Source organism: Cnephaeus nilssonii (genome assembly GCF_951640355.1).
Source record: "Cnephaeus nilssonii genome assembly, chromosome: 22".
Classification (NCBI taxonomy): domain Eukaryota; kingdom Metazoa; phylum Chordata; class Mammalia; order Chiroptera; family Vespertilionidae; genus Cnephaeus; species Cnephaeus nilssonii.
This window is the reverse complement of record NC_137093.1, coordinates 22,244,993-22,388,168: the sequence shown is the minus strand read 5'-3', so window position 1 is coordinate 22,388,168 and position 143,176 is coordinate 22,244,993. Positions and strand designations below refer to the sequence as shown.

Genomic DNA, 143,176 nt, shown 5'->3' with positions numbered 1-143,176 from the left:
GACAATATTTAGAGAATTAACCATCAACAGGGAGGGTAAAGGGACTTAAGGGGAAGTCAGGCATCCACATTCACTTGCACTGCTGAACGGTCAGCACCAGACCAGGGAGCTCTGTGGTGGGGGAGGGTCTGTACCTCGAATGCAGTGGTGGCTACCGGAAGCTACACGGATAAAATCTACAGAACCACACACACACACTGCACCAAGGTCAACTTCCTGGTTTTGATTTTGTACTATTGTTATAAGACATTGGGGAAAACTGGACGAAATAAGTACATAGGACTTCTCTGTGCTACTTTGGCAATTTTCTATAAATACAGAATTATTTCAAAATACGAAATTTTAAGGTTTTTGATATGAAAAATAAAAATTCTATCAAAACTTCTAAAAACCTATTCAATGTGTAAAAGGTGACCTTTAGTCATCTGGAACTAAATTCTTCCTGCCAGATAAATGCTGGGTGTGAGTATATTCATCCACTTACTTAAATATTCCTTCTACTTGTACAGGCAGACCTCACATATTGCAGGTTCGGTTCCAGACCCCCCACAACGAAGCAAATATCAAAATAAAGCCAGTGACACAAATTTCTTTGTTTGCCAGTGCATATAAAAGTTATGTTTTCACTATACTATAGTCTATTAAGTGTGCAATAGCAGTATGTCTTAAAAAAATGTACATACCTTAGCCTTTTGCACTCGGATGTCGAGTGTGACTCGACACGTTTAGCATTAGAATAAAGGAATCGAGAAAAAAGCAAGCGAGTGCAAAGGGTTAATTTTTTAAAACTTTATTGTTAAAAAATGCTAACTCTCATCTGAGACTGTTGGTGAAAATGGTGCTGATACACTTGTTCAACATAGGGTTGCCACAAACTTTCAATTTGTAACAAAACAAAATAGCATCTGTGAGATGCAATAAAGTTCAATGCAATAAAGTGATGTATGCCTATGTCTTAAAACCAAGTATCTTCAACTGAAAACCCTAGACAACAACAATAATAGCTGAACTCAATCTTCCTAATTGCTAGACGAATGCTGTCTTCTGGGCAGCAGCATCTCCCAACACGATCCAGACAGCAGAGACTGATGGTTGACACTGCCGGACGCCCTGGAAAACACCCCGGGGAACTTACATATGTAATCCTTCACGGCTTTCTCAAAGAGGTCGTACACGTGCTCTCTGTCCAGGCTGTCCACGGCCATGCTGATCTCGTCGTGCAGCCACTCCAGCCAGAGCTCTACAAGACAACAGCCTCCTGTTACCACCTCCCTCCCCAGAGGGCGGTCTGAAAGCAGCAATGTACTGCGAGTCAACAGCAGGCAAGCGTTTCATCATCTTACACAACCTGGCCAGGTCACAAAAACTCAATTCTTAAAGCCTGCACCAAGCACAGAAGTTTATGGCCCCGGATAAGATCAAATCACTAAAATCATAATATTCTACAGCTGTTGGGCACTTCATGGTTTGCCAATTCGGTGTCTATAAAAGCAGCCTGGCTGGTGAGGTGTTACCTTCTGTCAAAGGGAAGATCTCACTCATCTTCTGGCGGGCCACCCTCACTTTGGTGAGCTCCCCTTCCAGCCGCAGCAGCCGGATCAGGTCCACGTGGCAGTTGTAGTCATAGACGTTGATAGACAGCTAAAAGGAAAAGGAAGAGCAGTTGAAATTTAAAATGCCATCATCAAAATAACTTAGCTTTTTTTACCATTGGTGACAATGCACACGTCTGTCACAAACAAAATAAATGTGCTACCTGGGAGAGCCTCTGAAACAAATGAAACCTTTATCCTCAGGAAAAGGAAGAAAAAAGATCAATACAAGAGGCTTTTTATAACAACCATAAAGTTCCCTCGAGTCTGTCACAATTCCCGTCAGCACACACTTGGTTCTCTCTGAAATACAGGAAACATTCTAATGAAACAAATAACAGTGTGGCCTTAGGCACATTATTAACTTTCCTAAGCCTCCATTTCCTTACCATTAAATGGGGAAATCACTGTTTTCTGACCCATAAGGTTGTGAGGATTTTAAACATAATTTAGTAACATGCTTTAGCATATGTCAGGTACATAGGTAATAGCTCTTTTCTACTAAATAAAAAATAAAAAGATCCCTATTGGTAGAAATAAGAATGACAACAGATTGATATCTGTTGAAGCTGAATAATAAGCACATAAAGATCTATTTCTATACCTGAAACTTTTCAAACTAAAAATTAAAACAATAAATTAAAATAAGTGCTGAAAAAGCTATCATACATCCGAGACAAAAGAAACTATAAGAATGTGTTACTATCTGACTTACACTCTTAAAGAATAGCTAAAGGAAGTTCTTCAAACAGGAAGAAAATGATTAAAGAAATTTTAGCATCAAGGAGAAAGAACAAGAAAGAGCAGAAAAGTGGGTAAGTATAAGTTATCCTTCTCCTTATGTGTTTTCTAAATTGTATGTAATAACAAACATTTTAAGACTATCTGAAACCCAAAACAATGATATTTAAAAAGCAGGGATGGCAAAAGAGCATAAATGGAAGGCAAATTTCCACACCTCACTCAGTGGTAAAACATAAATACCGGGAAAGTCAAATAAACTGATTTCATGACCCATGGCCATGACCCCAGTTTGAAAAACACCGATGCAAAAAAATAAATGCAAAAAAATAAATTGAAAAACACCAATGCAGAGAAACTCTTATACATGTTCAACAGTAGCCCAGTTCAACAGAAACAATGTTTTGTTGTAGCCTGTTTGTTATGGGGAGTCGAGGGGGGGGACTACTATAGCAATCCAAATGCTAGAACTCATCAAACAGTTGTCAAAATGAATAAACTGCAATGACAAGTAACGTGGATGAACCTTAGAAACCCACTGCTGGGTGGAAAGCAGTCCTACAAGACTACGTATAACATGACGTACTTTTTTAAAAGCTCAAAAACAAACAAAAGTGGACAACACATTGCTTAAGGATGCATACCTGAGTGATAAAACTGTATGTTTTCCAAGAGAAGGAAACGCCCAAGATTCAAGAACGTAGTTACCTGGGTTTTAGGAGGGGGCAAGGAAGAGAGGGAAAGGCAGGACTGAGAGGGGGAATCGTCTAACCCGCAGATGAGTGATGGGGTAAGTGGTGCTCATTTGATTACCATACTGTATCATTTACAGATGTGAACTGTGCTTGTATGTATCAATTCACATAAAAGATAAAGAAGAATCAATAACAGATAAGAATATGACCTAATTCTTTCAAAAACCTTAAAAGACTTGTAGCAAGGTTGTCTTACACGTTATTATAAAGCTTGACAAGCTGAACCCATCCCATGATTGTGTGATGGTTTGAAAAAAAGGTGGACTAGGCCAGGACAGGAACGCTCTGTCTCCCCTGGTTCTCAGTGTCCTCACCTGCACCAGGAAGGAGCTGGAGCGAACCTCTGGTTCTCGAGTGGCTGTCACGACTCTGACGGGTCAAAACGGACTGTCAGATGTGGCACACAAGTAACAAGAGTTTAAAAAGTTACGTTTGTGAAAGACGTGCTTTCCTCACTAAAGAACATCCTAGGCTCTCCCTGTCCCCCACCAACTCACAGCTACCTGGGTTTGAATGTGTTTTCTGAGCATGGAGAGGGTGGAGAGTCCTTACCGGTTAGTGTGAGGAATGCCTGTGCAAATATCCCTCACATGAGCACCATGTGTGATTCAGAAGACTGTAGAGGAACTGCCTCTAAGGTGATTTTGGGTCTAAATGTCTGATTTCTAGGCCCAAACAATGACGACAGCATATATAGGAGATACTCTGAAAGTCTGTACATGAGATGCATTTAGAAAAGATATTTTCACAGAGCTCACTCAGCACTGACAAGTGAGTTCACACGCTGGTCTATTCCGGTCTCAGAACTTCATTAACAAAGGATGCTCTCAACAAGGAGGCGGCTTAGCCAATGCACAGAGTGAGCTAACTGATTTCCTAACTCCCTAACGGCACCCCCTGGACCTGGAGTGGGGGGTGGAGCAGTAACAGGCCTGTGAAAGGACACATGCTACCCACGGGAAAGGCAGGGAAAGGAGAAAGGAGCAGGCCTTGGATGGCACCTACTATGTGTCAAACTCTGCCAGCAGTTTTACACACACTGTGTCACTTAAGGTCCACAATAGCCCTGCGTGTGGGGAGGGGGGACACTACAACAACCCTCGCTTTACCAACTGGGACACCGTAGGCTCTGAGACTGAAATAACTTACACGTGAGAACGAATGTGCTAAAATTCATGGCACCACCCCCCCACCCCCCACGTGGACCCCATAGATGGGTCTCTGGTTCTCTCTTCCAGCAGGGTGTGCCCAGCAGCAGGCACCAGCAGATGCGAGGCAGAGGTAGGCCAGGGTATTCCTCCTCCCACCCGGCCCCTGATTGGAAACCAGGGCTGCACCCCTTGACCAAAGGCCTTGGCTCCTCTCAGGCGCCCTATCCACACCACCTTTCAAAAAACCGGTGTCCCGCCTCCTCCCCTCTTCAGACCTTAAGATGGACACAGGTCCTGCTGTGACTAGCCCTGGGATTCTAACCTTCCCTCCCGATTTCCCTGCCCACCCTTTACAAACACGGTAGTCCCTTTATTAACCTTTCCGCAAATTATCTAATTTAAATCTCCTGCTGGGACGCTGGATTACACCGGAGTTAACAGATTAGATAGAGATCCCGAGGTGCCGGACAGCTGACTGTCATTGCTGCTATCGCAATTACACGACACGGAAGTGTTGCGCCCAATTTACAGACGAGGAAGCTGAGGCTCAAAGACACGAAGAAACCCGGCCAAGCACACACAGCCGGGGACCTCCTACAGCTGGGGCCTTAGCCTCCAGGCGCTGAAATCCCTACCTTTCCATTGCTATGATCGTCCTCAAGGTCAATATCGCATTTCCTACCACATCATCCTTCATTGCCGTTCCTACAGGGAAATAGCTCTCTGGCGAAGAGCATTGTATTTCGGCTGCTGGGCATAGCTTCCCGGTGTGGTTAGGAGTGGGAGGTGTGGAGTCGGTTCCAAGTGCAAGACCTGACTCCCCACTTGCAGGAAGTGTAACCTTGAGCCAGAGAATTCCCTCCACTCAGAGCCTCCGTTTCCTCGGTAAAACGGGGGACACACGACCGCCTCCCTGGGTCGTTGTGAGGATGCAATGGGATAACGCCTGCACAGCCCCAGGCAAGCGCCCCAAACGCTGGGAGCTGCGGTGGTGAATAGCGGGTTTGCTGCCCCGGCGGCTTCATTACCGCTCCGGGCCCGGGAGGAGGGTCAGGCCTGGGAACCTGGGGGAGAGGGGGACCCCGCTGCCCACCCCCGGGCGCACCTGCTCCTCCAACCGCTCAATCTCCAGCTGGTTCTTCTCCTCCTCTTCGTCGTACTCCCACTCGTCCTCGCCGGGGGAGCTCTCGGCCGAGGAGGCCATGGCGAACTCCTCATCTCCATCGCTCTCACTCACGCCTTCCTCCTGGTGCTGGTCGCACGCTGGCCCCATGGTCTTGTAGGTCGCGGTGGCCACAGCGCGCGTTAACACCTTCCTCCTAGTCCTGTCCGCCTTCACCTCGTCCTCCTCGCCCTCAGCCTCGGGCCCCGCCTTGGGACTGGTCTCCGGTTCAGCAGCCGATGCTGCGGCCGCCGTCGCCATCTTGCGCTTCCAGCGACTCCCGGGTTTTCCCTGGGCCGCCTAGGACCCCCTGAGGGAGAGGCTGTCCGCGGCGCGCGCCTGACCAAAAACCTCGTTGTCTTGCCGCCTGAAAGGAAAATGTGAGCTTCAGGTGACGGGAAAATCTCTAAATACACGAAAATTATTTTTATACACTTATTAAAGTTCTCTTGAGAAAAAAAACAACCTCCCTAACACGGCATGTGTTCCGTCTCAACTTCGGGCAGAACGGGGTCCTTGGACAGGAAGTAGGACCATCGGAGGAAGTCCGGGAGTGAGCGTGATGACTGTAGTTAAGGGTTTGCCGCCATCTTGAGAAGGTCAAAATGATCTGGGAATAAACACCTTACTGCCTGGTATGACCTGGCGCGTGCTTCAAGTATCCCCACCAGCGGACCCTCAAACGCAGGCAGAGGAAACCCCAAGTCCTCAGGGATCGAATGCACCATTCATGAGAAAAACACATTTCCCAAAAAGATTCTTCCCCCTTCATGTAATGCCTGATGCTTAGTAGGCGTTAAAGACACACGTGAGTTTTCTCGTTTTATAAGATCTCATTCTGCACACCAACATTAATAAATTACATTACTAGGCATTTAATTAGAAACTCTCAATTGCCAGATATTGTCATATATAAGTTGAGTTTACTGTTGTTTATACAAAAATAGATAACATAGACATACACACTTTTTAAAAATCAGGATAGGATGTTTGTTTCCTTCTTAATTAAGCTTCCCATTTTGAGGTAGGGGAGTATTTGGTGTGTTTACTTATTGCCTTTTTCCTTCACCAGTACGTTTAATGAGGCAGGTCTGGTTTCCTTTCCGTTAGATTCCCAAAGCCTCGTATAGCGCCTTGACTAATAGTAGGTATTTGCCCAGGAATAAAAAACTGACCTTGAATTACATGTTACAAAAGATCGAGGCTTAGAGAGCTAGTGTCATTTACCCCACACAACCAGGAAGGAGCAAAGCCGGGATTCCAACTCAGTTTGTCTGAGTCTGAATCCCAAGTGCATCTAACTCTCTGAGCAACCCTGGATAAGTTACTAAGCCGCTCGGAACCGAAGAGCCCTTAGCTGCACATTAGGGTTAAGAAAGATGGACTGGTTGGCCCTCTGCGCCGTATTCGGGCGGTGGGCTTGGTGGACATACACGTGAGTGCCGCACTCCAGCCTGAGACCCTCTGACATCCAGAACCCGGCACCAAGGACAAGCCCTCCTGCACGTCAGACCTCCCCGCTCCGCGCCCCGCCTCCCCGGAGGGGCGTGGTCCAAGCGCGGACACGTGCAGGACACGTGCCCGGAGCGTGAGGGCTCAGGCACGCAATTGCGGTGACGTCGTACGGGCGCGCCCCGCCCCTCGGCCTCGCTCTCGGCCTCGCGCTCGGCCTACGCAGGCGCAAACCGGCAAGATGGCGGCGACTGGAGCGGGTCGCCTGAGACGGGCTGCGTCAACCCTGCTGCTGCAGACCCCGCGCCTGCCGGCCCGGGAGCTGTCAGCTCCCGCCCGGCTCTATCACAAGAAGGTAGGGGATGCGCGGGGTCCGCAGCGATCGGGGCGGGAGTACGGGGACTGGTGGGTGCAGGTGCCGGACAGAAGCCCAGCTTAGGGAGGAGTGGCCGCGGGATTCTGCGCCGCTTGGGGAGCCCCCACTGTGGCCCGGGGTGGGGATGGCGCCGGGCCCTGGGTGGAGGGATCGCCCCCCTCGCGTGACACTGCCTCCACTTGCCTCGCTGCGCAGTGACTAACCGCGCCTGAAATAAAAAACTGTCCGCGGGCCCTGCCGCTGGCTGCGACGTCATGCACCCCAGCCCTTGGACATCCGAAGAGCCCAGGAAGGAGGGTCCTGTTAGGACCTGCCAGCCTGACTCCTGGAACTCTGCCCTGGCCAAGTGACCTTGGGAAAGTCGCTGTCCTTCGCCGAGCCTGCCTCCCCGTTTGTAAAGTGGGTACCTGAGCAGCCCCCTGCCCAAGGTGATGCTTGCGGGGGCCTCGGCAGGGTGCCCAGCACAGAGAGACCTTTTAGGTGCCGCTGTGGTGGTTCTTGTTAGAGCTCAGAGCCTCCCAGTGGAGCCAACACACAGTCATGTGTTTATTTTCATGTTTTGTTTGGGGCGGGGCATAGGGATGGGTGTGTAATTTGCAGCCCTTGCCTTGGTGACGGGGGAGGGGGGGAAGAGGGGGGGAAGAGACGTGTAAAGTCCCTTGGACAGGAGACTAGCACTCGGACACAACTAACTAAAGAATGTGGTTAGTTGTGTAATAGGATATTACCTTGTAGGTGCTTGGGCTTGTAGTCGACATCCTTGTCCGAACGGTGGGGGGAGGGGGGCCGGACGATCTGTACACTTAGGCTAGCTGGTAAAAAAAAAAAAAAAAATCTCAAGGTTATTAGAGCCTTCCGTGTGCCAGTCTGAATAAACATTTCTCTCCTGGCTTCTTCGTCGCCCAGGACTTGGCTCCTCCCCCACCCAGGGGTGTGTTTTGTTGACAGTGCCCGCTGGATGGATTCGGGCTGGCAGCCTCCTGGCCACCAGGGTGCGCTGCTGCACCGGGGAGGTTTCAGGGCCCTGAAATAGTGATGGGACTGTGATTTTTATCATCATACCCACTTGGACACGTTTCACAGCATGGTTCCCCTGTAGCAGTCTCCTCGAGGCTTCTGGGAAAGCCTTCAACTTATGGCTCATAGTCACTTTTAGAATTTTTGAATAATTATTATCCTTCGAGAAGAGACTGTATTTGGGAATCACAAAAATGCCATTGGAGCCCAAACCTGGCCATTTAGGTGGGTAAAGGTCCAATAGTTACAGGTGGTTAAAAAGCCTGTGGAACGAAGACATGGTTTTCCTCCAGTATCACAAACCTCTTAAGGTTGTTAGAAAGGAGACGCAAAAAGACTTTGGGTCACAAACGGTTCTCGCTGACCTGAGCGTAAGCCTTCCCACCCAGGTAAAATTTGGCATTTATTGATTGCCTGCCAAGTTCAGGTTGCTGACTTGGTGCTTACCATTAAGTCGAGACCAAAAAAGAGTGATCATGATTTCTCTTAACTCTCATTTCAGGTTGTCGATCATTATGAAAATCCCAGAAACGTGGGGTCTCTTGACAAGACATCTAAAAATGTTGGGACTGGATTGGTGGGGGCTCCAGCGTGTGGCGATGTGATGAAATTACAGGTACAGCTGGTTTTCATCTGGAATGGGGATGGGAATCTGTTGCCTACAGTGCTTCATAGTTCACAGAGCACCTGCATACACCATCATCTCCTTTGGTCTCCAGTTGGACTCCTGTGAGGCGGGATGAGGCGGGTTGTGCATGCTCAGAGCAGAGCCTGTCCTAGCCCTCCTGCTGGTACTCTGTGCTGACCCTTTCCAATACAGTAAACTGATCACCCTGAGCTGCTCACTGAAACAGCTTAAATCCCAGCGTCAGTTAAGTAAAAGGTTCTGAGTTTCACCAAAGGAAAACCACAGCCGTTGAGCTAGCCATATTCTGTGAGATAAGAAATCCAATCAATCAGACCTCCCCCAAACTGAAGGCAACAGGAAGGCTGGGTAAACCGTAGCTTCATTCACAATCTGCTTCATCATGGAGGGAGGGTAGCGTGCCAATCTTCCCACCTATCTCAGAAAACAGCACCAGGGCAGGGCAGGACCACTAGATGCAGTTTGGTGTCCAAGAACAAAGCATTAACTAGAGACCATGAGCGTAGGCTCCCCCAGCGTTTCCAGGGCAGATTGACACAGCAGCCAAGAGCAGAACTGCATAGCCAACAAGCAGGCGAGGGTTCCAAAAGAACAAACCAAAACTTCAAAGGGGCGTATTATTTAACTAATCTGTACAGCAGGCCTATACGATTGTCTGTTTAATTCTTCATCCCTGAGCTCTTCGAAACAAAGCAAACTCGGGAAACATCGTCATTAATGCCAGAACGTCAAGTGGAAACAAGACCGAGGTCTTGGGAAGAGCCCAGGAAGCCCTGTGAGTGCCGCTTCTCCAGACAGCCCCACCCGTCTCTTCCAGATCCAGGTGGATGAGAAGGGGAAGATCGTGGACGCCAGGTTTAAGACATTTGGCTGTGGTTCCGCCATCGCCTCCAGCTCGCTGGCCACCGAATGGGTGAAAGGAAAGACGGTAAGGTCACTCGCAAACCTGACAGAATCAAGTCACGTTTTCCACAAACACGGCTCTCCGTTAAGGGAAGGGTCTAGTGGGTGGAGGCAGAGGGGGGCAGAAATAACTGATTTTAAACAAAATACATTCTGAGAATTTCTTTTTAATTTCTCCTACCCAGATTTTTATTAAATTCTCCACATTGGGAACAGTGGATTGTTTTGTTAAGTGTTTTTTAGTTTGGGGGTTTTTTGTTGTTGTTGATGATTTTTATTTGGGGTTTTCTTTCTAATTAAATAGAAAAAAGATCCTCACCTCTCCATCTAACAAGATAGAGCTTAAGAGAAACCTTGCTTTCTCCAAGGTTGCTGGCAGTATAATTCCTTAGGCGTGTCGGTCAGGTCAGGGAGTGTTGTGTAGTGGTTTGTTTTCTTGTTTATTTCCTCCCATCCTGTTTCGGGAAGGACTGCAGGTGGCTTTTAAGGATTCATGGAATAACAAACCGGCCTGTACTAACAGAGGGATTGAAGAATCAAACACACATCGAGGGGAGGGGCGGGGTGAGCAAGCACATCAAAACAGTGACCCAGGTGGCTGGTCGCAGGCCCTGCGAGTGGAGAAAAGAAAGCGGGAACATCTTTTCCATCCTTTTCTCTGCCAGCGCCTCTCCCTAGCAGCGCAGAAGTAGAAGGTCCCAAGCCCAGTAAAGAACTGGACTTTCTAAAATCTAGTCATTCAAACCTCTCAGAAAAGCTAAACCGAAGGCTGCTCATCCTTGTAGCCCCGAGGGACCAAGTTCAGGGTTATAGAGAAGAGTGCTCAGGGAGCTGGGCAGCTCGACAGCAAAGCATATGCCATGCCACACGCCACCTGCTTTCCGTGGCTCGGGGCCTTCTGGCTGGCAAGCACCTTTGGGCCAAGGAAGCACAGGCCTGACCTGTCTGGCAGGAGGTGGCTCTGCGGTGATTTGTCACCAATTGTCTGCAGGGAAAGGGGGGAAGGGGAGACGAGGCACCTGTGCTCCCAGGACCTGACCCGAAGGGCCTGTGAGTTGTGGTCAGAAAATGGGGGAAGAGGACCTTTCTTTGACCTTGACATCCTCCCATCTGAGTTCCCAGGAACAGAACTTAAGTCATAATGGAGTAGAATTAGTGGCATTGGGAAGTTAGGGGACAGGTGGGGCAAGCTGGCTTTCCTTAAGATGCTGGGACTGTTCCAGGTGGGCAAGGAACCACCGGCCTCTTGTTCTGCCCTCGGACTCTGGACCGAGCCCCGGGCAGGCAGAGCTGATCTCCTTTCAGCAGAGGATGAGCCTAAGGGAGCTCCTAGCCCAGCACCCACCTGTGCCACTGCCACGGTGCTGGGGTCCACAGCCTGTCCACCCCTCCGACCGCCTGGTGCCATCAGCACTGCTAGTTGAAGGGACTTAGTCTAAACATTTGGTACGAGGACATCAGAGAAGCTGATATTCACAAAACCAGCACAGGAAGTCACTGCCTTTTAAAGAAAAAGACTCCTGTTTCTGGCCTCCAGCAAGTCTGATTCCTAAGAGACTTCTCACAGGTCCTCTTCAGCTCCTAGAGTGTCTGTGCTGGCCCTGCTCACCCCAGCCCCCCACTGTGCACACTTCCTACCCGAGAATCCCACCTGCAGCCTTGACACCCAGGTGGGGTCCTGAGAAGGTCCTTTGTTTGGGGTTATTAACGGAAACCACCCCATTCATCCTGTCCTGAGGGCCTCTGGGGCCTCCCAGGGTATTGTCTGTCCCTCAAGACAGAGCATCGCTGACACTGTGTGTGACAATGCGTGTCTTTCCCATGTGCCTCAGGTGGAGGAAGCCTTGACCATCAAGAACACAGACATCGCCAAGGAGCTGTGCCTGCCCCCCGTGAAGCTGCACTGCTCCAGTAAGTCTCTGCCCCTGAAGGCCACCGGCCGGGCACTTGGGAGGAATTTGGTAATGGAGTCAACGTGCATTTGTGACAGAGTGATGACGAGTCCTTTGTGGTCACGGAGTCCGTCTATAACCTCTCGAGGGCTCGAGCCCACGGCCTCAGCCATCGCCAGGACAGCCTCTGGGAGGTGGTGTGTGCCAGGCCTCGTGCTGAGCACTCCATAGCATCATCTGTAAACCTCAGCGACGTCCTCCAGGCCACAGAAGGCGCCATTTCCTCTCCCCTTACGATGAGGGAACGGGTTCAGGTTAAGCACCGGTCACACGGCTCTTAAGTGAGAAAGCCAGGATCTACGCCCCAGTCTCTGATTCCAGAATCCATGCTGTTCCCACCCCATTGCAGGAAAGAGAGGGCCAAGAGGAGAAAATTCAGCTTCCACATAACCCCGTTCGCGTGTATTTCCTCACTTCCTGTCCACATACGTTGCTCTGTATCTGCATCTATGGGATGACTAAGCCCAGATGCCTTAAGACTGATGTTTGGCTTTGCAGCTCAGTCTCTGACTTAAATTTAAAGCTATTTCCCTCTTCTCTCAACCTTCTTGGGAAAGGAGGGAATGAGAAACAGCATTCCTAACAGATTGATGGGGGTTTACTGACCAAATTAGTTAAACACCAGCAGAGAGCTGGACCTCTTGCCAGGAGAGGACTCACAGGAGAGCTGAGAACTGGGACAGGGACACGCAGATGCAGTCTTCAGGAAGTCTGCTAAGACCCAAGTTCTTTCCACTTGAGTTGGAATTTCAAGTAGCCGTGAATAAAGGGCATAGCTTGTAAACATTTTCACACGCTCCAGAAAAACCCCAGCCTCTTCTCCCAGCTTCTCGGGTCCTGAGACCTGAGCTGAGGCTCTGCCATTGGCTTGCTTTCTGCTCCCATTCCAGCCCTCTCGGTTTTTATTTTCCTCCATAGCCTCACTCCTAAGTAAGTGTTCAAGTTTAAGATCACTAGAGAGTATTGTGGCCGACACCATCCTATCAACAAATGACATGACCTAAGTTATGCCAGCTAGCTTAACCAACACCCACTACATTCACTTCAGACTCTCCTGTGAGCAGATGAGAACGAATATTTGTTGTGTCCCTACTGTGTGCCAGCCACATAGTAAGTCCTCACACAGTCCCAGCAAGACAAGCAGGATTGTCTAGTTTTACAGAAAAGAAAGTCGATCCACAGAGGCTCAGAAACTAACCTAGGTAACCATGAGGCCCTGCCCAACACCACTGCCCTCGCCTCTTAGAAATTCCACTCCTAAGACTGTTTCTCTGTCTAGAAACTCAGGTCTCTCTCCTTCCTGTCCTTCCAGTGCTGGCTGAAGATGCGATCAAGGCCGCCCTGGCTGATTACAAACTGAAGCAAGCACCCAAGAAAGGAGAGGCGGAGAAGGAATGAGCCCGTGGCGATGCCTCCAGCAGGGCCTTCAGCTGCTTGCCCGCCCCGTGCTGTCACCTTAGATTTCAGGAAGCTCCTCACTGCAGTGAAAGGCCATATGCATGACACTTGCTGTTCACACTGTGGCTCTGATGCAAGCAGAATACAGTTCAGTAGTTCCGAATCCTGTGGTTTCTTTCAGCCCACGTTTACCGCCTTAATCCTAATTCTGTATATTTTGAATTGAGTGTACAGCCTCAAAACTGAAATCAGTAAGTCTTGAGTTTTGCTAGTCCACGAAGTGCACAAAGATCTATTTTATCTGAATCTATTTTGGGGAGGATTACCAATAGAATGCCTTGTATGATTGTTTGATAGAACCAAGTATTGTACATAAAACAGATCTGCATATATATAATAAATTAAAGAATGTGAGACAACGGTTTTCTCCCATAAGCCTTATCTCTTGGGTACTTCACTCGCCCCAGAGTGCTGCCCAAAGCCCCTTGGGTTCCCATGGCGACAGTGCTCCTTCCGGGGCACACAGGGCGGGAAGGACCGCGCGGAGACTGCCATGCTTAGGAAACAAGGGGGAGGGCGAAAGGAGGTGGCCAGCACTTTGCGGTGTTCTCTGCAGAATAACAACAGATTGACAACTCGAAATGAGAACAGAAGATTCTTTTTGTAATTTCACTCATTTATGAAATCCTGAAATCTACAAATGCTGGCTCAGACAATACCCTGAAGCTGTGGACCAGATGCAGGTACAGAGCACCTGGGGACTGGGTTTGAAATACAGGATGCAGCCCAGGGCTCTGGGTTAGGTCTGGGCAGGTGACACTAATGTGTACGGTGGCAGACGAGCCACGCCACAGGGAAGAAGCTGCTTTCGTCCTGGGCCCTGCCCTGCACGGATGATATCACATAGTTCATTCTGAACTGTCTGCACACGGACCGTGAGCTCAGGGCAGGGGTGGCCTTCTGAGGCACCCACAGTTGAGAGCCAGCTAAAATCCCACCAGAGGCGGCCTGGTTTCCTAGGGAAGCGTGACACTGGAACTCCAGCTCAGCCTCAGACCTTCCACCCTTCCAAAGGAAGCTGTGTTTGTCTTTCCTGATGGTGGTTTTGGTTCTGGCAGAAGCTAGCTTCTCTTCTCTTAAATACACCTCTTTTTAAAACATGCGAAGATATTTTGAGACCCCATGGGTTCTGGAGAAGGCTCAGAACTTCAAAGGCCTTTCCCTGCGCACAGCCTGGGAGACCACAGGGCAGGATCTCAAATTAGAGCCACCGGGTGGGGCCATGTCAGGTTGCCCCGGGTGGCGTGTTCTGTTTAATTCACAGCCCTCCCAGCTGCACGGTCTCTCCTTTATTATATGGGACAACCCTACAATTGCCCACCACACGTCTGTGACTTTTTAAATGAGACGTTGTTGTCCCTGTTAACATCCCCAGAGAGTTGAAGCTGAGTTCTACGCCTCAGAAGCTGCTTGTGAACAGCCAAAACGATGTTACCAGAATAGCCCCAACCTCAAGTATGAGGTGGTGCCGCTAAAAGAAATAAGTATTGTTTTAAATTTACATTCGAGACACTCCTGTTCCCAGACAAACTTAGTTTTAACCACACGGGGGCATCGTGCACCCTCCGATGAGCTCAGGTCTAGGGTTTCTGGGTCTCCAAATGGGTCTCGGGCTCTCCACGTGGACTCGCCCACGGAGATCGTGACCGGTGAGTGACACCTGTCCATCCGGCACCATGCTCTGTGCCAGGCCCTGACGTCTGTGATCCTGCTCATTCCCATGACCACCCACTGAGGTTTGTTTCAAACAAGGACACTGACTCAACAGGTCAACGGACTCAAGCCGGCTCACCTGGGCTGGGTGACCCCAAAGCCCATGCTTCTCCCGCCTCATTTCCTTCTGGCGGAACATGCCGGGGATTCTACCGCACGGCAGGGGCTCACCTGCGCCCTGAGCGTTGGCATGAAGAAGGTGAGCCAACAGGATGAGCCCAATTCATTCATTTGGCCAACTCACCCTGGCTGTGCATCAGAGCCCTCTGGGTGGGACCGGAGCACTGGTGTTTTTTAAAAGCTCCCAGGAGTCTCCAATGTGCACTCATGGGTGGGAACCACCATGAAGCATTGTTTACATTGCAAAGCAGTTTGCTCAAATTATTCTGATGGATGCTCACAGTTTTGTGAGAAGATGTTGGTCACTTCCCATCACCAAAGAGCTCTTGAGTCCCTTCCTCTCCACCCCTCCCACCGCTTCCCCACATCTGCCTTAGCGTTGGAGTCAGACAGGGTGAGTTCAAATGTTGGCTACCAGTGTGTGACCTTGAACAAAGGCCTTCAACCGCCCAAGCCTCAGTTTATTAATCTGTAAATTGGGAGTGAAAATAGGGCCTACCTGGTCAGGGTGACATGAGGATTAAATGAGATCATGCATGTAAAGCACGTGGCACATAATAAGAGTGCATCATTGTTTCGGCCATTGTCATGATTATGATTAACTTCGGCCCTGACTCTACCAGGCACAGTTGCTGGGACCTCATGTACTCCTCACAGAAATCCTGAACACTATGATTATCTCATTCTACACATGAAGACACGAAAAGGTTAAGTGGTGTGTCCAAGATCACACAGCGGGGAAGTGGTGGGGGCAGGATTGTAGGCCAAGGCTACGGCTGCATTCTCTACTGCTATTATCATTATTATATTAGCATTGACATAATTGCCATTACTAATAGTAGCTATTGTTACCATCCCTACTATTGTTACTAGTAGTAGTACTGTCATTACTATTTTTTAAATACTGTAGCCTCTAGACTAACAACCTATGTTGTGTGTGCCGTGGGACCAGCCTCACAGCAAGGCCTCCGAAAGTAAGCAGAGCGGGTCCTGCTGCACCCAAGCAGGAGACACACCCATGTGACTTCTTCACATACCACTTGACAGGCCAGCTCACTCCACAGTGCTTGGCCAACCACCCGGCACAGCTATTCCCCAAGGCCGAGCCTCAAAACACCACGGCAGCCCGCCCAGCTATCTTTGGAAATGTCATGTTAGACACTCCCACCCCTGGCTTCACTTCAGAGAAGCCCAGCTCTCAGAATAACCCCAAAGCCCTCCACCCCAGTGAGGACAACTCTTACTGCCTGGAGCTACGGTGCAAAAGAGCTTGCAGGGGCCTCCCTTACTGGCCCTGGGCCTCAGGCCAATGGGTCAAAGGATTGGGCTGGATCTCCCTCTGCCCAAACACTACGTGCCACCCCATGTCACTGGCCCCTTTTGAGCAGCACCTCGGGACATTAAAAACAACCTTGGATGGGGACGTGGGGGCTTGGGTTCTGGTCCCAGCTCTGCCATGATCTCTGCATGTGACCTTAACTTCTTTGAGCCTCAGTTTCTGTTTCTGGAAAATTGGCAGAAAACTAGCTCCTAAGGCATAGAACTGTTGTGAGGATTAAATTATCAAATGTCTAGCAAAAAAAAAAAAAAACAGTGCCAGGCATGTGGTAAGTGCATGCTAACTGTTAGCTATCAGCACCATCATCATGCCATTATCGTCATCAACATCACCACTATCCCCATTATTACCACCATCATTATCACCATCCCCACCATCATCATCTCTATCATCACCACCATCATTATCACCACCACCATCATCATCATCAGTATCATCACCATCATTATAACTCCATCATGGTCATCGTCATCAACATCACCACCATCCCCACCATCACCACTATCATCATCATCTCTATCATCACCACCATCATTACCATCACTACCACCACCATTATCACCACCATCACCACCAGAACCCTCCTCAATACTGTCATGGTTGTCATTGTCATCACCACCACCATCACTACTATCATCATCACTATCATCACCACCACCATTGTCACCATCATCATCATCACCAATATCAGCAGTAGCAGCAACACTGTCCCCATCATTGTCACCATCATCATCATCATTATCACCATCATTGTCATCATCACCATCATTGTTACAGGTCAGATGCCTCAGGAAGCCAACCCTGAGATGGAAATTAGCACACAAGGTGTCTATTGGGGAGTGTCCCTGGGATCAAAGCCTGTGGGAAGGGCAGTTAACAACACAGAATCGGGCAAAGGAAGGCGATGGGCAGCAGTGTAGCCCCAGCAAGAGTCTCTGTAGACCCCATGGGGAGCTCCAAATGTGATGGCTCCTAAGAGTTGCCCAGGGTCAGAGCCCCTATCACTTAAACGTATCGCGCTATTGCATTTGAGACTTCCTCTCTTTTTCCAAAGGACATTTGTACTTTACAAGTGAAGGAACCAAGAGCCATGCTTACCACCAAAGAATAACTGGTTAATGCTGGAATTCCAGGCATCTGCTGAGCTTAATATCTGGGGGCAAAGGAGCTTTGTGGGAGCTTCTCACACTGTTCCAGTTGCCCGTCAGCCCCAGAATCTTGCTCACTTTCCCACAGCAGCCGGGTCCCTGAGGACCATCTCCCTTCAAGTGGGTGCTCATCCATTCTAACCCTAAAGGCATGGGACAGCATGGCCCTGCCGCCTGGCCAGCATTCCTGCTCCGCTGCCGGGATCTGAGGCTCCTCCTGACCTTTCCCACTCTTTTTCGAGGTTGCTGAACCAAAGGACAATCAGCTCGTGCGGACGAGTCATTTTCTGGCTGAGCTCACAGAGCTGAGGGCCTCCAGGGTGAGAGCCCGGGTCAGGATGCCTGGGCTTGGTGGTCCCGGGCCCGTGGAGGCCTCTCTTACGTGTCCTCCTCACCTGGACAACCTGAGAGGATGAACTCAGGCTGCATAGACAACGTGCCCAGGACAGCCTGGCACACCACAGGTGCTTACTAAGTGCTCATTCATCCAAAGGACAGGCCCTTAGCGGGCACCCCGGGGCAGGAGAAGGAGTCAGAGGGAGATCGGGCCTCTACTCTCCGCAGAACAAGAGCTCTCCGTGGAGCCTATGGCCTCCAAGCCCCGCCTGACCCCGGCTCTGCCCGCCTTGCACCTCGCTCAGCCCGCTCCAGGGGCGCTGGCCTCCCTGCTGTCCCTCAGACTCACCGAGCTCACTCCGACCTCAAGGCCTTTGCACCTTCCGGCCCCTCTGCCCAGAGCCCTCTTCCCCAGAGCTTCACAAGGCTGCCTCCTCCACTCAGGTCTCTCACCTCAAGTGTCACCTCCCCAGACAGGCCACCCCCGCAACCAGGTTTAAGCAGAAACCCGGTGCTAGTCGCTCAGCCATCACGCTGTTCATTTCCTTCGAAGCACATACCACTCCGGATTTGCATCGCTCGGGGCGAGTGTGTCTGGGGGTCGCCACCTAATCTCCGATGCCTAGAACATGACTACGTACAATATGGGAGCCGCTCCCAGCGGCTTGTTCTGGCCACGGGCCTGCACCCGCAGTGAGGGCCCTGGAAAGCTAGGAGGCGAGAGATCCGTCCCTACTCCCTGAGCAAACCTCCGTCCCTCCCTGTATTTGTAGTTTATCTACAAAATGAGGGATTGGACCCAATACATCCATATTCCTTTCCAGCTCAAACAAAAAATTCCACAAACTTCACATTTTTTGCCAATACCCCACTCACGCCAGAACATGATTCATCTCTGCCGACTTTGCCTAGCAACCAGCCCTTCTCCCCACACCCCAAACCAACTCCCCCTCCCCCAAGAAAAATTCCTCCCCCCCACCACACACCCTCCCAGCCTCACCACCACCCTCCCCCGCCCCCTCTAGTATCCTGCAGAGGAATGCAAAGCTTCAAGATCCCCTGTCTGTCTGCCACCAGCATTTTGAGGCAACCTCAGAATGTCTGGGGCTGTGTCTGGAACAAGTGAGGGGAGCAGCTCCCCCGGGGATTAGCACAGGAAACAGCGGCAGGAGTCGAGCTGGCGGAAAGCGCTGACCCAGCGCGAGGAGATCATTTCTATTCTGATGCCTCGCCCTCCTCCAGTGCCCAGCTCCCCAGGCCTTGAAAAGTGTCTGCCTTGTGGGGAGAAAGAAGAGGCAGGGGAAGTGAACGCGAGGGAGGGACGTCCCTGGACACAAAAGCAGCTCGTTCAGATTCCCTAGGGATGGCCTCCTCACGTTCCTCACAGCGAGAGGAGAGACCTGTCTCATCGCAGTAGATGCTGGCAAGCACTGGGTAAACTTCAATACCTATGTGCGACCCCAGATCTTGGCGATCCAAGAACAGACAGTAATTTCTATTTACCAGAAAAGGGTATTTATCAGAAAACCACAGCAAACATCTCAGCCACGGGGAAATGTTGGAAGCGTGCTCACTGAAATCAGGAACCAGGCAAGAATGTGCACTACCACAAGCAGCCTTGTCATCACCTCCAACAACACCATCACCACCTCCATCACCACCTCTAGGACCTCCATCACCCCCAACACCATCATCATCACCACCGTCACCACCTCTAGGACCTCCATCACCTCCAACACCATCATCATCACCTCTGTCACCACCTCTAGGACCTCCATCACCTCCAACAACACCATCACCACCACCGTCACCACCTCTAGGACCTCCATCACCTCCAACAACACCATCACCACCACCGTCACCACCTCTAGGACCTCCATCACCTCCAACAACACCATCACCACCTCCATCACCACCTCTAGGACCTCCATCACCTCCAACAACACCATCACCATCTCTAGGACCTCCATCACCTCCAACACCATCATCACCACCTCTGTCACCACCTCTAGGACCTCCATCACCTCCAACAACACCGTCACCACCTCTAGGACCTCCATCACCTCCAACAACACCATCACCACCTCCATCACCACCTCTAGGACCTCCATCACCTCCAACAACACCATCACCACCTCCATCACCACCTCTAGGACCTCCATCACCTCCAACACCATCATCACCACCTCTGTCACCACCTCTAGGACCTCCATCACCTCCAACAACACCGTCACCACCTCTAGGACCTCCATCACCTCCAACAACACCATCACCACCTCCATCACCACCTCTAGGACCTCCATCACCTCCAACAACACCATCACCACCTCCATCACCACCTCTAGGACCTCCATCACCTCCAACACCATCATCACCACCTCTGTCACCACCTCTAGGACCTCCATCACCTCCAACAACACCATCACCACTACTTCTGCCATGTCCACCATCATCACCTCCACCTCCACCTCTAACCTCTACCACCATCACTACCACCACCTCCACCTCCATCACCTCCACTGCCACCATCTCCACCACCACCTCCACCACCATCACTGCCACCACCATCACCACCTCCACCTCCATCACCTCCACCTCCATCACCTCCACCACCACATCCACCAATCATATTGAATTGGAAGTCCCAGCCATTGCAATAAGACACACACACACACACACACACACACACCACAAGTGAAGAGCGTAGACAGGAATGTAACAGTCACTCCTGGATGCTTTGATTATGTTTCCCTAGAGTTCCTCCTTGAATGAGCGCTGATCAATTCAGGTGACCTGGACTGGAGACTTGCCTCAGCCATGATCTTTCTGGGTGACTCTGGGCCTCAGTTTCCCCATGTGTAACTTGAGTGGTAGGACTATGCCAATTATTTGCAAACTATGCTCCACTGAGCCCTAGGGGCCCCTGCAAGAGGCAAAGGGAGGCACACAGATGCCCCTGGGTATCCCATCCCCCCTTCCAGCTCGACTTGCATTCAACATATGTTAGCACTCGTAGTAAGAATCTAGTAGAACAAAGAGTTCTGGGGCTCAAAGAAGATGAAAATCAGCAGATACACAGCCAGTACCAACAGGGACTAAGGATGGAAACAGGGACTAAGGATGGAAACAGATCATTCGTAGAGGAACTCCATGAGGAAAAGCCACTTCCTCACCGGGAATCAGAGCTCCATCACTAACACAACAGCGGAGTCCCACTTCTCACCAATTGGAAAAAAGACGGGAAATGAGCAGCGCTGTAAGCATAGGAAAACGACAACACTCTTCTCAGACCAGTGGTCGGCAAACTCATCAGTCAACAGAGCCAAATACCAACAGGACAACGATTGACATTCCTTTTGAGAGCCCAGTTTTTTAAACGTAAACTTCTTCTAACGCCACTTCTTCACAATAGACTCGCCCAGGCCGTGGTATTTTGTGGAAGAGCCACACTCAAGGGGCCAAAGAGCCGCATGTGGCTCACGAGCCACTGTTTGCCGACCACTGTCTTAGACCAAGACGGGAATGGGAATGGGTGACGCATTTTGGAAATGCCATTTGGCAGCATCTCCGAAAATGGTACCCACGTCCCCTTTCACCAGCGGTCCCACCAGCAGGGCCTAGGAGCCGCCACGTGTCTGCAAAGGCGTGCATGTGCGGGATGTCCTTGGACACGTGTGATGACGCAAAGGCCCCCAGCTCTGCCATCCGTGACCTCTGTTGGCCCAGCGCCTGCCCTGGCCCCCACTCGGACCCAGAGGAACCCTGAACCGGCTCCACTCCAAAGATACCCGAAGCCCAGGTGAGCTGAAGGCTGGGCTCATACCTCTAACAGGTGACCTTCCTGGGCGAGTCCATCCCATCAGGGCGGGTCCCTTGAGCACAAAGCTCTCCCCCCTCCCGCAAGGTTGACCCCAACCCACACGGAAGGTGAGCTGCCAGGTGGAACCTAGCACCTGACACCTCTCCCCGACTCACCAGCTGTGCTACCTCGCGCTTGTCAACAAGTCACTGAGCAGAGATGGCTCGTCGGCTAAATGACGCTGATCAAACCGACTTCGTAGCGATTTTTCACACGAAATCATTTATGTGAGAAGCAAACTGGAAAATATTGACTATATTTATGTTCCAGACCCTGGTCCCAAAGCCAATCCTCTTGGAATGTCCTCTCCGAGGACAGGACCCCGTCTCTTTAACCACCCCACGCGGATGGGCACGTGGGTGGTTTCCTTTTGCTCGCTTATTCTAAACTTAGCGGCACAAACATCCTTGTACGTCCATCTCAGGGTCCACAGGCAGGTGTCTGGGGGCAGGTTCCAGGAAAGAATGTCTGGGGCAAAGGGCAAGGAAATTTTCCACATTGGTAGATGCTGCCCCGGGACCCTCCAGAAAGGGGCCGTTTCTCTCTTGCTCAAAACCAGACAGTGCGAAGATCAGATCTGGGCAGAGACGAAATGTTCTTATCTCAGGAGAGGTCATGGGAAAAATTCAAGTGTTTCTAAGTGACCGTCCAGCGTCTGGCCCGGCCCGCCGGCCAGAGCCCTGCTGCAGGCCGGGCGGCGGGGAAATCGGTCTTCGGGCCCGATTTCCGGGATTCGCTGGAAGAAGGGACGTCCTGCTGGTGTGGGGTTGCTGAGATCCGGCGAGGAGGCGACCAGAGAATCTGGGAGATCTCTTCCAGGGGGTCTCTTAAAAAGGGGGAGGTGGGGAGTTTGGTCTCTCTGGGATGAGTGAAAGGGGGAGAAAGAAGCAGGTTCTCCCAAGATCTTCTGGTCCCAGAGTCAAGGGATTCCTTTGGTTTAGGGCTGTGGTCGGCAAACTGCGGCTCGCGAGCCACATGCGGCTCTCTGGCCCCTGGAGCGTGGCTCTTCCACAAAATACCACGGCCTGGGCGAGTCTATTTTGAAGAAGTGGCGTTAGAAGAAGTTTAGGTTTAAAAAATCTGGCTCTCCAAAGAAATTTCAATCGTTGTGCTGTTGGTATTTGGCTCTGTTGACGAATGAGTTTGCCGACCACTGGGTTAGGCAAAGGGCATCCTGCGGTTCTGCCCCCAGGTGCCCACCCCTCACACAGACACAGGCTGAGGCCCGCCCGCTGAAACCCAGAGCAAGCCTCCGCCTTCCCTTTGCAAGTGGCTGACGGGCCAGGCAGCCCAGCCAGGCAGGAGGCAGAGCAGGTCTCCAGCGCAGGCTCCAGGCACAAGGCCAGGTCTTCCCAGGCCCCCATCTCCACGTTCCCGCCTCCGGAGAGCCCTGGGCCGTGGCTTGACCTCCGACCCCGCGGTCACTCAGCGTCTCTCCTGCAGGCAGCACCTGGGGCAGCGCCACGGGCGTCCGAGTCCCGCAGACTGGCTTGGTCATTCGCCGGCCACGGCCAAGTGGCCTCGGGCTGCCTGTCGGGTGGGTTGGTGGGTCGGTGGGTCGCGGTGCCCCGGCAGGCATTGCGTGCGGGGTGAGCAGCCGAGATGCGGCGCATGCGCTGTTTGTGAACCGGAAGCGCCTAAGCCCGCGGAGGCTTCTGGGTGGTCGAAGCCCACTTGGCTGCCCTTCCGCCGTGGAGCCCACACGAGGCACGAGGCGCGCAGCACCGGCAGCAGTGAAAACACCTGAGCCAGCTGAGCTGTGGGGCCACGGGGAAGTTTGAACACATTGGCCTTGGGCCCCCTCCTTCAACCCCTTATCCTGCATTCATGCACTCATTCATTCATGCATTCATGGAGTCATTCATTCATTCATTCGTGAATAGGGCTGCAGGCAGCGTGGAGCAGTCCTACTGGCTATGGGGACCCATAGCCCCAGGAGGTTCAAAGCCCAGCTCAGGTACTTTCTGGCTGTGTGACCTTGGGCGAGTCACTTCACCTCTCTGAGCGTCTGTGTGTTGCTCTGTAGCAGGTGGATAATATCCATGCCTCCCTTAGCTTTGTGAGGACCCTTGTCTGCTATACAGTGGGTGCCCCAAAATTGGGGGACTAAGGGGGGGAATTCCTGGAGCCTGTCCAATGTCCTCAATGGGGACCCTCTGATCTTCATTCAAGGAGCTCCTCAATGGTAGCTCAGCACTCCCTGCGAAGCATTCATTGAGCACCTGCTGAGTACCCCGCCCCATGCTGGGCTGGACCCACGGGGCTTGGAGGAGAAGCCACCAACCTCTTTGGAGCTTCCTGCCTGCAGGAGCGACAGGGACAATCAGAAGAACCAAGAGCCTGGACTCCTTCTCCATCCGGGCCCTGGCCACGCTCCTGGGAGCCTGCGACCCGGCAGGGCCTGTGGTTTCACAGGGGACGCACCGAGGCTCCCCGAGGCGGCAGAAGCTGCTCAAGGTCACACCGCCCGGAAGTGGGGTTCAAACCCTGGGATTCGAACACCAGTCTTTTGGGATGCAGACACCTATGTCCTCTGTCTGTGTGCTGGCAGAGTTTCCTGCCAGGGCCGGTGCTGATAAGAATTCAGTTTGCTTTCCAGGTGGGAACACAACAACAGACAGAGGAGAGGACCAGTCCATGTCACCTGGCAACGAATCCCACTGGGCCCCCCTCCCCTTTCCAGCCCCCGAGAAATAGTCCTGGCGCCTGTCCCCGTGGGCCCAAGTCCCTGGGCTCCCCAACCCATGTCACCAGCCATGTGTCCCGCTCTGCCAGCCCAGACAATGCCTAAGCCCTGGCTGGGGTCACCACACCCCAGAGGGAGACAGGGAACAGCTGCGTCATGACCCCGGGCCCCCTCTGGGCGCCAAACCCCTGCAGAGGGGCGCAGGGGAGGGGGGGGGGGCCTTTACATCGCCCAAAGGGCAGCGTGAGCTTGTCTCTTCTCTGGCCACATCCTCCACCCCTCCCTGAAGTCCACAGCACCTCCCCCGGCTGCTGGTGTTGCTCTGGTTTCACCGGCATTTCTAGAACCCGCTGCCTTAGCCCCCAAGGAAAGTTGTCAAGACGAAAATGTCAAGCATCTAAGAATCACTGATCTCATGAAGCTTCTAAACCTAAACCTGGAAGGAAGAGGTAACTCACAGAACAGCCAACACTGAGAGACAGGAGTTGCCTCCGTCCCTCCTCTTTGCACACAGCGCTTCACAGTTTACAGCTGACAAGCTCACATCCTTGGAGCACCTGGGAGGCACTGTCCTAAGCACTCTAAGCGAGCCAACTCTGCCTCCACCACCCCTCCAGGGTAGGTGCCGTCATTGTTCCCATTTCACAGATGAGGAAACTGAGGCCCAGAGAGGTGGAGTTGCTTGCCCAAGTCCACACAGCTGGGAAATGGCAGAGTTGGGATTCCAACCCAGGTCTTCCGAAGCCTGAACCCCTAACCACCATGCTACACTGCCCTGCACACTGTAAAGTACATTTGCATCTAGTAACCCCTCAGCATCCTGGGGGCGTCCCGGGGACGAGGCAAGGGCTGTGGCCCCAGCTTTGCAAGGGAGGAACCCATAGCTCAGAGAGGTAAGCTGACTTGCCCCAAGCCACACAGCTAGGAAGGGCCTACTTGGGTCTCCTGGCTCCTTATCCCTCCTCCTCCCCTGCTGTGACCAGTCACTGACCCCTTTGCAATCCTGTTTCTCCTTTTTCCCCTCCAGACCCTCCAGCTGAGTCTGGCTCTCCAAACCCCAAGGGAGATGCCCCAGGTGGCCCCTCCTAGACCTGCACCCTCCAGCCTTGCAGGGCACGCCAGGCGTCCCTGCGCGGCCCCCGGGGGTGGTGGGGTCTGTGCCGGGCATCGTAGGGGCCTCTGGCAGGAGCAGGGCTATTTTATACGTTGCAGCTGCTTCCATAAACCCTGGGCCGGCCTGGGGAGAGGGGCGCAGCTGTGGGGAAACCTCCGGGCCCTGGAGCCAGTGCCAAATCCTTCCTGCTATTTCTGAGCAGCCGGAGGAATCCTAAAATGAAAACTTCCTGGAAAAAAAAAAAAAAAGGGCAAATCCCTGTCCCACTCCAAACAGGCCCCATCCTTCCCCCACACCCAGTGAAGAGCCAGGATGAGGCAGAGCAGGGCTGGACACAGCGCCAGGCTGCCCACCAGAGACCCCGATTCTCACCAGCTCTGGACAGGCCCCAGCTCCTATCTGGTCTGCCTATGCCCACTTAGAGATTGAGGGGCTGGTCTGGATTAGGGGTTCTGAGACCCTCTGAACTATAGAGGTTCCCTTAAGTCCCTTAGCTCAGACATTCCCACTGTCTAAGGTTCTATGCTCCAACTACTGGCTGTGTGTCCTTGGGCAAGTTACTTGACCTCTCGGATTCTCTGTTTTTCTCATCTGTAGAATGGGGAGAAATAATGACCATCTCATTAGCAAGGTTGGGAGGGAGAAGTAACCTAACATCCGTAGTTCATAGCAGGTTTCTTTGTCATAGCCCCAAGTTGGAAACCACCCGAATGTCCATCAGCAGGTGAACTGACAAATTGTAACACATCCATACAAGGGGATACTACTCAGCAGTAAAAAGGAGTGAAATATTGATACATACATGACTCCCCGCCAGCGAATGCCCAGCCCCCAGACTGATCGGAGGGGGACAGGGTGCGGGGAAGGGGGCTCTTCAGGACCCCCACCCCCATCCACTACCCCAGAAGCCCCCATTCCCACACTGAGCTGGGGCCCGTGTCTTGGGGTAGTTTGGCTCACTCACTCCTCTCTCTCCCTTTATGGAGACCAGGCCTGGCCCTGGGACAGACTCCCGGGCTGAGGGCAGCTGTGCGGTTTTATAAGCCCTGGGACAGTAGGGGCCTGTTCAGGCCCTGGCAGATTCCTGGATCCCTGGGAACAGTAGGAACCCCCCACCCCCCAACCTCAAGCCCACTCTCCCCCCTGGCCCGGCCACAGCCACACATGCCCCCCAACCACTGTCTCCCTCCATGGCTCACTCCCCACTGGTGCCCAGCCAGATGTGTGCCCATAAAAGGCTCTTCTTGGGTAACTGCACTGCAATTGTGGGAGCAGATTGGAGGGGCTCTAAGTAGGAGTGGGGCCCTGCTGTCCCCCACCAAGGACTTCATTCATTCATTCATTCATTCATTCACTCATTCATTTATTTAAAAAAGCAGTAGAGCCCAGCAGGGAACTCAGACTCGGGAATCAGACTGCAGGGCTGGAATCCTGGCTGTGTGACCCGGGCAACTGACTTCACCTCTCTGGGCCTCAGTCTTCCCACCTGTGACATGGGACTAATAATAGTGCCCACCTCGTAGGGCGGCGAGTCCAGTGCTTGGAGCGGTGCCTGGCACATAACAGGTGCTTGTTAATTGTGAGCAATCGTTATTGTCATGGAGCTCAGGAGACTGTGGAAGAGAGGCGGGTCAGGGGCCATCAGGGAAGGCTCCCAGGAGGAGGGGGCATCTAAGCCAGAATGAGAGGGAGTTAACAAGGCAAGGGGTGGAAGGGTGTTACAGGCAGAGGGAGTAGCAGCAAAAAAAAAAAAACAACAACTCAGTTTACTTTTCTTCCTGCGCTGGAGCTCAGACCTCCTCCTTAACCCCCCACGGATCCAGGGGACACGGGCTATGGCTAAGGAGACCCTCTGGAGGGCCCAGCTGAGCATTGAGGGGAGCCACTGAGCAGGGAGCAGCTGACTGGGAAATCACCCCTGCCTACTCCCCAGCATCTCCAATCCTGATCCTGTCTGACTTGGTTGCTGCCCATCACCGGGAAGCTTAATGCACTTCCGAGGCACACCCCGGCAGGAGCTCAGAAACCACCCAGAGAGGCTGAGTGACTTGGTCAGAGCCACACAGCCTCCGGGGCTCAGTGTTTGTCTTCAGTTCTCCCTGTGTTCTCGGGCGGGGGCTGGTCTGGGCTAAGAGAGGAAGGGCCGTTCCCCACTGAGCCAGACAGAGGCCATTGTGTGCTGGGAAGCCCAAATCCGGCCCCTCCGGATGGATGTGGGGTCGGAGGAGGAGGAGGAGGGAGGAGGAAGAGGGACCGGGCCGGGGGCCCCCAGGCCTTCAGTGAGGTCCCCGACAGGGCCCCCGGCCCGAGGAGGTCCTGGATTCCTCCCAGCAGCTCCAGGCCGACATCCTCGCCAGGGGCGGGGGGGGGGGGGGGGGGGCGATGGCCTCCCTGCCCCCATCACCTCGGGGCTCCAGCACAGCTCCCAGCCCAGCCACATCTGGATCCCAGCTGCCAGCTCGGGGCAGAAGGGGAGCAGTGGCCGCAGGAACTTGCCATCAAAGGCAAGGAGCAGCCTGGTGGCGGGGAGACAAAGGCCAGGGCCGCCTCCAACCCCAGGCGCCAGGGAGGGTGCTGGTGCGGTGAGTGTGGCATTGCCTCGGACCCATCCTCCCATCCTCAGCCACTCTGCAGGGGGATGGGAAACGGAAGCCTCCGCTGGGAGCCCCCCACTGCCATGTCTCCTCGGGGGCTCCCCTGTGGCCGCCACGCATGGGACCTGGCTGGTGGCCACCAGTCAGAGCCAGTCTCAGCCTTGGGGACACGCGTCACTGCCCCACGCCCTGGGACACCCATCTTGCCTCCCTTCCCCGCTTGATTCAGCCCCCTAGAGCCCCAATGATGTGTCTCCCCCAGAAAGGCGCCCCACCCCATGGGACAGCCCAGGAGAAGTGCCCCATCTCCCCGGCCACTGGTGCCCCCTTCAGAAAAGCAGCGAGACTCAGGCCGGAATAAAGTTTATTGTGCTGGTTTGCTATAGCTCAGCACCTGGAAAGTTGTGCAGAGGTTGCGGGGGGGGGACCCCAGATGGAGGAATGAGGAAGAGGACCCCCCCAGAGCCTCCCCAAATCAAATCAGGACGGAGCTCAGGCTCCCTGGTCGAAGACTAAAGCAGGCTGTGGACACAGGCTGCCAGACACCGAGTATGAGCAGAGGCGGGGGGCCGGGTTGGGGGGGGGGCCCGAGGGGTGCAGGGGAGGGAGAACTGGGTGCCCTGCTCCAGGCCAGGCGTCAGAGACCCTCCCCGCCCCCCCAGAGTGAGGTCTCCTCACTTAGAGCCCCGGGCTTCGAGGCTGCTTTGGGAGCCTGACAAAAAGGTTTAGTTCATTCACCCCATCCTCACCCCCGATCCCCACGGCAGCAGCGGGCTGAGCCCCCACACCCCACGCCCAGACCAACCAGACGCTGCGGGGCGCCTTCCGGAACACTGAGAGCAGTCATTTCCAGAGTGCGCCCTGGAGCAGTTTCCACTGTAGCTGCTAAATAATAACAATAACAATAATAATAATAATGATGATGAAAGTACTCCCTGGTCAAAAGCAGTTTGGGAAAGGCTATGAAACCAGAAACCAGGTTCCACGGGGCCTTGACTGCAGGACTTGTTGGAGCCCTGGGGTGGTCGAAGGGGGTGCTGGGAGTCGAGAGGCAGCGTTCCCTCAATTCACTGGACGCCAACATCTTTTTTTCCACAGGGTACCCCCAGGGAACCCAGTTTGGAAAATGCTCATTTTTTCCGTACCTGTCAGGGTACCGCAGGGAACCCAGTTTGGGAAATGCTCATTTTTCGTACCTGCCATGAGGTGAGCAGGTGAGGGGCCCACTTCTGCCGTAGCACTAACTGCACCCGCCCCGGCCACTTCCACGTCTCCCGGTTACAGTCTCCCCAAACTCCTAGCTGGTCGGTTTACGTTTCTACCTCGACGGTGATGTTGGCCCTGTCACAGGGGACCGCCAAGTGCGCTTCCTAATCGACGTGGTTGTACGGGGGACACATCCCCAGCCCCGCCGCCCCACAGGAGCTGTGCTTGGGATGTAGCCCTCTGGGGCTGCAGAGGCAAATGTCCTAGAAGTTGGTGAGATTCCCGGGTGGAGCGGACACCAGGATCTGTTCGCTGTGGGAGGGGACACGCTGGGATCTGCAGCTGGGGGCGGCCCAGGAGGGGACCACGAGGGGTCCGACAGTCAGGGCCACAGCCCCGGGGGCCTGTTAGACGCTAGGGGTGACACTGCCACAAGCACAGGGGCTTTGGGGGGGGCCAGCTGGGTCCCCGGCTTCCTGGGCTAATGAGGGAGCCGCTTCTGGCTCCCCTGGGCCTTCTCGGGCCCCCAGGACCCCCTCTGCCAGCCCTGAGCATGGCCCCTCCGTCACCCCTGGCCTCTCCGTGGGGACCCCACGCCCCGGGGCGTCCCGGTCCTCCTCCTGGCCGCCGGTCTGCTCTTCCTCTGCCTTGCCCTCCGTCATCCTGGCTCCATCTCCACCGCTCGGGGCCGCCCTGGTGGGAGACCGGAGGTTCTGGGTGGCGGCGAGGATGTCGGCCTGGAGCTGCTGGGAGGAGTCCAGGGCCTCCTCGGGCCGGCCGTCGGGGGCCCTGTCGGGGACCTCGCTGAAGGCCTGGGGGCCCCCGGCCCGGTCCCTCTGGTCCACGTACTTCTTCTTGGGGAAAGACGAGGGGTAGTAGGCGGAGGCCTTGTGCTTCTGGCGGGTGATGACGGCGGCGCAGACGGTGAACATGACCAGGAGGACCAGCGAGCCCACCACGGCGATGAGCAGCACGTACTCGCGGAAGAAGTCCACGATGCCGTCCAGGAAGTTGGTGGGGGGCTTGGGGCCCGCCAGGGGCGTGGGCTGGGGCCCCACCGACGTGGCGCTGAGGGCCGGGGTCCGGGGCGGCGGGAGGCTCGGGGAGGAGGCTGAGGAGTCATCGGCCTCCCCGCTGCCCCCCATGTCCTCCAGGAAGGAGACCTGCACGGGCACGGAGTGGGCCACGGCGGGCAGGACCCTCACGAGCAGCAGCAGCGACACGACGAGGCGAGGGGCCATGGCAGAGACCATGCTGCCCGGGACCTGTGGGGGAGCGAGGCAGAGAGAGGTCGGGGGGGGGGGGACTCAGGGTCTTAGGGGACCCCAAGGAGGTGCAGGAAATACAAAGTCACTTCCTTCCTCAGGCCTGAGCCTCCCCACGGTACAAAGGACCCCCATTCCTTCTTATTGGGGTTCACAGCTGCCCCTCCTCCCCACTCCACTCTGAGGTCCTGGAGGGCAGGATCTGGATCTTATTTATCTCGGCATCCTCGGGGTTTGGCCCCGTATCTGGTATACAGCAAGTGCTCCATAAATGTATCTTGACTGACCTGAATTAATAGTAATAATTTAGCCTTTTTCTGCTTGTCACGTGCCAGGTACTATTTTACCTTTTTTTGGCATGGAATTTCTCATTGCCGCTTGAGGGCCACCCAATAGGGGAGGTGCCTTTATTCGCCCATTTTCCAGGTATGGAAACTGAGGCTCAGGTGGGGTTCCGTGGCGTACCAAGGAAGAACAGGGGCTTGAAGATGGCAGGGCTGAGTAAGTGAGAAACTGAGTAAATGTCAGCGGACCCCCCCCTCTTATGGGGAGCCCTCCCCAGCAGCCCCTAGCCCCTCTGGGGTCCCCTTCCCTTCTCGGGAAGAGTCATAGGTTGTGAAGCCTGCGTGTGTTCTGAGCTCAGCAGAAGGCCTACTGGGAGCATCTGCCCCATGGCTAACTTCCCCTCAGGGCTCAGAGCAGGCACTGGAGGCGGCAGGGTAACCCCCTCCCCCACCCCCATGCCTGAGACAGAGCTAGAGTTCACTGGAGCCTGAGTCCCGACACTAAATGGGGACCAGCTGAGCCCTGCACCTCACTTGCTCCCTCAGACCCTATCTGGCCCAGACAGCCAGCTAGCTAATAAATTCCTCATGGCCCCAGTTTACTGACCCTCCCTGCCAGCCTGAGTGGGGCTAGGCGCTCAGATAAACCAGGGGACCCCTTTCTGTGGCCCCCAAGTCACCCCCCTGAGAACCCCATCCTGGCCCAGTGGAGGGCCCAGGACCCTGACACTGGATGCGGCTAGAGGCTCCCAGATAGAAAAGCCTTAGGATCGCGTCTGAGGCTCTCGGGGAACTGAGATGGGGAGACAGAGGCCCAGAGAAGGCGAGGGGCAGGCCCCAAGCCACACAGCAAGTCCCCGGGCTGGAGAAGGAAGTCAGGTGTCCAGCACCTTGACTGCAGGTCCCCTTGGGCGCCTGGGCCAGCAGCCCCGCTTCATTAAACGGGTGATGTACTGGCCTCACGGTGACCTGGGGGACTCAGGAGACGAGGCAGGAATGACGCCAGGCCATTGAGTGGCTTTTCCACGTGAGCTGGGGCCGCTCAATGAAAGTGCCATTCATTGACGTGAACTGGGCGGGCATGACTCTGGACAAAGTGGCTCAGAGGGCACAAACAAAGGATAATTCCAGGACATGAGAGGAGGCAACACTGCTCAGGGTCATTGCCAGTGAGCTGGTCAGTGCTTTCCTCACAGGCCGCTCCTCGGAGCCCCTCTGTGGATGCAAGCCTGCAGAAGCTGCCACCGTCTGTTTTCAGAGGAGGAAACCGAGGCTCAGAGACAGACAGTGATTTGCCCAAGGACGCACAGACGATACCTGTCAGAGCTGGGGTTTGAACCTTCTTCTGCCCAAGTGTCCTATCTATCTATCTATCTATCTATCTATCTATCTATCATCTATCTATCTATCTATCTATCTATCTATCTATCATCTATCTATCTATCATCTATCATCTATCTATCTATCTATCTATCTATCTATCTATCTATCATCTATCTATCATCTATCTATCATCTATCTATCTATCATCTATCATCTATCTATCTATCTATCTATCTATCTATCTATCTATCTATCTATCTATCTATCTCGGGCCCGGGGCTGGCCTCACGCCCCCTGGTTCACATCACCTGTCAGCTGGAGAAAGACCTGAGATGCCACATGAACCGCAGGAGCCTTCTCGGCCCCCCTCTCCCTGGCACTGGTAGCAAAGGTCCCACTCAGCTTTGATCTCGGGGTCTAAGCAGTCTCCACCCTGCCTCTGCCTGCAGTCAAGCCCCCGGAGAGACCTCTCGTGGTGGCGGCTGACCTCCCCACAGACCTCAGCCGTGACCAGCGGTGGCTGAAGACCAGGGGTTCCCCAGGGGCCCACTGTGGAGTCAGTCCCCTCGCTGCAGGTCTGCAGGCGGCAAAGCAGGGAGGCCGGGGAGGCCGGATTAGAATCCGGGCTCCATCTCAGCTCCTCTGGGCCTCACTCTCCCCATCTGTAAATTGGGGGCATGCTGGGGAGGTGACACTTGGGAGCAGCCAAATTGCTGCTACCCCAGCAGAGCTCCAGGGTCAGCCAGCATGTCCCCACAAAAGTCAACAAACGATGACCCTCACCCGAGGTGTGCATTTGCTCAATATCTCCCCCACCTCCAGGACAGGCTGACTTTTTTACCTCGTTGGGTGAAATCTCCTAAAGTCTGATCACCGAGGAATCTAGGAACACACACACACACACACACACACACACACACACACGTATATACACACATGCACATGTACACATACATGCACATGTATACATGCATGCACACCCATGCATGGACACACATGCACAGCAGAGAGCTGGGCAGAGAAAAGTGCTCCCTTCCTGAAGCCTTGGGGTGAGGGGGACAAAGGACAGAGAAAGTGGCCACACAAACTACCTCTGGCTCTCAAAGGCCGAGACCCCGACTCTCAGAGGCCCCCACACCCCACCACCCCGCCTGGCCCCCCAGGAAATATGCAGGCAAAGTGTGGGAGCTGGCTGGGCCTCTCAGGTGATCGCTGTGTGACCCTGCCCTCTCGGGGCCTCAGTTTCCCATCTGTGGAATGGGTGCACTGGCCTGGGCATTCCTGAAATGGCCGCAGCCCATCCGTTGCCCGCCCTCCTTCCTGGGTCCGAATTTGTTCCAAGACTCGGGAACTCACTGGCCATGAACAGCTGGGGTCAGGCCAACCGTCTCGTTTTACGCAGAGGGAACGGGGCTGAAACGGGGACCGGGCTGCCCAGGGCCTCACAGCCTGTCAGGAGCCCTGAACCGAACCCACAATGGAGGGGCCCCTCGGAATACCCCACTGTGTCCGCGTGTCATCTCCGGGCCTCGGTCTCCACATCTGTAGAGTGGGGATAAGGCCACCTCCCGGGACCACTGTCAGGACCAGACAGCCGTGCCCAGAGCACAGTAGGTGTCAGTTAGTGGGCGCCACAGGGAGGGCCAGGACCCCGCTTAGAGCAGGGCCTCTCTTTAGAGCCATCACAGGGTTTATCGTTTTAAAATGTGACGGCCCAGCGGATGCCAAGGATGCAAATACACCCCTAAGACTTAGGTACCCCAAGACCCGAGGCCGAGGGGCCACGGCAGCTGCTCCACCCCCACCCCGAGACTGGTCGCCAGAGGGGAAGGGCGGCCCAGGAAAACCTGGCTTCAATTAGTGGCCTTGGGGGAGGGGTCTGGCTGCAGCGCGGTGGCCCCTGCTGGGGCAGCCGAGGGCAGGGACCAGGGCCCTGGAGGGAGGCCTGGGAGGGATGGGGATCCTGGGGGCTCACACACACACACACACACACACACACACACACACACACACAGAGCAGCAGCAGCATGGACACACAATACATGTACACAACATACGGACACAACATCAGGCACCCCGCGAGCTCACAGGCCCGCCAGCACAGACACACAACACACAACACACAACACACAACGGGCTGATTCTCCGACAGCGTGTGCACATCACAACCCCGTCACCCCGCGGATCCCCCCAGACCAGCCGAGCGGGGACAGTCCCAGCCACACCGCCCCCCGCCGACCCTGGGAGCGACCTCCCGGGCGTCCACTCTCAAGAACAACACGTCCCCCGTGGCAAGGCCGCAGTGCACACGCACAGCTCGCCGGCACACGGGGGCACCCTCGTCCCGCACCCCTCACCCCCAGCACCTCACACACGTACACAGCACCCGGCACCCCCTCAAAACTCACACACACTTACAGACGCCCCCCCCAAAGCACTCCCGCCGGCTCCAGTCCCTAAACTCCAAGACATGTCCGGGCTCCCCGGACAGAGGAGGGGGCAGGAGGGGACCCGACTCACCAGTCCCTCCGCACACAGGCCTGGTCTCCCGCCAGGTGGAGCGAGAGCCAGTCCGTGCCAGTGCCCCGGCTGCTCTGGGCCGGCCGCCCCGCCCTCCTCCCGCCCCCTCCCTCCCTCCCCCCTCCCTGGCTGCTGGGCCAGCTTGATTTCATTAAGGGGTTTAGGGTGGGGACAGGGGGGAGGGGTGGGGCTGTGCTGGGCCACACACATCCCCCCTCGCTCACACTCCCGCGGGCGCCCCCTCCACGCTCCGGGGAAGCCCAGATGGGGCACTTCCTCCCTGACCACGGTCCCCAGGGCCGGCTGGGGCACACAGACAGACAGGGCTGTCCCACAGCGTGCCCCCCTCCCCCCCCCCAAAAAAACCAGCAAGCTGGGGTCCTACCCTCCTTCCGAAGAAGAGGAGGTCAGGCGGTTCGGAGGCCCCTGGAAGTGAGGGGGAAATTCCCAGTCCTTGGTTCCAGCTGTGACTCAGGTTTTCCGAGGCTTGGGGTGCCGAGTGGGAGCCGGGGTGTGTGTAAGGCAGAGCATGAGCGAGGCCTGCTGGAGGGTCTGGGCTGGGGCAGGGAGCTCGTTATGGCAGCCACTGTCTGGCCTTGCCTCCTCCAGGCCTCCGTTGGCCCATTGGCAGGGTGGGTGGGAAGCTTGCTGGGCTCCCTCAGCCATGACCTTCTAAGGTTAGTGGCCTCGGAGTGGTTCGAGCAGGAGCTGCGGCCCCACTTCACAGATGGGGAAAGTTGAGGCAGATGAGTCCAAGTGGCTCAATCGGAGGACTGAGAGGTCAGCAGTAGCCCTGGAACCGGGACCTCTGGCTGACCTGAGGAGTCCACTGGACCAGCGGCCCCTGCATTCATTCAGCAGACGAACGTTCTAGATCAGTGGTCGGCAAATCGCGGCTCGCGAGCTACATGCGGCTCGCGAGCTGCGGTTTGCCACTCTGTTGACTAATGAGTTTGCCGATCACTGGACTGGACTAAATGTTACCGTGTAGTTGGAAGCTGTGAGGATTAGGCAATTGTGGCATATTGTGTGCAAAGAGGTAAAGGGCAGTATATGACAGTGGTCGGCAAACTCATTAGTCAACAGAGCGGCAAACCGCAGCTCGAGAGGTGAACCAGACCCAGCCCAGCCCTCAGGAGCTTGAAGACTTCCAGGGAGAAAGACACTTATGCAAATTACATTCTCAGAAAACAGAAATGGGTCTTCGGCAGGAGAGGGGCCAGGCCAGGTGCTCAGGGACCCCGGGGCAAAGAGAGGTCCCCGAGAGACAGAGCCAGGGAAGGGTCCTGGAGGACTTGACCGTGAACCAGGAGAGACCCTGAGAGGCACTCAGGGGAAAGGACCAGGCTGGGTAAAGGCCCAGGGGCTGGAGGAGACGTGGACAAAAGGAAGGAGCAGGGAATGAGGGCTGGGAAGTCAGCGGGAGCCGGGGGAGAGTCCCAGAATGTCACCCATCCAGCCTAAGACAGGGTCCGTTCAGTGTTCCCCCTTTAGGGGCAGAGTAGCCCCCAAAGGGAGTCCAGGAGCCAGAGGGAGACAGACCCGGGTTCAGATCCTGCCTCCACCATGCCCTGCCCGCCACGGAGCCTCTGAGGAGGGAGACGGAGGGCGTGAGCGTGCTGGGCAGTACCAGGTGTACCGGTTAATAATGCGGATTTTTTTTCAATAGATGGAGTTGCACCTATGTTGATATATACGCGATTTGATATGTATGCTATTTTGTTGTATTGACAGCAAGCTTCAAAATTTCATATGTCAAATTTTCTGACAGTGTTAACATCATAGATATTTTTACACTTAAAAATGTTGAATTTCGTGCCCAAAAAAGAGCATTTGCGGGAACTTCTAATTCATTACTTTATTTTGAAGAAAGGTGCTGCTGAAAGTTATCGTATACTTCGGGAAGCTTATGGTGAACATGCTCCATCTCAAGATACTTGTGAGCGCTGGTTTAAATGCGTTAAAAGTGATGATTTCAATGCAAAAGACAAAGAAAGTCCAGGTCAACCGAAAACATTTGAAGACCAACAATTACAAGCATTATTAGATGAAGATGCGTGTCAAACTCAAAAACAATTTGCAGAAAGATTAAATGTTGCTCAGCAAACAATTTCCAATCATTTAGAAGCAATGGGAAAGATTTTAAAGGAAGGAAAATGGGTGCCACATCAACTGAACAAAAGACAAATGGAAAACCGAAAAGTCATCAATAAAATGTTGCTTCAATGGCACAAAAGAAAGTATTTTTTTGCATTGAATTGTGACTGGCGATGAAAAGTGGATTTATTTTGAGAATCCCAAACACACAAAATCATGGGTTGATCCAGGTCAACCATCAACATTGACTGCAAGGCCAAATCGCTTAGGAAAGAAGACAATGCTCTGCATTTGATGGGATCAGGTAGGTGTGGTGTATTATGAGCTTCTAAAACCAGGTGAAACGGTTAATACTGATCACTACCGACAACAAATAATCAATTTGAACCACGCTTTGATGGTAAAACAATCAGAATGGGCCAGAAGACACAGCAAAGTAATTTTGCTTCATGATGACGCACCATCACACACTTCAAAACCAGTTAAAGACACGTTAAAAGGTCTTGCCTGGGAAGTATTAACCCACCCGCCGTATTCACCAGACCTTGCTCCTTCAGATGACCACTTGTTCTGATCGATGGCACGAGCACTTGTCTGAGCAGCACTTCAAAATGTACGAAGAAGTGGAAAATTGGGTCTCTGAATGGTCTGCCTCAAAAAAGAAAAGTTCTATTGGGACGGTATCCACAAATTACCTGAAAGATGGGGGAAATGTGTAGCTAGCGATGGACATTATTTTGAATAAAGCACTTTTGATGTTTCTCTTGAAATTATCATGTTCTCTTTGATTACAAAATCTGCATTATTAACCGGTTAATGGCTAATCTGCATTTTTAGCGGGTGTCAGCATTTTTAACCGGTTAACAGCTAATCCACACTGGCCAGGCTAAGACTATGTTTAATCACACCTGCAAATCCCTTTTGCCATGCAAGGTGACATATTCATAGCCACAGCTTCCAGGGCCTGGGATGTGGCCGTCTCCCACATGGAGGTTGAATATTGTGACCTATTCCCTGGCTTGCTGGGGTCACCCACCCTCCAAAGCACTGGGGTTCCTCCTCCCAGAGAGCCTGCCACTGCGCAGGCTCCATAATTGCTCGGGGAGAGGTGAAGGGATGAGGGAAGCCCATTTGACAGATGCGGAAACTGAGGCTCACAGCAGCGTGACCTACCGAGATGCAGCAGCATATTGAGGGTCAGAGCCCCGTCTGTCCCAGCCCCCGTGTCTCATCTGGAACTGAAGCTGCCAGGCCAGTGACCCTCCCCACCGGGGCCTCATCCCCCACAGCAGTGCCACCTCCCCCGGCCCTGTTCACATACACACCTGCACACGAAGACACACCTGCTCTCCTTCAGCCAACCCACAAGCCCACCCCGCCATCTGAGGTCAGAACAGCAAAAAGGTGAGCCACCGCTGGGAGGAAAAAGGACCCAGGAGTTCCAGCCCCACCCAGCTCACACGTCAGCTGTGGGTGGCTGGACCAACCCCCGCCCCGCTCGGGGCTGCAGCTACAGGTGGGGTTGCACTCGCTGTCTGCCACCAGCCCACCAGCACTGCTTCCAACACTCTGACGTTCAGGTCACGCCCTGGGAGTCAGGGATGCGCAAACGGAGGCACAGAGTTTACTGAGCCGAGGGGAGGGCTCCCGGAAGTAAGTAAACAAACAAGTGAGTATATGACTGCAGATGGGGCTAGGAGTTGGAATGAGACAGCTCAGAGGCTGTGGGACGCTCGTCCTCGTTGGTCCTGAAGGCCGTGGAGGCCTTCCAGGAGGGGGTATATAGGAAGGCAAGGATGCAAGGGGATTCCCAGCAGTGAGAACAGCACGTGCAAAGGCCCTGAGGTAGATGGGAAACCCAGCAGCCTCAGAGCCGTTCCTGAAGATGATTATCGAGCGAGAGGAGACGGACCCGCTCTGTTCTGTGCACTGCCTTCCCTCCGGCGTCCAAGACAGGGCCTGGGACGCGGCGGGTGCTCAGTAACTGCTTGTCGATGTGCGAACACCCACGTGGACCTCCACTCCTGCATCCCCACCTTCTGACAACCTCATGCCCAGATATTTGGCTCTTCGTCCTCCCCAAGGATCTCACATTCCCCAGTTCCAGGACCGTTCCGGGGCCCAGGCTGGATGATCCCCACAGCCTGCCCTGCCGTGGCGCCAAGGGGGAGGGGTGGGCACAGACGGGCCTCTGGCATGCAGCAGGCTGGGCCACTCGCTTGCAACCTGCAATTTCAGAGGCAGAGAGCAGCAGGCCCTCTGCCCAGCTTGGGAGCCATTCGGAGACCTCACCCTGTGCCTACCGTGCAATTAGCAGCCACGACCCCCGCCCTGCTGAGCAGCACGGCCGGCCGAGGAGGCAGGGAGGGCCAGGGCAAAGCCCACCCTCCTCGAGCCTCTGCCAGGGTCCTCCCCAGCTGATCCTGGGGCGGGCCGCCCTGCCCACCACAGCCTCCCTCCCCACCCCTTCCACCCCCCACCACCCCGTTCCAGCTTCTCGTGGGCTCGGAGCCCCTTCTAATTACACAGCTCCTGGCCACTGGGGCCTGCGCGCTGGGAAAAAATAGCCCACGTCTTTCATGTGGCCAGAGAGGCGGGGCTGCGGCCCACAGGCCTGGCCTTCCGAGGGACACCCGTGGAGCGGCCTCTGTGGGTGCTCCGAGGAGGCGGAGCGGGCTTCATCCACGCAGGCCAGAGTGCGAGGTGTGCCGTGAAACCTCTGGGCCTCAGTTTCCCCACCTGTCAACTCGGGACGCTCACTTATTTCTCAGCTGTTCCCCAGCGGCCAGGCGCAGGGAGAGCTGGGAACGAGACAGACGCTGCCACCCCTCTGCTCGGGCGCTTCCCCCTGCCCCTTGCCTGACCACCCTCCTGCTCATCTCGTGGCTCAGCCATCACCACCTCCAGGGAGCCCTCCCTGAACCCCAGCCTCTGGGGAGGAAGAGCAGTACCCTCCTCTGTGTTCCTGCACCCCCGGCTCCCCACTCAGAGCGCTGGGCCTACGAGGCTGTGTATCCCCACACTGTCCACTTCTCGGGTCCAGAATCGGGGCCCCTTCTGTCAATGGATCCCAGGCACCAGTTCCTGCAACATACATTCCCTCCACTGGCGGAACAACTCTAGTCCCACCTGCCGGGGGTACAGATGGGGACCCAGAGGCACCGGCAGGGGATACGCTGACGCTATTTCCTCTGCACCAGCTCCTACAGGGGAACAAGACAGGCCCGGCCTCCGCCTCGGGGACCTCCTTGCAGGGGAGACAGAGGAGAAACAAGTCACCTGGCAAACTGGGAAGCTAACCCATCCGTGCAAAGTGCTGTCAAGGAGATCCAAAGGACGAGGAGGCAGGAAGTGGCTTGAAGGGGGTGGGCGCAGGGGCCCGGGCAGCTATTGGAGCAAGGGTGCTCAGGGGCGTCCTCTCTGGAGAAGCGGCTGAACTAGCAGCACCTGCGGGAGAAGAGGATCCTCTCAAGGAGCAGGAGGCGGAGCTTCCCGGGCCCAGGACACAGCACGTGCAAAGGTCCTGGGGTGGGGAGGGCCTGGCACCCGGCCCCCTCCGGGGGAACGAGGCGGGTGCCGATGTCTTCTCAGCGGGAGCAGTCAGAGCTTGGGAACCGCGAGCCTGCGCTCCTGGGTCTGCCCCTCACGCAGTGTGTGCCCCGAGCCTCAGTTTCCCTTCCCGCACCAGGAAGGGGCCGCGGAGGCTCCTCCTCGAAGCCCTGTCATTCCGTGACCCTAAGTAAATTTCCCACCTGTTTCCACTGGGCTGCCTGCCCCCCCTCAGCAAACATCCGGGGCTCGCCCACGGCCGATGGGAGAGAAAAGCGGCAGCCGCCGTGCAGCGCCGTCTGGTAGTTCGCGTCGCGTTAACCAGAACGTCCCGATGACCCAGCCACCCCGCTCCTGGGTCTTCTTACCCGGGAGAAAGGAAAGCACACATCCACACGAAACCGAAGCGTCCCCAGTGGCTTTATCCCCAACAGCAGAAAACCTGGACACCCCCCAAATGCCCACCCACGGAAGACGGGGGAGCAGACGGTGGGACGTCCGGTCAGGGTGAGAGGAGGAGGAGATGCGAGACATCCGGCTATCGGGGTGAATGGCAGGAACACAGCGAGCGAGAGAACCAAGCCCAAAGGAATCCTCACGGGGTGATCCCCTTTCCATGGTTCTAGAACCAAAGCAAAACCAAGCTATGGCCCTACCAGTGGTCGGCAAACTCATGAGTCAGCAGAGCCAAATATCAACAGCACAACAATTGAAATTTCTTTTGAGAGCCAAATTTTTTAAACTTAAACTTCTTCTAACGCCAGTTCTTCAAAATAGACTCGCCCAGGCCGTGGTATTTTGTGGAAGAGCCACACTCCAGGGGCCAAAGAGCCGCATGTGGCTCGCGAGCCGCGGTTTGCCGACCACGGCCCTAGCCGGTTTGGCTCAGTGGATAGAGCATTGTCAGCCTGTGGACTGAAGGGTCCCGGGTTCGATTCCGGTCAAGGGCACATACCTCAGTTGCAGTCTCAACCCCTGCCCCTGGTCGGGGCGTGTGCAGGAGGCAACCAATGGCTGTGTTTCTCTCCCATCGATGTTTCTCTCTGTCTTTCCCTCTCCCTTCCACTCTCTCTAAAAATCAATGGGAAAATATCCTCAGGTGAGAGGTAACCAACAACAACAACAAACAAACACACAAACGAAGCTGGGGACAGAAGTCCCACAGGCAGTCACCCTGAGAGGGCGGGGATTGATTGGCAGGAGGTGCGAGGGAACCTCCTGTCCGGGAACGCGGTATCTGGGTGGTGACGTGGCTCCTACGGAAAGAGCAAGCTGCACGCTTCAGACGTGTGCTTCCCGGAGGCCGTGACTTCATTTTTCTCTTAAAAAACATAACCCTGCATCCCGCTCTTTTCTGGAAGGTGTGGGGAGGGGGCTAAGCCGGAGGACCGGCTTCCTGAGCAGCGGCGGCCGGGCAGCTGCACAGGGCGGCGCTGTAAACATTTACATTCCCCAGGCCCGGTGCAGGGAGCAGCCTCATTAGCCCGCGGTGGAGGGAGGCCGTGGGGAGGGCCGGAATGTAAACACCACGCAGCACCCCACCGCAGACCTGGCCTCCACTTCCTGCCCCCCCCGCCCCTGCCCTGGGTCCCCAGGAGCCCCCACCACCATCACCCACCATCAGGAGAGGGAATCCAGATGATGCTTCTGAACTTCTTCATAGTTCTGTTGGCAATGGGGGAATTCTCCCCCCCTCCCCCAGCCTTTGAGAAGGGGGTCTGGCCCAGAGTGAGAAGTGGGGGGTGGATTAGAGCTGAACTTCAGGGCCCAAACACTAAATCGGCCTTCTCACGTTTCTCCTGCTCTCCACCCTCTCACTCTACACTGAGACCTTCTGTCCCGTCTTTTTCTCCTTCCCTCCCTCCTTCCTTTTTTCTATTCTTCCTTTCCCTCCCCTTCCCTTTCTTCCATTCATTCCCCCCCCCCCTCTCTGGAGGTGCTTACTGAGCACATACTATGTGCCAGATACTTTGCAAGCACTGGAGCCACAGCAGAGAACAACACAGACCAAAAACCCCTGTCCTCATGGCGCTTACCTTCCGGTGGAACAAGGGAGACCATTGAAAGATAACTCGGGGATGTACCAACGGCATGGCAGTTGGGGGCAAGGGGCGCGGAGGAAACCAGAGGAGGGAATGGCTGACATTGGAGCAAAGGCCTGAAGGCCATGAGCCAGCGCACCAGGGAGCTGATCCGGGGAGAGCGTTCCAGGCACAGAGAGGAGCCAGTGCAAAGGCCCTGGGGCGGGCTGCGCCTGGTGTTTTCAAATGTGGGAAGGAAAGTGCGGTGTGTCTGGAACAGAGCGAGTGAGGAGACGGCGGGAGGGAGTGAGGTCTGAGGGCACGGCCCGGCGGGGCGGGGTGGGGGGCGGGGGGAGGGCGAGGACGAATCCCGCAGGGTGTCTGTGGGCATTTGCAGGGGTCTGGGCTCTTACTAAGCGTGGAGAAGGCCATCCATGGCTCCCTGTGCCTGGGAAACCTTTCACCATTTTCCTCTCCTCCCATCAGGCCCCTGTCCTCTCTATGCCCCCCCCCCCCCCGCCCCCCACATCCAGCCTTTCTCTCCAGGACACGACCAAAAGATGGCTCTGGGTCCCTCTCTGGAGAGAAGAAGGGGCTCCACATAAGGCACCCCTCAAAGGCCATACAGGTCCCCAGCCCCGACCACCCGCTCTGACTCCGCAGGGACCAGAGCTTCGGCTCCCGGGGCCTCGGGGTGAACCACTCCCCCCGGCGGGCAGCTGGCCCGGGCCCACCTCACAGTGAGGGTCTTCGCGCTCCAGATCCACCCGCCACGGGAGACAGGGCCACGCGGGGTGACAGCAAAGAGGTAAAACCCACCCAGGAAAAGCCAAGGTCACCTGCCCTTCGGGGAACCCTGGGTGACCGTGGGCTGTTACTCAACCGCGCTGGGCCTCAGTTTCCTCATCTGTAAAATGGGAGGTAATAATAGCACCCTGGGGTACTGCGAGAAGACAGTGAGCCTTGGCACCTGGCACTGAATAATAATAATAATAATAATAATAATAATAATAATAATAAAATAAACACGAGTGACATCTGGGACTGAGACTCTATCACACCATCTGGACAAGACGGCACACAAAGGCCTGGCATACACCAGGCGCTCTGTTAAGGATGGAAAGAGGTAGAGCACCCTCCCTCCCCCGCCATCAACAGGCCAGTCGGTCAGCGAGGGGCGTCCCCATCCTAGGAGGCTGAGCATGCAGGCCTGGGGCTTGGCTCCACCCCTCCCCCCACCCATCAGGGCTACCCCAGTCTCCCCAGCCCTCCAGCGCCCCAGCCCCCCAGCCCCCCAGCCCCCGCCAGGCAGCCGGGATCCTGCATGTGCACAGCGGATTGATCTTCCCCGGGCTGAGCCCCGCCTCCCAGAGCCAGGACACACGCAGGCACACGGGTGCTGGCCAGGGGGGATGGGCCCCGACAGCTGCAAACATCTGGTTTGAATTGTCGCGTGGAAGCGCCCGCCAGGCGGCCGAGGAATTTGTGAGCTAATTTTAGGCTAAAAGACCAGAGAGCTCGGCAGGGCTGAAGCTGGCTCCCCAACCCACAGAGGCGAGGCCCCGAGGCTTGGGGGAACACGGAGGCCTCCACGGGGCCCCTCACATGGTCCCGGTCTGCCCCGTAGCCAGGGGCTGCCTCTCCCAGAATGGGCGCTGACTGGGCACCTGCAGTGTGCCAGCCACATCCCTGCTCCCTTCAGCTCCCCTGCCCCCAGCCCCAGGAGGAGCAAGCGCGCGTCTCCCCATTTTACAGATGTGGAAGCTGAGGCTCCTGCAGCTAGTCAGTGGAGTGGGGATTTGACCCAGGTCCGCCGGACCCCTAGCCTTAGACCTGAGGTTCTCTGGATCTCCGCCCCTGGCTGTTGTCCCACAGCCCTGCCTCTGCCCTCACACCCTTGCAAAGTGTCCCTAGCACACGCGTTCATTCATTAAATGTTTCCCGAACCCCTACTGTGTGCCAGGCACCGTGCAGGGACAAGGAAAGAGTGAATGTGGGGGACAGAGGCCCCTAACCTGGCATAGCAAAAATCAGTATACCATCGACATCACTCCGGGCAGCCATCGGTGCCTCCGAGGGAAAAGGGGGGGACTGTTGTCAAGGACAACTGGGGCCGGGCTGCAGGGAGGGCCTCTCTGAGGAGGTGACATTCCAGCTGCGACCTACAGGATGAGAAGATGCCAGCCATGCAGACGTCTGGGAGGAGAGCACCAGGCGGAGGGAACAGCACGTGCAAAGGTCCTGAGGCAGGAGCATGTGAAGAAGGAAGAGCGTGAGTGAGAGGTGACAGGCGCTCTCCTTCACGCATCCAACCGACACATTTGTCAAGAGGTGAGATGGGGGTCTGAGCAGGGCAAGAGCTGGGGTTCAGAGGCTTTGGCTGGTGGGATTAGGGGACCCCACTGTCTTACCTATTTATTTGCTGGGGGGCTGCTGAAAACTCTGGGGGCAAATTCCTTGAAGCCTGTTCTCAATGCCTGGGACGTTCTTCTCTCTATCTCCTTCCTCCCAAGTCAACAAGCCTGCATCTTTCCCGTCTCAGAAGTTCTCCTGGCTCCTCCTCACCCCACCTCCAAGGTCTGGCCACATTGCGCACCCTCAGAGACCCCCCCCCCCCCGCCCCTCTCCTCTGGACTCTGGGCCTCGCCACAATCTGGGTGATCATTTGATTCATCTCCTTCTCCCTTTAGACCCAGGAGCCCCAAAGGGCATCGCCAGTTCTGTACGGCTCCCCTGGCATCCCAGGACCCCGCACAGGGCCTAGCACGGAACGGACACACCATAACCATCGAGTTATGGGGCTTGGCGGGATGCCCGTGAAGGGCAGGATATGGAGAATGAGTTTGGGGAACCTCTGCCCAGATCACCTGCTGAAAGAACCACCCCCAGGGCTGGCAGCTCGAGCTCATAAGACAAAAGAGACCTGGAGTAAACTTAGCATGCCACCCCCCACACACACACTTCCTGTCTACCCGCCTTCCTTCCCTGTCCCCGGAGCTGAAGTCAGCAGTCTAGTTTCTTAGCAGCGTGTCCTGATGGAGTAAGTGGTCCAGCTTTCTGAACCTCAGTTTCTCCTACAGCCGTGGTCGGCAAACTGCGGCTTGCGAGCCACATGCGGCTCTTTGGCCCCTGGAGTGTGTCTCTTCCACAAAATACCACGGCCTGGGCGAGTCTGTTTTGAAGAAGTGGCGTTAGAAGAAGTTTAAGTTTAAAAAATTGGGCTCTCAAAAGAAATTTCAATCGTTGAACTGTTGATATTTGGCTCTGTTGACGAAGGAGTTTGCCGACCACTGCCCTACAGTAAAACGGGGGTAATTATTGTGCCCACGTCGTAGAGTTGTTGTGAGGCCTAAATAAGCTCATACAAACTGTTTGGCCTGGGGCCGGGCATGCAGCCCCTGCCCAGTCAATGCCAGCTCCTTGTCCCCAGCCTCCTCCCTTGGTGTCCTGCTCCTGCTCCTTGCAAGAAGGTGGGGCTGGGTCCAACTCTGTCACCCTTCCACGTGCCAGTGTCTTTCCCCAGCAGCCAGGAGCGGGAAAGGGTGACGGATGGGGACTTCCAGGCGCCAGGGCTGGTCAGCGGGGGTGAGAGTTTGGGACGTGGGATTCCCCTAAAACCCCGCTGCTCTGGACGGTGTGGCATAGTGGTAAGGACATGGCTTTCTTTAAACAACAACAACAACAACAACAACAACAACAACCAACAACGATGGGCTTTCTGATTCAGGCCTGGGCTCCAATCCCAGAGCTTCATGCATGAGCTGGGGCAGGTGAGTTCTTCTCTCTGAGCCTCTGTTTTCCCTTCTGTAAAATGGGGAGGGTGCTAGTTCCTCCTTCCCAGGCTGTTTGAAGGGACTCAAGGAGATGCTGCTGAATGGATTAATGGGGCCATTGGGGCGCTGATGTCCAAGGGCAATGGGAGGCCGGGGCAGGAGGAAGGGCCCATGGTAGGCAGGAGCCGGCCTGTGTCTGAGAGCCAATTGTGAAATTCTCAGAATCTTGCGATCCAGTTGTTTCAATAAGTGAAACTATGTTACATTACAAACCAAGGTCCTCAATACTCAAAACTCACCAATTTCTAATTACTTTACTACGTTCTCCTAGTATTTATGCTCTTGGGATGATTTACATGTATTGTATCACCTATTAGATGAGGGTTTGGTTGCTCAAAATCGGCCATGGAAGTATTTACACCAAGGAGAGTGGCAAGCACTACACATCGTGGCTTGGGTACCACTCCACCCAAGGCGCCAGTTGCTAAACATTGACCAGCGGCCCTTCATCCACAAACACTGGACAGAAGGACGCTCAGGGCTGCCAGTGGCTCCAAGAGCTGGTGCCGGGCGCCCCCTGGTGGCTGCTTTAAGCACCCATCATCTCTGATTTACTTCAATCCTGCACCTTGGGGAAACACACAGAAAACCAGGCACTCCGGGACCCCAGGGAGAAAGGGAGACCTGCTCCCTGCCCCGAAAGACGAGGTAACAGGACCCTGAGAGAACTTCTCAGGTGTCCCCCAAGTCTTTTAGCTTCTGGATCCCCAACCCCATATGGGTTAGTCTCCCAGCTGATTTTTCTGGTCACTCCCTAAGGGGAAGTGAGTGACATGTGGCTCCTAACGCATCAACCCTTTTTCTCCAGGGCTGGCTGCCCCGGACCACAGTGGACACCCCTCTTCCACCAAAGCACCTCGGACGCACCTCCCTCGTGTATGATACTCGTCCTGGAGGTTCAGGGCCGGGGCAGGCGTTCCTCCACGTCTCACCGACTCTGTTGCCTCCCCTATTCCCCGCCTCTTCCTCCCAACCCCTCTCTCCTGAGCTGCAGCCAGTACCTCAGACCCAAGCCTCTCTTTGGAACCTCTCTGTGCAGGTTACGTCCTGGAGTGGAGGGGTCCTTCGCGTCCAGAGAGGCCCCTGGAGGTGTTTTTCTAGAAGAGAAAACGCCTCCCCCGAGGTGAACTGCATTTTTCTTCTAGAAGGTCGAGCGGTGTGGGCGTGAAGCAGCAGGTCCCGCTCGCTCCCTGTAGGAAAATGACTGGAAGGCATCGGGAGGCGGAAGATGGAGTCGGAATCCGGCTCAGCCACGCAAGGTGGGCCCAGCCACGGAAGGTGGGCCCATCGCTTCACCTCAGGAGGTCTTGGCTTTCTGATCTGAGCTCGGGGTCAAGGAGGGTTTTGAAAGTGGTAATGCGTGCACGCGGTCAGGTGCCGCCACGCGTCCTGATTTGTTGTGGTTGCAGTTTCCCACCACAGGGCCCTTCTGGGCTAAAATCAGGCAAGTCTTGCCCTAACCGGCTTGGCTCAGTGGATAGAGCGTCAGCCTGTGGACCAAAGGGACCCGGGTTCAATTCCGGTCAAGGTCACGTTCAGTTCCGGTCAAGGTCATGTTCAATTCCGGTCAAGGTCACGTAACTTGGTTGCAGGCTCCTCCCCTGCCAGGACCTTGATGTTTCTCTCCGTCTTTCCCTCTCTCTTCTACTCTCCCTAAAAATCAATGGAGCCTCAGGTGAGGATTCACAAAAAATAAATACATAAATAAATAAAAAGTGAAAAAAAATAAAATCAGGCACGTTTCAGGCAGCCTGGGCCCTCGGGTCACCCAATGCTGAGATCAGGGGTCAGCAAACACACAGAGCCCAATCCAGCCTGCTGCTTGTTTATAAATAAAGTTTTATTAGCCAAATCCATTTATTCACAGCACAGTATCAGTCCTTGCGCTATGATAAGGACCCCAGGGAGAAAGTATGATAAGAGAGTTGAAAACTTGCAACAGGGGCCCTGCTGCCCGCAAAACCTAAAATATTTTCTGCCTGGCCCTTTAAGAAGAAGTCCGCTGGCCCCGAACTTTAAATGACAGCTAGTCCGCACGCCTGGGAGCTGGACAAAAGCCACGAAGTCTGTGGGAGGAGTGGGTGGGTCCTGGGTGTTAATGGGAGTCCGGCCCCAAGTGGGACAGAGAGGACACGGTGGGGTCCTGGGGAGGCTGGTGTCGATGTGTAGACTTGTCTGAGATTTGGGGGGGCAATTCTGTAGGCCAGAACTGGGTCAAAGGTGGGGGGCACTGAATAAAGTGGTCCCTTCTCTTACCCCCAAACGGCCTGAAACCTTCCCCAGCTGCTCAGGGTTATACCAAGATTCCTGCCCCCCCACCCCCACCCCACCCCTTGTGTCCAAGACACAATACTGTTAACCCAACAGCCTGTGCCTGGGGCTTCCTGAGGGGGGTGGGGCTGGGGGGGGAAGGACCGACCCCCCACCTGAGGAGGCACCTTGATGTCTCGAAGCATTCAGCCAGCACATGTTCATCAAATATTTACCAAGTGTGGCCATGCTCAGTGGTTGAACGCCGACCTATGAACCAGGAGGTCACGGTTTGATTCCCGGTCAGGGCACAGGCCTGGATTGCTGGCTCAGTCCTCAGAGTAGGGCATGCAGGAGGCAGCTGATCAATGATTCTCTCTCATCACTGATGTTTCTCTCTCTCTCTCTCTCTCCATCTCCCTTCCTTTCTGACATCAATAAAAATATATTTTCAAAAAATTTACCAAGCACTGGGCCTGGGCTGGGCAGCAGGACACGGGATACTCCAGGGAATGAGACGGAGCCCAGTCTGCACCTGGGACACCGGGGAAGGCGAGAGAGGGCAGGATGGGGGTTTACTCTGTCACCAGCAGGAAGCTCGCTGGCCCATGCAGTCTCAAAGAAGAGGTAGCCTTGGGCTCCCCAAGCCTGCCCCGGCCCTCACGGGCAAGGGGAGAAAGGGGACATATGTAATACTGTCAACAATAAAGAATTATTTTAAAATATATAGTGGAAACTCAGAAAGAAAGGAAGAAAGAAAGAAAGAAAGAAAGAAAGAAAGAAAGAAAGAAAGAAAGAAAGAAAGAAAGAAAAAAGACCTCACCCTGGGCTCCCCGGAGGCGTAGCTGAGAAAATTCAAGCTGCCCCCCCCCCCCCCGGCGGGGTACGGCAGGAGTGACCTCAGGAACCCCACGTTCCTCAGGACCCACCCCCCACATGCATGATGATTGGCGACCAGAGACGAGAGCGGTGGGTGAGGGCAGGGCACCTGAGTCTTCCCTGGGTTCGTGGGAATGAGACTCCAGCGGCCAGGAGGGAGGAGAGGCCTCAAACCCTGGCCGCCCTCGGTCCTGGTGGAGTGGCCTAGGGATCCCTCCCCCAGGGGCTCGGAGGAGGCCCCGACAGGCGGCCCAGGGCCTGAGCGCTGGGTGGTGGCCGCGGAGGGAGGCATCGAGGAGCCAGGGCCGTGCCCAGGGGCGTGCCCAGGGGCGTGGGCAGGGGCGCTAAGGGAGAAAGCTCTGCAGGGTGAGGTCGTCCCCACCGTGGTCCTCCCCGGCCCCTTCCTTGAGGCCCGGGCCCTTGGCGGCGGGCAGGCTCCCGTTGGCGGTGACGGCGGGCGCCTCCCCGCCCTCGGGCAGCAGGGAGGAGATGCAGACCATCTCGGTGGGCGAGTAGCTGCGCACGTGGTACATGTGGTTCCTGCGGGAGAGGCGGACGGCCAGCACCACGGTGCACACCAGGAAGGTGGTGGCCACCAGCGCCAGGATGAGGATGGCCAGCAGGCAGTGCTTCACGGGCATGTAATCCGGGCCCCGCGTGAGGCTGGGGGGCGCGGAGCTGGGCGGGGAGAGACCCTGGCTGCTTTTCCCCCGTTTGATGAAGGCGTCCGAGGAATTGCGGACAGCCACGGTGGCACCCCCGTGAGCGTCAGGCAGCACGAGGAGGGCCGTGGAGAGACCCGCTGTGGACAGCGCCTTCGTGGTGGCTGGCTCCTTGGACAGGGTCTCTGTGGGAGGGGGCGCCGTGGGAGGGGCCGCTGTGGTAGCTGGCTCTGTGGACAGGGTCTCCGTGACCGTGGACTCCATAGACAGGGCCTCCGTGGCTGCTGGGCTTGTGGACAGGGCCTCCGTGGCTGCAGGATGCGTGGTCAGGGCCTCCGTGGCTGCAGGATGCGTGGTCAGGGCCTCCGTGGCTGCAGGGTGTGTGGCCAGTGGCTCTGTGGTCAGGGCCTCCGTGGCTGCGGGTTGCGTGGTCAGTGGCTCTGTGGGCAGGGCCTTTGCGGTGGCCAGCTCTGTGGACGGAGCCCCCTCTGTGGATGGCGCCTCCGTGATGGGAGGGATGGTAGTGCCCAGTTCTGTGGTCAGAGGGCCCGGTGTGACAGGAATCCCCTGTGTGGCCAGTTCCACACTGAGCTTCCCAGGGGTTGCTCCTCTGGCATCCAGGCCAGCAGAGTCCCCTGTGGTCGCCTCCAGAGTGGCTGGCTCAGGGGTACCAGGCGCTGCAGAATCTCTCGGCCCCAACGTTCCCATCGCAGCCTGACGCTCGGGCCTCGGGGTCACAGCCGCCGTGATAGTTTCAAGCATTTCCGGAGGGTCCGTGACATACCCCTCATCGTACCCATCCCAGTCGTCCTCGTCCCCATTCCCTTGGCTCTCTGGCAGCCCGAGGCCGAGCAGGACCAGCAGCAGGAGGAGTCGCAGAGGCATGGCACCTGCAGGGAGACACGGACAGAGGGACATCAGGACAGCTCCACCCCTGGGCTGCGGAGCCCCCTGGCTGGGATGCCGGGCGGCCACAGCTGGGCGTGTGTCTGCTCTGGAGCAGACGCTCGGCTTCGGGCACCCTCCCGGCCAAGCGCGTGCCTGGTGCACAGCGGGCCCTCCGCCCATAGCAGCTTTTCCCCCTGATCAACATGAACGGCCACTGGGGTGCAGACAGAAAGCATCTGAGCGGCCGTGGCCCACACACCCGTTCGTTAGCGCATCGTCCCCACACACCCAGGTTGTGGGTTCGATCCCCGTTCAGGGCACATACAAGAATCAACCCGTGAATGCATACGTAAGTGGAACAACAAGTCAATCTTCCTCTCTCTCCTCCTCCTCTCTCTAAAATCAATAACCATTTTTAAAAAAACATAAAATTTTTAAAGAAAATATGAACGAGTAGAGCTTCTAGTTATATTGACTTTGATGTCACCCCTTCTTAACCCCCATTTCTGTATACATTTGTAATATGACCTGAGTGCAGTCATTCCTGTATACAGTTCATCCATAGATCCATGCACTCATCCGCTGATGGGGGGGGGGGGGGTGTCCATGACCAAGAGCGTGGAGACCACAGGCCTCCAGGATAACGCTGCCTGCTTGGACCTGGATAACGAGGCCTCTTGGTGTGTGGTCCCGACCCCTCTGTTCCGCTCTCCCCAGTCTTGGCTCCCCCGCCTCCCTCAGGTGCTTGGTTTTTCTTTTTCTGTCTCGGGGTCTCAGCTCCGTCTGGCTCCCTCTGGCTGTGTCCTTGCTCACACAGCGGGGATGACAGCACCTGCCTCTAGGCCAGTGGTCGGCAAACTCATTCATCAACAGAGCCAAATTCCAACAGTACAACGATTGAAATTCCTTTGGAGAGCCAAATTTTTTAAACTTAAACTTCTTCTAACGCCACTTCTTCAACATAGACTCGCCCAGGCCGTGGTATTTTGTGGAAGAGCCACACTCCAGGGGCCAAAGAGCCGCATGTGGCCCGCGGGCCGCCGTTTGCCGACCACGGGTCTAGGCTCTAGTGAAGATGGAACGAGGTGATGCAGAGCCCTTAGCACTTTGCCCCCAGCAAGCTCCGGCAAAGGGGGGCTGCTTGGGTTCTTTCACAAACCTACCCCGTAAGCCCTCCAGGGCCCAGAGCCTTTTCAGAGTAGCCCTGCCCTGGGGGAGCGGGCAGTCATCATTGGCCTGCGGGTCGGGTCACTGTCCGCTGGTGTTACCTTCAGCCTCTAGGGTAGTGCCTCTCCCTTCAGCCAGCTCCCCGGTCTCGCTTCTGGGCAGCGTGAACCCTCCTGCTTTCCCGTTCTCCCTCCCTCCTCACACTCCCCCTGGCACTGGCTGGTGTGTGTGCGATTCAACACCGCGCCTTAGAAAACCCCGCGATGCGTGACAGCTGTGTTCCAGGCAGGATTCAGGTACCCCTGGGTGCTTGGACATAATGCCCTCCGCCGTGCGCCACCCTGCCTCAGCGCCGGGGGCAGCGTGAGCCTGCACCATTTCCAGAACCTTCCCTCGCTCTTCACGTGACTTGGAGCAAAGAGCAGTGACTTGCTCATAGGCCCCTCAGCTTCCAGCCTGACTCTGACCTCCTTCCCCTGTTGGTGAGAATTATGTTGGTTTCTAAAATGCCAAGCTGATCAGATCTGAGAATAATTTCTTAAGCCCAACTTTTTGATATTTGCATCAGACACATCCAATTATCACGCATTTCACTGAGGCTCGGAGAGGTGAAGCGATTTGCCCAAAGACACACAGCTGGCGAGTGGCAGAGACCAGAATTGAACCCAGCGAGGATTCAGGAAGGCGTTGTGGAGAGACCTAACCTAGCTGTGGGGGCAGAAGGAGCAAAGGCTTGGAGGAGAGCTGAGTTTGCTGTGTCTGTGGCTTGGGTTGGGGAACAAGTTAGGAGAGGGGGGTGGGCAGAGTAAGAATAAGCAGGACCTTAAAGGCCACATCACCTAGAAAGGCCAGCCCCATGTGTACTGGGAGCCATGCAGGGCACAGGATGGGGAGCACTGACTATGGGGTCAGACAAAAAGATGTTTGAGTCCTGGCCCTGGCTCTGGCTCTTACAAGCCGTATGACCTTGACACAGATCTTTGCCTTTCTGAGCCTCGGCTTTCTCATCTGTAAAATGGGAATAACACACAGTAAGTATCCCATAGGGCTGTCGAGAGAATGCAGTGAGATGATGGGTTCAGAAGTTCCCACAGTAGGTGCTTAGTAAGTGTGTCACACACACCCATGCACACCCACATACATGTTCTTTGCCCGCTAGCCTGCCTCCCGGAGGCAGTTTCTTTGCACATGGGGTGGAGTGCCTACTTAGGGGAAGAGTATGTGGCCTAACCTCGGCCCCACCCCCACTCTCCTGGGGGCAGAGACACTTCGGGAGAAGCCACCGGCTCAGAGCTATATTTCATAACTGTGAAAAGACTCACCCCCCACCTCGGGCAGTTCTCGGGTTCCTGGAAGGCTGAGCCTCAGCCACTTCCTGCAGAGGGAGGGGCAAACACTCGAGGCCCAGCCCACCAGTTCCCGGGTGGGGAGAGGCATCTTGGTGAGTCAGGGCCCCACGTTCTGAAGCCTGGGAGCTGGGAGGATGCCATGGAGGGGGCCGGGGCCCGTACCCAAGGTGGGCCCTCACCCCGGTACCCATTGCCACAGCCCTGTGCTTGCAGAGGGGTGGGGTGGGGGCAGTGGGGGAGACCACTTAGCAGCTGTGTGACCCTGGGCAGGTCACTTCACCTTCTCTGAGCCTCAGTTTCCTCATCTGTCAAACAGGTCCTACTGCTTCAAAGAATGGTGGCGATGCCCTAACTGGTTTGGCTCAGTGGATAGAGCGTCGGCCTTCAGACTGAAAGGTCCCAGGTTCGATTCCGGTCAAGGGCATGTACCTTGGTTGCAGGCACATCCCTGGTTGGGGGTGTGTACAGGAGGCAGCTGATCGATGTTTCTCTCTCATCGATGTTTCTAGCTCTCTATCCTCTCCCATCCTCTCTGTAAAAAATAAATAAAATATATTTTTTTAAAAAAGAAAGAATAGTGGCAAGCATGGAAAGAGATGCGTCCAGGAAGGCCCCAATGCTGGCATCCGCAGGGGGCGCTTTATGTGGGGGCTCTCTTCGGGGCTGTGGACAGAGGAGCAGAGGAAAGTGCACCCCAGGGAGGGTACAGAGATGGCCGCCTCCCTGCCACCCCTGTGCACAGTCAGGGAAGCCCAGGGGCCTGTGAGAGCAGACCCCTCCCCCGTCTGTGGAGGGAAAAGACAAGGGCATTGAAAAGCCGACGTGTCCCCGCCTGGGCCTACCCAGGCCCACCCGCTTGCCCTGAACGTCCCCGATCCCCGATCCCCGGCTCCCTCAGTCCCAGGCACCGGCCTACTTCGTGGGAAGAACAGGCGGCTCCCAGAGCTCCTGTGGCTCCTGGGGCCACGCAGGTCGCAGGAGAGGAGCAGAGTGTGGGCGCTGCCCGTGGAGGGCAGGACGATAACTGACAGTGGCTCAAATACACACACTCTAACCAGAGATGTCTTATAAAGCCCTCACCAGCCCCAGCTGGTGTGGCTCAGTGGATAGAGCGTCGGCCTGCGGACTGAAGGGCCCCAGGTTCGATTCCGGGCAAGGGCCCATGCCTGGGTTGCGGGCTCGATCCCCAGGGTGGGGCACGCAGGAGGCAGCCGATCCATGATGTCCCTCTCGTTACCGATGTTTCTATTTCTCTCTCCCCCTCCCTTCCTCTCTGAAATCAATAAAAATATAAACTATAAAAACTAAAGCCCTCACTGTGGATGGATCCTCCCCTCCTGGGAGGGGCCTCCTTCGTCTTCCCGCCACACGGGCTGCGATGATGTCCATTCCACAGATTAGGAAAACAGGTCCCAGAGCGGGGACTTCCTCCAGGCCTCACCTGTCACCTCATCTCCCCTCCCATGGCAGGAAAACAGCCGCTTACCACAGGAGGGGGGCGGGGCAGGGCTCAGAGAGGGACAAAGAGCTGCCACACCCTACTTGCCTGAGGAGCCCCACCTGGGCTTGGGGAGGGGTGCGGGGGGTAGGGGGACACACACCCCAGCTCCAGGGACCACACTGTGCAGCCACCCTGGGCCACTCGTGACCTCCCACTCGGAATATGGACCCCAGCAGTCCCAACGTTCACGTTCCTGGAGCCTTAGGGTCCGGAAGACGGAGCATCTCAGGGTGTGGGCTGAGCAGCCGCAAGAGAAGGCACGGCTCCAAACCCACAAGTAGGTCAAATCGAGGCCCACATGACCCCTCACCGCCCCCCTCGCCACACACACACACACCCCCAATCCCAGCGCAGGTCTAAGTCCTGGCAGCCAGGACAGGACCTGGCCCAACGTGGGATCAAACCCAGTATTAAGACCAGATCCAGCCCCGGCCGGTTTGGCTCAGTGGATAGAGCGTCGGCCTGTGGACTGAAGAGTCCTGGGTTCGATTCCGGTCAAGGGCACATGCCTGGGTTGTGGGCTCGGTCCCTAGTAGGGGGCGTGCAGGAGGCAGCCGATCCATGATGCTCTCTCATCATGGATGTTTCTATCTCTCTCCCCCTCTCTTTTCCTCTCTGAAATCAATAAAAATATATATTTTTTAAAAAAACAACAGACCCAAATCCAGCCCTACCATTCACAAGCTGTGTGACCTCGGAGCTCAGCTCTCTGAGCCGCGGACTCCCGGCTGGAACCCAGGGGTGAGAGCAGGACCTCGTAGGGCTGTGGGTTGAAGTGAGCGGTCCAGGTGGCGTGTTTAGCCCATAGTACGTGCTCCGTAAAGGCCAGCGGTTGGCATTGTTGTTCTACACGTAGGGCCACATCCCTGAAAAGTCCCCAGCCCGGGGCAGCTTTGACACACCTCTGACAGTGTCAGTCAGAGAGGGCAGGGCAGGCAGCCCTGGAAATCTGCCTCCACAGCAAGCCCCGGGTGCAGTGGGCAGCTGGCCTCCGGGTAGGAAACCACACCTGCCAAGTGTAGGCAGTGCGCCAGGCACCGGTCTGAGAGCCGTACATGGACTATTGGCTCCTGGGGGCCCTACGCCCCGAAGCGGCCGCTTCTCCCCTCCACGCCTCCGTTTTCTCATCTCTAAAAAGGGGGCACAGGGTTCTCAAAGGATCCCCAGCCTCTCGGAAGGCCCTGCTCCCGCCTGGCCGGCCGAGGTTCCCAGGAGGCGCTGAGCCTGGCAGCCCGGCCCGTCCATATCCATATCCGGGTTTCGCTCCCCCAGAGCCGCTGGCCAAGCCTGGTGAGGGAGGCATCTGCCGGGCCAGCTGTGGCCCCCCAGGCAACCCCAGAGGAAGCCGCTCCGGGGCCTGGGGCCGGGGGAGCCCCCTCCTGAGCCCCCTGCCCACGGACCGTGAGAGGCCTGGCCTGGGGAACTCAGAGGGGAGAGGGAGAAAACCAGAGGGCCTGGGAGGGAAGAAAAAGGTTCCAGACAACCAGAGCCCTGACCCCCGTCTACGGTGCATGTATGTGTGTGTGTTCGTGTGTGTGTGTGTGTGTGTGTGTGTGTAGTGGCCACCGCTTTTTGCCCCTAAAGCACCCCAAATACAAATTATTAAGAGTGGTGTCATTATTACTGTTCTATTTTGCTAGCAATGGTACCCTAATTCTAATATTCCAGTAACTTCCTATGACCACACGTTATCTCCGCTATCTTACAAAAAAGCGTAAAGAACGCAGCTTCGGAAACGACATTTCTATGGACAAACCGTGCACCCCTCCTAGGCACCACCCAGACCTAACCCCAGTCTTGCTCCTGAGCAAACCCCTTCCCCGCTCTGGGCCCCGGGGCCCCACCCACGAAAGGAGGGGCGGGGTAGGCTGATTTTTAGAGAAACGCTCCCGATTTCTCCAATTTTTCCAATTCCGAATGCTCCCAAGCCAGCAGCCGCCGGCAAACCTGCCTGCGAGGGCAGTTGGCCGTGGCGGGGAGCAGAATGCAGTCATGGACTCCAAGCAGGCCCTGGTCTCAAGCCCCTGACCTTTGGTGTGCCCTCCTCAGGGGCTGCGGCGCAGGGCCTGCCCCCCCCATGCCTGCCGTCTGCTGCCAGGCGGGACCGCTGGTCCCTTGGGCACCCCCCCCCAGCCCCCGGTCCCTTGGGCCCACCCCCACCCCCGGTCCCTTGGGCCCCCCCCAGGCACCTCCTGTGGTTTCGCGAGCCAGCACTTACCGGCCGTGCTCAGCGGAGCATGGGACAGCTGCCTCGTGGGCCCAGCGCGGCTTCTCAGCTTCAGGGACAGGGACCCAGCCACGCTGCAGGGCTCTGCTGTGGCCACCCCCGCCGTGGCCCTCCGCCCCGCCAACGCCCAACGGCCGTGAAAGAAGGAAGCGAGAGTGTGGTTGCTCAGATAGGGCCACGTGATGGCCCACACCTCCTGGTTGGTGACAGCTTGGGTGACATTGTTGGTTGGACTGGGCGGTAGGGGGGCCCAGGGGCCCGAGGTCACTCTTGGATTCTGGTAACCAGGCCAACACCAAGCACCACATGGACATGTTCTGGGGCGCCATGGTCGAGGCAGCCAAGCTGGGAAAGGCCACAGCGTTAGGCCGCAGTTGATGGAGAGTGGGGGCGACAGGGGACCCGCCCTGGAAGGGAGGAACCAGATGCAAAGGAGGGTGGGGATGGCTCTGGGGAGCCCAGCCTGCTTTTGTGGTGCAAACGTTCCCCCTGCCTGTGTGCGTGTGTGCCTGCAGGTGGCCCGCTCAGCTGCAGCCAGGGCCTCTCTGCGGATCTAGGTTGCAAATTCCACGAGCCCAGGGCCGCTGGCTTTCTTTGCTCATCGGTTCAGGGAGCGATCCAAGGGCCAGCAGCGTCAGACGCCAGCGCTCTTGTAGCTCTTTACCTGGTGGGGAAGCCGGCTAGTGAACCAGTAAACAGACCGTGATGACACAGTGTGGTCATGGCGCCCTGTGGCGAGCCAGGGTGGGGGAGGGGTGCCAGGAGACTCTTTCAAGGAGAAGTGGCACTTGAGGTAACAAGTGGGGTGGCTGGGTGGGTGGCCCAGGCGGAGAGCAGTCCATGGGCCAAGGCTGGGAGGCCTGGGGCTGCACAAGGTGGGGCTCAGGACAGGTGCCGAGGGGCGCACACCCCGCCCTGCACACAGGTTGTTTGAAAATGCGAACTGGTGCCCCCCTACCCCCCACCCCCGCCCGTGGTGTCCTTATACAGGCACGCCTCGCTTTATCATTTTGTTTCATGCGCTTCACAGGTGTACAGGCCGGTGGTGGGGGAAGGCGGGGGCGGGTTTGCTTGGTTTTTTTTGGTTTACAAATTGAAGGTTTGTGGCAACCCTGCCTAGAACAAGTCTATCGGTGCCATTTCCCCAAAGGCATTTGCTCACTTCTTGTCTCTGAGTCACATGTTTGGTAATCGGGGCGATATTTCAAACTTTTCCATTTTTCTATCTGTTCCGGTGACCTGTGAATTTACCTAATTTACCTGCCGGCCACGGGACGTTTCCTTCAAATGAAAACAAAGGTCTCGAAAAATAGACAACAGAGCTGCTCTACCGAGAGGCCCAGCCCTGGAAGGGAGGCGGGGCGGGGGTCGGGGGGTGGGGGGGTGGGGAGAGAGGCCCATCCTACCCAACTGCTTCCCTGCTAGCCGTGGGGAGGGCTCAGAGGCTGAGAATTTGCCTGTTTGAGTCATTTAAAGGGGAAATGGCCACTCCGGGGCCACGCAGCCAGGACACAATTCCCCTTCTCAAATGGGGACGGAACTGCGGGAGTTCCTGTTCAGCCCAGGCCCAGGAGCAGGCTTCCTCCAGAGGGAGGGAGTCCGGGCTCCCAGGGGGGACCTGGTCGGCTTGGGCCCTGGAGGGTGGCCAGCGCAGGGGCCGGTCCCAAACTCGGAAGGTCGGAGGGCAATCCAATCTAGAAACCTGCTCCAGACCCAGGGATTTCACCGGAAAGGTTAGCAGCGGAGGGAACCCAAGCCTCGACAGCCGCCCCAGCGCTAGGCCTGGGCGGTGCAGGGATGCAGAGCTCTGGATCGGGGGCCGCAGGGGGCTCTGAAGCAGACCTGCCCGAGGAAGGACTCCAACGGGCTTCAGTGGCAATAGGCTTCCCAGGGTAGCTCGTGGGATTTAAGGTCAGAAGTGCAGCTGGACCTTCGGCGTGGACTTAGGGAGCAAAGGAGACCCAGAAGTCCTTCCTCCGTCACTGTGCACCTGCTCTGTCTGATGGCTCCCCGGCTTTCCCAACTCCCAGGCGCCTGTAAACAAAAGCCCAGATAGGACACACGGCCGATAACTCCCAGGAGCTCAGTGGCCAGCCTGGGGTCAGCTGTGGCCAGGGGAGAGCTGGGTTCTGGAAGCAAGTCACTGCCACACAGATAATCCAATGGGTGTCCCCATCCCAGATGTCTGTGTTTTCAATTCATTCATTCCTTCAACAAACACTTACTGATACGATGTGCCAGATCCTGAGGATACCATCGCGAAGGAAATAAGTGCTTGTCCTCACGGAGTTTACATTCGATGTGGGGGAAGACAGGTACCGACTCAATGAGTCCAGAGATCTGATGGTAATAAAGTGTAAGGGGGAAGATGGCAGGGGAGGGAGGGGAGTGGGGAGCCGTGCAGGTGCGGGAGGTGGGGGGAGGATGGGCAGTCCAGAGAGAACAGCACATGCAAAGGCTCAGAGGCAGGAGGCCTTGTGAACATGGTGGGGGGGTCAGGTGCGGGGGGGGGGGGGGTGAGGCAATCAGGAGAGGAAGTTGGAGAGACCGCAGGGACAGGTGGCCTTTGCCAATGGTGAGGATTTCAGCTTTCACTCCGAGTGGGATGAGAGGCTGTGGAGGGGTTTGAGCCTGATTATCGGGGGTCAGCAAGCTTTTTCTTCACCGACCAGATAGTAAATATTTGACTGGTGGCCATAGGGTCTCGGTTGCATTTACTCAACTGTGCAAATGTAGAAAAACGGCCACGGACGATGCTTACACAAAGGGGCGTGGTTGGATGCCAATTAACTTTGCTTACGGACACTAAAATTTGAATTTCATCGAAGTTCTACTTGTCACTATTCCCCTGGGTTTTTCTCAGCCATTTAAAAATGTGAACGCTGCTCTCAGCTTGTGGGCTCCACAAATGCCCGGCAGCCTGGGTTTGGCCTGCGGGCCTTTGTTTGCCCAGTCCTGCCTCAGGACCTTAACAGGCTACTCTGGTTGCTGTGCTGAGAGTAACGCAGGGGACGACAGGAAGCTGGGTTTGAAAGCTGTGCTGGTCATCGTGTGTCCATGTGACTGAGCCCCAGCGTGCTCAGATTATTTGGTCAAACTGTGAGGGAGCTGGGAGGGTGTTTCTGGAAAAGATTAAAAGGACGGGGTAGACTGAGAAAAGCAGATTGGCTGCTGGTGTTGTGGGTGGGCCTGGTCTAATCAGTTGACGGTCAGATGGCGCTCAAACGGGAACATCTGCTTTTCCGAGTGTCCGGCTTGCTGACTGGAGAGCTCGGGACTTGTTGGCCTCCCTAACTAACTGTGTGATCCAAATCCTTATAATGAATCTCTCTGCATATATTTGTGCCCACCCTATGGGTTGTTTCTCTGGGGAACCCCAACACAGGTGCACAGTCCACATCAGAGATGAGGAGGGCATGGACTAGTGGGGTGACAGTGGAGGTGGGAGAAGCAGTGATATGGGTGTACTTGGAAGCTGGAGCCGACATGAGTTGTTGACAGCCTACGTGGGGGGTAGGAGAGGAGACAGGGACCAGGTGGGCTGGGAGACGGGGGCCCTGGGGGCTCTCACAGAGTGTGGACTCCTGTCTCCCTGTGAAATCTTAACAGATTCTGTTCTAGAACACATCACTCTGGAAGCAAAAAAGGGAACAGGTGAGTGGAGGTAGAGAAACCAGTTCAAAAAATGGTCTGCTCTCTACAAGGGAAGGTTTCTGGCAGGTGCCCAGATGCCCATGTAAGAATCTCACCAATGTCACTGCAATAAATAAAAAGAAAAAAAAAATCTCGCCCTGGATGGGTGGCTCCGTCGGTTGGAGCGTCGTCCTGTACACCAAAAGGTTGCCGGTTCAATCCCTGGTCAGGGCACATACTTAGGCTGCGGGTTCGATCCCGTTGGGGTGTGTACGGAAGACAACTGATAGATGTTTCTTTCTCACATCGATGTTTCTCTCTCACTTTCTCACCCTCCCTCCCTCTCTCTAAAAATCAATGAAAACATAGCCTCGGGTGAGGATTGTAAAAATCATCCTCTTGCCATCTCGCCTGATGTTTTGCTACCCTGCGTCCGGTAGACACTGGCCAGGTGACGAGAACTCAGTGTCACTTTGGAACCGCAGCTGAGGCGTTTGGTAACCATGAGACGCTTTGTGTACCTACCACAACCCAAAGGGCATCTGGGCGGGGAAACAAACCTGCAACAGCTTCCTGTTATTTATGGGGCAACTTCCCGGTTCTCAGGCTGGTCACTGTCGTCCCAAAGCTCGGACTCTTCTTTGCTGAAATCCTGATGGTTGACTTCTTGACCCTCAGGGCACGGAGAGCCTCAACACCCTTCCTTGCTGGGCCCTTTGGCCACTCGCTGCTGTAGTTCTCTCCAGGACCGTCACACTCCCTCTCCCTGTAAAAACAGTTACCCAGTGAACGCCCGGATAAATAGACATGTCGGGGGGCAGACAGGAGTAGGAGAGACAGCAGAGCTATAACGAAGGCGAGCCCTGCTGCCGGGACCTGAGGCGCCTGGTGGAGGTGAGGCTAACGCACTTGGCACCCCCCTCCCCAGCTTCCCTAGCACCTCACGGCCCCAAGACCCCTGCACTGAATCTACTTGCACCCCAGGCTGGCCGGGAAGGTGGGGAAGGCGCCTTATTTGTACCTGAAGCCCCGGTGCACACAGCACCTGGCACCAGGGGAGGCCCTGGCTCCTCCCCTTTGGAACACGATGACTGCTTGTCACTTTCAACCCGAAGCTTTCCCTAAGCCTGCCGCTGCCCGCTGGGGTCCCCTGGGAATCATTTCTCCCCGGTGCTGTCCCCAAACCACCAAACCCTTTCCCCCAAAACTCTCTGAGTCTTTGAGATGTGAATAAGCCCCCATTTAAAACGAGCAACACCTAAGCAGCTAGTGGTCAGTCCCCATCCGGAGCACATGGATGCCTTTTGGTAAGAAACCCATCTACTTGCTTTTCAACTGCCTTCCGACTCCTGAGCTGAGCGTTGGAGTAACTGCTCATCTTCCCGCCCCAGGCTCCCTGGGCAATGGCCTGGCATTCTTTCCAAGGTCCCTCGGCATGAAGTCTGTCACGTGAGCTGTGTTCCCCACACAAACACTTCATGCCCCCATTTCTTACAATGTTTTCTTACCCAGTTTCCTCTCCACGCAGTAGAGTAAAATGACACTGAATTTCAAAGCTCCCACCAGCCTCTCTCTAAAAACGCCTCCTTCCACATTCCAACTGATCTAGCAAACTTTGCAGCCAGCATCTTTGGATCTGGAGCAATTTCCCACTCCCCACGTCTCCCTTCCACCTTTTCCAGAACTTGCAACTGGAGAAAGTTCACGAAGCACACCAGGACTCGTGCCTCCTAGCCAAGTCCTCCCACCCCGACGTCTGATAAAACTGTTTGCTGGTGGGCTAAATTCGTGGGGTCGGGGACCGGGGTGCTATCCTTTGGGGCTTAAAATTGGACACACCCCACTTCAATCAGAGGTGGTGGCTGGACCGAGATTGAGCATATTAAAATACATGTCCCATATCATATTGGTTGAAAATATATTTCCCTTCATCTTCTGACATCTTAAAGTCTGGTTTTTATGTAGCCAATCTATCCCTTCCTTTGTGATTTATTCCATTGCTTTGGGATTTTAACCCTTCGCACTCGCTTGCTTTTTTCTCGATTCCTTTATTCTACTCGGGATTTAATTTTTTAAATACCCCAGATTTTACAAAGCACGGCAGTAAAATAAAAAACGAGTTTCTTTTCATACAAACTTATTTATTTGTATTTTTTTATATTTCAAATTATTGATACATTCAATACAATTCAACATACGAGCTGCTACCGATGCTAACCGTGTCAAGTCACACTCGACATCCGAGTGCAAAAGGTTAAAATCACAAATGGTTTTCCCCAGTCTGAAGTCTAGACAAGGAGGAACTTACTTTTTTTTCTTCTAAATTTGAAAAATAGTTTCCTTTCATTTAACTATTGACTTCTTTAATAGCGTACACTGGTGTCACCAGAAGGCTAACGAATCCCTGTGCCCAGAGCTACTTAACATAGCCACACCATTTCCTCCCGCCACTGATTTGTGATGCTTGTCTTAACGTATTACTAATTTATCATTCATACACTAATTTTAATAATTTCTTTCTGGGAACGAAGACATTGATAGGAAAAATCCAATGAAATAGATTATCCATGACTGCTACGTCCACAAAGTAACATTTGTGGCATTTACTCTACACACAAATATACATTGCATGTGCATATACCCTTAAAAGGGTTTGTCAAAAACATCCCTTCTGGGGTGGGTATTCCATTTTATGCATCTTTATTCGAGGTCATGGAGCCAGGCCTTTTGTTTGTACTAGAGGCCCAGTGCATGAAATTCCTGCACGGGTAAGGTCCCTAGGCCTGGCCGGCGATCAGGGCAGATCAGGTTCTCCTCCTCCCAGCCTCCCCACCTCCTCCTTCCTTCACTCCCTCAGCCCCCTGCCATCGCCACTGGTTTCCTTCCATGTTCTGCGCCACCCCCTGGTGGTCAGCGCACGTCATAGCAAGCCATAGAACTCCCAGTCTCCTGGTCGAACTCCTGAGGGGACAATTTGCATATTAGCCTTTTATTATATAGGATGAACAAGTCTAACCAGACTCAACACCCTCCCCATCTCACCTTTGAAAAAAGTACTTTTATACGCCTACTAACACCATTTACCTCACAGTGACTTCATGGCAGAGAGTTGGACAGAATTCTTTTTTTGTAACAAATTTCACTTTTCTTATGACATTAGTAACACAGTTCACTGTGAGACACTTGAAATACACTGGTGGTGGATGTCCAATATCCTGAAATACTATTAAATGACTTTAAGTAACTATACTAGTACAATATTACAACATATGGATGTGACAAGTAAATTAACCAGCTGGACTAATTTTTCCTCTTCTAGTTCCTGAATAGATCTCCCATTAGTTTCCCTGGGACAAAATTCCCAGAGGTGAAATCATGGGTCAAAAGAATGAACATGTGCCCAGCCAGCGTGGCTCAGTGGTTGAGTGTCAGCCTAGGAACCAGGAGGTCACAGTTCAATTCCTGGTCAGGGCACATGCCCAGGTCGTGGGCTCAATCTCCAGTGGGGAGCGTGCAGGAGGCAGCTGACAGATGATTCTCTCTTAACACTGATTTCTCTCTCTCTCTCTCTCTCCTTTACTCTCTGAGATCAATAAAAATAGATATAAGAATAGTAAGAACATGTGAGCCTTCTGATATACCCGTCACACTGCCCTCTGGAAAGGCTGTGCCAATTTGCATAAACTACCTCCAACAGTGGAGAAAAGGACTTAAAATTTTTTTTTAAAGAACAAAGGGCACTGTCCAGCTTGGACAGTAAGTACGACCCGTCTGAAAAATTAAGGTGTGTCTTTGATGACAACGAGGGCTGCAGGGCGTTCTCAGGGGCCAGCAGAAAGCAGCCGGGCCACTTAAGAGTTAACGGATCCCTAAGAGCCAACAAAGCTTTTTTGGAACCAACATCAAGTGCAGCCAGGGACGTCACCTTTAAAAAAGGGGAAGTTCTCCCTCCACGCAGCCTGGCTGGCCGTCTGGGGCCAGCATGGTGACCTTTGAGACTTCTGGCAAAGCAGCGAGGTGCCAAGTCAGTCATAAACACCCCGCACCACGCGTTGTCCCCCTGACCTGGGCGCTGAGGGGCTGCAGACAGCATCTGCCAACTTCCACTTCCTGCAGCCACGGGCTGACCACGGCCCTGGCCGCCATTCTTCTCAGCAACTTTAGGAGAAGTACTTGGAAGGGAAGCTGTGCGCCGAGTGGTCATATTTACAGCCGTTTAGAAAAACCAAGCAGTGGGAAATTCTTTGCCACAATCACTGAATGTCATGAGATAATGTTTTAGTGCAAAAAGGGAAGCCCTTGGAAGACGGCCATGACATTCAAGTGACCCTGAAAGCCTTCTGCTGGAATAAAAATCATAGCCAACCCGAGGGGAAATTTCCTTCTACTTCTGCTGAACGAAAAGCATGCTTTCAGAGGTCCTGTCAGGGAATCTGCTCATGGTAACAAGGGCCGCTGTGCAACGAGGGCTTCCTGGGGGGTCAGACACAGGTATTCTCTCACCCACAGCAGAAAAAAATCCCATCCTCTTTCCAGAGAGAAAAGGGATCCCGAGGTCAGGAAACCTGCCCAGGTCACCCCCTGGCGAAGGCTGTGAGCAGGATTCAAATATCCAGGCCCGGGACTCTGGCCCAGAGCCGTCTCCTGGACCCACCACGCGGCCCCTCCTGCTGGAGCCAAGCGCCCCCCGCACGTCCTGTACTTACCCGCGGGGAGGAACAGTCACCTGGCTGGTCCCACTGAGTCAGGAGCTGAGACACAGAGGCCGCCTTGGAGACCGCTGCGGTGTGAAATAAACACGGACACCATCTTGTAATCAAGGATTTTTTAATCTTTGAAAATGGAAGCAAGTGTTTGACAGAATACTATGGCCGCTCTATAAGAGCCGATCTGGGAGTAATTCACGGGTTCTCCTCTGGGATAGCACGGCTTAAACAAAAGAAGACAAGACAGGAAACACAATCCACACTGCTTCAGGCGAGGCATTAAACAAGCACACGGAGATCAGGGCGACCCTCCTGTCCTCCCTCTTCCCTTTGCACCACATTCCCTAGGGTGTTTCACCACCATCAGCAACACTTTGTTTACTTAATTTAACAGCAGAACCTTAACATTTCTGAATCTTAAAAATGAAGGTCCTCAGCAGATTACGTTGACAAAGAAACGTACAGGTTTGAATGTAAGTCACTGTAAGTACTATTTTATGTCCCATTATCCACTTCAATGTTAAAATTACACACAGACACAAAACCACACTGAACATTCAGAGGCCCTGGAGTTACGGAGACAGCAATCCCAGTATCGGTTAAGAACATGGTACCTTTTCTATGCAGACACCCCCCAGCTTGCCTGTGCATCCCCACCCACTGTCCACACTCTGTCTCCATCCTGGTTCCCGTATTCAAATGCCGTCAGCTAGTCCCGGCCCCACGCCAGCACCAGCATGTGCAAACGAGTTCCCGGTGTGGTCCCAATGGCACTCTGTCTCACGTTCAATCACAGACACTCACTCCTTGCAAAACAGAGGCTCCTTAAATTTTCTCAAACATGCGACATGACAAAATGGAAATGGAAGGAAGTTCTAGCGGACCCGGAAATGGAACAGGTGAGCAGAGCTCAGTCTGTAGGCCGCCCCCCACCCTGAGTCTGGGGAGCCTCTGTGCTTTGACAAAGCCTGGGTGCGAGCTGGAGGGGCGGAGCGGGTTAGTGTGTGTGCAGGGTGCAAAGGGGCCCGTCTGTACACATTAAAGCTACAGCAGAGATCTGCACTCCTGGTCTGGCTCCATTCTAGACCATTCCCCTCGGTCTCAGTGTTCAATAGCACCCTGTGGCCTCACCTTAGCTGAAAGCAGTCAGGGGTGAAAGGCAGGAAGGAGAGAGGAATGGCTGGGAGCCCTGAGAGAGGCGGCTGCCCACGCGAGGAAGAGGGAGGCAGGAGCTCGGTGGTGCACAGAGAGCCGCTTCTTCCTCGGGCACAGCACGGGGACGGCATGGGATGTGCAGGAAAGCAGAGGACCGCGCGGGGCCCACACTCCCCTCAGGGTTCCCTCGATTTCAGTCCCTCACTGCACTCGAGAGCTAGGCAAGCTGCTGGAATGGGCAAGAGGGAACACTCCACAGTACGTGTGTCTTCTTGTCCCGGGCACCCTTGTCAAGTATTGATTGAAACCTGAAACATGATGTTTAAAGTGATGAATGCAACAGCGTCTACGTGGACAACGAAACTGCAGGAACACATGCTAGTTTAGGTTAGATTATAATCATCTGAAGCACAGGGGAACCAAGAAGCAAAATTCCATTCTGGGACAACCACCCAATTTCTACAAAAGAGAAAGGAGGAAAGTGAATGACACGATGAGCATTTCTGACCAGAAGACTCGATGAAATGAGAGGAGTGGTAATACGAATTCACGTGATTTTTCAAGTCTTCCTTGTGTACAGTCATTACGATGACCAGGTTTGTGCTGCAAACGAGCCAGCACGATGTGGCTACTGCTCTGATTGTTCTCAGATGAATGTTTATACAAAATAATATCTTATCTTCATTTAGTTTATAAACATACACAGTGCTGTCCCTTTTGAATTAAGGAGAAAAAAAACCCACACACAAATACTGCAAAGTAGCAAAATACAAAGGGAAAAAAAAGCTACTTTTGGTTTGGCAACATTAAAAAAAAAAAAGAAATATAAAAAGCAATGTGGCATTGGTCCCTATTTGTTAAAAAAAAGGTACTTGGGCACGAAACTGAATCAGAATTGGTTGGTTTCCTAAAATTCAGAGTATCTTGGATTTTAAAAGTAGCACTTTTGTCTTTTAAAAGTTCAACAAGTCACATATAACACTTAAAACATCAAAAAAGCTTTCTGATAAAAAGCTCAGCTTTTAAATCACATTTCTGCAAATTTGGGAGACGAATTGCGTTCTGACGGGAATGTGGCCTATCGCTGGTTGACAAATCTGAAATTAATGTCTCCGAATGGCAGTGCCTCCCTCTCGCCCTCCCCGGGACCACACCAACAACCAGCTACCAAGCCCGAGTTCTTGCTCCCATGTGGGGGGTGGGGTGGATCTTCAGGCGGCTATCTTCGCCATCTGCTGTTCTAACTTGGAAATACGCTCATCTTGATTGCAGATTGTGTCTTTTATAGATTTGATCTCTTTTAAAATCTCATCCAACTTGGCTTCATTTTGCTAAGGAAACAAAAAAAGGAGGGAGGGGAAGAGGGTGACTAAAAAACAGTACACAAAGGTCAATGCAGTGAGAATTATAAGGCAGAGAATGGAATTTTCCACTGTGGGAGGAGCAAAAAGCCACAGCCTCCAGATTGGGCCCCATGAGCAAGTGATTAATGCTGGCCGGTCCATCTGAAGCCCCCAACAAAACAACAGCGCCTCACAGTGCTGCTTCGAGCCCGTCCCTGTGCTCGCCCTGGACGACACAACTCGATTGCAGGACAAGACGGACTCTCCTAGGCCACCCTAAATCCCAACCATGCAATTCCACCAGAAGTGACCTCTACGTGACCAGGGTGCGGAGCGAACTTCCAGAGGCCACAGAGCTCCTCCAGGAGCCTTCCTGGGAGCTCAGTCCCTTGCCCTGACTGCTAACTGTTCTGACGAGGCCGGAGCCTCCCCCGCGTGGAAATGATTCCTTTGGAAACCCTGCAGTCACCAAAGTCCACATGGCTTCCTCGGTCATGGTCTAAACTCCAGCATCTCCAGGCACTTGGCCTCTTCATTCCGCTTACCTCCCCATGGACGATTCACCGCCCTCCCCTCTGACTCTGTTCCACAGCCTGTCCACTCCCCACCTCCTACCCAAGTTCATCTTAGTGGCTAAGTCCCATTCACTGCCCGATCCCCTGTCACTCAAACACTCAACAACATCTGAGCCCACCCACAACTCCCTCCTTCCTAGGACTTTCTCTTTTTGGCAGCTGTGACCCCATGCCCTCCTGTTTCATTTTACCCGTCAGAGATGGGTGAGGTGTGCACAGTTTGGGGAAAGACAGTTAAGAAAAACCCAAAGGGCTCCAGTTCACTCTCCAAGACCATAGCAGACGGTCATTATAAAAAAGACCAAAGGAGCCAAGCATGGCCCCAATTCCAGTGTCACGACAGGACATTCTTATCACATTGGGTGTTCTCACTCACTGAGAGCCCCTCTGTCCACAGCTGGGACAGCACTGCCAGGGCCAGGACTGGAAGGAGCTGCAAGAGGACCAGCCTGAGACAGCCATGCACCCCTCACCCTCCTGCGGGCCTTACCACGCTGGTCGTGTCTGCGGTTTTCTTGGGGACGTTGATCAGGTCACACTTCTTGTTTGCAGTGGGCTTGCTATCCAGAATGTTCTTCTTCACCACCTTGAGATCCCTGTTTTTGCCTGGAATGTATCCGTGCTTCAAGGAGATGAGGATTGGATCTGCGTTCTTCCCCTCAAACCACTCCTCTGCCTCCAGTGCAGCCTCGGGCCCCGCTGTGTCAGGATACAGGTCATCTTGGAAAAGGTCCGACTACAAGAGACATTTTGGGGAAAACCTTAATTAATGAAGAAGAAAGATCGGGGATTTAAAAACTTTTAAAAGCATAGATTGCTTAGAAAACTGGGCACTTACCTTCCTGGGAACAGTCATGATAATAGGTTCACACTTTCTCTCATGAAGTTTAAAGAATCTTCAAAAGGGAAATAAAGGCAACGTTGCATTAAGTAAAATAGGAGGCTAAGTAACAAACAGGCTCATCACAACCACTTTTCTACAAGCTTCAGGGATACAAAATGCTCTGCCCACCACCTCAGCTGCCCCACCAGAACTTAACATTCCCAGTTTACAGATGAGAAAACGGAAGCCGAGCGTAGCAGCGCCAGGAAATGGTGCATGGGAGACAAGAACCAGGAGTAGCTCTATGCATGATGGTGACAGTCAAATTCCAACTATCTGGGGTCAGATCAAGTGTGGTGGGAATAACACCACGGACAATGATTCATTTGTGAAAATGACCAGGTCAACAGAGAGGAGAGAACGAACAACTGCATATCAGATAGTACCTATACAGAGTTGAATGTATTTAAATTAAACACACTCACACAAAACAACAGCTCATACTGATTAATATAACAAAGAGCTTAAAAATTCTTTTTAAAGATGTGTCAATTATTTAACAGGTGTGTGAGCAGAACAGCACACTCAAGAGACACACGTGCATAGAAACGGAGTGTTATATAATGCGTGCCAGGCTCTTAGCCTGATAACATGGTGCTACTAGTTCTGTTGTTTAAAATGGCCAGTGGTCAGTGAGTCTCCTGAGTGCCTTCTGTTGACCAGCATGAGAACAGAGCCTTCCCCTTAGGAAGCCCACTAGCATTATGAACTATAAATTTTTAAAAACTCCAGAGTAGTACAGAGAGGTGGGAATTCTATCACACTTCCCAAATCAAGGGACCCCCAACCCAACACCCCACTGTAGGTCTTCGGCTTCCCCAGTTTAGGACCCGTGGGGTTCACAATCAACTTTGGAACCTGGTTCATCCTCCCACAGGGCAGGAACACCATTCCTTATTTCCATCCCAGGGACAGGCTCTCCCCTGCTTGCCTCCCAGGGGACACTGGCCCCAACCTCGGCCTGAACACAAGAGATGATGGTTTCACTATTCGAGTAAGTGTCCAGTACACACAGACGAAGCCACTTTACCCACTGCACTTCAAGGCACAGACTCTGAAGAATGGGGAGGGCATATTTAGATGAAATGATTTTGAAAGGTGCCTCCCTGCTCTCAAACCCCTGCTTCTAAGGAGGGGCAGGAAATGAGACACTGATTCTGGGCCGCACACAAGGGTAGAAAGACGCGGCATCACAGAACTGCCTGTAGTTGGGTTGCTCTTGCAGAACACAGATGGTATAAACAATTCCAACACTTTACATGCAGATGCTTTACCTGGCAATCTCACATTTGTTAACATCGAGTCCCCTCTTGGGCATGTAACCCATCCCTCTCTGAGGCTCCTTGCTGCTGAATGTGTTGAGGTAGTGGACATACGGGGATTCATCCGTGATCTCAAAATAGCGGATACTGCTGTCACCCTACAAGAAATGGGAGACAAGTTTGTGTTTACTACTAATTGAAGTATCTGATTTAAGTGGGTGTCTCTCTCCCCTTTAAACCCAGCATTAATTAGGACTCTTTTAATTAATAAAAAATTAATTTTAATTTTACATGCCTCTTGGGCATGTAACCCATCCCTCTCTGAGGCTCCTTGCTGTAGTGGTTAACCTTTCCTTCCTCTTAAAGGCCTAACGCACATGATGGTTTCTCATCCTGGCAGAGTAAGTCCTCACCTATCAAACACTACATCCCCTTTACTGAAGGCTAGATATAGATACCAAGTCAGAGTCAGGCAAAATGTTAACGCCTCTGCCAAGCAACTGCATTGCAATTCAACTTCAAAAGACACACGGAAGACCAGGAGGACTGAGAGGGTGACTACTGATTTGAGTTGTTTGTTCACTGGCAAACAGCAGTGTCATTCAGAGACATGAGGGCACTAACGTCAGATAATAATAAAAACTAAGACTTTCTAATTAAGAAACCTTCGTTTTAGTGATACCCTTGAACTTCACAAGGTTTTCTACCTCATTGCAATATATAAAATTCTGTAATAATCTTGCTAGTCTAAGTACAAATAATTGTCTAATGGTCACACATGTATACCAACCTAAACAACAAAGGCAATTCTGCCTGGTAGAAAACACACACACACACACACACACACACACACACACACACACACACGAAGACATAAATAGTTAGGTAGTATCACACTCTAACAATCCTCTCTGTCTTCACAATTTCCATTTATTTCAATCATATAAATAAAAATCTAAAGCAATGGAAAAGAAGCTAAACACATACAGTTTGCTCTCTGCACACTAAAAATAACTTTCCACCCAGTGTTAACCACCTCTGGGTAACATGCCCTTGTGTTTGTTTTGATGCAGCTGTTAACATCTGAAGTAAAATGACTTTCAAGGAAACTGACAAGATCTCGTTTCTAAGTGACTGACCTATAAAATGTAAAGCAGTTCTGCGGCACGCTCAGTGAACCATGAGCAGAAGTAGAACATCCGGCCTGTACCCAGCACGGGGTACCCTAACAGGTCTGAGGGACTGTATCACTCCATTATTATTAACTCATGTATTTCAACTACACAAACTTCTAAGGAAAAGTTAAACTAGAAAAGAATAATACTGAGGTTACCACCTACTGAAATGAAATAGCAATAAAGCCACCCCCAGTTTAGTTAGGCAGAGATCACTAGGCAGACTAGACCTTTTATTTCAGTGTGGGGTCTTCCTGGAACAACCGTCACTTCCTGAAATTTGAATCAGGCTGCACGTTTTCCGGTCCAGGGCCCTAACACTGAACTCCAGGAACAAGAACCCTCTGGAGAGTCTCAGAGGCCCTCAAAAGCTCACATTCCCAAGCACCGTTCTCCTTAAGAGTGCATGGCATGTAGCAATAAGCACTAAGTGCCAATCTAGAACCATCCAGTAGAGCTCAGCATGAGATGTGGCAAACAGGTTCCTCAACCCTGACACCAATGATGAGAAATCTGCAATCACCAACCACACAGCACCACCAGGTAATACAAAACACTAGCATGTAAAAATCAATGATCAATTTAAAACAAAAAAAGGACAAAAATTAAAAAGAGAAAAACAAAACACCAGCACGTACTCCATCTCAGAGTGCCCAAGCAAAGATTCCCGTCAGCATCTGCCCAATCCCTGCTTCCGTCAAGAGTACTGAACACAGTGTTAACACCACACATCTGGCAAGTTACAAACAGTCCAGTCTCACCCCAAACATAACAAAATCATAGCATAAGACACACATTTAATTTATCAATTAAAATGTATACATTGCCCATCTACTAAATCTCCGAAGGACAAACTTTTCCTCCCACAGGATTAAATTTAATATTAAACATCAAAATTACTGTTTACCTTTCCACATAAGTAAATGATACTGGTGTCAGGGTCATAGAAAGGCAGCAACACTCCATTGCTAGTGTCCATTTCATGAAGAGCAATTGGTTCCTGCATATTTTTCTAGGGGGGAAAAAAAAAACACACACACACACACACACACACACACACACAATTTAAGGGTAAATTTGTGTTACCTTACTATGCATTCCTTTATCCCTAATTAAGTTAGCCATTTCCCTAGAATACTATGCACATGTAACATTCATACATGTAAATACCAATAAGGATAGCAAGTGGCATGTGACCCACTGAAAATTGTTTCTTTGACAACATAATTAGTGCACATATCAGTGTGATCCTATGACAAAGATGAAAGTGCCCTTCTCCTTTGTGACTTTCCTTTTTAAAAAGTACTTTTTTCTTATTATAAATTAAATATATGTTCTTTAAAAAGTTACAAGGAAGAACATAAAAATCGTCACATATGCCATCATCCCACAGTCCAGTGTGTGGCAGAATCCATGACCATTTTGGTCTATTTCCTCCCAACACATGTACGCACACAAATTAGGATCATACCTTATGTGGAGGTTAGCTTTTTTTCTTAATAAGCAATAATTTACTGTTTTGTTTTTTAATCCTGAGGGTATGTTTTTACTGACTAGGCAGGGAGGGGGGGGGAGAGAGAGAGAGAGAGAGAGAGAGAGAGAGAGAGAGAGAGAGAACACCATCGATGTGAGAAACACTGGTCAGTTGCCTCCTGGGGATCGAACCCACCACCTTTTGGTGTACGGGACAATGCTCCAACCGAGCCACCCAGTCAGGGCCAGTTTTCTATTTTTTCCACTTTTGTGATTATGAGCATTTTCTCAAGCATGACTACTTTGACTTAGACATTTGATTTAGATCATATTCTTTATAAAAATATAACTAAGTTTAGAACTCATTTCCAAAGTCTGGATTCCTCATGCATTCTTCTTAAAAAATATAGTCAGCATAGACTCCTTGGGAGTATCACAAATGCATTTTTTTAAAGATAGTTAGCAATAAGTCTCTAGTGAGTCTGAGAACTTCATGTCCAATTTAGAACAAGTGGGAGTTCAGAAAACCTCACTAAGAACCATAATCTATGTACCAACCCAGAGACCCACCCAGAAAAGAGAGAAAGCTCAAGTGTAAGCTGGTGGGAAGGCTGGGAAGGGGCATACCGGGTTCCAGAGGGCCAGCTGCCGCTCGCTCATGCGGCTGAAGCCAGTGGTGAAGACATTGCCGTCAGCCAGAAAGATGGCCCTCATGGGTCGTGCTCCTTCGTGTGCCTTCTCCTTCTCCTGCAAGAGAGCAAAGAGGCACATTGCACACATTCAAACTGCAGAAAGGAAGGTGAGGTGTGAGGGTAGGGGCCCATACACCCAACCCAACCACACCCCGCACACCATTGATGTTAACTGGTACGTGTGTGTGTCTTATTAATAACCACCTCCCCTCCCCAGACAAGGAAACAAAGTGACACTAAGTGATTTGGTCAAGGTCCCTCAGCTTAAGTTAGCAAGTGTCAGGACTTGACTCAATAGCCTCATTCCTTCCACCACGCCCCGCTGCCAACCCAAGTCCATGCACTGCAAAAACAGAACACATGAGAGGACTCTGCCAAATGCTTTTCTCAAGAGATTAATAACCTTAAGGAGAATAACCTGCTGCATCTTTATGAGACACTTTAATAGTCATTTGCGGAACAGAGTGGGAAATCAATTAATTAATTTTTTGTACTAAGCCAGGAATGCAGTTCACTGTTTGGGGTAGCTCATCTGCACTTGTCAACTTTTAAGGACTCTTGTGAACTGATAACAACATTGTTTCTTTGTGAAAAACGGTTACCAAGTGAGAGCTAAGCCTTGGGTAAAAGCTGGAAATGTGCAGCTCTGAAGAGAAGAGTGACTAGGAGACCGTCAGAAGCCTGCACCAGCCTTTTCTGATTCGCAGGCATCTGCACACAGCAAGGTCCACTGACCAGCACACAGCCCTCTGTGAGCACACAGTTCACACTCACTGAAGGGCCACAAAGACTGGGCTTCTGTCCGGAGAATACTTACAGCAACAATCTCTTGTTTCCTAGGATCGATTACTCTCACTTTCTTGTCTTTGGAAGCCGTGCAGATGAGACTGCCATTCCGGTTCCAGCTTACATTGTAAATCATGTCCGAGTGCATATCGTCCAAGTTTATCAGGGCTTCCCCCGTCCCCACGTTCCATATGATGATGGCATTATCACAGCCTAGGAGCAAGCACAACCACGTCCCAGCTATTAAAATGTCTGCACAACGGCACATTTGTGGAAACTACAAAGACATGCATTGAAAGGAAGGTGCTGACAAGAGGCCCTACTTACGGGGAGTTTTAACAAAGAAAGTGACAAAGAAAGAAGAAATCTGTATAAAAGAAATCAGTTAAAGTAAAAATATAGCTTAAGTTTGGGTTTGTATGAAACAAATAAAAACAACCAAACAAAACTAAGAACTACAAGAAAATAGAATCCTATGTTTTCTGTTTGTGTTTTTTAATCCTCACCAGAGGATATGTTTTTATTGACTTTAAAGAGAGGAAGGGGGAGGGGGGAGAGAGGGGGAGGGAGGGAGGGAGGGAGGGAAAGAGAGAGAGAGAGAGAGAGAGAGAGAGAGAGAGAGAGAGACAGACAGACAGACATCGATACGTTGCCTCCCGTATGCTCCCCAAAGGGGATCGAACCTGCAACCTAGGTATGTGCTCTGACAAGGAATCAAACCCACAACCTTCTGGTGTATGGGACGATGCTCCAACCTACTGAGCCACACAGCCAAGGCCTATGTTTACTTTTCTTTCATATATATATATACACACACACATATACATATATACAAATAGATAGGTAGATAGATATCTTCTTTTGTTGATCTTAGAGAGGATAGGAGAGGGAGAGGGAGGGAGGCAGGGAGGGAGAAAGAGAGAGACATCCATCACCCCTTACCACAGATTGAGCCCAAAACCCAGGCATGTGCCCCGACTGGAAACAAACCATCGACCTTTTGTGCATGGGATGATGCCCAACCAAACTGAGCCACACCGGCCAGGGCAAGGCCTATGTTTTTTTAAGAGTTAACTGGGCTGTCAGTTTCCTTTTCTAGTAAAATAAGCATCAGAATGAATACAGCTTACTTCTTCTCCAGTGGAGCTAAAAATAAAGAGCTTAAAAAACTGTTTAGGACACTTAACAAAGATGGCGGAGAGCAGGCGATTCAAATCAACGATGCTGTTCTACATGGTCTTGGATTAAAGCAAAGCAAATTACAGTGAGTAGAAGGGAAATGCAAGGACTGGCCTAACTATTTGCCCACAACAGATCTTTATCTTTCAAGGGGGAGAAATAGGTCAACACTAGCGTGATTTGAGAAACCCAAAGTATAGTCACATAGGCATGAGGATTCCGAAACTGTCCCCAAAGAGGCCACACTGTTGCCTCGGCCACAAGCCCTCAGTTCATCTACATCCTTCCTTCAAGGTCTGCCCCAAGTCCCCGAGACCCTTTAAAAGAGTATCTTTTGCTGCTCCCAGGACATTATTTCAAAGATAAAGAAAAATAAGAAAAGAGATGGGCATCCTGAAAGCGAATTCTTGCCAATAAATCAAATTTGCAAGCACTTTAGAAAAATGAGCCACTAAGATCCAGAACACCTAAAAGTTACCTAAGAGTGAGAAGTAGGAAATGGGCGGGAAAACTGCCCAACAGTATGAAAAGCTGGAGCGGGGCTCTGGGGGCGGGGACTTGAGCCTTCCTCGGCCTTGTTCACCACAGGCAAACAGGTAACCGCAGCCACCGACGATGGACCGTAGAGCTTACAACGTGCAGAGCCTGCAGCCATCCATCCTCCTGTGCTCGTGAAGGGAGCACGGGAGCACTCTGCTGGTCACACCGTAAGTGTGACCTCGATGAGAAGAGGAGCAGGACATCCCATGATGGAATTCCACCTTTGGGATTGCTTTCTCTCCTTATCAGACTGAGGTTCTGAGTAAGACCATTGGAAGGGTTCCCAGGTATAGTCAATTGTGATTTTAAAAAAGGACAATCCTATGTAGTATGTGTGTTTTTTGAAAAGCAGTCCTTGGTTTCAATAGGTACCGACATTAAACTTTTTATTTAACTCATTATACCATAAATATCTCCTTTATTACCGCTAAAAACTGAACTGCCCCCTCTTTTGCACTGGTAAAGGGAAAGATCTTTAAAATTCCACCACTAACATTAATATAACTTTTTTTTTTAGGAATTAAGGTATAATTTACATGCAACAAACACAATACATTTATTTAAAATATACACTCATGAAGTTTTGACAAGCATATATATTTGTGTAGCCACCATCACAATCTAGATATAAAACATTCCCATCACCCCACAAAGCTTCCTCTTGTCCTTTTTATTGCTTCTATAAAAGAAGAAAAAACCCCTCAGATTTTAGACAAAGAAAAAGATTTCTGTAAGATAAAACTTAAAATTGAAAGTGGTTTAACAGTGAAAAATCAAAAACAACCTCACTATCAAAAAAATAAGGGGCTGATTTAAACAACTGAGGTTTAAATAGTCCAGACAGTGGACTATTAATGAAGTCATTAAAAATATCATAAGAAGAACATTTAACGGCATGTGAAAAAGATCACATACGCAAGTCTCTGAACCCATCTTCATGTTTCAAATCATTTACGTGTGTGCACAGAAGTATCTTCTGGAAAAAAACACCAAAATGGTAATAATGATGTTCCCTCTGGGTGGTGGGATTATAGATTTTTCTTTTCTTCCTTTTGTTTATGTGTAATCTATATAACATACACATACTACTTGCATAAGGAGAACAATGACAGTATTCCTTAAAAGGAAGAAGGATATTTGCCTGACAGGATCACCCTAAAGTTGGCAGCAACACCAGGGCCGGAACCTAGGGCTCCTGGTTCCCATCTGTGTTCCTTCTACTACATCAAGAATAACTAAAACTGTGGTCCACGGAGAGCCCCCGCAGGAATAATGAATCTGCTGAAATTTCAGGCAAATAAGTATGTATCTTAATCCTCACCAGAGGATTTTCCTAAGCAGGACGTCTGTATCTTCCACAGACTGTCAACGTAGCCTTAACACATGCGCACGTATGGGTCAGGGAACCACTGCATCTCAGCGCCTCCTCATGGGTTCCTAACGATCTGCTTCAAACAGTTTAGCACACAGTTGAAGGCATTTGCTGCTCCTCTCCACAAAAAGGGCTGCAAGCAGCGGTGACAATGGGGGAAGGGGACTGCTCAGCTCCTACCTGCACTAAGAAGCACGTTACGGGCTGTCGGGTGCCAGGCTACGATGCCAACTCTCTTTGAGTGGCCTTCTAAAATCACCACAGGTTCGGTCAGGGAAAGGGTGAGTCCACTTTCTGGAATCTGCCACACCTGTTGGAAAAGAGAAAGAGGACCCATCTTTCAATATCACATTTACTGTGATCATCTGGTTTGAAGACTTGTTCTGCATAAACAGAACATACAATGGTCTTTGGATAAAATGCAGAATAACATGAAAAGACTGTGTACGGTTGTTTTTAAAATGTAACAAGATATTAAAGGTCAGAACGAACAGAAAATGACTACTAATTTGATCAAAGCATGAAGTCAGCAAGGGAAACAAATGAAATGAGACTTTAGTGACAACAGGAAATGCATTCCGCAAGATGAATTCTGACCTAGGCTTAGAACTAAAGTAGTAATACCATCAGCCATCTCCAGATGGCACCATAACCATGGGCTGCTGGGTTTTCTTGCAAGGACTGCAAACCTCTGGGCCTGACCACAATGAAATCAACAGTGTGTTTCCCAAGTCCCTAATGAAGCAGAGTGACGGGAGGCTTTGGTGATAATCAGCATTTCCAGCTTAAATATTAGGGCGGAAGCAGAGCTCATCCTGGAACTTCACCTTGCCCTTTCTCTAGCTTCTGCACCACCTTCTCCTTGGATGGCGAGGAAATGTTAACAATGAAGCAAAACATTTATTGTGAAATTTTTAAAATAAGGAAACTGTTCCTTCTATGTTACTTCTGGCAGATTCAATGGTTCCTTCAACTAGGTTTATGCGTTTAATACAGGCACCTAACCCATTTTACTACCTTTAACAAAAGATTCATGCAACATATTTCTTTTTTTCTCATTAGAAGGAACTTTTACCCTTTGTGACAGTGTGAATAGACCTGGACAAAAGGAGTCAGTCAGAGAAAAACAAAATACCATATGATCTCACTAATACGTGGAATCTAATGAACAAAATAAACCGATGAACAAAATAGAACCAGAAGCACGGATACATGGAATAGACTGACAAATGTCAGAGGGAGGGGGTTGGGGGCTAGATAAAGGAAGGTGAAGGGATTCGCTACAGAACATATATGCAGAGCCCATGGACACAGACAATAGTGTGGGGAGGGCTAGGCAGGGGAGGGGGCTGAGAGAGGTGGGCAACACATTTCTTGAGCAGCCACTATGAGGCAGTCCATGACCAGGCAGGGTGGGAAAGGCTGAGAAAAGCAGGGACTTCTATAAGACTGAAAGCAAAGTCAGCAAAGACAAGGGACATGATGTAGAGGGTTGGAGCATGGGCTCTGGAGCCAAACAGATCCTGGTTCAAATCCTGCTTGGGCCACTTACCATGAGGGTCCTGGGCAAACAACTCAGCGTCACTGTGCTCAGAGGCAACATCAGTACCTATACTTCCTAGGGCTGCTGTGAGGATTAAATGAGTTAATAAGGTCCTTAGAACAGTGCCTGGCATACAATCAGTGCCCTCCAAACGTAGAGACAGTGGAATGCAGTAGTTAAGAACATGGGCTCCTGAAGCAGAACGGACTGTCCAATCCCTGACTCGGCTGTGTGTCAGCTGTATGACCTTGGGAACATTCACTAACCTGTCTGGGTTTAAGTCTCCTCACCTATAAGATGGGACTAATAATAAACCTGCCCTCACTTGGTTGTTTTGAGGACCAATGTGGTAATATGAATCTAAAGCGTTTAGAATAATGCCTGGCATTAAGGCAGGCTCTGGATAGATATAACTACTGTTATTACAAGGAAACCACACAGTGTATGTGACCAAGGGTATGCTGGCATAAGCTAAGTGCTGAATGAAAATACAAATGTCATGGGGTCACCTTCTTGCTGAACAAGTTTGGTATATCCAAGAAGGCTTCCTAGGGAGATGACCTGTAAGGATGAAAAGGAGTGAGGTGACAGGAGGAAGAAGGAAAGAAGGAAGGAAGGAAATCAAGTATCCAGTTTCAAAATAAAAAACACAGATGCATATAGCAATCTTCTAAAACGTGAATACCCAGGAGGCTGGCTGAGTGGCTGACAGGAAAAAGGCCAGAGTAACAAAGACAGCACAGACACGAGGCTTCACAGTGGGAGGAGAAAGTGACTGGAAAAGCCTGTGGAACTAAATGAAAAGACGACGGAACTCGTGCCTCTGCTGGTAAATAAAGGTGGTGCTGTTCTCCATTGTGCACTGTGGAAAGGAGCCGGCAGAGCTGTAAGTCTTTCCACACGAAGCGTACACACCCCTTGGTTGGTGCCCACTGGCCCTACTCATAGGCCTGTCATTATGTGGCTCTCTGCCCTTTTCAGGACCGTCTGCTGCTTCCGGGCCTGGCCTTCCAGTTCGGACTGAAGAGATCATGCCCTCTGCAGCAGCAGGACAACAAAGAGCGGAACTGCCACGGGGTACGTGCTTAGTGTTCTCCTGTGCAAACGGGACGCAGCCTGGTGTGGAAGAAAGGGCACTGGCCTGGATGGCAGAAGATGCCCAGCTCCTTCACAGATGCGACGCTAATTGGCCACACTAGCATTAAAAAGGGACTTCACTTCTTGGAGCCTCAATTGCCTTGTTTGATACCGGAGACAGCATCAGCTCTGCTTCCTCAGGAGTTACTGGAAAGGCCAAATGGACTAAAACATTTTGTACACCCAAGCACTACCTTATGTGAAATACACACTAGGGTGCCCTTTGACAAAACTGTTGGGCGAGGCCTGTGTTTCTTAAGTTGTAAAATGGGAGTTATTCCTGCCTTACTTTGCTGGTATAATGATTCACTATAATCATGCACGTAAGGCCTAAAAACAGCACTTGGCAAGAAAAAAGTCCCTACTATATGTTTATGATTATTTTTCTTGCTGTTACGATGACCGCCATGGACTGTTAAGTCTGACAATCATAGTTTCTTGGAATGAGTCTTATCTCCAAGTTAATTGAGCACCGTACCCAACAGTCTAACTTACGTCCAAAATATCTCATGCATGAAGGCTCTAGTTCACACCGAGGCCAGTTAGCACAGATGAGGACAGCTCTGAGCTCTAGGCAGGTCCGTTAGCTTTTCTCTGCTCTGTGGACACAGGTTCTAATACCCACCAGCTTTTCCAAAGACATGCCGTGAGTGGAGAGGAAAAAGGTTCCAAACTCCCTCTGCTGTGCGGAGTGGGCACCTCAGCCCAGCAGGGCTATCAGCTTTATCCTCCGCCACTTGATATTTTTGTTTTTGTTTTTTAAACAATAATGTGTTCCTGAAACTTTGTATTTGGATAACACATTACTATGGCAATGTTTTGTTTTGTTTTGTTTTGAAAGAAAGGGAAAAACGCAATCAGTCCCAAGGCTTCCAGATGAAAAAGTGAATCAACCAGTGAAAACCCATCGTGGTTCTGGAAAAAAACAACTTGAAGCACATGTTCGGGAACTATTGTTATCACCGGCATCCTTTTCACATGTGAAACTCTGGATATGGAAAAAGGCCAGCTCAAGAAAATATTTCCAACAAGAAAGGAGGAAAATTAAGAAGCTCAGGCTTCTCTCAAGCAGTAATTTTAAAGTGCAATTTGTTTGAAGGTTTTATTTCTCAAGCAAACACAGTGCACATTTAGAGCATACACAAAGTGCTTCCAGACACTGCTTCCCTACTTTACACCCATCATGAACTTGCTACTGGGCTAGGCACTAGAGTTACAGCCATAAAAAAGGCTATTTCCCCAAAGGCTATATTTTTTAAAAGCTAAGGAAACCAATTCCAAAGGGAAAATGAAGGAAATAAATAATCTTAAGAGACAGGAAGAGGTTACAGATTCTGTAGCAGCTGCAGAGCAGCACAATCCCCTACAGATCCACTAACCCCACGGGGTAGGAGGCACAGAGTCATGACATTCATAAATGAACCATGACATTGCGAACAACATTAGCTTTGGGAAAATCAAGAACTGAGAGCTGGGTTCTGATTTGCCAAGGCTGTAATATCGACTGGAAAATGGCCCAGATGTAATCTGCACAAAAAGGAAATGACATGAAGCCCTGCTGAAGGACTGAGGGACAGGAATCCTGAGGAACGCGCTCTCATCACCAACTACAACATCACTTCCATTTTTATTTCAAGACAAAAACTGTATTAGGAAAATTTACAACAGAAGCAAAAATGTATAAAATAGGGAGTTTGTTTTTGTTGATGTCCACAGAAGTGTGAGACTGATTTGGGAGAATGGAAAAGTGTTCATTTAAATGTAATCATTTGGGACTGTTCAGAACATCTAGCTGGAGACAACCTTCAAACTTTCCCTCTCTCAGAAACAATTATGCAACCTTGCTGAACTAGCCGTTTCTAAAATTTGTGTTTGATTACTACCCTGCAGATAAGGGACAATGTCAAATCAACACCATTCAGAAAACTTAATTGGCTGCTCTTTGTATTATTTAAAGCATTATTCTTTTCTTGGAGCTAAAATTTTCCCAAGTATAACACCAGTAGCCATATTCTCTAAAACCCTCTATAAGAAGCTATTGCTGGAGGAAAACACTCAACAGTACCAAAAATATGGAAAACCGAGGAGTGAAGTATAGTTTCTAGGAGGAAGGTTTGTATAATTGCATTTGCGGGTATAAAACATCACTTCAAATAGTAGTCCATTGAAAGCAATATCTTAAATGCATCTGATATAGATCAGGATATTCTAATTCATCCTTTGAATCCTTGAGAACCCAGATTCTCAGTGTGGAAGAAAGGATATATACAGAGATGTAATATTAAAGAGGTTAGATAAAAACTCTATAGCCCTGAATTTGAAGTGAAAATATTAAGATGAAGTCAAAAGTTACCACATCTTTAAATATATATGTATATTCTAGCTCCATTTACTACAATCTTTTTTTACATTTTTCAATTACAGTTGACATTCAATATTTCATGTGTACAGCATACGGTAGTAGTTAGATATTTTATATAACTTATGAGGTTATTCCTCCTCCCAGTAAGTCTAGTACCCACCTGACATCATTCATAGTTATTACAATAGCAAAGTCTTAAAAACAATAATCACCATGGTAACAATGAGCATCCCTAGCACCCAGATTGTGACCTAGAAATACCATTTTCCATTAACCCTTTGCACTCGCTTTTTTCTCGATTCCTTTATTCTACTCGGGATTTAATTTTTTAAATACCCCAGATTTTACAAAGCGCGGCAGTAGAATAAAAAACTGGAGTTTCTTTTCATACAAACTTATTTATTTGGATTTTTTTATATTTCAAATTATTGATACATTCAAAGAGTAATTTTAATCTCGACATCCGAGTGCAAAAGGTTAAAAGAAATCAGAACTTGAGAGAAATGGCTGATTTGAGGTGTGGGGAAAAGGATGTCCAAGATGAGCTGGAACACCTTAACACACCAAACAGTAAGGGAGCTATCAAAAACAACTGGATATTCCCTTTGTAATAAATCACTTAATTCACTTAACTGAATTCATTCAACTTTAGTGTGTTTCATAATACAAAAGTTTTTTTTAAAAGGGACAACATGACCAGTAAAGCTCACGACAGAAAGAGGTGGATCAAGAGAGGTTAAGACTCGCAGTCAATTTAGATTTTGGCATTAGGTCGAAATACTGTTCTTCTCCCCTCAGCAAAATGTTTGTGGCCATTAAAATGATCAACTTAGCAGGGCACATTAAAAGGAACAATTCCTTTTAACAGCAGCATATTTCTTTAATATCCTTTGGCTGCCAAAATTATGAGATCGCAGGAGGAGTTATCCTCAGCCAAAAGTCCATGAGTAAAAATGAGTAAATGTTTAAATGTCACAGTTCAGGAATTAACATGTTTATGTAAAATCATTTTAATTAATAAAGGCTTCCAAACAATGTTACTAAGCCTGGTTCAGTCCACAGAAAATGGAGAGGGAAATAACAGTAGTGGTTCTCTCAGCTCCCCACTTGATGAATCTGAGACTGCTTGCAACTTGATCAGTTACTACACTCACCTGTTTCAGTACTTACTTCAGTACTTCCCTTCTGTGCTATGTCTAACCTTTTGGGCTAAGGTTAAAAATTGATCCAAACCAATTACAATCTTAAGATCATAATCAAGAACAAGAAGCTTTATATTAAAAAGTACACCAGCCCAGGCCAGGTGGCTCAGTTGGTTGGAGCATCATCCGTGCACCAAAGGGTTGCTGGTTCAATCCCTGGTCAGGGTACATACCTAGGTTTTGAGTTTGATCCCTGGTGGTTGGGGTGTGTTTGGGAGGCAACCAGTCGATGTTTCTCTCCTTCCCTCTCTCTCTCAAATCTATTTTTTTTAAAGTACCCCAAGGCCTTATTTCATATGTAATCTACTTTTGGAATCCAAATGAGGAAATATATAGAACTTACTTTAAAAACCTTTCAAAATGTTTGCACTGCTGCACAAAAAAAGGGCTTTCTTAATAATCAGGGTCCACGAGACAGAACACAACTTCTGATGATAGCTTAGAAAGAAGCACTTGCAAAAACTCTTTACTACCTCTCAGTATCTGTCCCATACCCCCTTTTTATCCAGACCCCTTTGGGATCTTATTTCACTGTAATGTACAATTCTTAGCAGCAGTTTTTTCTCTCTTTTTGGGGAGAGAAGAGAGGTCATGTGGTCTAGTAATTCACAGAATTATTGCAAAGTCATTTCAGTTTCTCCAAAATCTTCCCACAGAACTATCAATAAGCACGTACAAACACACACTCATACAAAAGAAGAAAAAAGATAACATAGTATAACCTCTTGTAAAAGCCTTATCTGTCATTAAACTTTAATGTCACTAAGTCCTGTATAATCCAATGGACAATCAAAACTGCTATGATTTTGTGCTTTTCAAGCATCTACACACACACACACACACACACACACACACACACACACACACACACACACAGTTTTTGCAAGCAGTCGGTGAGTCTTACTGGCTTGTGTGTATGCCACACCCTGGGAGCTTACCATAACCGTGCAGTCCTCTGAACCGCTGGCAATGACTTGATCATTATGCGGGCACCAATCTATGTCAAGCACTGGTCCTGTGTGGCCACATACTGTAGGGTAGGATTTGTCAATCCGACCAGTCTGAAAGCAGAGAGAAGCAAATTTATCATGTAACATCAATGCCACAGAGTTTGTGTTTTCTCAGACCCATTTCTCCTTTATCACCTCCACCCAAAACTCTCAATGGTCTATTAAAAAAATCAAAATTTCTAGTACACAAAGAGTTTAATCAACTGTATTAATAGACATAGCAAAACATAATACAAAAGTCTTTTGCCAAAGTGTTTTTCTATGATAGCCAAATTATAAATTATACATGTTTATACTACAAAAAACTTGATATTACTCAAAATGCAAAATATTAACTTTTAATATAATAACTTAATATTCTTGAATATACAAATTAAAGTATTGGAAATGAACAGCAAAGTTAAGATAATAAAATTAGCAAGCAACATTAGGTAATAGAATGAAACTCTTTAGCTACTGCTTAGGGGCTCAAGGACATACTACATTTTACTGTCTGTCTCTCAACTGCCTTCAATCAATAGAAATGCCAGCCGAACAATGTAATTAAATTAACATAGGCTTAGATCTTATCCATTATCCAGTCCTACATCTCATTAAGAATGCAGGTTTTTTTATTTAAAGTATGACATATGTCTCCTTCCCCCGCCCCCATTGACCCCCACCCCCTGCCACTCCCTCCCCTCAGGACAAGCCCTCACCATCCCAGTGTCTGTGACCATTGGTTAAAAAAATACAGTTTTTAATGTTGGTCATAAGTAACCGTCACAATTTGCTCATGGTACACATTTGAATCAAACAAGCCAACCTGGCTTAGACCATTTTTGTATTAACCAGAACAAATGCTGCTGTAACAACAGGTGTTCAAAAGCTACTTCGTTTTTCAAACAAGTTAACGTTAGTCCATGCTGAGGTTCTTACAAGCTTTAACAGCTGGTGAACAAAAACGAATCACTGCCACACAAAACTGAACCCTTTTGTTGTTGCTGCTGCTCTTGTTATGGCAAGACATCACAACACTGGGGACCGGGGCAGGCTTCTGGGCAGTATTAGGACACCACATAGCAAATCTCAAAAAAATACCAAGGAATCAATATCCTGTAGAGCATGTTCTGAGTACGATGCAATACAATTAAAAACCGAAAAATATAAACCAACAATCTCCAATGCATCTAAAAAAATTTAAATTTACTAAATAATTCAAACAGAAAATTATAATAGCCAACAGACGTCTAAACTGATCAATAAATACATGATTGCCATATTGTGATTTATAAGATATTTGATCTTCATCCATAGTTCCTGGTTCACAGCTTCTAAAACCCTTAAAATTTCCTAAGTGTTGAGAGTGATAAAGATATCTTTTGTATGCTAATGAGGTGACTTTTGGATCCCATCCAAGGGTGGAGGCTAGTAGTCAGGAGAACCAACCATGTGATTAGAGCTTTGAAACCACTCCCTGACCTGTGGAGAGGGTAGATGAGCTGGAGATTGAGCTCAGCGCCAAAGGCCAATGACTTAGTCAGTCTAACTATGAAGCCTCCATAAAAACCTAGGAAGATAGCTGGCTGGTCGCTTGGGGAGCACTTCCCATGCCATTACGCCGTGCCCCAAGCTCCACAAGGACTGTCTCTCAACTGCCTTTGTAAGCGGACCTCACAAAGGACAGAAGCGCCTTTCTTGGGGACCTCACCTATGTATCTCTTCATCTGGCTGTTGATTCGTATCCTCCAATAAACTTTGTAATAAATCAGTAGCCTAGCGAGTAAAGGAGTTTTCCTGAGTTCTGTGAGCTATTCTAGGGAATTAATCAAACCCTTGGAACATCACTTTGTGAGTCAGAAGCACAGGTAACAACCTGGACTTGTGACTAGCACCTGAAGTATGTGTTGGGGGAGGGAAGCAGCCTTGTAGGTCTGAACCTTTAACCTATGGAATGTGATGCTATCTCTGGGGAGACAGTGTCAGAACTGAGTTGAATTCTCTAGCACCCTGCTGGTGTCTCAGAAGTGCTTGTTGGTATGGAGAAATATACATGCACACACAGAAATTGGGTCTGGAAACCCTTCTCAATAACATATCAAAGCTTGTGGGATATAGCTAAAACAGATCTTAGGAAAAAATTTATAGCCTTAAATGCATATATGAGAGAAGATGGAAAATTAATGATGTAAGAATAAACCCAAAGAACATAAAATTATGAGAAGAAAGTAACAAAAAGAAAATAAATAATAAACTGAATCAACAAAATTAGATATGGAAGACAAAAGGCACAAATATCAGATATAAAAAAGGGACATAATTTGGTAGAAATTTACATGATATGAAAATACTAGGAATAACATTTGATAATAAATTTGAAAAGTCCAGATGAAATAAGAAATCTCTTAGATAAAAATCTAACTTAGCAAAACTTTTTCAATAAATAGAAAACCTGAATAGACCTATAAGCATAAAAGAACCAGTTAAGTATCATTCCACACAGCCCCATAAATCAAGCAGTCACTAAATACCAAAAATCACTAGGCCCAGATGGTCTCACGAGTGAACTTTACCAAACATTCAAACAAATGTTCCCGGAAAAGCAAAGAGAGGAGCACTGCTGACCTCGTTAACAAGTGATGTCCACCTCGATACAGAGGACAGTATATGGAGAAACGTAAATCTGAGACTTATAAATATTGTTGCAAACTCCCTAAAAAATAAAAAAGTAACCCAAATTCAGCAGTGTGGGTTGTTCTCAAAAACCATAAGCAAGTGAAAAGACAAGTTGCAGACTGGGGGAAGATATATATATAACCTGACAAAGTCAACAGCAACCTTAACAGAATAATGGGCAAGCGATATGAGCAGAGAATTCACAAAGAAGGAAACCGGAAAAGGCAACAGATATATGAAAACATCATCTCTTTGTAATCAGGGAACAGCAAATTAAAACAATGAGGTAACATTTTACACCTATTAAAACTGGCAACAATTTGGAAGTCTACATATAAGTGCTGGCAAGTGTGCTGGGAAAGAGGAACTCATAAAAACTGATCACAGGAGAGACTATCCCACTACAATCCCTTTTGAGAGCAATCTGGAAACAGCTGGAGGTGACGATGCCCACTCCTCGGCAGTCCCACTTGTAGGTGGTCTGTGAGAGGAAAGCCCCATGTTTTGCACAAGAAGGATATTAACTGCAGCACTGTGGGAATTGTGGAAAAAAGAAAACAGAAGCAATTTCACTGTCCTTTGGTATGGGAATAAGTATCATATAAAAGTTTAACAGACACAAAATAATAGATATATACACATATTTAGATATATACACATGTAATAGAAGTACAAAATATGATACATACCAACTTTGAGGAAACAATTACCTCTGGGGAAGGAGGAAGAAGTAAAGATGAATGGTATCTTAGCTACATCTGCTATGCTTTATTGTTTTTCAAAAAAAGATATATGAAACAAACATGGCAAAATCTTAACATCTGCTTAATCTTGTGGGTGAGTACATGAATGCCCTATTATTTTATTTTTTGTTTGTTTGATTTGTATCCTATTTTTTAAAAATAATAATACAATAAAGTTGAGAAACACTTGTTTCTAACTTTACACACACACACACACACACACACACATATATATATATATATATATATATATATATATATATTTTTTTTAATTGATTTCAGAGAGGAAGGAAGAGGGAGGGAGAATAACATCAATGAGAAAGAATCATCAATCGGCTGCCTCCCCCACACCCTCGACTAAGGAGCCGCAACCCAGGCATGTGCCCTGACCGGGGAAATGAACCGTGACCTTCTGGTTCAGAGGTAGATGCACAACCACTGAGCCACACTGGTCAGGCTAACTTTACATTTTTAAGTAATCTTTACTCTCAAGGAAAACAGTTTTTCTATCTGAATTGTTTATTGTATCCCAGGGTATCTTAGGCTCTCCCCAGCAAACCAATTCTGAACTTCCAAGGATACCAAATATTTTTTTTCAATTTGGGTTAAGAAGAGCTTTTGCTCAGACATAGAACAATTTTGGAATCTGGAAGTGCTATTAAGAGTTGTTCTTAATTATGTACTGAGAATCTTACTAAATGACTTTTTTTAGGTTAAAATTAAGCAACCCAGGCTAACAGTTAATAGCTATAACCAGTATTTGTCAGTCAAATAAGATATTTGAGCAGTATTAAGCATTTCTGCCATTCCCAACTCAGCCCCTACAAGTTTATAGCATACAAGCTCTAAGCCCGGAATCTGAATGTTATTTAAAGGGCAACTACCACGTATTTCCTTCCCTCCTTTCTATCAAAAACAAATAACAACTAACACTTTTAGAGTGCTTATGTTACATGTTAGGAACTGTTTGAAAGCCCTTATATCTTTTTTCTCACAAGTACCTTTATGAGATAGGAACTTTATCATCCCCATTTTTCTAAATAAAGAAACTTGAGTACAGAGAAAGTAAAAAAGTAGCGATCTAAAATATCACTAGATTTCTATAGGGAAAGCAAATGTCCACTAAGCTATGAGATGAAAAAGGCACTAAAATAATTCTGAAATTATTGGCAGCTGGTTATCAGAAACAAGGAGTTAATAAAAAATCATATCCTACAAACAGCTGCTTCCTCTGGTTGTGACATCATCATAAATCCGTACAATAAATAAAACAGGGAAAGCAGCATCATATCGCAGCACAACAGAAAGGGAATTGACTAAATGTCTGATAGTGACAAAGGAACAGAAAAAAAGATGAAAGTGTGAGAAAACTGGCATTTTAAATCTACAGTACACTGATCATTTTACATACAGTATGTTCACAACAGTCAAGAACACACATTCTTATAAATGATGGTATTTGTACACACACACACACACACACACACAAACACATTCTTACCCGTAACAAAATAAAAATTTTTTTAAAAAAGCACAACATAGTCACCCAATGAGTATATGTATATGTCACTAAAAGGGTGGAGCTGGGCAATTTTAAACTGCTGAGAGCTCAAGTACACGGAAACTAAAGGAAACCATACAATAATGGCCTTATATGGTAAAGATGAGAACATCATTTCTGAAAGACATTTTGCACTAGGATCTAAATGAGAATGCATTTCTCATTCATACCCATGACACATCCTCATTTATCATCCAGTGAATAAACCAAGGAATCCATGTCTAATTTGCTGGACTGTGAAGGACCATTCACAAATACATCCACGGAAGTTATGGTGACATACACAGCTTACCTGCACCTCTGAGCAGCAAATTTAAATGAATGCTGAGGCTGGAAGGAAGATTTACAAGAATTTAATGCCTGCTTTTAAGTATCTTTTTTTTTTTTTACTAAATGGTGATTTATTTTAAGAACTACCCATCACTTTTTCAAGACCTATTTATAGAATAATTTCATTTACTAACAAATGAGTCCACTGTTTCATTAGGGATGTGTCTCTTCAGTTGCATCATCTAGAACAGTACTACTTTTCTAGCATGGAATTGAATATTTAGCTGAGAATTGTCAGTCAGCCAGTTAGACCTCCCATTTTAAACAAAGCTTTTTATTTATTGATTACTTACTAGTCCTAATCACATGCCACAGACCTGTTATTGTACTTCTTTAGCTACAATTCCAAATGGTGGGAATTACCAGCAAGTCAACTCAAGTGGTAAAAATGACCAACACCAAGTTCCCCTCAGGCTTTGGCCCAGAGTCCAATTCAAAATTCGGACGTTAGTGAAATAGGTCAGGACACCAGCTTACAGACTTTATCTAAAAGATCCAGTGGCCTGCCAGGGGCCAAGCAACATGAGCCCCAGGGAAAATTCCACCTTCAAAGTGTGTGTACAGCTGGCACAAGAGAGCAGTGTGACAGCACAATTTCCATGTGGCTGGCCCAAGCCGAGGCTGATGGCTTTGACGTGTTCCAGCCAGCAACCCTCACAGGGGCAGAAAACCTCCTAGACACCAGCACTATCATCTGCTTTAGGTTTGGGGAAAGTCCTCAAACATTTCAAAGCAGCAAAATAAAACTCAGCAGAGCTCCTGGAGACTGAGGCTTCAACTAAACTTACAGAGTTAGGCAACACTTTCGACCCATGGGCTTTTTTATTTTTTAAAGGGGGGGAGGGTGAAATAAAAATTTAAGCATCAGTTAATACATAACTTGATCTTAACTGCTCTAAGGAGGAATGTGTGTAAATTTGCAAAAACATTCCTCCTTAGGCATACAAAATTCAACGTAACTCTAATAATTCTAGTTGTAAGGATAATTGCCATCAATATCAATGGAAAACAACCACTGCTTCCACTTTCACCTAACAGTGTGTCTTATTTTTCACACCTCATTTCAAAAAGGATTCATACTTAAGAGGTACGCTCATCTTACATGCCAAGGCCAGTACTGTGCAATCAACACATTCTAAATATATACTAACAAACATGTACAGAAATCTCACAGATACGTTTCTATAAAGGATTTCCACTCTATGATGTGGTTTTAAAAGAACTAATGGTGTATTACAGATGTACCCGCAGACATTATAACATTATCAAACTCTCAAAATTCAGCATTGGGATGCTTCCAATATAACCTATGCATTATATAATGAGAATCACTGATGGGCTGCCTCCTGCACGCCCCTTACTGGGGATTGAGCTGCATGCAGCCCAGGCGTGTGCCCTGACTGGGAATCGAACCATGACCTCCTGGTTCACAGGTCGATGCTCAACCACTGAACCACACTGACCAGGCCAGAATAATTATTTCTTAATATGAGAATGGCCCCTCACATGATAATTGTTTTAGATCCACACTTTAGCTTGTTCAGTATTAGGTTGAAGAAGCTACCAAACTGGTCCTAAGGAAAATCAACCTAATAATTACTGGTTCGCTCAAAATGTAACATATTATTAAAGCCACAGAACACTACCCAGCAAGCTTAGTCTTTCTCATAACTAACATGTTTTCATAAACCTAGTAAACTCCTGTGGTGATAAAAGGTGACACACATTAATCTTATCAGTCAAATCAAATAATTCCTTTTAAGATGCTCAAGGTATTCCACATGTAATTTCTTTCTAGTTTACATTCTGGAGTTTAATCAAAGCCCAAGCTCTTCCAGGGTGCTGGGTTCTGGTTGCTCTCTATACTGTCTCCCTTATCTAGTCCAGCACAGGCAGCTTCCCAGTACTTTTCCAACTTCTAACCTACTGTCATCTTAGTATCCAGCCATTTTAGAATCCACTAGAGGCCCAATGCATGAATTCGTGCACGGGTGGGGTCCCTCTGGGTGGCCTGCAGGGATTGGGCCAAAACCGGCAGTCCAACGCCACCTGCAGCTCCTACCTGCTGCTCCCGCTCATCCCAGCCCCACTGTGCCTGCGGCGGGCTCGTGCCCAATCAGTCCTGATCGGGAGAGGCTCAAAACCAGCTCTCCGACATCCCCCAAGGGGTCCCGGATTGCGAGAGGGCACAGGCTAGGCTGAGGGACCCCACCGGTGCAAGATTGGGCCGGGGAGGAACCACAGGAGGGCTCCAGGGTGTGTCCAGCCCATCTCACTCAGTCCCGATCAGCCAGACCCCAGCAGCAAGCTAACCTACCAGTCAGAGCATCTGTCCCATAGTGGTCAGTGCACATCATAGCAAGCGGTTGAGCAGCCTTAGCATATCATTAGCATATTACGCTTTGATTGGTTGTTCAGTTGTTCTGCCATTCGGTCTATTTGCATATTACCCTTTTATTATATAGGATTATTATAATCTGTGCTTATTATACAGACTGATTATACCACCCTCTGATGTAAGGGCTTAAACAGCCCTAGCCCAACCTAATGCAAAGAACAAGGTATAAAGATTTTCCACTGTTCATCCCCACTTTATATTCATAAAAGTTTTTGTTTTAGGAAAAAATGCTAATCAAATTCACTCTTTGTGCCCAAATTTCAAGAACTTTATCTTAATGTCCCCAAATTAAAAGATCTTTTCAAAGGCATTGATAACTCATTACTGGCCTTGAAGTATACAGTAAGAATTTTTTTAACTCTCAGCAAGGAGAATGGTAAGTCAAACATGTGCTCGGAAGCACAGGAAAAGTTTCCAGCCCAGGCATAAGGGCTCCATTCACAATGTGCAGAGTTCAAAGGAGTCAAAAAAGGATGTCTACTGAAGTGGGTTTTCCTTTTTATTCAACTTCCTTTTTCTTGTAACAGTATTATTTATGTGGATACGTGTTCTGTTGAAAACTCTTAATGCCCTGTTGCCCCACAGGGAGGAGCTATATTGACTGTGGTCCCAAGACAGGGGAGAAGTAGCCCAGATAAAACCGGGGCTTCTGCAGCAGACCATAAGGACTGGCACACACAATATATGACTTGTTGACAGGCTGGTCACTGAAGGTGACAGCTCACATCCCAGGAATAAAACATTCTGAGGAGGTTTTACTTTAAATGAACCAGAAACACCAATCTAAGAGAAGTTGCTCTGAAATAAAACACAGATGAGATTACCCAGTCCTGTAAGGTAAGCTAAGCACTAAAGCTGCCAGGGAGGGGCAGTGTGGTTCTGCAGAGACCTCACCTGCCTGTGAGTTAAAAAAAAAAAAAAAAAAAAGTCTTTATGGGCACAGTGAAATGACAAGCAAATCATTTTGCCATCAAGTGTCCTCTTTACAACTGTCTTCAGTTGTAAAAACCTGAGAGAAGTTACTCTAAAACAATGGATATTTTATTATCAGAAAGCAAAAAAGTGGAAAAGTTAATTAACATCTCCTTAACCACGCCTAAATTCCCAATGGTGACCAGAGAAGCTATATTCTCTAACTTCCTGACTTAACAAAAAAATTTATGAAGTGAAAACCTCATCATTGCAGACAAGTAATTTCATATGATATTTATGGTCTGAGAACAAACAAAATCTAGAAACCCAAGATGAGGTAGAAGAACCAAGTCAAAATAAAATTCAGCTTCAAAGCAAAAGCTGAAAAGCAAAAGAACTATTGATGTAAGTACAAATGTAGGAAATTAAAACAAAGCATCCAGCATCAAATGAGAGAGGAGAGTAACCGGTTGCCTCACCCCTTGCACTGAGAAAATGACACTGGAGGTAATCTCCCCTGGGACCCACTGAGAATGATGAACTCCAGGGCTCCCCCTTCCAATCCCAGTTCTACACTGGTTTGCCCACAAGCCTCAGAATAAAAACCCACCCTCCTTGAAGTGGGGATGAAAAGCAGAAAAAAATTACAACGATTTTAGGTAAATGCCTTGGGGCTTCATGGCTGAGGCAGTTCCCGTCTTGCAGCGGCTGTAAATAAGCAGGAGGACAGGAGTAGAGACCCAATTCAGTAGCTTGTATCATTTAATCATGACTTAAAGTTCAGCCAGAAGAGAAACCCAAGCCACCGCTCCTCTGAGAGTGCCAACACGTGCTACATCACTGGTCCTCCCAGCTCAGCCTTCCTTGCACTCAACTCAGGTCGCATCCCTAACCAGCACTGATATTCAACTTGGTAAGAACAGAAAATTTGCTACCTATGGTTATAAAGTGGCTTCTGGACAAGTCAGGACTGCAGAAATTTGTGCATTAAACCTGAGTCTAGTTCAGAGTAATCTGCATTCAAGAACCTTTTCTTCGCTGCTTTCCGGGGCCTGGGCCATCATGTTGATGCACTGAGGGCTTCTGCCGGCAGCACTTGTCTTGTGCTCTGCACAGACTCGGGCTCCAAAAAACAGGAAAGAGTTAAACGTTCTTTGCACTTGACTCAGTGGCTTCCCTTCACCACACACTCCCAGATCCCACCGTTCTCTGAGCCGCTGTGCAGCCAATCAAAGCAAAGGAAGGAAATTATCCTGGCCAGCTGACAGCCCCAGAGCTCTGATGGCCATATATGGTAAAAACCACTGTCAGAGCCTTGTCAAGCCTGCGGGCCGGCTGCTGTGGACATATCAGTGAACTGCAGCAGTTCGAGAGGCTGGCCAAGGAAACACACAAAGGACAGGCAGCCTGCTCATCTCCAGGGGAGGGGCGGGGGAGGGGGGTGGAAGCCGTCATCTGCCAGGGCACACTCTGAGTCACAGTCACTCACTGTAATCAAAAATAGCCCCAGGGTACATTGTGAGGTTCCTTCTGCCAGGACTTTGTGCACCATTGTTAACTGAGTTTGAGTAGAGTGTCCCCCATCTCACCCCACCCTCCATAGCAAGACTATGGAAAACGGAGTCACTGGGAGAAAATGAAAAGGCCCTTCTGTGGCGCTTCATGTGATAATGAGACCGTGTAGGGTTCACTCGCTCCTGTGGCTGGCAGCTCGTGACATAATTTGGAAGTCATTGTTCTGCACCTGGTGCCTTCCCCCTGCCTCCTCCAACCTCCCCCCACCCCTCTACCCCCCCCCCCCCCCACACACACACACACATTCATCAGGCCTCCCAGCCTTTCAGGGCCCATACAACTGACAGTTTAAGGTGCTCAGGGCATCAGACAGTGTCTATTTCAGGAGACAGTGAATGGGCATTCCAGGACACTGACAATGAACCCCTGCCCATAACACCAAAACCACCATGGGCCCAAAGTCCACATCTGTACACAGGGCTATTGGCATTGCTACCCTTGTCCAAATGGAGTGCCGCTAATTGTGGGAATGGAAATTGCCTGTCAGCAGTGTACAGTAAGGGGGGGCGGGGGAGGCGGGGTTGCAGCCAATGCAAATCCAGCAGGTGCTGGGTAAAAGCACCATCGGAGGCTGCCATTTCTTTTGAACTAGTCCAAGAAAGAAGGCACCTATCAGCATGGCGCCTGGCACTTAAAATCTCAAAAATGTGAACTGCTGTGATTTCATCATTCATTGCTGCTGTTTCTGCACAAGACATGGTATAGACAAACCTTAAGACAATTTTCTGAGCTGACAGAATCAAAGCCCTGTCAGGCCAGTGTTTTTGTTATTAAATCCCTAATCCCAGAGAAAGATGCAAAGGATTAAGTGTCAATTAGACTGCAGTTTCTATACCTACCGCCCCACCCCCAAAATCTTTCACACTCAGTGGGGGGAAAATATTAATCAAAAATATACATGTACAAATCAAACCAAGATTCAGAGACCTAAATTCTAATTCATGAAAGACTCACAGCTCTGGGCAATCACTCAATCTGAGTTTCAATTTCTGCAACTGAAGAACAGAGGGATGACAGCAGTTCCACAATGTGCAGAAACTGAGACTCCATTTAGGTGGGGGGGCCCTCTAAGCATATTCAGATATCATTTTGGAGTCTCGTTTTTAAGACTATAACATGAAGTCACTGCCTTTTCCTGAAGCTGATACAGAGGAAATGTGCAATGTTGTTCCAGTTATAACAATAATCCAAAAAATGTAGAACAGTGCTTATTCTGGTTCTCCTCCATAAAATGATCACGGAAAAGACCAATTTTGCACTATTTACAATGGAGGGGGCGGGGGGGAAGAGAGCCAAGAAATGTGATTTTTCTATCAAAAAGCTATTCTTCAGCCCGGCTGGCATGGCTCAGTGGTTGAGTGACGACCTATAAACCAGGAGGCCCCGGTTCGAGTCCCGGTCAGGGCACATGTCCAGGTTGCGGTCTCGATCCCCCAGTGTGGGGCGTGCAAGAGGTAGCCGATCAATGATTCTCTCTCATCATTAATGTTTCTATCTCTCTCTCCCTCTCTCTCTGAAATCAATAAAATACTAGTATATATATATATTTTTAAAAAGCAGGTATCCTTCAGCTTCTCTTAATCCCCCTCCAATCAAATATCCCATTTCTCCAACACTAGAAAGGTCTATCTAAATTCCCAGAGATCCAGGAATCTGAGGGAAGAATGTGGCTCCCACCTCATTCTTAGCCGTCCCAGAGCATCTCTTTTAACTCAGTTTAGGGAATTGGCTGGGCTCTTCTTCTGTTTCATCTCTAGCTCCTACACACAGGAAAACCTGAATTCTAATAGAATATTCTGTGATGACTTCCTTGACTTCTGAGCCTCAGTTGGAACTCATCTCTCATTGCTGTGTGAGAGCCCTTCATACACACACAGAGCTCCCCATTGAAGAGATCAAGGTCAACTGTTATCAAAAGTTAAGAGCAAGAACCCAACATAGGTCACAGCACAGAGCAAGTGCTCAAATGTCTAAGGAATGAGTATGTGAACAAATGAATGAATGTGATTTCTAAGGAATGAATATGTGAATGAATGAATATGATTTTTTTAAAGTACTGTTTTAGATTTCACTAAAACTTACACAATTAGCTCTTTATATGACAATACTTTAAAAATCATCTTTACATGATTTAAGTTCATTGTAAAACATTTTGTAAAAAGTACAGGTATTATAAAAAAAAATAAAAATCACCTTCAGACCCACCATCAATGTTAACATTCCCAAAAAACAATAATGTAATTTGAAGTTATGTATAAGATAGTGAGTATGACCTTATAACATATTTTTTAGGTTATATTACAGTATCATGGAACATAAGGATCTTGCCATATAACATTAACTTTCTCTTGCTTCTATATAAAATCCCCCAATTACTCATAAGATTTATTTAAGAATGTTTATATATATATATTTTAATGGAATGCCTAAAACTATGAAACAGCCTTTTAGGTCATTGTGAAGTACTCATTTATGTATCATGTGACCTCACATTATGAATCAAGCACCACATTCTGAGAATACATGTATGAGTTATCAATTGCTGCTTCACTCTAAAACTCAGCTACTTAAAGCAATAAACATTTATTATTTCACACAGTTTCTGAGGGTCAGAGTTGAAAAGCAGCAGTTATCTGGGTAGTTTTGGCTCTGGATTCTCATGAGTCAAGGTGTCAGCCAGGGATGCAGGATCCATTTTTAAGATGGTTCCCTCACATGTTTGTTAAGTTGGTGCTGGCTACTGGTGGGAAGTCCTATGGACCTCTCCACAGAGCTGCTTGGAACATGGAGGCTCCAAAAGAGATAAAGTAGAAGCCATGATGCTTTATGACCTCGCCTCAGAGTCACACTCCACCAACTGCACCATATCCTCATGGTTATACAGTCAGCCTATTTAATGTGGGGGGCACCACACAGGGCATGAACACAAGGAGGTAAGAATCCCTGGAGGCCACTACTACAATAGCGTAAAGCAAGACTTTGGAGAACCTGTTTTCAAGAGCTACCATTCAAACAGCCATCCAGTTTGCATCCTCCATCCAAGTGAATGTCAGGGAATCAAGAGCATGTCATTCTCACTGCCCTCCCCTTATCTGTTAAGAAGGAAGAAAATAATTATAATACAACGTGACAATGAAGTCTGTGGTACTAGTAGCATGGGCAAGAACCCAAAGAATGATTTCCACTGTCTCAGCAAATTAAGAGGTAACAAGTGAGTTGGACACTGAACAATTAGAATACTACTCAGAATACTGACTGAAATGAATCAATATTTCTTCCTCAATAAATATGGCAGAAAAACACTCAAAACAGCCCTGTCAACGCAAGTTCTATGAGAGAATTAAGTCCTAATGCCCTAAGGAAGCTACTATAAGTAATGAATTAATTTATTTCCTATGCACCTAGAAGGCACAGCCATGTCCCATCCTTGAGAGAACTAAGAAAATATTCATTGAAATGATTTTCTGTAGGGCTGAATTTTTTCACAAAACCCTAGTTGAGAAAGACCACAAAATGAATTGAAAAGATAGTTCACAGACATAAATATAGCAAGATCTCAGCTATTCCCACACACAATTCCTAAAATAAATGGCAGAAACGTACATAACTATATATAAGGTATACTAGTATAAGGCATTGTACAACTATATCAGAGGAGCTAGAAGGACAGAGGAGATTAACAGAGCCAAAAGGTTAACAGAGACCTGGCCACACCTATCCCATAAGGGCTCAGAGCAGAGCTGCTCTCTAAGGCAGTTGAGGATGAAATTAGCCATCACTCCAATACTAGCAGGTAAGAATAGTTTAGGGAGGAAGGGAGAAAGCAATTAGGCAAGATAGGAGCCCTTCAATTTGCATCCTCCATCCAAGTGAATGTTAAGAGAGCAAGAGCATATAATTCTAACCAACTCCCCCCTCACCCTTATTTGTTGAAGTTAGGATTTACAGGCTCACTGTGATCTGAAATTCTGGTGCACGTGCACCTAACCACAAAATGGTGTGATGTGTCTGAATGCCCCACATGGTTCACAATGGGATGGGAATGCCTCAGTCCTACATCACGAGTGCAGCTACTCTACACAGGAGAGGCTTGTTCATGCCCATGTGGTAGAGTGCACGGGGGACTGGGACAAGGCAGTTCATGCAGTTGTGGTGGGAAAAATCCCTATAGCCCAAACCACAAAGCCAACTTCTGTTCAGCAAGACTGCTATTTATTATTCAGCCTCTGAAAGACCAAAGAATAAGAAAATGCATACTAAGCCACACCTTAAAAAGTCATGACAGAATGGCATGCCATAGCTTGAAGGAAGCATTACAAAAGAGATCCTGAATCACGTGTTAACCTAAATCGCCCCACCTCAGGGCTGAGTCCTTTCCATATTCATCTGACAGTGACCTCTTAAAATCCCACTTTCTCTAATAAAACCTTCCTAACAAAAACCTCGTAAACCAGCTAAAGTAAACATGTATTCATTCCTAAACTTACCTCTTGCTATGTATGTGTTTTAATGTATGTCCCTACTACTCTCTCCATATTCTATTTTAAGTCCTGCAAGACAGAGACCGTGATTCTCCCGGAATCTAACCACAAAAGCCTCCTGAGGTTGCAATAATAAGCCCTATTTACAGCTTACACTAACTAGCTTTGAAGAGAAATTCAATGAAGACCATGTTTTTAAATGGGAGCCTTTCTGAAAGTGTCACAATACATCTTAAGATCGATTGATACATGCATATTCAATATTAATATGTACTGAGAGCCCCGATAGCATCACCTAAACCAGTCTGCCTGTCTATATTCCAAAAAAAAAAAGTGTGTGTGTGTGTGGGGGGGGGGGGGGGCATTACCAGAAGTCTCTGGGATAGTTATTAAAAACCATACCCCTAATTTAAAAAATAAAATAAAATAAATACCCATCTCCTCAAGTTCATGTTTAGAGTAATCCCAGACTGCTATCAACACATACTGGAGCCCAATACACACCTAAAGCATCATTTCCTATGATCTTGATTTCAAGCATCACTTCATGTTATATGTGCAAATTTGATTTTTCTTCACTTTTAAACAAAAGCAGCCCACGTTATAAAACTAAAAACTCAACTCCAAAACAGATCATGGTACTCCAGTGCCTTATCTTGGCTGACAAAGCTGAAACGTCTTCTCAGCTGGACACCAAAAACCCACCACTAAAAAGTCAGGTTTCCCAATGCTCCTTGCTCTTGGTAAACAAATAAACTAAAAAGCTGTGGAGACCAAATGCAACTGGCATTAATTTCAAACTCCCACTCCAAAATCAGGTTTAAGTACAGTTATAAGATTGTCATGTATTATTTGCCAATAAATAGCAATGTTCTCCACAGAAATAAAAGTATCCAAGTAGAAAATTAAATTTCCATTTAATGAAAAATTCTCCTTTAAAATATCATCAACGATTCCGCCAATTAGAAGATGCATTTGAAAACACATATCAAATTTGTTCCCCAAAGGCATCCGTCCCCATTTCTGTAGTGAAATGGTCCTATTATGTAATATCACATCAATCCAGTCGCTAAAGTAAAAATCAGATGTTAAAATAAAACAAGTTAGTCATAAGCATCTGAGAGAAAAGTACAAGAGAATTGGAAGTTTTCCCAGTGAGAGTTTTTCCTAAGGAAAAAACACCCAAATGGGAAACAATACTTTGACAGAAAACGACTTTATTGTAACCACTTTCAGAATCACATGGTCCGTAATGATGAGACGTGCCCCTAGCATGCATGGCTCAGACTCAGGGAGACCCACTGTTCTCAGCAGAGTGGAAACAGCTGTAACGTGACCCAACACCTGCATCCTCACCAGCACTGAGCCCTTATCAGAGCTCAGGACTCACCAACTTTTTTTCCTCCAAAAGCTAACTAGAAAATTACTCTTTCCAGGTTCTCTCTCACACAGCAACACTGCCCCCCCCCCCCCCCGCGTCCAACCCTCCCAATTATTTGTGACTCTGGGATTTCCTGTTAAAGCAAGTACAGATTTTCATCCACAATATTCAAGAATAGTCAGAAAATCACAAATCTCCCATCTTCTCTGTAGTGGAAATGACTCTCTGGATGGAGTAGGGAGAACTGGGAAGCCCAGTGATGTAGAAGGTCACACAAAATCACTTTCAGTGAAGATCCTTTATTTCTACCACTTGTTAACACTGTTTAGATCCTATGCTGAAACTTACTGTTATCCAGACTTGAAATCTGCATCACTGGGAACCTTTTCTTGAGCTTTCATTTCATTTAGCATTCAAAAAAACAAAAGTCTCAGTCCTCATGACTTCACACACAAAAAAGATGGTCTTACAAATTTCTGCCCAAATAAAAACGATTGTTTTTAAATATACCTTTTGGAAAAACGTTTGTGTAAAGTGGATGACTACTAACCAAATCATAAAATTCCTTGCCTGCCATGCTCACAGCATCATTATGATAATCTTTTTCATCCACAGAGGTCACGCCCAGAACAGAGTTCACCTTTCTGTTTAATGATTCTCTATTAGAGAAAAACCGATGTGGTTGTAAACTGTAAGGAATGAAACCTCAATTACATCAGAGTCTAATGGTCTGGGCAATCTATTACAGTGTTTAACAAAACAGAAAGTCAGATTACTTACCTTGTGCAAAGGGAGCACAAGGAACGCACCTCCCCCACTTGCTTCAATGATTATGGCAACAAATCTGGGATTGACAGCGCAAAAGGAACTATCCCAGGTCACTCGAGAAACACGGATGTCATCATAACACTGGTCATTTTTTACCGCTTGTCCAAATACATGCCGAAACTTGCTCTGTCGTACCACTCGCCTCATCGTGTCTGTAGGAGAACAAAAATTATGTTAAAGTCATGCACTCAACTGAAAGCTTTACTTTTACAAAAAAAAAAAAAAAGGCTCTAAGTAGAAAAAAACAAAAACAGAATGGTATGGCATTTTGTCTGCTCTCCTAAAAAGGAGCCTAATGGCAAATCCAAAATTCCTTGAGCAGCACATACCCATAGAAAACTGAAAATGCGTCAGGGAAAGAATTACAAAGAAATGAAAAATTCCTAATTCAAGATCCAGAAACTGCTCATCAGTTTAATTTCAGGAAAAAGATCAAGACAAAGAATGAAGAAAAATTAACCTTTCGGGACTGGGTGGGAATTGAAAGATAAGTAAATTCACTCTCCCCTTTTTAAAAATAAGAAAACTCCAAAGTTAAGTTATGTAGTAGATTTGAAGCTCAAGAACCCTTCCCCCCCAAAAAAAGATATGATACTGTGGCTTTTTCCTCAGTCTGCCAAGGTAATTTTCCCCCAGACATCAGCACTCTGCTGTCTGAGAATTCTGCCCGCTCACAAGTGTTTCCACAAGACCAACTATGAGTAGTAGAGAATTCAAGAAATATAAGCAACCACCCTTGTCTTCAAGAGCCTTCCAACACAGGCATTATAATCAAAGCAAATCAGAACCAAACTCCTGGTGCTGAGTGCTACCAGAAATCTGGCTAAGGCAACTGATAGGTCAAAAGCCAGGTCTCAAAAAAGAGTAGCAAGGACTTAAATGGAGAGTAATGTGATAAAAATAATGTTTGGGATGACAACATACTAGTATTTTAGACAGGAAGAAGCTAAAAGCAAGGTTCTGGGCTAAGAGCTGTGACAATAAGCCAGGCCTGGAAAGGCCTGGAATGACTGTAGCAGTAGCAGTTGGACAGCGGAACGGAAAACCTCAGGGAGGGGAAATGAACCAGGATGGTTTTTCACGTCAGAGTTGATCATTCACCTGAGGGAGGGGTGTTATTCCTGGGCTTCCTCCTGGGTCATATCAGACTCCAAATTCCACTAGGTTGTCCGATAGACATGTGCACTGAAAGCTTCCTGCTTTAAGATCACCAGGCCCCACTGGTGAGGTTTCCTAGACTGTACCAATGTAATTATCCTCCCTGTTAATGTAGAACATTCTGCTCATATTGGCTAGGATAAAAGGGGCCTGGAGAAAACCTAAGTGGAAATGGAACATGGTCAGCTGAAAACCAGTCATTCTGACCCCCATCAGGTACAGAGGACAGCTAACACCTGTCCACTCATGCCAAATGAGACACAAGGTGGACTTTTGCTAATGGCTTCCCTCTAATTCCCTTTCTCATGACGCTGGGCCCACTGCTAAATGCAAAGGGAGATCATTTATTTTTGCCAGTCTCTTTCTAACCTTCCAAGGCATGTGCAAAAGTCGCCTCTCTCCAAGCCTGGGGCATGTGCTGGGTTGAGGCAACAGACCGTTGGCAGGCAGTTGAGCACCCATGTTTCTCAGCCCAGCTGTTGCCAGACCTTTCCAGCTGACTACCAGGACCATACATTTAGGGTACTTGGTAGAGGAGATGGCAAATTATTTGCTTCCACTTGGCCAGGGTTCTTCATTTGTGAAACAGTGTGAATAATTCTCAAGCATGAAGAGATAAAGAGCTCCCATGAGGTGGTGAAAACCACAAGAAAAGTACATCCATACAAAAGCCAATGTACCGCCAGCTGGTTTCAGGATCCATTTCCCTACACAACCATCTGCACAAGTTAGCAGAAGCTCAAATCCCACCAGTACCTTCTAGCAAGTGTTTCAAAAGTAAGTTAACATAGAACTAAGGATTTGCACCATATGTCAAGAGTTAATATTTTTCATATACAAAGTTCTTACAAATTAAAAACATGAAAATCCCAGTAGAAAATTACACAAAGGACATGAAGAGGTAATTTACAAAAGAAATACAAATGGCATTTATCTCCACTCCTTCCTGGAATCCTAATAAAATGGCAGTCAAAGAATAAAAGCAGGTATAAACACCAAAGGACAAGAGAAAGGTCACTGAATGGAGCCTAAGAAGAGTGCAAATGGGACAACAAAATCTTGGAAGATGGAAAGCTATCATCTACATGCAACTGACTGAAGTGTGAATGTCCTCTGTCCTCTTGAGTGTCTCAGGAGGAAGGGCTCATTAAGAAAACACCAAAGCCCATGGAAACCCCAGAGCACTCAGAAGAGAAACAGGGATGTGGGAGAGGGGCTACCGAGAAAACTGAAGCCTAAATCAGAAGCAGCTCAACACCCAGATCACCCTCTCCACTGCTGCAGAGCACTGCCCCGCCCCCGCTCCAGCAGAAGCCAGACTGCATGCCCTGGGCAGGCTGACACGTAGCACGGGTGAGCACAGGTAGGAAGAGGTGTCATACTGACAATGTGGTTCTGTACAGTGGAGTCTCCCTTGTTACTGGGGCTCCCAAAACACTGGCTACCGGCCTAGATACCACCAGCCCCATCTGGTAAGAGATCAGACCTCACCACCCACTGTGAAGTCCACCACTCAACCAGACCCTCGGCCCACATGAGGTCAACTTTTTGTGCCAACCTTTTAAATGTGAATGGACATTTGAGGAAGGCCTCTAACTTGAAAAATAAGAGACAATTTTCCTCTTTACTCAAATAAAGTAGATATCATCTAATCTCACCAGCAATATAAACATGGATAAATATAAATATGTGAAGTGCTTTGAATATGTTAGTGAAAGGAATTACCCAAATCTGCTGGCTAACTTACATACTAAAAGTACTTTTAAAAGTCACTTCTATATTAGACACAGTGACAACTTATTTTCATCCTAACTGCATGGAGTCAGAATGATATACAGGCTCTTTTGCTATAACCATAGATTGGAGTGTCAGCTACAGAGCAGAGACAGTGAGAAAAGTCAGTGCTTCCACAGTGCTGTGCTGACCGAGCCAGGCAGGTCCAAGCGGAGATTGAAGAGCAGTGTGAGCCCATTCACATCCAAGGTTGAACCTGATCTGGGCTCAGCTGTCCACATGTGGCGCAGCTGCTTTTCCTGCACATAACAGAGAAAAGCAATTAAGAGGGCAGGCTCCAGAGTCAGACAGCCTTGTGAGTGAGAAGCACAGCTGTACCATTTACTTCCTGGCCATGGTTCAGTGGGGCAAGTCAATGAATCTCCTTAAGTGTCAGATTCTCTATCTGAAAATGGGTACAATACATATAAAGTTGAAGTGATCATTAAATGAGGTAAGCACTTGGTGATAGGAGTGTAGCAAGAGATTAATATGTGAAAGCACCTTGTATGGTTAAACACACATATCTAATTACACAATATGTGTCAGCTCTTATCATCCTAGAACTTTACATAAGGTAACCCAGATTCAAATTCTAGCTTTACCATTTTTTAGTAACTTACTTAACCTTTCTGAGCCTCATTTTCCTGATCTATAAGAATTAGAAACAACATCTGACAAAACCCAGGTCCAGGTGGCTTCACCACTGAAGACTAGCAAACATTTAAGGAATACCAATACTTCACAAAATTTTCCAAAGAATAGGAGAGGAGGAAATGCTTCCAAATTAATGTTATGAGACCAGTATTACTCTGATACCCAAATCAGACAAAGACATGACCAAAAACACCTAGACAAATATCTCTTAGGAGTATCAATGCAAAAATCCTCAACAAAATGCTAGCAGACCAAATCTAGCATAAAATGCATTCATTATATAACATGACCAACTGCGACTTATCCAGGAATGCAAGGTTGGGTCAACATCTGAAAATCAGTATAACATATATCAATCGAATAATAAACAAAAATCACATAATCACCTCACACAGAAAAGCATTTGACAAAATCCAACACTCTTGCATGATAAAAACACTCAACAAACTAGGAACAAAAGGAAACTTCCTCAAACTGATTAAAAGCAAACAAATACAAAAACACAGCTAACAATATCCAATGGTGAAAGATACTTTCTCCCTAAGATCAGGAACCAGACAAGATGTCTGCTTTTGCCACTTCTACTCAGCAATCTACCACAGGTTCTAGACTGGGTAAATAGACAAGAAACAACAACAAATAAAAGGCCCTCGGATTGGAAAGGAAGAAGTAAAACTATCTCCAAGTGCAAATGACATGATCTTACATATAGAAAATCCTAAGGAATACGCTAAAAAACTATTAGAATTAATATTAGCAAGGTAACAGGATAAGAGACCCATATATAAGAATCAATTGTACTTCTGCACACTCATAACAAATAATCTGAAAATGAAATTAACAAAACAATTCCAGTCCCTAGCCAGATAGTTCAGTTGGTTAGAGTGTCATCCTGATTTGCCAAGGTTCATTCCCTAATCAAGGCACATACAAGAATCAATCAATGAATGCATAAATAAGTGGAACAACAAATTGATGCTTCTCTCTAAAATTAATTTTTTTAAAAGAAAACATTCACAGTAATATCAAAAGGAATAAAATACTCAGGAATAAACCTAACCAGGAAGGTGAAAGACTTGTATACAGGCATACCCCATTTATGATGGTTGGCTTTAAAATGCTTCACAGATGTTGTATTTTTACAAATTAAAATGAAGACCCTGCACCAGCAAAAAAACTACAACTCGCTTTATTACAACACTTGCTTTATTGTAGTATTCTAGAACTGAACCTGCAATATCTTTGAGGTATGCCTGTACTAAAAATTACAAAACACTGATGAAAGAAATTAAAGAAGACACAATTAAATGTAAATACAGCTTGTGTTCATGGACCAGAAGACTTAACATTAAAATGGCAATACTCAATGTAATCCCTATCAGAACCCTAGCTGACTTCTCCATGAACTGATTCTAAGATTCATATGGAATTGCAAGGAACCCAACAGTTGCCAAAACAACCTTGAACGAGAAGAACAAATTAGGAAGATTCATACTTCCTGGTTATAAAACTCACTACAAAGTAATGGAAATCAAGACAGTGAGGTATTAGAACAAGAACAGACATATAGCCTGGCCAGTGTGGTATGTGAAGTATATCTCAAAAAAGATGTGGGGGTTTTTAAAACAAAGTTCCTAGCACAGACTCTGATAAATGTTAGCAATTATTATTTAAGAGCCCACTAATAGATTTTTCTACCCAAGGGGGAAAAAAACCCAAATCAATTCTCTACTGATTATGGGCCAAAAGTGTAATTTTCACATATGAGAACCAGCATCAGTTTTCAAGGACCCTTAACAAAATATTTTGTTCCCTCACCTCAGCATGGAATTCACTACACTTAAATTTCTCCTCTAACAAAGGAAAATAGGGATCTCACACAGAAAAACTCCCTTCTTCACAAGACAGCTGCCTGCATTATCAAATGTTATTAGTGTTTTATCACATTACTGTTTAGCTACAAACTTCCAAATTACAATGTCATACCATCAAACTTAGTTCTTTTATTAAATATCTTGTCCCAAACCACAAACTAAAGTATCCAAAACCAAAGTATTTTATAAATTAATTCTCAATTATATTTTAAAAAGTAAATTTAAAAAATCCTGAAATAAAAAGCCCAAGGAAATACTAGTACTTGGCACAATTTTAAATATCTTATCAGAGTTCAACCTTGAAGAAGTTGCCTACTTATAATGTCTTTCAAGTACAAATTCCTAAAACTTTGTAGGACCTTTTGTTTGCGTTTGGAGGATCATCACAGTATTAAAGGAGACGATGTAGACATAAGTCATTCATTAAGCAAATCAAATATTTACCAAATGTCAAAATATATTGACTTTAGATAGGAGAAAATGCAATGTAGTTCTGAATTTCCACAAACCTTATGTAAGACTTTATAACATGCAATTTATCAGCCTACCCACATTTCCAGTAAAACTGGGATTATTCTAGAATCGTTTTCATTATGATAAAAACTGGTATGTCTTTGAAAGACAATGTGAGGATAGGTTGAGAGCACAGGCTCAACTATGGAATTCACTCACTGGAATTTAGTTGAAAACTCTATTTTAGAAATATGAATAGTAGTTTCCCCAGCCCAATTTTCCAGGTGATACTGAAGGACAGAGGATTAAGGGTTAGGTCTTGATTGTACAGCAACTATCATAATAAATTTCTTTTTTTAAATGTATCTTTTTCATAATCCCCATGTCGTACATTATTTCCTCAGGACTTGTTAATCTTACAATCGGAAGTCTGACATTTTGACCACCATCATCCATTTGACCACCACCCCCCAATCTCTGCCTCGGACTCCCACCAATCTGTTCTTTTCTACAGTTCAATATTTTTTGTAAGTTTTAGATTCAACATATAAGTGATATCATACAGTATTTGTCTTTCTCTGTCTGATATATTTCCCTTAGCATAATGCCCTCAAGATCCATCCATGTGGTCACAAATGGTAGGATTTCCTTCTTTTTTATACTGAACTAGAGGCCCAGTGCACGGATTTGTGCACCAGTGGGGTCCCTCAGCCTGGCCTGCGCCCTCTCGCAATCCGGGACCCCTCGGGGGATGTAATAGTGCCTGAAGCGGCAGGGGGCCGGGGGCCGGGGGCCGGGGAGGAGCTAGAGCCCAGGGGGCTCGATCCTGCTCAACCAGACCCTGCTGTGCCTGCCACACTGTGTGGCAGGCACAGCAGGGTCTGGATGAGCAGGATGGAGCCCCCTGCCTGTGCACTGACCACCAGGGGGCAGCTCCTGCGTTGAGCATCTACCCCCTGGTGGTCTGTGCGCATCATAGTTACTGGTGGGCCGGTCGCTTAGGCTTTTATATATATAGAAGATAATATTCCATTGTTTTATTTTACATACCTCACATTCTTTATCCATTTGTCAATGGGCACTTAGGTTGTTTTCATATCTTGGCTATTGTAAATAATGCTGCAATGAACATGTGGATGCAGATATCTTTTCAAGCTAGTGATTTTGTTACTTTTGTACAAATACCCAAAAGTAAAATTGCTGGTGCTCACTTTGGCAGCACATATACTAAAATTGGAACAATATATAGAAGATTAACATGGCCCCTGCACAAGATGACACTCAAATTCGAAAAGCGTTCCGTATTTTAAAAAATAAAATAGAATTGCTGGATCATATGGCAGTTCTATTTTTACTTTTTTTGAGGAAGTTTCATACAATTTTCCATATTAGCTGTACTAATTTACATTCCGACATTCATGACACTAACAGCTCATCTATGAAACAAAAAAACGGGTAAACATCTTAACCAAGAACAAGCTGTAAAAATAAGGTTGACCTTCGGAGCTAGGCTCCTTCTTCGGGACTGGGCTCAACTTAGGCTTGGCTCTTTTGGACTAGACTAGGCTCTTAGGGCTATACTGGGCTATTCGGGATTAGGCTCAGCTATTAGGGCTAGGGTCGGTTATTTCAGAAGAATAAATAATAATGTCTATCTCTACAGTTTAAGGACTTACTTTATAAGTATCAGAGGTAAGTTCACTAAAAAATCATTCTCAGAATAAAATACACTCAATTGATGATCCTCAACCTCTAGGAGAATGTAAAGGAATGTTTCTTATAGCACTGGCAAGTCAAGTTATACACAGAAAATATAATTCATAAGCCATACATAAGAAACGTGTTGGGTAGGAGGAGGAAAAAAATGTATACAAGACAGGGTGTTTATATTGTAATGGCACTAAATAAAATACACTTGAAAAACTGAGTAAATGTTACTACTTTTTCTCCATTCTGACTTACATCAATCTAATAAAAAAAAAGACCACAATTTTGATATTTCCTTGTTTATTGAGAAGTTATCCGTTTAAAGATCCTAGCAGATGTACTTCTATGGTTCATATGAAAGGAAACACATCCTGCTAGGAACACATACAGGAAAACCCCTACTAGGAGCAAAATCCTGCTCAGAACATTTGCTGAGACCATTCCAGAGCATCATCAGGCTGAGAATGTTCCCTAGCAGGACTGCAGGAGGACTCCAGAATATCCCAGTGGGGAAAGAATATGTTCCCTCCAAGTTGCTGCTTTTATGGCAGGCACTTTTTAATGTGGAAGAGATCAGATGTGTTATTTAATAGAAAATGGCAAGTAAAATAACAAATGAGGCAACAAATATGCTAAGCTCAGCTATTTAAATGGCAATCCCAACATGAAAAATTCCTTTTAACAAGTTGGAAATGTAATATGTAAGCCTACGTAGAATACACATTCACAAAAGAGCAGACACCCAAAGCAAATATGGGAGGGACTATAATTAAATATAAAAATTCAACATTCATCATTTCTGGATATGAGTTGGCTGAGCTTTTTAGAATTTTCTTAAACAAATCCTACCAGTGACATTTGAAGAGTTCACCTTAGCAAATCATTTTCATTGTATTAATTTCCTTAATTAACAGATTCATATGAGACATCCCAAGGGGGAAAAAGGGCCTAATTTACCTACTTTGATAGAAGTTGTTTTACAATGAAGAAAAACGACCACATGATATAAAACACAAAACACAGCAGAAAAATCAGACATACGACAGACCTCATACATAACAGCTGTGGCTGAAAAGGATTTGCACTCCATTAATAACATTGAGGTATAGAGGGGAAAAAGTTTTTTCTAGAAAAACTGCTAAACACTTAAGACAACTGACTGCAAGTATTGAACTGCCTTGATGTTGGTTCAATTTATCATGATACCAAGGATGGTAAGAATAAATGGGAGGTTAAAAAAAAAATAAGGGGGAAAATTCATACTCATTATAATCTTCCAAATAGTATCACCCCCCTATTCATTCAGGTAATAGGTAAGAAGCCAAATGATGCATATCAATTATAAATGTACTTTGTTTCAATTTAATAACACAATACCATTTTAAAAAAAAAATGTTTCTAGGAACAAAAGATGAGAAAATGCAAGTAAGATCTATAGGCTCAGTCCTCACAGGAGCCTGGAGTGGAAAGGGTTCTAAAACTCATCAATTCCAGGCCCTTCATTTCCAGCCCAGAGACACTGTGACTTGCCCAAAGTTAAAGGACTTCTGAGAGAGACACATGACCTCAAACCGCAAAGTACAGGCCAGTTCAACTTTCCACCCTCTGAACTTACATAGTTTTTCAAAGATAAACTCCTCTTCATACATACAATTTGGCTTTCCCACATCAGCCAAGAGTGCCACTCAGAGCTCTTTCATGGGGGTGCTGCCTCAACAACTCATAGTTCCACCAGGCCTGTTTGTGCAATTTTTAAATACGAAATTGCATTTTGCTCACGCAAAAAACACGGAAAAATCAGAACAGAGAAGCTGGCTGTAAGCATTCAAATATACTGAGAACAACAGGTATGCCAAATCTTTACTTCTGATTGAAAACCCGTAGTCTTAAGCCAGAGGCCTATGTGCTCAACTGTCCTAAACAACTGCATGAAAAGACATGCATAAAACTCTAGGAATACACACACACACACACACACACACACACACACACACACACACGCTAATTTCTAAAAGGCAAGGTATAATAAAGACATTTATACTTTTTAAAGTTTTCTAAGAAAACCCCAACTTTTACATTTTATAATTTTATACTCATTTTAGGAACTTTGAAAAGTTGGAGAACACCTACCGTCAACATAAGCACTGACTAATAATTTAGAGTAGAATGTGCAGCTATGAAAATGACTGCTAAAAACTGAAGTCTGACAAGAAATTAAATGAGCTATATACATAAATCAAATCACCATGATATACACTTTAAATACCTCAATAAAGCTGAAATTAAAAAAATGAAATAAGAATATGCACAGCAAAATAGCAACATAAAGATCCAAAATACAAAAAATATATAGAAATCTTCCTCTTTTACACTTGTATTAAAGAGAGACCCTTTATCACTAAAAGAAGCACTAATGGGACCTGTAACTCATGTAAAATATAATAAATAAGAATGACATTACAGAAATTTTGCAGTTACTAAAACATGAAATTATAAGGCTTTAGGAGTCATCTCTTGCTCTTCAATGACAGAAATCATATTTTTATTACACTATCAAGTAAGAATAAATTTTCCCCAAGATAATGTACAAGGATGATGTGTTTATAATCCTTCCTCTCCCAATTTTCTGCTTATTACCAGCATCTTTATAAACAAAACCACCTCCACCCATCCCTGGAGCTTTGAAAGGGACTGAAGAACCTCCCTCACAGAGACAGAGGCAGGCACTCTCTGCCCAGAGAACACTGTGGAACGGTGTAAATTCGTCTGAGGCTGCAGACATCTCCCTAAAGTGCACCACGGGAGACTAGCAGACTCAGAAGCTGAACTCCGCCTCTCTCTTCAAAGAGCCAAATTAATCCCAAGAGTTCTCATACCAACTGCAGACTTTTACAGACATGACTGACACAGCAATCGTCTTAAAAAATTAATGATGTGTTTCAAAATACTCTCTATAACTGATGACCTACTTTTCTTATCAACAATTGGTAAAAAGCACACTGTATATGACTGCTCAAACTTGCTAAGTCTGTTTCCACTACTTAATCAGATGGAGTTTCTCTCAGAATAAAATTTTAATAATTCTCTGGCAATAGTCTTATACCAGGGAACGAAATTATTGGACTCCCAGATCTTTTTGTAGTTGTTGTTTTAAGACATTTTTATGAAGACGTTCACAAGGCTAGGCATAAAAACAAAACTAGAAAAGTATAAAAACAAAGTAATCACCTTCAACTGAAGAATTTCAGTCTTCTCTTTTTGCCTATACTGTGGACAAACTGATTAAATAAACAATCTTGACAATGATTCAAGGGAATGGTATGGTACAGTAGGAAAAAAACTCTGGCTTGGATGTCAGACAGTTTATCCTGACAGTCACCTACCCACTGAATCATTCTGATCCCAGGATTGTTGGATTCATCTATAAAATGGGAAAACTAAAATATAAATGACTTCTAAAGCCCACAAATCTATAGGAAATGCTTCTTTCACTGGGATCCAGTCCACAATCCCCTAATAAAACACACTGATTCACTGAGAATTAGCTACGAGCACCCACAGGGTTATACATATAACATGTACACTCATCAGTGAATGCTGAATAGGTCTTTAATCCCAATCATTCATTTACTGAACATTCAATTATTTATTGAGCTTTGACCATGTACCTGGCATTATGCTATATATTGAAGATGCAATGGTGAGCAAGCAGAATGTCCCTTGCTCTCATAGAGCTTACAGTCTACTGGAGGAGACACAACATAATCAAATATTCACCCAAACATTCATGTGCGGCTGGGACAAATGCTGGGATGATGAATCAATACCCAGGAAAAAGAACCACTACTTTGTATTAGCACAAAAGAGTCTTCTCTTTACAAGTAGGTGTCTGAAAAGAGTAAAAACAGGGAAAATAATTTATATCACTTATTATACCTTTTCAGATTAATAACTGAATCCGTGGCTTTAAAATTAAGGAAGTTTGCCAAGCAAAATGCCCAGAGCTTGAAGGTAAAAATATTGAGCATGCCATTTGAAAATGAAACAAGCACTGTTTAAAGTAAAAAATCTCCCTATGTTTCCAGAATTTTCAGACATCCAATAGAAACAGGAAAGTATACCTCTTAAAATGTTACTGCAACTTAGGACAAATCATTTTGTCTGTCTGATCCTTTTTGATAAAATCACAAACTATTTCCTTATCAGCAAACCTCTCTTCTAAAGGGGGAAAAAACCACATAACATCAGTATCTACAACAGAGTAAAAGAAACTGTAAGAATGTAACTCACTGGGGAAAATGTAGTTATAACCAAATAAATACTTTTTGTAATCTCTAAAAATTACCAGAAAGCCCTGGCTAGTATGGTTCAGTTGGTAGAGTGTTGTCCTGTGCACTGAAAGGTTGCCGGTTCTATTCCCAGTCAGGGCACATGCCTGAGTCGCAGGCTCCATCCTGGTGGGGGGGAGTGCAGGAGGCAGTGTTCATGTGTCACTCTTAGATCGATGTTTCTCTCTCTCTCTCTCTCTCTCTCTCTCTCTCTCTCTCTCTCTTTCCCCCTTCCTTTTTCTCTAATCAATAAAAATAAAATTTTTAAAAATTACCAGAAATAAAGTACACATACAAACACACACACACACACAATTACAAAACAATTCCTTTCTTGTGATCATTTATCACATTAATCACTAACATGATTTAAACCAAAGCCTGTCATTTTTGAAATTTTAATATTGCACAAATAAATTCCTAAACAATGAGACCATTCAGCAATTGAAATGGTGTACAATTAACCATATTCTAACTTACTCAGTTCTTATCAATTTCCCAGATCAAATTAATTCCAAATACACTGAACACTTGGAGCTCCAGGAGCCACTGAAATGCCCTGAGACCTGACCTCTCATTCCTCTGGGGCTGGCCCTAGAGCCCCTCAGGACAAACCACCAGTGGGACAAGAACACTTTCCAGTCAGTCAAGGCATTAAAAGATGAGAAACTACTTTGGCCGGTGTGCCCATTGGTTAGAGCTCTGGCCTGCCCACCGAAGGGTCTCAGGTTCAATTCCCCGTCCTCATCAGGGCTAGTGCAAGAGGCAACAATCAATGTGTCTCTCTCACGTCAATATTTGTCTCCCTCCCTCCCGCCCTTCACTCTCTCTAAAAAGCAATGGATAAAATATCCTGGAGAGAGGATTGAAAAAAAATTAAAAAGTGAGAAACTAGAGAAGAGGAGAAAGAGGGTAAAAGGAAACTCCGCTTTTCGATGACTATCTTAACTTTAAATCCGCATCTTGATACAAATTATGGCTCTTCCCCTATCTACTTTGACAAAAACCTTCAAGATGAAAGCATGCTTCCACTAGCATGTGACTTCACTGATTCTTTCTAAAGTCAAAGTCTCTAACTGGACTATAAAACAAAGTCCTACGAACCCCATGCTACCAATATTTTCAATTTATTCAAGAAGTCAGTTAAGTTAGTTTGCAACTAAAGCACCAAAATGTAATATCACTGTTTTTCATCAGAATTTATTATTTAAATAACTAGAACTCCAAGATTTGCTGTGGTGAAAAAATGTCCCACATTCCCTGCACTCATTAAGGTCTTGCTTCAGTGTGAACCCTCTGATGCTTAACCAGGCTGGAATTCTTGCTAAAGAATCTTCCACATTCATTACATGTAAAAGGCTTTTCTCCAGTGAGAACCTTGCGGTGTGGACAAGGCTCACGCTTTGGCTAAAAAATTCCCCACATTCTCTACACTCGTAAGGCCTTTCTCCAGTGTGAACTCTCCAATGATTAATAAGGCTTGACTATGGCTACGGAATTTCCCACATTCGGTGCACTTATAAGTCTTTCTCCAGTGTGAATGCTCTGATATTTCATGAGGCTTATGTTAAAGCTAAAGAATTTCTCACATTCGCTGCACTCATAAGGCCTTACTCCAGTGTGGATTCTATGGTGCTGAACAAGCATGGAATTATGCCTGAAGGCTTTCCCACCTTCACTGCACATAAAAGGCTTTTCTCCAACGTGAACTCTCCAGTGTTGAATAAGGTCGGCGGTCGGCATTGTGGCTAAAGGATATTCCATATTCACTATACCCATAAGGCCTTTCACCAGTGTGAACTATCTATAATAATAAAAGCATAATATGCTAATTAGACTGCACATCCTTCCGGACAAAGCCACTGAGGCAGAGGTGGCTGCAGCCACGGCGGCGGGGGGCCGAGCCCCTTGCACAAATTTCATGCATCAGGCCTCTAGTTTGGTGTATAAAAAGGTTGTACTTATGGCTAAATAATGACCCACATTCACTCCATTCATAAGGCTTTTCTCCAGTGTGTAGTCTCTGGTGATAAACAAGTATTTCTGACCAAAGGCTTCCCATAGTCGCTGCACTTGTCATGACTTTTTTCAGGGTGACTTTCAGTGGTCCTGTCTCCCCTGTACTACGAGTCACCTGATGGTTAAGACCAGAGCCAGTCAGGAAGTCCTTCTCACCCTGCCCACCACCCCCCTCACCCCACTTCTCTTCCTAACGGTTTCTCCCCACAGTGCAGCTTCTGGTGTTGGTGAAGGTTTACTCTGAGCACTCCTTCTACGTTAACGCTCTGCTCAACCTCTGCTCCACACCAACAACCTCTTGGCATGACTACAGTCATGACCCCACAGGCAGGCAAAGATGACTCTCCTCACTGCTCAAGTTGGGGAATTTCATGGGTCCTGGAAGATGCAAGTCCCAGAGAGGCCACCACAGAAAAGTTCTCCAGCATCCCACTGCGGCACAGACAACTCTGGGCTTCAATAAGGAGCCCCCACTCCCCCCAGGAGTAGATAACCACATCTTCAAAGGTCACACGGCCCTAATGGCATTGCCATCAGGACTGAAGATGCCCACTGCCAAATCTAACCCACAGCTCCATCCTGGTCCACACATCATTGGTGTTGAGGGTGTCTCCAATCTGAACCCTTTCCTGAACTCCAGACTTGTGTGCCTGGGTGCCCACTAGACAAATCTCTGGAACATTGGGACTATTGCAATAGCCTCCTCCCTGGTCTCCGTGCAACCCAACAGTCTGCTCTCTACTCTCTGCTGCATGACCTTGGAAAAGTACTGGACCTCCCTGGTTCTCAGTGGTATCATCTCAGATGGGACTGGCCGCCACTATCGGACTCTGTGGGCAGAGAGGGGCAGGGAGCAGAAGACTAAGTCAGCCTGGTATCCCGTCTCCCAGCCCAGAATCAGGGTCACCCAGGTGGCAGTGCTGAGCCTTAGCCTCCTCTTGTGCCATCCCTTCTTGTCTCCCCAACCCCAAACCAGACATCTGGACCCTGATGAGACTGTCCTGGCCCCAGATACCCCAAAGTCAACTCCCTGCTACTGCTATTTAAAGGAGATCAAATTAACCAGGGGAGTAGAAGCTTCAAATTAAGAGAGAAGGATGAAGAACTTGGAAGGCTGCTGTAGTATGAGGCTGCTGGATGCCACCCAGCCTGAGACAGGCACCTAGGGTGTGGAGCATGGTTCCTACTGCTGTTTCACAGGACTCCTAGTTCCCAGGATCCAGAATCCCATTATCACCATTAACAGTTTCAAATGCTGTGCTGTGAATTAAACAGATTTCCTCAGACTAGGCTGAGAACTTACTCAGCACTTGTAATACTGAATCTATACCAAAAGATGCCATCTGAGTTCCAAGTAACTGAGTTAGTCTTTGGAACATGACCCAGTCCTGGGTTGAGGGCTGAATGTCCAAGACTGCCTCCAAAACAGAAACTGCATCAGGGCTCTCCAACCACTCACCTTTAGAAAAGCACATAGTCCACAACTATCCTTTGCAGGTAAGATGCATCATTTGTTCCACTTGACAATGTAACTCAGCCCCATGCGTGCAAGATATCTCTATATTGCATAAGATCAAACTGGAAGTCTTAGGATAAAAAAAACACACACAAAAGCCACAAAACTTCTGATTTATCTTCTCCTATAGTAGCACTGTAAAGCAATCGTGGCCCACATAAGAGAAAGAGCCTAAGGAAGGATTACTGTATTTCTAAAACAGACAACACACATCTTATTAAAATATCACCCCTGTGGCCAGCACTCGTTGGCTCCAGACTCTCTCTTGCTTGCCAAAAGAAAACTAGGATGACAATGGTAAGCTAAAGACACTACTAACCACAAAATTAATTCACCATCTAGCTTGTAAAGTGACTAGTCTCCTAATAAATCCTTCTGCTTAATGGAGATGATAGCTCAAGTTTATATGTGTTTCTCAGCCACCACTCAGGCAGCATTTGAGTTTTTATATTAATAAATCAGCCTCAATTCTTTAAGTTCCTAAGAATGAAAGGAATTAGAATCTTTAACTAGAAAAGAATGCTTGACCATTATGAAAAGGAATTTAAGTATCTTTCATGTGAAGTAAGTAAATAATGGTGATTAAACATTTGTGTTGAGGGGGTGCTTGTGAATTTTGTCAAGAACCCCTACAATGTCAGTAGAAAATACACCCCCAAAGGTTTCACTCTCCCAACACTTCCTTTCCCAAGTATGTTATGGCCTTTCACGAAACTGAAAACCCACGGCTTTGTTCAGCCAGGATAAAGGCCTCAGCAGTTGTCAGAACACGTGGGCACACATCTGATTCCACAATGGGTCAAAAAGGCTCTTACCCCAAGCTGCCACGTGCCTAGATTCCCAGTCTATCTTGGTCTCACAGAGACAGAATGACCACACTGTGAAGCAATGGTCAACTTCTGCTCATCCTAAGGGGTTTTCATTATGCCTGTTACAAGCTGTGCAGTGTAGTACTGGACATGTGTTGTTCCTGTCAAACGTAGTGTTTGCATATACAAATGGCCTAATGGTGCCAATTATTCTGGCAAGACACAATGCAGTGGCTTCTTTGCGATATTAATTGGCCTTTGAAACATTTGAGATGAGTCCTTACAACCACTGCTTACAAATAGTCAGATTATAAGACTGAAGAAATAAGAAAGGATCAATAAAATACTGTCAAGGAACTTTATACTAAAACTAGGAAATCCAGTCTACCAAAGATTTATCCAACAGATTCCATGTATTTTCACGTTTTCAAAAAAATGCATCTAAAAAAATCTTCTGAAAATTTGGACCAAGCTTAGTGATTTAACACATGTACAATCTGAAAATGTGAGGGGAGAAGACAAACATTGGTACTACCTACCAATTGTGATGATGAACTGAAAAGATAAACTGTGAGTAGGCTCACTTTGTAGGTCTGGCAAAAGACCACGGTGAAAGGTTAAGAGGGAACCGTTGCATTGGTTCAAGGACTAAAAAGGGAAAACCAACATCAGGTTCACACTGTAAAAAAAAGTTTTCTTTTAATCCACACTATACTATAAACTCACACTATCAACTATAAAAACAAATTCACACTATTTATGGGAAAAGGTGAAGGGTGGCTGGGCGAGGAGGGAAGGGACAGTTAAGTTCCTGATCTTAAGCAAGTCTCTCAAGCTCCTGTGCCCACAGCCCCCTCATCCGTAAGACCAGAGAGGTACTTCCCACTCTAGCTGTGATTCAGAGTCACCAGGGAGCGAGCCCAGGCAGCTGCATTTATAAATGTCTATAGATGGTCCTCACAGACCTTCCAGAATGAGAACCTCTAGACCTGAGAAATAACCTCCCAAGTCCCCTTCAAATGATATATTTTTTAAAGGTATCTGAGATACTGGTACTAAAATAGGACCCGTTATTCATATTTTTTAAAAATTTAGATAACTGCAAGGACAACAGGGGGAAAAATAAATATGTTGTACTGTGGAATTACTGCTTTCAGTCTTACAAAATAAAAGCTTCCTACTCCCATTTATATTCCAGTTTCTCTCTCTCTGACCTGTGCATCAATTTGATTTAATTTCTCTTTACTGTAGCAAACAGGAGAACCTGCTTTTGTTATTAATGTAAGATTCAAATGACAGGCTTAATTTAACATCCCATGAAACTACAGTGGCTCTTTTCCCCACACAGAATGTTACACTTTTATCACAATGCTGCCATTCACATTATAACCAGATGAATATCTCACACACTGTAGTGCAACCTCCTTTCAAATTCTAAGATGCATCTTTTGCCAGGAACTATTAAACCTTATTCCTTAAAACACAGACATATTGAACGGAAGCATAAGGCCTGAATAAGAGAAGCTTGTCTGTACAGACATTTCCAATTCAGATAGACAGCAAAACACCTCATTTTTACCACCTTCCTATCCTAAAATTAGACACTTTTTTTTTCTCTTCAGTGTTTCAACTTTGATTCAAAATCTAAAATGCTGAGCTGCAAGTGGGAAGCCATGCGCAAATAGCTTATCAGAAATAAAATGCATTAAACCTACTCATTAGATTCTCCACAGTTCCATTCATTATATCAGACATTTAAGAGTGAAGAGCGAGGGAACACAAATTTAGTCAGTGCTGCTCATTCTTAGGCACTTTACATACTTTTTCTCATTTAACATTTACAATACCCAGCAAGGAAGCCATTAACATCTCCATACTACAGAAGAGGAAACAGAGACTCAGAGAGGTGAGGTAATTGGCAAAGTCACAGTTAACTAAGAAATGGAGCCAAGCACTGGCCTGTGTGGCTCAGTTGGTTGGGTATCTTCCCTTGCACTGAAAGTTTGCCAGTTCGATTCCAGGTCAGGGCAAATGCCCAGGTTGTGAGCTTTGATCCCAGGTATGGGACCTGCAAGAGGCAGCCAATGATGTTCCCCTTTCACAGCAATGTTCTCTCTCTCTCTCTCTCTCTCTCTCTCTCTCTCTCTCTCTCTCTCTCTTCCTCTCTCTATAAAAATCAATTTAAAATACTTTAAAAAAATAGAAGTGGAGCCAAGAGTGAAACCAAGCTCAGTCTGGCTCTGAGGGTCTGCACCCTTCATTGCCTCGGTTTCTCTAAATACAAAACTCTCTTAGAGCAAAAAATTATATAGGGTATTTTTTTTCCTCTTCTTTACCACCTTGCCACAATCCAACAATTTAATGAACCTGAAGCAGAAAATGTACCCCAAATGGCCAACTAGTTTCTCCTCATTATCAGGAAGAAATTAAGTATTTTTAATTAACGTAGTAAAAGTGAACATAACAGAGAATATAACTAAAGACTACTACTTGAGTCAGATGCTCTGAGAGAAGCAAGAGAGCACGAACAAAAGAATGAAAAGGAAGAAAGTATGCGTCCTTACAACCCAGGTTACACCCTTTATCAGACTGCAGGGCAGTTCCAGCTCTGACGTGATACCATCAGGGCAGGCCTGCAGCGTTTGGTGTGGCTGACTGTACCAAACTAAATGTGTCCCCTGGCCATCTGCCCTACTGAGAACAGGCTGTGGGCCAGTCATTTCTGCCCATTAGAGGGAAAGAACCTGGACGACAATGTTTTGCCCTCAGGAAAATGTTTCAAACACTCAGTTTTACAATCTAAGCAAGTTTTTTTGTAAGAGCTGGACTTGGATGCCAGAAAGGCAGAGGGGAATTACCTCTGCCTTACACGTTATTCTAACACAGGCAACAAAGCCACAATAAGAATCCGAGAGACCCACTGACCTCAGGATCTTTCCAGTTAATTTTATTCAATAGTCATTCGCTCACTGAGTGAAGATAAAAACCTAAGGGGAGTAGTGAGTGATCAGGCAGGCTGAAATCAGAGACACCTCGACCCATAACCACATTAAGAAGTTTGAACTTTAACCACAGACAATGGGGTGGGAGACGACTAGAGGATTTAAGCAGCAGAATGACACTGTTCCCTGGCACACCCTTTTTGATCTAGGACTAATTCAAATCTTTCCCTAACCCTTTCACTTTGGCTTTTAATTTATATAAACAAAATATTGATAAGAATATGATTTAAAGTCTAAATAATTTCTAACTGCATTAGTATCAATTTTGACTCCATTATGCATAAATTAGGCTTAAACTTCACCAAAATTAAAAACCTTTGTGCTTCAAAGAAAGTGACAAGAAATGTTATGTCACTCTGGCCTGTGTGGCTCAGGTTGGGTGTCATCCTGTACACCAAGAGGTTGCCGGTTTGATTCCCGGTCAGGGCACATGCCTGGGTTGCGGGTTCAATCCATGCAGGAGGCAACTAAAACATCCATCTCATAATGTTTCTCTTTCCCTCTCCCTTCCTCTCTCTCTAAAAATCAATTTAAAAAAATAAAAAATAAAAAATGTTGTGTCAATTATCTATATATATAAAAGGCTAAGCGACTGGCCGGTAGGTCTGACGTGCACTGACCACCATGGAGCAGACGCTCAATGCAGGAGCTGCCAAGCTGCAGTGACTTGGCAGTGGTGGTTCTCGGGTGACGCACCCAGGAACCAGAGAGGAGGGAGCCCGATTCCAGGGTGCGTCACCCGAGTACCGAGCTCTCGTAATCCGGGAGAGGGTGATGTCGGAGAGCCGGTTTCGGCCTGATCCCCACAGGTCAGGCCGCAGGTCAGGCCGAGGGACCCCACCTGCCGGAGGGACCCCACTCACTCTGCAGATGCCCTTCGAGCCACAGCACCACCCCAGGTGCGGCCGGGGAGGGACTGCAGGAGGTTGGCTCCAGGGCGTGTCCAGCCTGTCTTGCCCAGTCCCACCCCACCGGCCACCTTCTAATTAATTTCCTTTCAATGTGCATGAGTCTGTGCACCGGGGCACTAGTACCTCAATAAAAAAGAAAGTGAAAAGACAATTCACAGAATGGAGAAAATTTTTGCAAATTTTATATCTGATAAGGCACTTCTTTCTAGAATATAACTCATAACTTAACAATAAAAAGAGAACCCAGTTTTAAAATGGGCAAAGCATATGAATAGACCTATCACCAAAAAATATACACAACTGTCCACTAATCACATAAGATGCTGGACACATCATTAGCTATCAGGGAAATGCAAATCAAAATCACAATGAGATACCACTTTCACACCCCGGAGCATGGCCAAAGTCAAAAAGTCAGAGAATAACAAGTGTTGACAAGGATGTAGAAAAACTGAAGTCTTTACACAATGCTGGTGGATTGTAAATGGTATAGCTGCTTTGGAAAACAGTCTGGCAGTTAGTTCCTCTGACAGTTAAAGTTACCAACATGACCTAGCAATTCGCAAGAGAAATGAAAACATATGTCCATACAGAAATTGTACATGAATGTTCATAGCAACATTACTCATAATAGCCAAAAAGGGGAAATACCTACTGTCTATCAGTTGATGAGTAAACAAAATATGGTATATCAATACAATGTAATATTATTCAATCATAAAAAAATGAAGTACTAATACATGCTACAACACAGATAAACCCTGAAAACATTATACTTAATAAAAGACAAACACAAAGACTCTGTATTGTATGATTCCACTTATGTGAAATGTCCAAAATAAGCAAATCCAGAGACAAAAAGTAAATTATTGGTTGCCCAGGGCAAGGGAGAGAGGAGAATGGGGCCAGGGGGACTGCTAATGGGCACAGGGTTTCTTTTTGGGCTGATGAAAATATTCTACAATTGGAGTGATGACTGCACAACTCTGCAAGTGTACTAATCACTACCAAATTGTACGCTTTAAATGGGTGAATAGTATGGTATGTGAGTTATATCTCAATAAAGCAGTTACAAAACAAAGAAGATTCCATTATGCACTATTAAAACACAAAATAGAGTCTCAAAAAGGAGTACATAATCTTGTTCACTCACTTTAAAGGATCTGAACTAGGGCAATGAAAACCCAGAGAGATTCTATTACTTAACATTCTAGGTACTAGGTCATACTGAAATATTCATGACAATTTCCATGTTTTAATACAGAAAAAGCATCTTAAGTTTTAAAAGACATACAAGTGTCAGAAAAGAGTTCATAACCCAGCATAGCACAGGGAACTCAGCAAATGGAAACCACACATGGATCTGAACCCTAAATATTAAAGTGGCACCCAATTTTATTACTGTTTCACCTCTGAAATACAAGTCAAAGATAAAATAGCCCAGCTAATAGTATCTGTTTCTACAGCACCAATTTGTGGCAAATCAAAATATTAAAAAGCAATTTGCAGAAAATGAATTTAATCTCCCATTCCCAGTTATATAACAAGAACTGATCATTTATCCCTTTGAACATTCCGTTTTATGGGCATGCAAATGATGCTCCTCCTCCTAGTTGAAGTGAATCCCATAAGTGACAGATACATTAACTATAAAACTTAAGTAAAAAAAATAAATCCAACAGTGTTTTAAAAGTGCTATTTCTAGCCCTGGCTGGTGTGGCTCAGTTGGTTGGAGCGTCGTTCCATACAAGGAAAGGTCATGGGTTCGATTCCCAGGCAGAGCATATGCTCAGGTTGCAGGTTTGATCCCCTGGTCCAGTTTTGTGCAGGAGGTAGCCGATCATTAATGGAATGATGTTTCTCTCTCTCCCTCTCCCTTCCTCTCTTTCAACAAAAACATATCCTCAGATGAGGGTTATTTATAAATAAAAAGTAAATAAATAAAAGTGCTATTTCTCAACCCTAAATCTAATCCTAAATTATAAATAAACAGACATAAATGCTAATTAGCACAATGTGCAGGCAAAGTAACAAATGATCATGAAAATTTCAGAACTGTGTGCAGTGATATCTCATTAGTATGTGTCTATTAAAATTCATCATGCTTTAATGTACCTTCCACAATAATCAAAAACAAACAGACAAGATGCATTCCAGATTTGTCAGGAAGGTGTATACCCGACCTTTATACCAATCTTTGTTCAATCCTCAGTACACATGACTATTGCCTGCCCTTCAAGACCTACATAAAATTTCCAGTTTTATTTGGCTCCCCCGACCCCCATTTATTTATGCAACCTCTCAGACCCAAAGGTTACTATATCCAAACACTGCAACTCTGAAATGCACCTCTAAGACAAAACATTTCGGTTCCTTAAATTATTTTTCTAAAATATATAGAATCAAGTCCAAAATATATTTTTCCCATTTCTTCCGTTTTACAGGGAATGCAGTTAAGTGAAGTAATATAAACACATATATATTTGCCTTTACAACTGAACAGACGGTACAAAGCAACTGCTTCGACTTAATTATGTTTCTGACTATACCAGCAGGCCCTGGTATCAGGACAGAGCGCTGCCAGATAAGGACAATGAAATGCACTAACACACAGAGTGACGAAGAGCCCTACAAGCACAGTTTTAGGGTGTAATCCCAGGCAGGAAGGCTCCGGTAAGAGAGCCTAATATTCTGTGATAACCATTTCCAACAGCACTACGTCCACCACCAGTTTAAAAACACGCACGGCATTCCATTCTTTTTAAATGCCTTATAGGTAGGAGAAAGGCCTCTTTTTTTTTTTTGATCTTGCTCTCCGGGGTGGGAGATGAGCAACTGGCAATTTGCTTCTCACACCAAATCCCACGTTTTGCACCATGTCGAGCAAGGGCTTCGGACACCACAGAACAAGGGCAGCCTACACGAAGGCCAAATATAGGATGTGATGCTAAACCACCCGTGCAGTCAAGCCTACCGCTTCCTTTTCCAGCCATCAAAAACCCTTTGAACACTCCCAAAAAAGGACGGCGGGGCCGGCGCCTCTCCCCCCAAGAGGAAGCCCCTTTCTTCTCGGCTCTCCCGCAGCCTGCCACTTCCCCCCAACACATTCAAACCCTTTAGGAGACGGAGAGCTGGTGAGTGTGTGTGTGTGTGTGTGTGTGTGTGTGTGTGTGTGTGTGTGGACCGGCGGGAGAGCCGGGTTCCTGCGTTTCCACCCTCCACATCTGACCTCAGCCTCAGTCACTCCGGCGCGGCGGCGCCCCACCTGCACCCCGCTCCCTCCCTTTCACTGCGTCCCTCGCCAGCGGCTCCGCTAGGAGGGGAGCCCCCCTCGGAATTACCCAGTTCACACCGACGCCCCGGGCTCCCCGACCCTGCAGCATTCCTGCCTCATTCTTCCTCTCGCACCCTCCTCTGGGCTCACCCTCTTCCCAAACCGCCCCCCCACCTACCCCCACGTTACTCCAGCTCTGGCCGTGTTCCGCCCTTTCCCGACCCCTAACCCAGATCCTCGGGGCCCAGAGCTAGCCCCGCACCCGAAGCCAGGCAAACCCCCCCCCCGCCCCAGGCCAGAGAGTCACCCCCGCCCCGCCCATGCCGGGCCCCGCTCGCTCCCGCCACACTTGAACCCCGACCCTGCCTCGAGCCGCCACCCACTCGCTCCCCAGGGCCGCTCCAACTCCGCCTCCAGCTCTGGCGCCCCCAGCCACGGCGCCCCGGCCTCAAACAGCCCCTCCTCACCCAAGACCCCACCCAACCAGACGGGTCCCCGACCCCTAAACACCTACCTCCGTCAGCCCAGTCACCGCTCGGCCCCGCGGCTCCTCACCCGGCCATGAGGGTTCCGGACCCCCCAAAAGCCTTCCCTGGACAGTCTCCTCCCCACACGGACCCGGGTGCGCTCTCCTCAGACCAAGCGGTTTCTGTCCCCAACTCCCTCCTCCCAGGCCCGGTGGCTCCGGCAGCAGCCCCGACCCCCCACCCCCTGCACACTGGCCAGGTGAGCTCCCGGCCCCGGGACCCGCACCCCCGCGCGCCACCCCAGCCCGCTCCCCGTACACCCGGCCCTTCCCCACGCCCCGCCAGCTCCTGTCAGCCGACCCAGGCGAGCGCTGCGAGAACGCGTCCGCCCGCCCGGCTCGCTTCCCAGCGGCCCCGCCGGGCGCGCGCTGCTCACCAGGGCCGAGGTGCCTGAGGCGCCGCCGCCGCCGCCGAAGTCCCCGCTGCAAAGCCCCGCGAAGCTTCCAACCGCTGTCGCCTCCCGCCTGGCACTGAGCGCCGCGCGGGGGAGGGGTACGGGCAGCCGCCCCCGCCCCCGCTGCCGCACGCAGGCCCCGCCCCCGCGGCGCGACGCGCCCAACCAGAGCCGCCCGGCTGCGGAGAGACACGCCCACTTCCGGCAGGGAATTGCGCTTCCCAGCCTTGCCATCCACATCTCACGCTCCCTAACGCCCCCTCTGGTCAAGCAGAAGGGTGCAGGTGGGCCGCGGAGTACCGCCCACTATTTATCTCAGGGGCCGGAGAGCCACACCCACGGGCGCCTCCGAGCCACGCCCACTGCTCCTCAAAACCCGGAGCGGCGTTCCTAGAGCTCCGCCCACTGACCTGCTTGGCTCTGCGGGGCCACATCCCGGGCTCCTCAAACATTCCCCCCTGAGCCCCTTAAAACCGGAACATCAGCTCCTCTGACCCCGCCCACTACCCATCCAAGCCCTCAGCCGGCCTTCTGGCTCCCTAAACCCAGCTCCCGCCCATTGCTTCAGAACTGACCTATCGGTACACAAAACCCCGCCACAAGTCCTAGAAGCCCCGCCCACAGAGTAACCACCCCATTCGCAGCATCGCAAGCCCCGCCCACTGCCCATCTAACCGCTTAAAACTCCAAGCTCCGCCCCAAATTCTCGACTCCCCGCCTCTGGCTACCGAAGCTCCTCCTTTGCTCCCCGACATACCCTCCCACCACCACCTCTGGGGACTCCCATACTCTGGCCTTCTCCCCACTTTTTTTTTTTTTTTTTAAGAAATGTAGGTTGCATTGTAATTTCATTATTCTTTTTTTTATTATTGATTTCAGAGAGGAAGGGAGAGGGATAGAGAGATAGAAACATCAACGATGAGAGAGAATCATTGATTGGCTGCCTCCTGCATACCCCCAACAGGGGATCAAGCCCGCAACCCAGGCACGTGCCCTTGGCCAGAATCGAACCTGGGACCCTTCAGTCCGCAGGCAGACGCTCTATCCACTGAGCCAAACTGGCTAGGTCTCAGTATTCTTTGAATATGTTTTGAGAGAGGAATGGAGGGGGATAGAGAGATAGAAACATTGATGAGAGCATCATCCATTGGCTGCCTCCTGTGTGTTCCCCTCTGGGGATCGAGCCTGCACCCCAGGCTTGTGCCCTGACAGGAAATCAAACTGGCGCCCTCCTGGTTCATGGGTCTGTGCTCAACCATTGAACCACACTGGCTGGGCCCTCTCCCCCCTTTCTATTGTCGTATTCCTAGAACACAGTGGCTGACCCTGGGCTGGGCCACACCCACATAAGCCCCAACCCCCACAAAGAGCTCCGGTCTTGACCCCTTTTCGCAGGTGAGGAAATAAAGGAGACAGGGTCCCTCCCTTCCTTTTCCTGGCCAAAGTCCTCACCCATTTGCTTAATAACTAGAGGACCCGGCCTGAAAGTCAAGAGCACTGGGTGGGATTGAGTGTCAGCTCTGCTGCTGTCAGACAGGGGTCCCAGGCAATTTCCTTCACCTCTATATGCCTGAATGTCCTGATATGTAGTAAAGTCGCCCTATTAATAACCGCAGAGTCCCTTTCTCAAAAATACCAAGCTCTGACGAGCCAAGATGTGGGGAAAATGGATAGGGCTATTTACTTGCCCAAAGCAAGGCATCTTCGCAGTTCACGGGAATGTTTCATTTTAAACATCAGCCTCAGAAATGTGTGTGATGTAAATCGATGACCACCTGAACCAGAACAGCTATCACAGCAAATTATTTATCCTCTCTAAGCCTCCGTTCCTTTTTCAGTAAAAAAGGGATGCGGTCGTAGCGGCCCCTCCCTGAAGGATTCCCAGAGCTGTTAGTGGTGCACTTACTTAGCTGGGTGCCTGCCCTGTAAGAAGCATTCAGCAAAGGTGCCAGCTGCTGTTACTGCTGTGCTCCAATGAGGAGGAACGAATTGCACTTCACCTTGAAGCAATCGCTGACAACAGGAGGGACTGAGCACCCTTTTTGTGGCTGACTTCGCTGCTCGCTTCATTGAAATGAGAGGAAGATGGTGAAGCCTCTAGTGCATAATTATGATTCCTATCTTGAATGAAACAAGGGCATGGATAGCACGTGAGTTCCGAGTGGTCCTAGGAAAACGAAGATAGATAAAGTGTTCTGAGGTAGAACTGGGAACCAAACTGGCTTACACTTTTTTTTAAAAAATATATGTTTTATTGATTTTTTTTTACAGAGAGGAAGGAAGAGGGATAGAGAGTTAGAAACATCCATCAGCTGCCTCCTGCACACCCCCTACTGGGGATGTGCCCGCAACCAAGGTACATGCCCTTGACCGGAATCGAACCTGGGACCTTTCAGTCCGCAGGCCGACGCTCTATCCACTGAGCCAAACCAGTCAGGGCTGGCTTAGTCTTTAGAAACAGATTCTTGCTAACATTTCCCATCGCTTCTATATGCCAGGCACGCTCTGCGTGATTTAAATGCAAAATCTTCTGAAATTCCCTCAACAATATTATGGCCCCAGAATAATTCGTAATCCCTATCTATATGGGTAAAGAAAATGCGAAGTTAAATGACTTGCCCAAGGTCACAAGCTTGAACCGGGGGAGCTCATGATAGAACCGACATCCCTCTAACTGCAGGGTCTGTACTCTTAGCCAGTTAGTCATTACGTTAAACTACCTCTATGGCAACATGACAAAAATAATAATAAAACAAATAAAACATAGACTTTGAATTCTGAGAAACGTGGCTCTAAATTCAGGCTCCACTCCTTACCGGTTGTGTGACCTTGGGCAAGTCACTTCTCATCCCTCAGCCCTAACTCCCCTCGTCTCTGTAGTGTGTTCGTCCAAATGCTCACTTCAGTGAGTGGTTGGACTCGAGAGTTTAGACTCAATGAAGGAAGACATGGCAAAGCATCCAGCCTAGCGCCCAGCACAAAGCAGGTGTTTAAAGTCCAAAATATGTTGATTCCCTTCTCCCAGTTCTCTAAGTGATGAAATTAGAAGTAAAATTTTCCATGACACTAATTTCCCCCCAATGACACCACGCTAAAACAGCCGCGGAATAGGCTGTGAAAGAAAGATCCCAAGGCCGTTGCCTCCCAGCTGTCTGTTTCAGTTCCTAGTTTTATCCCTTGTTTGAAGGAGGTCATTCTTACGCAGGAAGCATCCAAAGCCAGAAGCAATGCCACCTCACCACCCCACCCCACACCTGCTCCAAATGTGGTCAGCCGAGAGCTGCTATTCCCAGAAGCAGCAGGAAAAAAAGTGCAAAAAACCCTTTCTTTGCTGGGAGAAAACCCCCATCCTCTCACTGCTCTTGAATCCATAGCAACCCCTTTGTGGGCCCTAAAGAACCCATGGCTCTGTCCAAGCTGGCCCTATATAGAGGGATTCAGGTCCAGGTGAGATGATGAATTTGAGAGTCTTTTCCTGCTTCCAAAAGGTGGTGATTTCTGAAGAGGCCGCAGATAGGTGCTAGATGAAGATGAACTTAATGATCGGGAAAAATAAGAGTGATTCCAAATCACTCATGTATGAAGAAGAAAGAATCGTGGGTCCTGCGTTCGGAGGCTCCTAAGCAAATCACTTTTCTAGTTTCTCTTAGCAGCAAATGGGGGACATTATTCTCAGGTTGCCAGGGCAACCCGGAAACTGAGTGAATCACCATAGGGGAACATTAACAAATAATAATCATATTAAATAAACGGGAGACGGGAAGCCCCTGGAGTAATCTCAATAGGCAAGACCCCTAATTGAGTGACAAAGCTCGGAGAGAGCATTAAAATTCACTCTACCTTGGTAAATCTTGATCGTCGCTTCTTTCTGCAAAATAAGAGCTGAAAATGATAGACTGGCTACAGAAGGATGTTTTGTTAATTACATTTTTAATTTTGAGACCATTGTAGATTCACATGCAGGTGTAAGAAATAATACAAAGGAAAAAAAAGAAATAATACAAAGAGATCACATGTACCCTTTACCCAGGTTCCCCCTATGGTAGCAACTTGCAAAACTGTAGTAGAATATAACCATCCCGACCTTGACATTGATACAATCAGGATACGGAACATTTGCATCACCATGAGGACTCCTTTTAGAGACACACCTACTTTCTTTCTGCCCCCACTCCTTCCTTAATCCCTAGCAATCACTCATCAGTTCTCAATTTCTATAATTGTGTTATTTCATGAATGACTACTCATCTAGTATGCAACCTTTCGTTATTGGTTTTTCTTCACTCAGTATACATCTCTAGAGACGGGTCCAGATTGCTGTATGTATGAATAGTCTGTTCCTTATTATTGCTAAGTAGTATTCCAAGGTATGGATGTATCCGTTTGTTTAACCATTCACTCATTGCAGGAAACCTGGGTTGATTCCATTTTGGAGCCGTTTCTGATGAATAAAGCCTCTATAAACATTATAAACATTTGTGTGCAGGTTTTTTGTGTGAAGATGAGTTTTCGTTTCTCCGGGAAACATGCCCAGGAGTACAATTGCTGGGTCAAATGGTAATTGTCTGTTTAGTAGTTTAAGAACTGCAGAAGGACACTCCAGAGTACCTGTCTCCTTTTACATCCTCACCCACTAGCAAGCTCTGAGTGGTCCAGTTTCTTTGCATCTTCGCCAACATTGGGGGTTGTCCCTATTTTTTTATGTTAGCCTTTCTGATAGGTATAGAGTGATATCTCATTGTGGATTCAATTTGCATTTCCCTGATGACTAATAATGTTGAAAATTTTTTCATGTACTTATTTGCCATCTTTACGTCTCTTTGACATCTTTTGCCCATTTGTAATTGGACTCTTTTGTTACTGTTGAGTTTTAAGAGTTCTTTATATATTTTCATACTTGTTTTATTGGATATGTGGTTTGCAAATATTTTCTCCCAGTCTGTAGTTTGTATTTCCATCCTCGAGCCTCTCACAGAGAAAAAAAATTTTAATAGATTTGTATTGATTTCAGGGAGGAAGGGAGAGAAAGAGAGAGACAGAAACATCAATGATGAGAGAGAATCATTGATCACCCCACAACCCCCACACCGGGGATTAAGCCTGCAACTGGGGCATATGCCTTGACTGGAAATCGAAACATGACCTCCTGGTTCATAGGTCGATGCTCAACCACTGAGCCACACCGGCCGGGCTTTTTTATTTTTTATTCATTTAAATTTTTAACAGTATTTTTTATTTTATTTTTTAATTATTTTTTTGTTAGTCCTCATCCCAGGATACTTTTCCATTGATTTTTAGAGAGGGAGGGGGAGAGACAGAGATGGATGTAAGCCTGCATGGATGTACGTGCCCTTGACCAGAATCCAACCCAGGACCCTTCAGTCCACGGGCTGACGCTCTATCCAGGGAGCCAAACAGGCTAGGACCAACTGAGATTTTGTACACAGCAAGAGCTAACAGATGCGAACTCAAAAGACCTTAGAAGAGGTATTCAACTTGTGCTCAGTAATTCCATTCTCGGAAAATTATCCTAAGGCAATAATCATGGTCTCATGCAAAGATACAGTCAATTCTCATTGTTTGCTGCAGGTATATCCCATACAGTCACCACGAATACTGAATGAGCAAAGACGGAGTCACTGCTCCTCGAGGAAACACAGGGTTAGTTAGGTTCCTGCAAGCCAAGTGACTCATTCACACTGCACTCAAGGCCAAGAGCACCATACCTCCTGCCTGAACGAAACTTCTCTAACACATGCATTTCCTCCGTGAGGCACATTGCAGCCTCCTTGCGCTCGGGAACACTAGAGAACACTTTAGCACTACGCTTGCGGGCCATTTTAAGTAGCGAAGTCATGCCAAAAAAAGCACACAGATGCTAAAAACGTGGCACTAAATATACTGCGGAAAGGACTCCTGCTACAGTAGGAGAGCTGAGACAAGGAGGCAGAGCCTTGCCTTGGTTGACCTCCGCTGGCAATGTGCACTCGAACTTCTCACTGCTCTGTGTGAGGACATGCCCACAAATGACTACAAAAGCACCGCCAGGATCGCTTTGGGGGTTACACATACCGTATTTTCCGGCGTATAAGACGACTTTTTAACCCAGGAAAATCTTCTATACGCCCAGTCGTCTTATACGCCGGAAAATACGGTAACATTTTTAGGAGAAGATGAATTCGTGAATACAGGATCAACTGTGTCGGGTGTAAGGATATTTATCTCACCACGGTTTCCTATGGAAACAGCCCGGATGGAAGCGACACGAAATACATTCCAGGGCGGTAATGGCGAAGAATGCTGTCAATGAGCGATGCCATTGGAAAGACACCCTGAGGCTGGGCACTGGAGGGAATAGACAGCAGCCAAAAGTGTCTGCAACTCCTCCTGGAGGCACAAAGGACTTCCCAGAACCCAGCCTCTACCCTCTGGCTCCCGGAGGTCTGTGGCCTCTGGCCTCCATCTGTCCAGGGAAGGCCTGTAAAGGACTGCAGTTTGACAGGAACAGGGAGTGTGGCCTCGGCCTTCTCCTCTCCTGTAGCCTGATTATTCCCCGGCCACTGGGAGTCACAGAAGCCTTTTTGATTTTGTTTTAATATTTTTTTATTGATTTCAGAGAGGAAGGGAGAGAGAGAGAGAGAGAGAGAGAGAGAGAGAGAGAGAGAGAGAGAGGAACATCAATGATGAGAGAATTATGGATTGGCTACCTTCTGCACGCCCCACACTGAGGATGGAGCCTGCAACCGGGGCATGTGCCCTGACCAGGAATCGAACCGTGACCTTCTGGTTCATAGGTCGACGCCCAACCACTGAGCCACTCTGGCCTGGCCACAGAAGGTTTTTGAAGCAGGAAAAATAAAATAATTTTGTGGAACAATCTCTGTTGCTGAATGATATGTAAAGGTGTTCCCGATGTGCTGTTAGATGAAAAAGGCGGGTCAGAAAACAGAAATGTCCCGTTTTTATAAAACACACACATACGCACACAAACACACACACACACACACACAGGTACAAGCACACACATTGTAATAGAAATTGCCTCTGAGTGACAGAATTCCAGTTATGCGTGAGTTTCCTTTTCACAGGTCCTGTTCTGAATTTTGCCATTTTTCTGCAAAGTGCATTCAATGGCTTTCAATGTCAGAAGTCGTCTTTTTGAAAGGGGAGAAGGAATTCTGTAAATTCAAGGTGTTCTATCAGGACCCCAAGGCCGATGTCACTCTGATGGACTCCGCAGAGCCCAGCTGGAAGAATTTCCGGGCAGACAATGCTCCTGTGAAGATTTTCCAAAACTTAAACCTGAGTCTTGGCACACAAAGCGCTCACTCGTCCGCGTAAATCTCATTATTGAGATAATAAACCTTGTAGCTGCCTGTGTCGTCTGCAGCACAAGCCACAGCTCCCAAAAGCCAACCTGGCCCGTGCGCCCCTCGCCAATCAGATGCCTCAGCCTCGCACAAAAAGGGGATGACTGCTCTGGCTGGTTTGGCTCAGTGGATAGAGCATCGGCCTGCGGACTGAAGGGTCTCAGGTTTGATTCCGGTCAGGGGCACATGCCAGGGTTGCGGGCTCAATCCCCATTGTGGGGCGTGCAGGAGGCAGCCAATCAGTGATTCTCTCTCATCACTGATGTGTCTAGCTCTCTCTTTCTCTCTCCCTTCCTCTCTGAAATCAATAAAAAAATATATTTATTTTAAAAGGGGATTACTTTTCATTGATAATAAATGCTTAGATCAGTGGTTATCAGCTGGGGCAATTTGCTCCCCAACCCCCATCCCCATACCCAGGTAACATTTAGCAATATCTGGATGTCACTATCCTACAATGCACAGGGCAGCCTCCATCCTGCCCCACAGCAAAGAAGTATTTGACCCCCGATGTCAACAGTGGAGACATTGAGAAACCCTGGCTCAGACATATAGAGCTTATTCGGTCTTACTGGGCGAGGGGCTTTTCAGGAAAGATCTCATTTAATCTTCACAGCAGTCCTAGGAGATAGGGCTTATTATCATGCCCATTTCACAGAAAAGGAAAACTGAGGCTCCAGGAGGGGAAGGAGCTTGAGATTATATATGTGTCTTACAGAATCAGGAATCACATGGGGTTTCTGACGTCAGAGCCTGCTCTCTCCCCTCCCCACCCCCTGTACCCAAATCATGGGGTTATTGCTGTTTGTTCTTCTTAGATCCTTATCCAAGGACATGTTTATTGATTTTAAAGGAGGGGGGAGAGAGGGAGGGGGAGAGAGAGAAAGAGAGAGAAATATTGATGTCAGAGAGAAACATGGATCGGCCTCCTTCTCCTTGTGTGTATCTCAACTGGGGATCCAACCCACAACTCAGGCATGTGACCTCCTGGTTCATAGGTCGACGCTCAACCACTGAGCTATGCCGGCTGGGCACAACAGTAAGAAATTTTGAACAGCTCCTCCAACACCAAGGCAACGAGGCGGCAGCTGGGGGAGCCGCCTGTGAGCTGGCTGAGTTGAGGGGGAGGTGGGCTGGGGGTAGAGACCTCTGCTCCTCCTCTTTGAGCCTCAGTTTTGGCATCTAGAATATGGGCACGACAACCCAGGTGCTGGCTCCTGTCAACCAGGTGCTCCAGGAAGCGGAGGCCCAGGCTGGGCTCATTAGGGGGAAGGCCTGGGAGGTAAGGGTGGGGTTGGGGAGTACCCTGCATGATCCTGCAGCTGGGGGCTCAGCAAGGCGGCGGGGAGTCCCTGTGTCACGTCGCAGCCTGCACTTCCCAGCCAGCAGCCTGCCCTGGTGTGCCCACTGCACGGTCACTGCCCAGGAGCCCCCGGGGAGCGGGAGACAGGGCCGAGGCACAGACACATGGGATGAACTTCCCTGTGAGCCCCTGCAGTGAGAGGTCTAGGGCAGTGGTCGGCAAACTCATTAGTCCACAGAGCCAAATATCAACAGTACAACGATTGAAATTTATTTTCAGAGCCAAATTTTTTAAACTTAAACTATATAGTTAGGTATATTGTTATTAACTCAATTAGGGTACTCCTAAGCTGGCCTTTGCTAAAAACTCAAGGGGCCAAAGAGCCGCATGTGGCTCGGGAGCCGCAGTTTGCCGACCACTGGTCTAGGGGGTCTCCCCTGCCGGGGCACAGGGCTCAGCTGGTCCCAGAACCCGGTCAAAGCCCCAAAAGGAGGGGTCTATTTCCTGAGGCTGCTGCTCCGATAACTACAGACTGGCCTAAACAAACAGGGACATGCGCTGTCCCCATGATGGAGCCAGAATCTGAAATCAGGGCGTCTGGGGCTGTGCTCCCTCCGAGGGCTCCCGGGGAGGGTCCTTCCGGCCTCTTCAGCTTCTGGGGGCTCCTGGCCTTATCCCTTCCATCTCCACGTGCCCCTCCTTCTTCCTCACTTGACTTCTCAAAGTGTTCCCGTGGCCCCGCCCCCTTGTTCACATGCTCACTTCCGGCTGTTCTCGTGGCCCCGCCCCCTTGTTCACATGCTCACTTCCGGCTGTTCACATGGCCACGCCCCTTGTTCACACTTCGGGCTGTTCACGTGGCCCCGCCCCCTTTGTCCTCGTTTCTCGGAGAAAAAGGACAAGCTTTTCTGCTATAATTTTAACATCGAGGACAACGTTTGGCCGAGGAACAAAGGCTTTAGCGATGAAAGAGACCGCGTTTTGATTTCCATCTCTCCTGGAAACGTGCTGTGTGGCCTCAGGCAAGTTACGTTGCCTCTCTGGCCTCCATTTCCTCCCCTGTGCCTATGGCTGTCAGGATTACGTGACTGCAGATTCAAAAGATACCGCATTTAGGGAGGAGATGACGGCAGGATAAGTGGTTGTCCATTTGGAAATACCAGCAGTAATGTGCGTGGTATCCCTTACTCTTTCTCGCTGGCTAAATTAGTCCCACTTGGGAATTATAGGACCTTTTATTAAAATCGGTTTTCTTCCAAAAGGAAGAAAAGTGTGGGTCAGCTTTCCCCCTAGAGCCACGATGCACCCTGGAGTCAGAGCCGGCGTAGACAGAGCCTTTGTGAAATTAGGAGAAGGTGCCCAGGGTGACTGTCGGCAATTTGCTGAACCACTCTGACCTCAGTCTCTGCATCTCTGAAATGGGGGTAAATAAGGCGTACCCACCTCACTGGGGTGTTCGGAAGGTCCGTAGTTGGTCAAGCAGATTTTAAACCCCACTTTTGGACCTCACTGCATTAGCACCTACACTTTTCCTTGGTCTTCAGCTGCCCCAACCCTCCTCCCTTCCATTTCCCATCAACCTGTGAGCAGGCTCAGGCCTTGCCCATCTCAAGGAAGAAATTCCCTCCCCTGCCTTGCGTCTCCCTTCAGCATCAGCCTTAACCCTTTCGCCAACACGTGTCTCAAGAATTGTAGCCACGTGCTGCCTCTTCTCCCCTTCCGGTCTGCCTGGCCAGGTGTCCTCGGCTTCTTCGCCCTCCCCACCCTTCTCTGTCCAAGGTCACCAACGACCTCCCAGGGCTACACCAGGGCCTTCCAGTCCCAGGCGGCAGGCCTGCCTGGTGACCCTGGCACTTCCCAGCCTGCTCCCGCCTGGCTTTGCTCCTGCTCCTCTGGCTCCTCTCCGATGCCAGCACCCCCTACCCCGTCCCCTTCTTCTTGTATCTGCATCCTCTCCTGGGTCTGCCCGTCGATTTCCAAATCTCTGCCTGGCCCACACCTCACTGCTGGCCTCCGGCCTGAAGATCCAGTGGCCGCCTGGACTTCTCCACGTAGCTAGTCCACAGGCAGCCCAGACACAAGCTCGCCCTCATCCCCCTTACCCACCGCCTCCTCCCCAGGTTCCCATCTTGGGCAAGGGCCCCACTATCCACACGACTGCTCATGCCAGAACCTATGCCAGAACCCCGACTCTTCATCCAATCACCACCACCTGCCCATCTAGCCTCCCAAAGTGCTCTTGACACCCATCCTCCCGTCTCCATCCCATCACCTCACTCTGATCTGACCATTCATTTGTTCAATGGACACGTACTGAGCACATACGGTGTTCCAGGCACAGTGGAAGGCTCTGGCCATAGCATCTGTCACTGAATTCCTGGCACCCTATTTTCACTGCTCTCCTCCAAACACAGTTTCCACTGAGTGACCTTTCTAGCACAATGCTGCCCATAAAACTTTCCGCAACGATGGAGATGCCCTAAATCTGCCTTGTCCAATGTGGCAGCCACATGTAGGGACTGGACACTTGAAACGTGGCGAGGACAACTGAGGGACTGCATTTTTAATTGAATTTTAATGAACCATGTGTGTATTAGCCAGCTCACGCTGCCATAAAAGTAAACCACACTGGGTGGCTTAAACGAGAGAAATGAGCTGACCTCATTCCTGCACAATTACAGCCTCTCCGGGGCTTCCCTGCAACCTCAGGATCAAGTCCAGGACCGTGGCCTGACCCTGGCCTTCGAGGCCCTGCAGGGTCTGTGCCCCACCCACCGCCCGGGCCTCGGCCTCGCTCTACCTGTTACACTGACTCCTCAGAGCTGGTGGAAGCTCGGGCCCCGGCCTTCACCTCGGGCCTTTGCACCCACGCTCCCCTCTGCCTGGAACTGTCCGCCTCCGGCTCCCCACACAACCCCCAAGTCTTCACCTCACGCTCACTCCCGACTCATGGTCCCCATTAGGTTCCTGTGCGGGGGACCTCCTGTTGGCGTGGAAGCTTTGGGTCCCGGTGCCAGGCCAGCGATGCAATGTCCACATCGGCTGCCCCACGCCCACGGAGCTGAGGGGTGGCCGCTAGAAACAAGAGTGAGCACCCCTGGCCGTTGGCTGAGAATCCAGCCCTTGTGGGGTTCAAGGAGATGATCTGAGGAGGCAGTAATTTAGTGGAAAGAGCATGGGCTTTCTCAGCAGTTGAGCGTAGACCTATGAACCAGGAGGGGCCCATGCCCGGGTCGTGGGCTCCATCCCCGATCATGCAGGAGGCAGCCGATCAATGGTTCTCTCTCATCATTGAGGTTTCTCTCTCTCTCTCTCCCTTCGTCTCTGAAATCAATAAAAATATATTAAAAAAACCACAAAAAACAAAGAGCACGGGTTTTGACGTCAGAGGCCTGGGGCGCCCTTTTATACTTATTTTGAATGAGAGGTGTGAGGCCCAGTGGCCAGCTCATACGCCACGCCACAAGTGCAACTCTTGCCACGCCTCTAGGTCATGTGATTTTGTTACAGCGACTGTGTTTTACTTTCTAATCAGGAAAAACAATAACAAAGAGGAAAGCGAATTCCCATCTTCGGAGCAGGATGGGGCCCGGGTGAAAACTCAGGAGGGCCCAGGCCTGCCAGGACTGTGCATTTGGGATCTTCTCCCGGGACCTCCAAGAAGGAAGCTGAGAATCGGGAACGCTTGCCTCTGTGAAGTCTGCCTGTCCTGGAAGGCCAACTTGCATGTATGCATGGGTGTGTGCCGTGTATGTGTGTTTGTGTGTATGCGTGTGTTCGGGGCAGGGGTTCTTTCCCAGGCTTAAGTCTTGTTGGGTCTTGTGCCCCCTGCAGCCTGCCTCCCACGCCTGCCCGGGCCCTCACCCATCCACGCCCCGCTGCCAGCGCAGCCCCAGCCGTCTGTTGTGGCAGATGTTTGGCTGTGCCATGGCAACACCAGAACGGGATGTGCCTCTGGATCGCAGCGGGGACCAGCCCACGCGCCCAGGCCGCCCTCGCGTTCCCCTCCCCAAAGGCTTGATGGGTGGAACCGCTGGGGTCCAGGTCAGGGGCAAATGGTGTTTATATGGGAGAGAGGCAGAGCCAGCATCCTCTCTGGGGTCAGTGGCAGGGGAGGGGAGGACGCATCTGCACATCCCAGCAGAGTCCCTCCTAGTCCAGGGAGCTTGCGATCGCTCCTCTCTGTCCTTCGGAGCGATCCTAAGGGAGCCGGGTGGGAAGAGAGGCCGCAGGGCTGGTCCGTGGGCGGTGACCTGTGTCTTCCCCACTATTATAGCGACTACTGTACTCACCGGGGGATTACTTTGAGCCAGGACCTGAGCTAAGTACTTTATAAGGCAAATAATATATCATTTCAGTGGCATTTACTTTGTGCTAATTACACAGGGCTAACCTTTACACCACCACTCTGAGGTTGTTCTTGCTTTTCACATGAGGAAACTGAGGCACAGAGAGGTTACGTCGCTTGCTCCAGGTCACACAGTGGGTGAGTGGTGACGGTGCCAGGACCAGCTAAGTAATTTGCTGGTTAGAGAATCAATAGAGCCCAGCCGGTGTGGCTCAGTGGTTGAGCATCGACCCATGAACCAAGAGGTCACCGGTTCAATTCCCGGTCAGGACACATGCCCACATTATGGGTTCTATCCCCAGTGTGGGGTGTGTGGGGGAGAGGGGGGCGATCAATGGTTCTCTCTCATCGTTGATGTTTCTCTCTCTCTCTCTCTCTCTCCCTTTCTCTCTGAAATCAATAAAAATGTATTTTTAAAATTAATAGAAATATTAAAATGGGGACAGGAGAGCATTAGACCAACTGCTGGGTCTTGTAAGTGTGCAGTCCTGTGTAACCGCCCACGAAGGCAGCCCTGGTCGCTACACTTGCACCATCACGCCTCCCGGTTCCCCTGCCAGCCCCTCAGATGCTCAGGGAGTGGGCACAGCAGCCTGGAGAAGCTCACAGCCCACAGCTGTGAAGAGTGGATGAATTCGGACCCTTCCTGGCTGTGTGGCCCTGACCCATCTTACCTAACCTCTCTGAGCTTCCACCTTCTTGTAACACAGGCTCACACTTACTGTGAGGATCAACCCGGTAACACATGTGAAAGATGCTCCGTGTAAGCTACTTCCTTCCTGCCTCCCTCCCCGCCATCCCCCCCGGCCAGTACGTGATCCCGGCCACCATTGATTCAGCATGGATGGGGTGCCGGGCAGAAGGGAGTTTGCATCCATTATCAGTTAATTCTCCAATTATTTTTTTAAAATATATTTTTATTGACTTCAGAGAGGAAGGGAGAGGGAGAGAGAGGAAGAAACATCAATGATGAGAATCATTGATCAGCCGCCTCCTGCACGCCCCACACTGGGGGATCCAGCCTGCAACCTGGGTATGTGCCGACAGGGAATTGAGCCTTGACCTCCTGGTTCATAGGTCGACGCTCAGCCACTGAGCCATGCCCGGCCGGGCACAGTTTCCCTTTAAAAGGCAAACCACGGTGAACACGACGAAGGAACTGGAGGAGGGAGACACCTTGTGTCGCCCAGGCAGCCCTCGGAGCAGGATGTGGGTCAGATTTCCCGGGGGCCGGAGGCTTCATTTCAGGCTCCTGCGAGATCAAGATGCAGTTTCGGCGGCTGCTCTCTCCTTCTGGGTGGGGGCGGCCCTGGGAAAGGGGTCAGTGGGGAAGGAGCAATACCTTCCCGGCTTCACCACTTTTGAGATGTAACCTTGGGCAAACGACCTTGGACAAACCCTCTGCAGGCCTGATTCTTCATCTGTAAACGGAGGGTAACGCCCAGAGGGCCCCTCAGAGGACTCCACGTAAAGGAACGTCTTGTGTCAAGTGCGGGGTGCACACAGGGTGCAGAAATATATCCTGCTCCCTGGTGCGCGGGTGCGTGACGAGGGGGCGGTGTTTTCTGGGCAGGCCTTGCGTTGCGCACTGTTGGCGGACATCTCCTTTGGAAAGGGCTTTCCCGCCATGAAGCCAATCCTCCTAAAATGCAGTCATCCTGGGAAGATAGGGGAGGGTGGGGGTAAGGGGGAAGAGAGCAACCAAAGGACTTGTATGCATGCACATAAGCCTAATCAATGGACACAGACAACAGGGGGGTGGGGGCATGAAGGGGAGGTGGGGGGTAATGGGGGAATAAGGACACATGTGCAATACCTTAATCAATAAAGAAATTAAAAAAATAATGCAGTCATCCTGCCCTGGCCGGGTAGCTCAGTGGGTGGCAGCGTGGTCCCGATACACCAAGGTTGCCGATTTGATCTGTGGTCAGGGCACATGTAAGAATCAACCCATGAACGCACACATAAGCAGAACAACAGATCGATGTTTCTCTCTCTCTCTCTTAAATCAATCAATAAAAAAATGTTTTTCATGCGGTCATCCTCCAAGCTCTGCCTGCTGGAGCCTCTTCCAAGCATCTTGCCAAGAGGGGCTTCCCCAGGCAGCACAGACAAGCCCGCACTCCCTGCAAAGCCAGCCCCGTTGGAGGGGTGCTCTGGGATCACTCGCAACCTCAGGGTTGCTACTCTGTGGGCGAAATCAGGGTAAAAACAGCCAGTTCCAGGAACGTTCTCCGAGGGCCCCGGGGTAAATGAGTATCTGACGAGTCTTGAGAAAACCCGTTTTCTGTTAGGGCGACGTGGGTGTTGTCTCCAAAAAGCATGTGTTAATGGGATTGTAACTAGCAGAGTGGAAGCCTGCTGGATTGCATCACCGTTTTGTTCCAGTGGCTTCTAACCTCGGCCAACAGAACTCCCAGGGGACCCCTCAGAAGCCGAGCGCTGGGCTCCTTCGCCGGGCTCTGATTCGCGGCTGGAGCCCGAGGGGGCAAGTACTAGGTGTGTCCAGCTTTGCCGAGGACGAGCGTCCGGGACCATGACCCTCAGAGGTTGTTGCGAAAACATCCTACAGAGAAGGCCGCGTCCAGCTCACCGTGAGTCATTTCGCTGACTCCGTGAGCAATTCCTGACCATCACTGACTTCACAGGTAGATTTTTTTATCGGGATGGATTTAGCATGCTAGCTCGAAGTGAGAATAATTCCTGTTGTAAAGCAATCAACTCCCATTCCACCCAGTTTACCCACCAATCTCCTCCAAGTCCAGGTCAGGGACAGAGCAAGCCCAGGTAAAGTGTTTTCTGGGTCCGCGGGCACTGGAATGTCGGGGTCACGCCAAGGCACGGGTGGTGGGCAGTCAGCCCGCACCGGGCACATGTGCACCTGTCATCTCCCGGCCCCGGCAGCTGGGGTGGGTGGGGCCACTTCACAGGCCTCGCTCCTTGGAACGTGAGCAGACATGATGTATCGCAGCCAAAGGCGGTTAAGCATGAACATGAGTCCCTGTGCTCTTTCCCCACCGAATGCACAGCTGGAGGCAAAGAACTCCAAGAAGGCAGGGCCTTAAATGCCAGCAGCCCGGCTGTGCTGGTCACCAAGGGAGGAGAGCCACCAGGAAGTCCTGACCTGCAGGGGACTGAGACCTGAGCTTGAAATAAGCCTTGGCCGCCCGGCCGGTGTGATTCAGTGGTTGAGTGTCAACCCACGCACCAAGAGGTCACGGGCTCGATTCCCAGTGAGGGCACATGCCCAGGTTGTGGCCTTGATACCCAGCAGGAGGCATGCAGGAGGCAGCCAGTGGATGTTTCTCTCTCATCAATGTTTCTCTCTCTCTCCCTCTCCCTTCCTCTCTCTCTAAAAATCAATAAAACCGCCGAAACCGGTTTGGCTCAGTGGATAGAGCGTCAGCCTGCGGACTGAAAGATCCCAGGTTCGATTCCGGTCAAGGGCATGTACCTTGGTTGCGGGCCCATCCCCAGTGGGGGGTGTGCAGGAGGCAGCTGATCGATGTTTCTCTCTCATCAATGTTTCTAACTCTCTATCCCTCTCCCTTCCTCTCTGTAAAAAAAAATCAATAAAAATATATTTAAAAATCAATAAAACCTATTAGAAAGAAAGAAAGAAGCCTTTGCCGTATCAGTGACTGGGACTCCCCAGAGCCCTGCCCTGGGCATCAGCAGCAATCCCTCCCCAGTCCCTCCCACGAATGCAGTGTCTGCAGCCTCGGT

At 49.0% G+C, this 143,176-nt stretch overlaps 5 protein-coding genes across 9 annotated transcripts in view; 1 reads left to right on the top strand and 4 right to left on the bottom strand.

Moving 5' to 3' along the window:
• SART3 (spliceosome associated factor 3, U4/U6 recycling protein) overlaps nucleotides 1–5,690 on the bottom strand; it is a 24,814-nt gene extending 19,124 nt beyond the window's left edge. Inside the window, exons 1-3 of one of the 2 annotated variants that reach the window (XM_079762282.1) lie at nucleotides 5,345–5,690; nucleotides 1,515–1,641; nucleotides 1,136–1,240 (exon numbers count right to left, since the gene is read on the bottom strand). In XM_079762282.1, coding sequence (XP_079618408.1) covers nucleotides 1,136–1,240; nucleotides 1,515–1,641; nucleotides 5,345–5,662 — 550 coding nt within the window. In that variant the 5' untranslated portion in view covers nucleotides 5,663–5,690. The remainder of the gene's footprint in view (nucleotides 1–1,135; nucleotides 1,241–1,514; nucleotides 1,642–5,344) is intronic. The other variant, XM_079762281.1, reaches the window with a different exon arrangement.
• Nucleotides 5,691–7,063: 1,373 nt separating this feature from the next.
• ISCU (iron-sulfur cluster assembly enzyme) lies at nucleotides 7,064–13,564 on the top strand. Its single transcript, XM_079762286.1, has 5 exons — nucleotides 7,064–7,208; nucleotides 8,749–8,862; nucleotides 9,710–9,820; nucleotides 11,628–11,706; nucleotides 13,060–13,564. Exons 1-5 carry the CDS (start codon nucleotides 7,095–7,097, stop codon nucleotides 13,143–13,145), a joined length of 504 nt encoding a protein of 167 aa, XP_079618412.1. The 5' UTR covers nucleotides 7,064–7,094; the 3' UTR covers nucleotides 13,146–13,564.
• Nucleotides 13,565–28,467: 14,903 nt separating this feature from the next.
• Nucleotides 28,468–35,175, bottom strand: TMEM119 (transmembrane protein 119). 4 transcript variants are annotated; one of them, XM_079763077.1, is made up of 2 exons: nucleotides 35,098–35,175; nucleotides 28,468–30,585 (listed from the first exon to the last, which is right to left on the bottom strand). In XM_079763077.1, the coding sequence occupies exon 2, from the start codon at nucleotides 30,571–30,573 to the stop codon at nucleotides 29,728–29,730; it is 846 nt and encodes a 281-aa protein (XP_079619203.1). In that variant the 5' UTR covers nucleotides 30,574–30,585; nucleotides 35,098–35,175; the 3' UTR covers nucleotides 28,468–29,727. The 4 variants fall into 4 exon arrangements, with proteins under 4 accessions (XP_079619203.1, XP_079619202.1, XP_079619201.1 ...); XM_079763076.1 differs by lacking the exon at nucleotides 35,098–35,175 and adding an exon at nucleotides 34,713–34,794; XM_079763075.1 differs by lacking the exon at nucleotides 35,098–35,175 and adding an exon at nucleotides 34,611–34,633.
• A 14,182-nt stretch (nucleotides 35,176–49,357) lies between these two features.
• Nucleotides 49,358–57,464, bottom strand: SELPLG (selectin P ligand; the record flags this gene model as incomplete). The annotated part of the gene is made up of 3 exons (XM_079762960.1): nucleotides 49,358–50,893; nucleotides 57,127–57,368; nucleotides 57,439–57,464. 3 exons carry the CDS (start codon nucleotides 57,462–57,464, stop codon nucleotides 49,686–49,688), a joined length of 1,476 nt encoding a protein of 491 aa, XP_079619086.1. The 3' UTR covers nucleotides 49,358–49,685.
• Nucleotides 57,465–65,578: 8,114 nt separating this feature from the next.
• Nucleotides 65,579–126,541, bottom strand: CORO1C (coronin 1C). Its single transcript, XM_079763157.1, has 11 exons — nucleotides 126,412–126,541; nucleotides 101,980–102,179; nucleotides 85,092–85,214; nucleotides 78,090–78,219; nucleotides 74,850–75,031; nucleotides 73,968–74,087; nucleotides 72,775–72,879; nucleotides 70,705–70,850; nucleotides 69,386–69,443; nucleotides 69,038–69,283; nucleotides 65,579–67,960 (listed from the first exon to the last, which is right to left on the bottom strand). Exons 2-11 carry the CDS (start codon nucleotides 102,172–102,174, stop codon nucleotides 67,841–67,843), a joined length of 1,425 nt encoding a protein of 474 aa, XP_079619283.1. The 5' UTR covers nucleotides 102,175–102,179; nucleotides 126,412–126,541; the 3' UTR covers nucleotides 65,579–67,840.
• Nucleotides 126,542–143,176: the final 16,635 nt, after the last annotated feature.

Coding starts and splice junctions, on each gene's coding strand:
- ISCU (XM_079762286.1), top strand. CDS start 7,095: ATGGCGGCGACTGGAGCGGGTCGCCTGAGACGGGCTGCGTCAACCCTG. Junction 8,863..9,709: donor GCGATGTGATGAAATTACAG/GTACAGCTGGTT, acceptor CGTCTCTTCCAG/ATCCAGGTGGATGAGAAGGG. Junction 11,707..13,059: donor CGTGAAGCTGCACTGCTCCA/GTAAGTCTCTGC, acceptor CTGTCCTTCCAG/TGCTGGCTGAAGATGCGATC.
- TMEM119 (XM_079763077.1), bottom strand. CDS start 30,573: ATGGTCTCTGCCATGGCCCCTCGCCTCGTCGTGTCGCTGCTGCTGCTC.
- CORO1C (XM_079763157.1), bottom strand. CDS start 102,174: ATGAGGCGAGTGGTACGACAGAGCAAGTTTCGGCATGTATTTGGACAA. Junction 85,215..101,979: donor TTGTGCTCCCTTTGCACAAG/GTAAGTAATCTG, acceptor CTCTGCTTTCAG/ACTGGTCGGATTGACAAATC. Junction 70,851..72,774: donor TCATTTACTTATGTGGAAAG/GTAAACAGTAAT, acceptor CATTTCTTGTAG/GGTGACAGCAGTATCCGCTA.